Source organism: Bidens hawaiensis, unplaced genomic scaffold, assembly GCF_021521415.1.
Source record: "Bidens hawaiensis isolate Kalapana, Puna unplaced genomic scaffold, B.hawaiensis_p1.1 tig00004242_1, whole genome shotgun sequence".
NCBI classification, from domain to species: domain Eukaryota; kingdom Viridiplantae; phylum Streptophyta; class Magnoliopsida; order Asterales; family Asteraceae; genus Bidens; species Bidens hawaiensis.
In genome coordinates this window covers 1,887,617-2,031,795 of record NW_027491253.1, presented here as the reverse complement: position 1 = coordinate 2,031,795, position 144,179 = coordinate 1,887,617, and the positions used below count along the sequence as shown (strand labels likewise).

The window sequence follows — 144,179 nt, the reverse complement described above, 5'->3', positions numbered from 1 at the left end:
TCAAAATGAAAAAAAGAAAAAAAACTTTGAATAACTATTAATCAGTGATCTATCTATTTTGAATCTAGCCAAGCTTATATCCGAGCCAGCTTAAAGAAAAAGCACAAGTTTGAGTCCAGGCTTAATGAGCCTATTATATCTAAAATATAAGCATAATTATTTTTATATAAATATCTAAAAAATAATAAAAAAATAACGCATGTTAATATAAAATTATAATTACAAAAAGATCTATATAAATAAGGGTCTTCATCAACTCGAATTTTTTAGGTTAATTAAATCGGGTAATTCAAATTTGAAATTTTTTAAAGTGAATTCAATTTCAAATATAAACCGCAAAAACAAATTTGAATAAACTAAACTGTAGAAAAAACAAAAATAACAAAACTCAAAACTTATGAAGGAAAAACATCTCATAAAAATACTAGGCTTCTAAGCCTATTTTTTATATAAATATAGCAATTTGTATAATAAAATAACACATTATAAATATAAAATTATTACACAAAAAACGTTAAAATATAAATAAAATAAAAGTTATTTATATGTATATATATAAATATATTCAAATAAGAAGTTTGATTTTCCTAAGAAGGCTAAGAAGGAGGGTATTTTAGTTTAACACTTTAATATCAAAACCCACCTACTTTAATCTCAAAACCACCACCACTCCACCGCCACCACAACCGTCACTCACCGCCACCACCTCGCCGGAAAAGTCCAAAAAAACACAATGGAAAAAAACACTGAAAAAAAAAACACAATTGTATGACACAATGTAAAAAAAACAATGAAAAAAACACAATGAAAAGAAAACACAATGAAAAATACTATTGTATAACACAATTTTGTAAAACACAATTTGGTAAAACACAATTTATAAAAAACCCACTAATTTTTTTTTAATTTTTATATTACAATATGGTACTCATATAAAAGATAAAAAGACACTCGTTATTATGGTGAATTTGTTTTTCAATAAAAACGTCGTAAAAAAGTTATGGACGTTTTAAAATGATGGGGTAATTGGCATGTGGAGAGAGAGTCAACAAATATGTTATTCCTTTTATGCCCTTTACCTTGTGTTCACACTTGATTTCCTCATAAACTAATCTCAACCTTCCATGTTAAAAATCAATGGACAAGATTATTTCCCATTCTTCCTACAAAAACTATACTTCCTATTATAACCTAACCCTATATGTATATATATAAATATATTGAAAATTTAAACAACTAATGTCTAATATGTAGTCAAATTAGAGTTCGACCAAGCTTCAAAGAAAGAGTTTAAGACAAGACAAGACAAGCCGAGCTAAGCTTAGGAAACCTAAAGCTCGGCTCATTCACACACACTTACTTCTGAGTAAATAAAGTAAAACCGTTACTTCTAAAAAATAGTGTAGTTTCTAGATGTTTTAAAACATTTTATAAATAAAACTGAAAATAATATAAACCTGATCTTCTTCAATCTCTCGAGATCGTCCCTGAGCTTCATGTCAAGAGCGTTGGATGTGACTTGAGAGTACTTGCCATCCTTGTAATCCTTCTTTCTGTTAAGAAACCAGTCTGGGATTTTAAACTGCCTGGGATTTGCAACAATTGTCATGAGGTTATCAATCTCAGCACTTGAAAGTTCTCCTGCCCTGTAAATTCAAGTTTATATACGAAACATTAAGCAAAGAGTAAACATTTAGTTCTAACAATAACAAATAGAGCTATTAAACTGTTAAAGAAAAACTTATAGGAACACAAAAATTCATTGTATCTAGTTCCGTGACAAATAGTTTATATATTCGTCTAGCTACTGCCGAGCTGACATTAAACTGAGTACATTTCTAATGTGCGTGCTTAACATATTAACTAAAAGTTGTATGACAAAGAGTGAAGCTTTGAACAAAAAAGTTATTAACATAAAACTTTTGAAATCATAAAATGTGTTTTTAGATAATTTTCTAAACTTAACCTTGATTCATTTCATACAACAATCAAAAAAACAAAGAGCAAATATTTAGTTCTAACAATAACATAGATGGCTTTCAAACAATTGCACAAAACTTATGTTAACACAAAAATTCATATATAAACTTCTAATATAATGTCTTAACATATAACAAACAAAAATTGAAATGTTTTCTAGTTCCTTGACAAGTTGTTCATATTCATCAAGATTCTTCTGCTAGCCCAATGACATTATTATTTAGATTAAATTTCTAACATAATTGCTTAATATTTAACCTAAAAGTTGTATAACAGTTGAATCATATGGCATGTATTATCGGTGAAAAAAGTAGTACCTCTTGTTCATATCAACATCGGCTTTTTTGCAGGCGAAACGACGACCTATACCTTTGATGGAGGTCATAGCGAACATGATCTTCTGCTTTCCATCAACATTCGTGTTCTGGACACGAAGAATATGCTGAAAATCTTCATTTGCTACCAAACTCTACAAAACACAACATCTTCGGATTATAACTTAAATGGTCAAAATCGGAAGGATTAGAGATAGATTTACCATGGCTGCTGCTGTGATTTGAGTTTGTTGTTCAGGCGGCTGCTGCAAAATGCCCAAAATATATCACAGCTCCGTGAAACCTTAGCTGAAGCAGGATAATTGTTGGTTATCTTTATTCATAGATGGGCTGGTCCAGTTTTTAGGCCCGGAAAACTATTGGGGGCCTGCCTGCATTTTCTATGAGAGTATCAATATTATTAAATTTAAAATATTCAATTGCATAAATAAAAATGCAATATTTTATAAGGACGACACATCTTTATTAGGATTCTTAAATGGCAGCCGATGGTATGGTTTTTCAAGGGAACGTTCAAATCAAACTTTGAAACTATCGTATACCCGGTTAAGACAGCATAGTCTGGCAGAGTGAGGCAACGAGGCTGTCCAAAATGAAAATGCGATGGCATAAAAATTGATGTTCTAAAAAAAATACTAGTATTCTCATTGATATTTTTAATGAATTGAAATTCTATGTTTTATCTTGGATTAATTCCTTATATATCCCTACGAAATTCAAATATCATATATATCCCTTTGTTATAAACTTTCGACAAGGACAATATTACTCTAAAAAAGTAAGAAATTAATAAAAATAATTTTAAGAGGGTTGGTTGGTTGGTTGGGGGGGGGGGGGGGGGGGGGTTATGGTTTAGTTTATGGTGTAGGGTTTTTTTTTTTTTTTTGGGAGGGGGGGGGGGGGGGAGTAGGTTTTTTTTAGCGTTTGGTGTGGTGAGATAGGCTTTTGGGGTTTTTTGATTTGGGGGTAATACTAGAGGTGTACAAAAAAAAACCGGTTTCACCCATACCAGTTCCCAAACCAACACAAACCACCAGTTTTAGGTAGGGATGAGCTCGTTACCATACGGTACCGAAAATCGTATAATTTTGGTGCATGTACCGGTACCGAAATATTTGGTTTGGTTCGGTTCAGTACCGATACAGGTACCGGGACAGTACTGGTATTTAAGGTAAATTTCGGGTAACACCAGTATCGTACCTTACCGGTCCCGAAAACTCAAAACTTTGGTATCGATTCGGTACCGATAATACCAAATCGATACCGATTTTGCTCATCGTTAGTTTCGATACCGGTTCCCCTTAAGATCTACCCAACCAGTTTGAGGAAAACTGGTTTATAAACCGGACCGAATCGATGTGACCATGCCGGCCTATCTTGCCTCTAAACCACTTTATAAATCGAACCTATTTGAGTTAAACGGTTTTAACCAGCTGTTGACCAACCCGGTTCGATTTATAAACTGGTTTGGTTTGGGTTTAAAACTGGTTTTATACACCTCAAGCTAAAACTGTCATATTATAAATTGTTTTTAATGAGATATATATTCACTACGGATGTATATGATATTTTAATTATTATAATAAAAGGATAAATTTGATATTTCAATTTTCAAAGAAGAATATATAGGGTATGTTTGGCAAAACTAGCTGGTAGCTGGTGGCTGGTGGCTAGAAGCTGGAAGCTGGTAGTCGGTAGCTGTTAGCTGTAGCTTTTTAGATATATTTAGGTGTTTGGCAGAGTAGCTGGAGCTTTTTAGATATATTTAGGTATTTTGCAGAGTAGCTGGAGCTTTTAATAAACTAATTGGGTGCCAGCGCGGCGCGGCGGAGTGCGCGCGCAACCTGAGACCAACCACATAATCAGTGTCGGTACGTGATTCACTTGATATTAGTGCACGCATAACCCGAATGCAGACGTGTACTTCGTGCAAAGGCAGCAAGCGTGTAATCGTGGCGAAAATCAAGAAACAAAACTAAAATATACAGTGATTTCAAATAAATAGTTTCTTAAACCAACCTTTTTTGATTTGAAACTCTTTCCGACCCGACACCGTTTTAATCTGAAACATGTTCTGACCTGGCCCCTTTCGACCCAAAACCGTACCGACACGAACCGAACTAAATTAACCCTTTTTTATTGACTCGTTCCAACCCTAATTTGGTCTTACACATGACTTGAGTTCATCCGACTCGACTTGTTGCCAATCATAACCGGTAAAGAAGTATATCAATATCATACTCAAATTAAAGAGAATAAAATGCTCTTTTTTATGATGTAATGTGTTTAAAAAAATATTAACGTGTGAAAAAATTATGGACTTTTAAAGAGTCATGGGGTAGTTGAACCAAACAAGACTTTTTGTTAGGTAGAAGCTTTTTCTTAAAAGCTTGAAGCCCCTAAAAGTTTATTGCCAAACATACCCATAACATTTTAAAGTTTACACTGATATTTCTTAATTTTGCATGAATACTTATGAAATTGCCCCTTTTCTCTCTTATCAAATTTCCTCTGTATTATACGCCCATCGGATGTTACTAATGTTCAAAAGAAATATTTCCGATTATTATAAAATAAAATTAAGCATTGCAATATATTTTCATTGCATTACATGCAATTGCAAACGTCTCCATAACCGTCACGTTTCCGACAAAAAAGAAAAGTAGATAACCGACCACAGGACGTTCATTCACCGGCGGTTATTCTCCGTCAACGTCGCCACCGGTACGATATATGTTCTTTTTGATTGCCGATTCTACATTTCACAATTAAAATCCCATGTATCATTTGTGTGTTTATGATGCTCGTACATTGACGTCAGGATTTAGATCTTCGTCTACCTCATTATTCTTATTCTTATTATTATCTTCACGGCTTTCATATAAACGCTACGATTTTGCAATGTTGTGTTCATTTAATTTCGATTAGGAAAATTTATATATTGATTGACTGTCTGGCCTTGTAATCATCTTCGTTGGTTTGAAATTGATTGAAGTTAACAGTTTTCTGCAAGAGCTAAACAATTTTAATGAATATTTGTGCGTAGGCCAACTTTCAAGTGAACCGTTCGATAGGAAGTTCGTTTATATAAACATATGTGGCATGTCTTGTTCATTTAATTATTTGTTTGGTTAAAACTAAACGAACATGAATATGCTCCCCTCGGTTCATTTGAAAGTCTAGATGTGCATGAGTCGGTTTTGGACTCAAATTCAACCAAAAACCAAATATTTGGAATTTAGCTTTATTGAAAACCGTTCTCTTTTCATTTGTCACAATGTGTTCACTTCAATTTTTTTTCTGGTTTTGTATTTTTTTTTACGGTTTATTGATGATTAACTAATTACTACACATTTGGACCTAAAAAAATTTTAACTGCATCGTTATTAATCTCTTATAGCATTCAAAAATAAATTTTTTATTCACAAACTCAATAACAAAAATAGGATTTTTGGGTTTATGCGTTTTCGGTGTGATTATAAAAGTCGTTTCGCTTTTGTAGGTTCAATTCACTTTTTCAGTGTTTGGTATGTGCAAAACCAAAATGAACAGAATTTTCGATTTTGAAAAAACGTAAACCCAAGCTATCAGTTTTGTGTTGGGTTGGGTTCAGTTTTTTCGATTTACACGTGTTCGGTTCGTTATAATAGTCAATTCAATTTTTACGCGTTCGGTTAGTTTTTTCAGTTTTTGGTACATACAAAACCAAACCGAACCGAATATTCAGTGTTTAAAAAAACATTAAACCAAACCCTCAGTTTTAGGATCAGTTACTTAAGTTATTTGAGCTACGATTAAGTTATTGACTTATTTTGGTTTCACGCACACCCTATCAGCTCAAGTGATGCTTAAAACTTAAACTCACCACTAAAACATGATCTTTCAATACCTGTATTTGCAGGATTGGTTAATACAGACATGAATTCGGTTAAGCTCTGGCCCCCAGGCCACAGCACGAGGCAAATACTCGTGGACCGTATTATAAGAAACCTCACAACACCATCCATATTAACAAGAAAATACGGGCTTTTAAGCAAAGAAGAAGCCGAAGATGATGCTAAACAAATCGAATCAGCCGCATTTGCAGCCGCAACCCAACAATTTGAAAAAGACACTGATACCGATGGTGGATCTGCAATACAAGTCTATGCTAAAGAATCCAGCAAACTCATGGTCGAATTCATCAAAGCTGGGCCCAAACAAAAAGAAGACCGAGACACAATAGCAGAGTTGACCACATTTGACAACGAACACGTGTTCGACATCTCTAGAGGCCGTCGGGCCTTCATAGATGCCGAAGAAGCTAAAGAGTTACTAAAACCATTAAAAGAGCCCGGGAACAAATTTACTAAAATCCGTTTTAGTAATAGAAGTTTCGGGCTCCCTGCAGCCCATGTGGCTGCATCAGTTTTGTCAATGGTCAAAGACCAGTTGACCGAGGTTGACTTGTCAGATATTTTGTCGAGGCGGCCCGAGCCAGAGGCGGTTCAGGTTATGAAGATGTTTTCAACAGCACTTGAGGGTAGTAATTTGAGTTATTTGAATTTGTCTAATAATGCTTTGGGTGAAAAGGGGGTTAGGGCTTTAGGAGGGCTTTTGAAGTCTCAAGGGAATCTTGTTGAGTTGTATTTTATGAATGCTGGGATATCGCAAGAAGCTGCGAAGGCGGTATGCGAGTTGATTCCTTCGACTAGTAAACTTAAGATTCTTCATTTTCATCATAACATGACGGGAGATGAGGGTGCGGTTGCTATTGCTCAACTCGTTAAAGGGTCTCCTAATCTAGAGGATTTCAGGTAAAATTTTCATTTTCTTTAAGACGATATACGAATTATTTTTAAAATCTTTAAGGCGATATAGGAATTCATTTTAAAAATCCTAATCTAAAGGGTTTCGGGTAAAACTTTAGTTTATTTAGAATTCATAACGTGATATCCAAATGATCTTTAAACAAAGGAGTTAATCTAATAAAAAAAACCAACATACTTTCTTAAAAACATGAAAAAGTGCCTCACCTATGCACCCTTAAAAAAGGACTTTGTCGTGGTTTTAATTTGCGTGTTTAGCGAATTTAATATATGAAAACTGGGTTAGGAGACTTTTTCACTGAAATTGTAAAATTCAAATCATGATTCTCATTCAAATTGTAAATGTGATTACAAACTAGTATTTATAGACAAACTCTAACTAATTAATTCTAACTAATTGATAACAAACTTCAACTAACTAATATGAACTAATGAAAACTAATAAACTCCAACAGAAATAAGAAAGAACATTGTTTTTTTAATGATATTAACCCTTTAAAAAGTTCTAAACATAAAACAAATTTTATATTTTAATTTCAGGTGTTCCTCCTCAAGGATTGGATCAGTAGGGGGGGTTGCACTAGCTGAAGCACTTACCGCATGCACCCTTTTGAAAAAACTCGACATACGTGACAACATGTTCGGGCCAAAGCTAGGGGTCTCATTAAGTCAGGCCCATCACACAAACCTAACCGAAATCTACCTTAGTTACTTAAATTTAGAAAATGAAGGAACCATAGCCCTTGCAAACGCCTTAATGCAGCCCGATTTGGAACTAGAAATAATAGAAATGGCAGGAAACAACATCACTTCAGAAGCCGCAGCAAAAGCTTTAGCTGATTGTTTAATCTCAAACAAACATTCCTTAACCCGAATAAACTTATCTGAAAATGAATTAAAAGACTCAGGAGCGGTGATGATTGCTAATGCCCTTGGAGACGGGTTTGGGCAGTTGTGTGTAGTTGATTTGAGCACCAATGGGGTTGAGACAGGTGGCGCCGTGGCATTGGCTAAAGCAGTTGTGGGGAAACCGGGGTTTAGATTGTTAAATGTTAATGGTAACTTTTTGTCTTATGATGGTGTTGAGGTTGTTAAAGGGATCTTTAAGGATTTTCCTCGTATGCTTGGACCACTTGATCAGAACGATCCTCGTGGTCATGAGCTTGATGAGCTTGAGTCGAAGCTTAAGGATCTTCAAATGAAGCGAAAGGATTAAGGTTTGTGTTGTCAAATGAATTTTAAGGAGGTTCGAAATGAGTCGGGTTGAGTCGGGTAAGTATAGTTGACTCATAAATAATTCGTAAATAACCAATATGCATAATAAGACTATGAAAATATTGTTTAAATAAGGATTTATAAGTGAAACACTTGGAGTGGTAAATGCTTAAGTAGTTTATGTAAGGGTTACGATAAAGTATTTGTTTGTTTGTATTTTCATTTCTTTATTGTTCTACTTTCTTAATTGTTTTAGAAATAGCAAGATTATGTTGTTTATATAATTGTTCTTAAGCCTAGTTTATCGTTTTCATCATAGGTTCTCTAGTGTTTAATAATAATTCCTAAATAGTTTCAAAATGAACCTATATTTTCAAGAAAAAAATATTATTTCACTATTTAAATATTATATTAGTTTGATCATAAACCGAACGATAAGTGATCAACATGGTCTGGTGCAATTGGAGTCTGGTGCGGTTGGATTTATCGGTTTCAACAATTTGGACCGTGACCTTCAAATAAATAGTTTAGAACTGAATTTTGATAGCCAAATTTTGATACACCTTAGTGTAAAACTCCCATCTAGTTTGGAAGGGCTACAGTTTTTATATTACTATACTAACATAATATACTTTTTTTTAATTAGTTGTTTTAATAGTAAAACTTTAGTAGATGTATTTTATGAAGGATAAAAACATATTTCAAATAATGAACTTCAAATCAGTTTTAAAAATATAAAAATAAACAAATTAACAAATATTACAAAAATAAATATAAAGATCATTAATCTACCTACTACTTGGACCTTCCATTCGAATTCCTGAACCCAATTGCAACCTACGGACATGACTAAAAAGGGGTTTTAAAAATATATATAAAAAAAGATGGGAGTTTTACACCTTAGTGTAAAACTCCCATATTTAAAAATATTTGTTTTTGTTACTGCATACATAAATTATAAATTGTAACTATAAATCCAGTTCATGAGGATTATAAATGCATATTATTTCTTATAAAATCGATAAAAATAAGTAGGATGAACATGTTACTTTCCAACGTTGTTTCTTCCGATATTATTAACACAAAGTCAAATGAAAATGACAAAACAATCAAGTGTGGATCGACATGGATCCACTAGTCCACCAGGTGCCTTTAGAGTTGAATGGATTTAAAACCATCAAAGAATAATGATCGATGTACGATGAGATTGTGAATCGCACGTGGGATGAAATCAAGCCAACAAAAAGTAAAGCTAAAATATAAAACCAAACGACATAACAAATAACTTAACCAATATACAAAAGCAATAACGAAAGATCATATAATAAAGTGTTACGCGTAAACTTAACTGTGTAGAAAACAGTGGCCAATCAATTTAAAAGAATTTTTGTATATATATGACTTTGTGCAATGCTAATTAATGTACTTGTTTAACATTATAGTCATGTGTAGTGAAGGTAGAAGGGGCCATCCACTTACATGGCACCCTTTAACGTCCGCAACACTGCTAATGTGCTTTTTAAGTTAAAACCACCACAATAGTCTATTATAAGTCTTAACCTCAAATTGAGAATGAATCTTAAGAGAATCCCGTGATGGAACAAAGTATTATTGTACAAGCTTGTTGCACTCATACTTTCAAATTTAGATGAGGTATTAAACAATAACTTTTGAATCTAATGATTTGTAAACTTTTTCAAAACTTCTGACAAGGGATGAGCTCGGTAGTGTAATAAGAAGTTCTCGAATAATTTGAGTCATATCGTCGTTGATTGAAGACTCGATCACATTGGAACTTTGCACACCTTATTTTGCAAGTGAGTTTCAAAAGAAAATTCAATCAAGACAAAGAATAAATATGTCTCAATAAAAGATAATATACATTATACAATGTAAAGAACGACACGTAAATTTCTATATATTCTTCTACATGTCAATCTCCTATCATTATTGGTTATTTTATTTTTCAATATTAACAATTGTATGATTGTTAGATAAAGTAGGTTTGGCTTAAATTATTGAGAAAACATACTTGACCTGAATAATCTTTCATCACTTTTGTTTAAGTTCAGTGTTCAATTTTTAAAGCATGAACATTTATAAAAGCAAATTTGATGGGTGGTGAGGGGCATATTCTTGTCTTTATAGATGATTCATGTAGCAAAAGGCTAGGATTATATTTTTATATATAATTTCTTATTTAACTACTTTTGTTCTATACCTTGCTATTTGTCCATTTTTATTCTCTAATCTATATAAACAAATGTCGTGTCCAAATTCATGCATAAGTAACATATACATACTGTAATCATCCAACTTTACACGAGCTCCTAGATGTCCGTTAGTGACTTCATTAAAAGGCATCGTTTGCTTAGCAGTCGTAGTTGTAGACTCGTAAATAGATTATGATGTTTGATGCATGCTTTGAAACCAAACTTTAAATAAGTCTTGTAAATCTCATGCCCGACAAACAAATTTTGGTTAATAGGTTCTGTAAACAACTTAAACATACAAAAGGAAAAAAAAGAAAACTGTCACCCCTCACATTGTTTCGTTTATAAAAACAAACACTCTTGATTGATCTATAACAAGGTTCCAGATATTGCCTCCCAATTTTCATACATTTAGATGGTTAGGGTGCGAAAAAACTACGAAAACTGCATGATGCATTTTTAGATATTGCTTGGTAAATATAACCGAGTTTAGATGATTATCTCATTTATCATGTTAAAAACAAAATATATAGGCAGCGTTTAATATGCAGAAATAATAGGAGCAATAGAATAGGTCATTGTGAGTAAATCAACAATTATACATCATCCCGTCAAAACCATTCATTCTCACACTTTCTTGTTTTGTTTTGTTTTTGTTTTTATTTTTCCTCATTTCATTCCTCTTTCACCTCACTCTCTCGACAACACCACTTAACAACCACCACCGCCACCTTACCACCACCACCGCCATCACTTGACCACCACCATCGCAGCCGCCAGTATCTGACTGTCACCACCATTGCCGCCACCCGCCACCATTCTTTCTTCCATTTCATTCCCCCCTTTATTACATTACCTACAATCAAACAGCCCCTACAAAAATTATATGATTATTGTAGTTGTTTACATAAAAATATTTTTTTATAAACACCCTTTTAGATTATATACTCCTAACATATAGGAGTAAAACAATCACAGGAACATATACTTGTATTTATATTTTATAAATAGATATTAATATTAAGAGTTAATGGTCATTTTCGGTTTGCTACTTTTGCCACTTCATTCATAAGTTTGAAATTTTGTTAATTTAGTCTTTATAGTTTTAAACATTTATAGTATCAAACCATAGGGACGAAAATTACCATTAATTCAAAATAAAAAGGAGAAATATAAAAATACCCTTAAACTAACGGCATAGTTGGATATCGTTAGACGAGGGGTGTAATTGGCTAATGTTTAAAACTATAAGAACTAAATTGACAAAATTTCAAAATTTGAACTAAGTGGCAAAAGTAGCAAATCACAAGAAAAAGAAATAGCCATTAACTTTAATATTAATTATATGCTAGTTTTGACTTTGTTGGTATAAAAATATTGAACACTTCGTAGTGGGTTCCATCGCTAAAAAAGAACTAAATGTCGGCTCCTTTTGCTAATTTAGTAGTAGAACCAATTCTTAAGGTTCTTTAAAAATGTTTTAAAACACTAAATTATTCTTTATCTCAAAAGAATTTTATTTTTACTTTTAAAGAATAAAAACTGATGATTATTTCTTTAAGCATCTAAGAATCCAAATAATCACAACCCTGAAGTCATCTAGGTTCTTTTATGTATATTTTTTTTATTTACATAAAAGTAACCAACTATTAAGTATAAGAATAAACTTAAGCGTGTGTATCCATTGGCGCATGGGTTGGACTTGAATGATGTTTTGGGCCCATTTAGCTTCTAAACCCAATTTTAAAGGAATCCCTAAAAGGGGATGACGAAACTCTTTATCCTCTCACATTTGCTTGATGTTTTTTTATTTTTGGGTGTTGCATGGTAATATTTTTGCAATAAAATTTTTCAGTAGTTTAAAACAAATTAAAAATAAAAAAGATAAGCTTACTAGCTTGGCGATACAAACTTGTTGAGGTTATGTCAAGGTCAAGGTGGTAAAACAAAGTCGTTAATATGGTTAAAGTCAGGTTATAAGTTGAAGGGGTATAACTGTCATTAGTGATGGTTATTTAAAGGTAAGTTTAATTAAACCAAACTATATAATTTGGTAACTGAATGTCACGTGCCAATCTATCTAATTTAAGTCCTTCGTTAACCTTGATCTACGACCCAAAATCCATTTTACATTTTTTAGGTATAATCTTATTCTACTTTCAAATATTAAATATTAAATGTCCTTTTAGGCACGTAATCATGTTTCAAGTTGCAATCTCTACTTGTTTACACCAAGTTTCCTTTCCAATACGAAATCGGAATATAACTCTTATTCTACTCGTTTTCTGTTATCAAACCTGGATTTATGCGGTGGGCCCAGTAAAATGTAACTTTTATAATTTATTGCTATTCAAAGTAGATAAGTTTACTACAAACATATTTAGCTCCAAATTAAATGTTAATAACAATGAAACTCACGGGAAAATGTAATAACGATCATAAACGTATGTTCACGAACGAGACACTTGTAACGTGTGTTTAGTCGTTTGATTAAATAAACAAACTCGTAGCCAAACGATTTAGTGGACCTTAGGTTAATTTATGAGTCTAATTATTCGTACGAGTAAAAGCATTCATTGATGCACTCTCTAATGAAATGACATGGTAGCAAGTAATGACATTCGTTGATGCACTATCTTTTATGAAATGACATAATGGCCCTTTAAAGTATGAAAACAAATGTTTACCAAATTCATTGTCACTAGACAGCGGTATGCATTTCTATATCACAACTAACTTGACTTTTTAAACGATGTAAATCTAATCATCAAACAAAAGCCATTTAACAATAAAGTTCCATTGTATTAATTTTTAATAAGTATAGCATAATTGTAGTTAGAAATTAGGCTAGTAAACTAATAAAATGTTCGTTGAACTGTTTGATAGGAAGTGACTTCTAATAAATGAACATACGCGAATAAAAAAAAATTAATGTAATTAAATAAATGAACATGAACAATGTCACATTTGTTCATATATGTCGCTGAACTTCGTTTATGCTCTTTCTTTACGTCAGTGTACGTTCGTTTATGAGTGTTCTTTAAGTTCCCAAATGTTCGTTTATCTTCGTTCTTTATGTTCGCTTGTTTATGTTTGTTCACGTACGCTTGTTCATGTATTTATGTTTGTCCATTTAGGTTCCTTTGTTTATTTTCTGATTTCGTATTTGTTTAAATATTTTTAATTTTATTTGTTAGTTGTTGCTATTGCCACTTGGCTAATCATCAATCCAATCAATTTCTAGAACCGAACCTTAGGTAATATGCTAACGAACAAGAACTTAATCATTTTTTTTTGCTTTCATGTCTGCCCTTAATGTTTGTTTGGAATATTAACATCTATAAAAGAGTGGAGGTTATGGTTTAGTTTTAACTTGGACGGAATGATGTATTAAGTGTTTTGGTTTAGTTTTTTGTTCACTTTGTACTTTTTCCTCAGCTTCTTGCTGAGTTCCTACTGCCATGTACTCTCTTTTTGGTTAATATAAGCCTTGCTGTTTAAAAAAAAAAACAAAAAAAAAACAGATGAACACAAACCCATATACATTCTTAATGAACAAAGATGAAAGAAAAACATATGTTTGTTTGTGTTCTTGTTTGCTTAATTAAAGTTAAGTGAACATGAACGAGCGTATTGGATAGCCACATATAAAGGTGGCATTTGTTATACCGACCACAACAAAGTGACAAACAGCATTGTTTAGGTGCGTTCCTTGTTCCCTTGGGCATGATTGGACTACCCACTTCTAATGTGCCTCATTCAAACATATATACTTATAAATGTATTTATATGATGTTATTTTATTTTGTAATTAATAAATTCTATTAAATTTAACAAAATTTATGAATTATATATAAATTCTAGAAGAAAAATTGTTATATCAATCAATCAATCAATCATGCCCAGTAAAATCCCACCGACAGCAAAGCTATAAGTAGGGTCTGGGGAGGGTGGGATGTAGGCACACCGTACCTCTATCCAAAGAAATAAAGAGGTGGCTTCCAGAGAGACCCTCGGCTCTAAGTACATGTGTATGAAGCAAAATAAAGGAAATCAAAGTTTAACAGTTATATAAAAACTACTACTAATTATAAAAATATTAATAATAAGATCACAGTTTAACAGCTATATAAAAGCTAATAATAATTATAATAATAATAATAATAATATATGTAAGGGAAATACCATTATGGTATGTGACCTAAATAAGTTAAGTCTAAGCCCTAAGGTATTGAATTCTCTCTAAAAATCCTTAACTTTAATTCCACTTCTCCACGAATTCCTGTCCTCAACCATGTCCTCGGAGAGGTTTAGGTCTATCAAATCATGCCTAATCCTCTCATCCCAAGTCAATTTCGGTCGTCCTCTACCCCTCCTCCCCTCTATAGTAATGTTTTCTGCGGATCTAACAGGATTCGACGTCTGTCTTCTCTTTACATGTCCAAACCATCTCAATCTCCCCTCTCTTATCTTGTCTGCTATGTTCGCCACCCCTAATCTCTCGCGAAACACAACGTTTCTTATTCGGTCTAGCCTTGTGTGCCCACACATCCAACGTAGCATTCTCATTTCTTCTACCTCCATCTTCCGCACTTGTGCCTTCTTGATGGCCCAACAATCTGTTCCATATAGCATTGCAGGTCTAACTGCCACCCTATAGAATTTTCCCTTTAGTTTAGTCGGGAAACTCTTGTCGCACAATATACCTGTGGCTGCTTTCCAACTACACCATCCTACCTGAACTCGGTGGGTCACATCACTGTCTAATTCCCCATCGCTCTGTACAAATGATCCTAAATACTTGAACTTCGTTACCTGCGGGACCACCTGCCCTTCAATTGTGATCTGTGCGTCTTCATTGTCGTTTATCCCACCAAAATCACAGTGTAGGTACTCCGTCTTAGATCGGCTAATATTCAATCCTTTTGTCTCTAAGGTTGTTCGCCACTCCTCAAGCCTCATGTTTAGATCTTGTTTTTTCTCAGCAAGTAACATAATATCGTCTGCGAACATCATGCACCACGGGAGAGTCCCCTGAATCGACTTTGACAACTCATCCAAGACTACTGCAAAAAGAAACGGGCTCAACGCTGACCCCTGGTGAAGACCTACCTCTACAGGAAAGAAATCAGTATCCCCCACTGGCGCACGGACACTTGTTTCACTCCTGGTATACATATCCATAATTATCTCTATGTATTTCCTGGGCACTCTTCTACCCTCCAAGCACTCCCAGAGCACCTGTAGTGGCACACTGTCGTAGGCATTTTCTAGGTCAATAAACACCATATGTAGATCACGCTTCTTCTCCCTATACTTTTCCATTAATCTTCTTATAAGGTGTATTGCCTCTGTGGTGGAACGCCCCGGCATGAAGCCAAATTGGTTGACCGTAACCTGAGTTTCTCGTCTAAGTCTAACCTCAATCACTCTTTCCCATAGCTTCATAGTATGACTTAGTAGTTTGATTACTCGGTAGTTACCACAACATTGGGCGTCTCCTTTGTTCTTATAGATAGGAACTACAACGCTGCTCCTCCACTGGTCTGGCATCTTACCTGATTTGAGAATACTATTGAACAGAGTAGTTAACCACATGACTCCTTCCTCCCCCAGACACTTCCACACCTCGATGGGTATGTTGTCTGGGCCAACCGCCTTAGACCTTCCCATCCTCCTAAGTGCATCCTTCACCTCTTCTCGTGTGATCCGTCGGCAGTAGCAGTTATTCGATTGTTGTCGTTGAAAGTTTGTGTTGTCATGTTCTTCTTGGTAAGCTCTCCCATTGTTAAAAAGATTGTGGAAGTAGGTTTGCCATCTTAGCTTGATGTCCTGCTCCTTGACCAGTACATGCCCATCTGTATCCTTTATGAACTTCACCGGTCCTAGATCTTGCCTTCTACGCTCCATGGCTTTGGCAATCTTAAACATAGCATGTTCCCCCTTTTTTGTTTCTAGATTTTCATACATCCGTTTAAAGGCCGCCTTCTTTGCTTCCGCCACCGCCTTCTTCGCCTCTATCTTGGCCGTTTTGTAGTTGTCCCTCAATTCCACTCACTCCTCCTCATTCGTGCACCTCATTAGCTCCCTAAAACATCCTTGTTTGTCCCTTATCTTGTCTTGCACTGCGTCATTCCACCACCAAGACTCCTTATGCCCACTTGTCTTTCCTGTTGTGACCCCGAGAGTCTCCTTTGCTACTTGGATGATCTTTGTCTCCATAGTTTCCCATATATGAGTTGAGTCCCCATTTAGTCGAGCCCGCGTATGCAGTATGAGTTTATCCTTAAACAGTAGGAGATTTTCGTCCTTCAAATTTCCCCATCGAATTCTCGGTGTACCTTTCTTCTCTCGAACAGTCAGCTTATTTCTGAAGGCTATATCTGTCACTAGTAGTCGATGTTGAGTCACAACTGCCTCCCCAGGTATGACTTTGCAGTCCTTCCACCAACGTCGGTCTCCTTGCCTCATCAAAAGGTAGTCAATTTGCGTGTCGCGTCCGCCACTGCTAAAAGTGATTAAATGAGAATCTTTTTTCCTAAAATAAGAATTTATAATACCTAGGTCATGTGCCACCGCAAACTCTAGAAGATCTGTTCCGGTGTCATTCCTATCACCAAAACCGAAACCCCCATGTACGGCTTGAAAACCATCGTTAGCCTTACCAATGTGTCCATTAAAATCACCTCCTATGCAAATCCTCTCCCCCTAGGTATGCCCCCTACCACTGCGTCTAGGCAATCCCAAAATTCTCTCTTTTCCAGATCCCCTAGGCCTACATGAGGCGCGTAGGCGGAGACTACTGCCACAACTTCCTCTCCTAGTACTAATTTCAACACCATAATCCTGTCATTATGTCATATCACCTCCACCACACTAGTGTGTATTTCCTTAGCCACTAGAAACCCCACTCCATTCCTAGCTCCATCAGACCCCGAGTACCACAACTTATACCCATTACACTCAGCCCCTCTATGTCCTTTCCACTTAGTCTCCTGGAGGCATGCTATCTGAACCCTACGTCTTTTAAGCACATCTACCAATTCTAGCAACTTACCATTTAATGTTCCTACATTCCAAGAAGCCAAACGCAATATACGCTCCCTATCTTTACTCTTTCCTACACCCCTCGTTTCAGGACATGGTCTCAAGTAATAGTCACGGTTCCTACGCTCTATGGTTGCAACTAATCACACAAACACAAGCAATAGAACATCAAATCAATAATAATAATAATAATAGTAACAAAAACTAATAATAATAATATTTGTTTAAATTTAAACAAATATGTATCATAAAAGCAGCCCCTTCACGATACAAGTTTTTTTTTTTTTTAAATATGATTTAGTTTAAGCTATAATTATGATAAAATAATAAAATATTTAATAGTTTTCAACCAAGTAGATAGATATGCACAACCTGATTTTTTTTTTTTACCCGAGCATGTGATATAGTCCAGAAAAGGTTTCCCGGATCCTTGGTCTCGTCGCTGTCGTCGTTATTTTGTTCAACCGGAAGGAATTCAGCCCACTGTTAATACCTGTAAGTAGTATTGTTGGGTAAGAAGGAACACTGTCGGAGGTACTCGTTTTGTTTTTCTCGACGCAAGTGATATACTCCGTAGGTAGTGTGCGAGTAGATGTAGGACGAACTCCCCTGTAGGTCTTTGTTTCGAAATCGGTGACGTGGTGGCGATTTGAGAGGCACCTGTGATGAGGAAAAGGGAGGAGTAGAGAAGAGGAGAGACTTACCTGATGCTTTTACATTATAATACAACTTAAATCAAGTTTCAGACTTTTTTGCATCTCAAATTGTGGATTGTATTACAGAAAAAATGGTTGAACATCTTTGGTTCCCAATAGTTCATGTGACCGACTCTACTATACTTTTTTCCATAAAAATGTTTTACAATTTAAATTATAAAAGTTAAGCATTTGGTCTCTATAGCTAACTGGTCTCCGTGTTGGTTCCTCGCCCGCTAGACGCAAGTTTGAATCATGTCCCCCCATTTTGTACTCTGTCACGAGTAACACGTTGTGACGCGTGGGTTTACCCCTATTATAGTTTTAATTATATTTGAAATTTTCTCACTATATATTTTATTGTAATATGTTATATTGATATTGATGTAAAAGTTATATTCTAGCTAAAAATTCACATAACAGTTGTATATTTGTTTACGGTATAATAAAACTAAACAGTTACGCTGTCCAAAAAAAATACAGATGATTGTTTGGATAAATGTATTGCAGTGATTTGTTTTCAAATTAATAATTTATAAAATGACATTATAGCACGAACTTCTTTTTACCCAAAACAATTTCTTTATTGGTCCTTTTTTGTGTGTGTAAGTGTGTTGGTTGGTGAAACTATACTCTAAACCAACATTCCAACATAGGTTTTGACCTTAGTGGAATGAGGCAAACATGAAAACAAATATGAAAAAGTTGCAAATCAAAGTAATGACCAAGCAAATCACCAACGGGATCTTGTCCCACTTTTGATCATAAGAAAAAAGTTGTATCAATCATATTGCTTTTGCATCACAAACTTTTAATGACCAATTGTTTTCTAAGAAAGAATATATTATATAATTTTTAATACTTATAAGTATGCAATACAAATACAAATTTATTTTGGCATTATTAACCAGCACAATGATGCAATGTTTTCTAATAAAGTTAAATAGTTTTGGGTACTTGTCATCTTTTAGTTAATTCCCATAATTCTTTTCCCTTCAAAACTAAGATCTTAATTAACCCTAATATATTTAATAGATTAATAATTATTCACTTTTCTTGTATACTCTATTTATATTATATCTATACATTTTTATAAAAATAAATATTAACCTATAATTTTACTATATATTCCAAAATACTTTATGAAATCCAAAAATCAATAACAACCCATGTTTGTCAATGGTTGAAAAACATATAATTGTAATGTTATCATTAACATATTGCAATATGTATATATTGTAGAAGATTGTACATAAAAACAAAACTCGAATATGTTTTCATTTTACAAAGTAATTTTTTTAATAATTAAATTATAAATATATGCTTACAAGTCAATCCATTTTTTAAAATCAATCAGTTTATCTATTATTATTTATTATTATTATTGTAAATTATCATATAAATTTATAAATTATAAATCTATGCTTTAAATCTATCCATTTATTTTTTGGTTAATTTAGTAACTATATACATGTTAAAAATTAAGGATAGTATATATCAATCACTTTAAGACATAACAAAGTTTATCATATTTAATTTCTTAGTTTTTTTTATCAAGGGTTGTTTAGTTTTTTTTTTTTTTTTTTTGAACTTAAATTTGATTTTTATGAGTTAAAAGTTCATAAATAGATTGTTTGGCACAGGTAACTAACTTACTACATTTAGATCAAAATTTGTTACGGGTCAAAAATGGGAAACATGAGTATTTTGAAAAGTTTTAGGATCCAAATAGATTTATCATTAAATTTTTTACGGGATCAAAGTGTTGACTTGAAAATGTCAAACGGATAAAGGTTAAAATTTTAAACATGATTCGGGTTTCAAAATTATTTTCAAGGATATTTACAGAAATAATCAAAAGGTTCGGGATTTGGCCAGTTGACTAATTTTCCCTCAACTATTAAAATATAAGAAAAGATTGCAAACACTTTTGACATGCCACTCCCAAACCTATCAATTCTTCTAACTTTATCAAATTTGAAATATCTGTGTAAGTATTAACTTTTCCTTCAATGACGGCCAGAACGTTGTATGGGAAGCATCTCATGCAAAACTATGCTCAAATGAAGCAGAATATTCACAAAAATGAGTTAACATGTTACTTTTATGTTGTCATTATGACAAAGTCGAGAAGCTCCCTAAAACTTATCAAAATCTTTTCATGGTGTAGCTCAGTAAAACATAGTTGTTGAAGAACATTTGTCGTTACAATTTAATGTTCTATTTTCCTTTGATGGGTGGTAAATTAATAAATATATCAATAAAGGTAACACTTATTCTGTATTTAGGCTGAGTGGTTAGAACTACTATTGTATGAGAAGTCTTATTCCCAAAATTGGGTACTTATCAAAATTCTTTCAATTATACATATATGACACTAAGAATGAATTTTTCAATACAAAGAGCGTTATCGGGTACGTTTCTGCACGTTCATTTTTTTTATTAAGTTCATTTAAAAAAAGTATTTTGTGATATAAATAAAATTATTTTATGTACACATAGGATGGATACAAGCATAGATGTAATACATTTTTTTATATGTTATGCAATTATTTGCTTTACTTGTAATTTATAATTTGGATCATCCCGTGTGTAACACGGGCTCTAAAGTTAGTATCAAAATATACGACATTGAACAGTGTTAAAAAATATTAGCAAATTGGAAATAAATAATCTCTTCTTTTGTATGTTGGCCGACAATAATCTCACCTTTAAAAATCACTACCAATTGTCCAACCTTTTAACTATTTTTCTATCACTGGACATCCGTTAAAAAACACTTAACGTCGTTAAGTTTTTTTTCCAAGTTTTAAACTAATGCTTTAAGGCTTTTGGTCTGAAGAATAATACGAGTCGACTAATGTAAAACTTATCTCAAAACGGTGATCCAAACAGCGAAATAGTGCTTCAGTTTGGGTGTTTGAATTTACAATTAACAAAAATCAAGTCATCTGAATCATCATTTCAATATGAGTTTTACATCAGTTGACTCGTACACTTCTTCCTATCGAAAGCCCTAAAGTATCGGTTTAAAACTCGAAAAAAAAACTTAATGACGTTAACCTTTTTTTAACGGGGTCGATTAAGACAAAAATAGTTGAAAGGTTGGGCCGTTAGGAGTAATTTTTAAATGTGAGATTATTTTCGACCAATACACAAAAGATAAGATTATTTATTTCTAATTTGCCAATAATATTTTACCACCCGCTTCCAATTAAAATGCTCAAACGTTGGATTTTATTTCCAAATAAATTAATTCAAAATGGATAAAAATAAACTAATTACCACAATACATTTACAAGCACTAGCCATTATATACGAAAAGTTATTACAAGCAAAACAAAAACAAAATAAAATGATATATGTTATATGTAAAATGAATAAATATAAAAACTAAAAATAACAAATAAGAGAGGGTGTGTTTGTACGATTGTCAAACTCTATATTATATTCTTCTTGCTATTAAAAGGTAATACCACTTCACCGACACATATGCAGTGAAACATGATATAATCAACCCAAAAGTAAGTGTTATGAAGGAATCATAGTTAATCAAAATAGTAAAACGATATAACCATCCTTTTTTGATCAATAAAATTTTTGAAACGTACTTTATATATTAAATAAAAAAATGGTTTGCATGTGATAATTACCTCTTCACTCGATCATGTGATAGTTAAAACAATAAAATTTTGAAAACGTACTTTATGTAAATTATACAAGCACTATTGCATATTAAAAGTTAAGATAAATTAAATATACAACAAAAAAAAATATTATATAAAAAAAAGGGTCAAATCAAGTTGTTGCAAATAGCGTGAAAATAGAATTACCGTTTCGCAAAATACCAATCAAATTTCTTATGGCTTCACATTTATAGCCCTCAACTAATTTTCCCCTTTCCAAAGTGCCTCACAATTTCCAAGTTCTCAGTTTTTAATCTTTTTTTGATGGATATTGTGACAAATTTTTTTTTATTTTTGTAATAGCAAGCAAAATATAGGTTGAAACACAGTGTGGACTTAGGGCCGAGCACGGTTCGGTTTGGTTCGGTTATTAGGTGAAACCCAAACTGAAACTGAAGTAATCGATTATTTGAATATGTGAACCATTTGGTTTTCTGTTTTTCGGTTAATTTCGATTTCTGTTCGGTTATTTTCGGTTTTTTCAATTATATGTTGACATTGTAAAAAAAAATAATAAAAATGCATATTTTAAGCTTGTATGAGAACGTGTTAGAGCACCACAATCTATATATATATTGAATTCAAAAAACAAAAATAGGCACATGTTACGTAGAACTATATGAATGCAAAGTTGCTCGATAGAGTTTAAAAATTAAAAAGCATTAAAAGTTTAGCCCCGATCTTCATTCATTGTTTTATTTATTTATCTTAAAAGTTTAGTTAATTCCTAACCATCTTGATAATCTTTATCATCATCAATCGGTTTTTTCGGTTTTTTAAAAATGGATAACCGAATCGAAACTGAAATTTCAGTTTAAAAAAAACAAAAAATTAACCGATGGTTAACGCTTCGATTCGGTCTTTTTGGTTAATTCGGTTTCAATTAGGTTAATTCGGTTTTCTACTCACCCCTAGTAGTCAATCATTTTTTCCCTTTTTTTCTTTTTGTTTTTTTTTCTCATTCACATAAATTGTAAGGGGGTCAAGTTATAAAATAGGAGGTCATGATTACAAGTCCTATATGGTATAAATATTTAGTCGTTAAAAAAAAAAGAAAAAGCAATTATTTTTTAAAAATTTTTAACACAATGTAATATATCCATTATTATCAAGTGAAACAAAAATAAAAAAAAAGTCTATTTACCTTCGACTTTACTATGTGTAACAAAACGATGTTTTATAATTAAGCAGCTTATTTGTAGAATTCTTTAATTAATTAATTAAACAACTTATTTGTTTGATAAATATATATTTTACACTTTTTATAATTTATTTATTTTTGTTTGTTTGATTAAAGAACCGTTACCGCATAAGCGGCCTCATGTGAGCAACCTCTAACTTGAAAATAAGTTAACAATATTTTAAAAGCATTAACGGAGAAAAAAAGATATCAGAATATCAAAGAGACATGGCAAAGAATGTGATGTGTAGCGTGTTAGCAGGGGTGGCTCGTGGGACAGCGAAAACAAGTTAGGGTTTTAGGCCCACATTTAATTAAGGCCCCAAGTCCATAAAAAAACAGTATATATAGAGATATTAATAGAGTATAGGTTATGAGTTCAAAACTTGTAATAAGCAAAAAAAAAAAAAATTATTAACAATTTTCATGAAAATGCCACAAAATATTGTTTTGATTTAGCCCTCTGCATTCGTTAAACCAGCACTCCGTTTAGAACATTTGTTACTTGGACTCCATAAGGCATCTGCTTACATTTGAGTTTTCCCGCTCAAAATGGCCTGGTCATGTGGTTCATGCCCAAGCTGGCCATTTATTCATTTGATGTTCACGTATTTTATTATAAATAACAATAAACTTATTATTTTTGACATATATATAATTTTTTAAAAATTAATTTTTTTAGAACTACCATATCTAAATACTCTCCAAGCAGGCTGAATACCCGTCGACCTATTTTGGGTTCTCTCATTTATTTGCTAAACTCAATATTATAGTAAAAAAAAAGAATAAAAAAATATTCAATCTTTTGCTACTCAAATGGAAGAATGGGTATTCCACTTGAAGATGTGGACAAGTAAAAAAGTGGAATAAAACCATTAAATAATTAAATTCCAGTTGCATTAAAAAGCTGTCTCTCTCTTTTCACACCTATAAATATACCCTTCATCCACTCACCTCTCTTTCATGCCATAACAACATTACCCACAATATCTTCTTATCTAATTTCCACCCTTTAATCCTATATATTGAAAAAACATTTTTTTAATAAAAAAATTCTTAAATTTCCCGCCTTTTCAACTCTTTATTTAATGGCGTTGAGTTTTCTCAAAGCTCTTGATAACCCTTCACCGGATATCAAGAATCTTGATCAAAATGACGGCGTTTACGTTCATCCGATGGTCAAACGCTCTGCATCGGCATTGAGTACCAAGAGCTTAGAAATGTGTACGGAGAGTTTAGGGAGTGAGACCGGGAGTGAAGTTAGTGAAAGTGGTGATGAGTTTTGTGCAATTTCAGTATTGGAAAGAGAGAGATTGAGAGGAAGTCAACGGTCAACGTGCCGGAATTTTGACGGGAAAATTCGCCGGACTGACTTTCCGCCGCCGTTGACCTCCATCAGCGACTCCGATGGGGCGGTGAAGGTGAGGCACCACCGCGAGGGTGGGCGGTTGGTTATAAAGGCTGAGAGTGTTTTAAATTGCGGTACAAATTTTAAAGCGGAGCGTACAAATGGGCGGCTTAAGCTTTCTTTGTTGAGGGAGTGTTGTGCAAGTTATGAAAGTGGAGGGGGTGAAGTGGGAGATTATGAAAGTGAAGGGGGTGAAGTGGAAGTTTATGAAAGTGAAGGTGATGATGTGGAATCTAAGGAGGAGGTGGAGGTGGAGGAGGAGGAAAGCGGTGGTTGGCCGCGGGACATGGACGGAAACCGGTGGATGATGGCCAGAGAAGGGAGTTTGAGTAGACTAACAAGGTGCCATGAGGGTGGAAATGGCAACAAAGTGTTTGCAAATTGGGGTTCTTCTTGGGTGGCAATTTCTTGAAAATAAAATAATATAAGTCAACTTAATGATTGGAATTTAGATAATTATTTATATTCTCAATGATTGTTATATTATAAGTGTGATTTTTGTGGGTTTTCTAATTATTTTTGATATCCTATTTATAGGATATTTCATTATTTCTAATAGAATTGGTCTTATTATCATAAGTGTTTATATTGTTTATATTTCGTTACCGAGACTCGTTCGAAAAAGCCTGTTTAATATCTTGAGAAAAATGTAGTTTAATCAGCTTGATATCGGTTTATGAAAAGCCCTACAACCAATTGCGATTAACATTCAAAAATGAAAATCTTGTCATTGAAGAAGGTGTTATAAGGGAACTTTGTATATTAGGAGGGTTGAAATGTTAAAAAAAAAGTGCAAAATGTTATAAATCTCAAGTGTTATGAAGTTATCAAAGAGAAGTGAAACGTGATTAGCATGCAAACAATGAAATTGGGCAAACATAAGTTCAAATAATGTGTGGCCTTTGGATCACAAAAAACATGTACAACAAATCATATGTTCTCAAATAAATAAATAAATAAATAAATAGACTACTCTTTAAACATGTTCCATTCGATGATACCCACAATAGACGGTACCACTTGCATGTGAAGCTCCAATGAAGTTTCCAAGATTTTTAGTCGCTATCTTGAAATTTATCCGTACATTTTCATTTACGAATTTATTGCTTTATTATTATACTAGATTTTATCCCCCGTATTATGGGGGTTGTTTTACATTATTCGTTTATTTTTTAAATTTTAATTTTCTTTATTGTAAGAAAGTTAATAATATAATTAGGGTTTGATGATGAAAGGGTTTTATAAATAAATGATATGTTATAACCCGTTTAAAAGCTAATGGGATTTGGTGACCCATGACCCGCTTAATTTTTTTACTGTAAAATTGTTTATTAATTATAAATAATATCTTTTTTCTTTTCAAATTGGATATTAAATTTTAGTAGATCCCTATTTTATAGGATTTTCTATCAAATAATTGGTAAGATTAATTTTTAATTTAATGAGATGTTATAACTCGTTTAACAGCTATCTGGTTTTGGTAAGACCCATATCCATGAATTTGGGTTAAATCAATGAGAGACCTCCATTTAAAAATCAAGCAATCTTATGGCTTCCATAAAAGAGGGGAGCGACCATATCGCGACACGTAGGATTTTAAGGTTTTCGTTTATATATATTATAGATTATATATAAAGATAAAGATAAAATAAAGATATACATACCAAATTTATTCTTATGTAAATAACTACAAAAATAAATACAAACATATGTAATTTATTGTTTACTGTGATAACTAAGGAGTATAACCGTATACCTGTCTGTGTCGCTACAACTGATTAGCACAACGTACGCTGTTATGTCCCTACCCTGTATTTGCATGGAAGATATATTAAGGGTGTAAATGGGATAAGTCCTTAGTAATCAACATGTTTAGTCAAGTAAAAACTTGAGGCACGTCGAGCCTCACATCTAACCCTTATAATCAAACAAGCTGAACTTTGATGCACTGTGAGCATAGAGTCGGAACTGATACATGTCATAATCCAAACTTGAGTTAAAATTATAAGGCTTGAAATCAGCCAAACTCAAAATTTATCAATTTAAAAAAAGCCAAACTTGTGTTTTATCAGGCTTGACTAGGCTCGTTGTTACCCTAGCAAAGAGCTATATATAAATATGTGTAAAAAATAACTAAGTTGGAAATTTTAGGAGTATAGTATGTTAGAAGTAGAGTCGCAAATGAGTCAAACAACTTCTAAGCTACTCGTGATTAGTTCTTTAAAATCTCGAATCAAGCTAAACTTAAATGAGCTTCTACTGCCTACTGGAGCTCATTTAATAAAAGAGTTCAAGGCCAAACCGAAGCTTTTGTTATTGAGCTCCACAAGGCTCGCGAGTCTAAACGACTCTACTATTTTTATAACTTTTATTTAATGTATTGAATCATAGCCGGTCCAACGTCTTTGGAGGGCCTGAGCGAACTAAAAAGTTGTGGGCCCTTTAAAAACTTTATGTTATAAACCTTTCTACTTTGCCCGAGTTTGGGATCGACAACAATAACAAGAATTAGCAATGACAAATTATTTTAATTCAAAAGCTTGATAATAAACGTAATGCATTATGTATTATCATTATCATTCAAGTGAATAACAAACATAATAAGTAAATTACCTAATTTGTATTGTGTGATACTTAAAGGAAATGATAAATGGAAACTGAAATTAGCTAAATACCTAATGTCCTAACAATGATAAATAGCAATTTAGCAATGTATGATTTCTTGTCTGAAGTCGTGGACGTTATTTTATCGATTCAGATTCATTTGTTTTTACACATTTAAAATGAGGATTATTTTTTTTCGATTCAAATCCGATACACATATATAACTTTTGTTTAAAAATCAGGGGGGGGGGGGAGGGCTATTCCTCTGGTTGCCCTCAGCCTTGCCTAACCTAACCGAGTTTGGGCCGGACTTGTTTACATCATGTTAAAGACTTAAAAGAAAACGTAGAAGATGATGTGGGGTATGGATGAGATTTTTTTCCCTAATACCCGTACCCGTACGTGTCTATTGGGTACGGGTATGGGTACCCAAGTTTACTGATTTTAGGTACGAGTACTTTCGGGTACACAAGAAAAAGTATGGGTATTACGGGTGCTGGTACCCGTTAAGAATATGTAAGGGTTTTTATTATGCTTCCAACACTCATGACTTAATTTTTAAGCGTGATTTCAAAACCTAATATATCAGTTGAATTAGTCCTTCTTGATCTATATGCGTATATTTATATACTGTGTATTCATATATTTTTATTTCATGCGTGTGTAATTGTGTATATCATTAAATAACATGTATTTACTTTTTCTCTTGTTATCTTTAGAAATCGAGAAAGCAATAAACAAAGAAAAGGGAAAGGGAAAATGGAAAGATGCATAGCGAAAATTAAATGAATGTTAACTTTTTTTTTGCATAAGTTAATTTTGATGAAAAATTTTTGGAAGACTTCATATGTTTTGGAATTCATTACTTGATTATGAATAGATTTTATGTTCTGGTTTATTTCATTTTTAGTTTTAGTATTATGTTTTGGTTGTGTTATTACGGTTTTGGTTGTGGTATTATAGATAATTGTTTGTTGGTACTGTATAGTGCTGATACCAAGTTTAGTAAATATTTAAAAAAAAAACAAAGTGCAACCAAAGCCGTACTCGAAAGTGCCTATACCCGTACCGATACCCGAACCATAAAATTGGGTACATGTAGGGGACCTAGGTTTACTAATTTCAGGTAAGGGTACCTTTGGGTACAGGTACAGATATGTTAGTTGGGCGTACAAGTCGAGCACATAAACGTGGGAAGTGGCAGGGGGATAGGGCCCATGATTGGAGCATGCACCGGTATCATAGCCGATGAATAATCATCCATCTGCATGTGATTTTGCCTACCACACATTCCTTTTTAAGATTCTAACTATGCCATCATCAACTACAAGTACATGGTACGATTTTTATAAACCCCTTACATATAATTACCTAAAAAATATATTTTAAAATTTGCTGATTACTTTCTTACACATTTGTTGGTATTATAACTATAATCTTTAATTAATCAAAGTATAAAACTTAACTATGGATTGATACAAAACGTGTGAAGTTAATATATACTTAATATTACATAGGTAAAGTTTAAAGTTGGGTCACTTAATATATCATAAGACATGTTTCACGAGTTGTTTATATTAATTGAAAGGTAATAATTTAAAAACTCCAAGGTGTGCGTATGTGTAATAGTTAAAAAAATGGAAAGTTGAATATCTTTAAAAACAAGTTAAATACTTGAATCCATTTTCATACCATGTCCGACAATTTATAGACGTTATAGCTACTATAATCATCCTAAAACATCCAATATGAAAAATCAAAATATGGATATGAATATGGACTACACACTTAAATGGTACAAGGGCTTAAAAAATATTGAGCCACATTTATGGTTGACTGGTTGTATGTTTAAGACCATTTAGAGGTTCGTTGCTTTAGATGTTTTATTATGGCCCTTAACTTTTGGTTTTATGATGTGTATGTTGGGTTGTTTGAACTTTTTGATGTAGTGCGGAACCCAAACAATTGTCCAAATCCTGAACACAAACATAAAAAAAATTGTTGTTTTGGATGAATTCGGTTAATACGGTTTGAATCAATTTGTTCGTTTGTAACCGAAACCAAGCCAAATTAAATTCAGATCGATTACTGTTCGATTATCCCCATTCCAAATTCGATTAGGTTCGATTTTTGATTAGGGGTTAAAAATCTCAAAACCGAACAAATCGAATAAATCAATAACCGAACCGATAAAACACCCCTAGTTATAAGAGGTGGATATCTTTACTTTTAACGTTTGTTTATAATTATGTATAGTTATTTCATATAAACTAAGTAAATCGGGCACTTTAATATAAAATATATGCAACGTAATTAAAAATGAACGAAACACATGTTGGCATGCATAAGTATTGGGTTTCAATCGATGTCATGAACAATTTTGACCGGTAGCTTGTCTAGAGTATGTACCATACACAATTTTTATGATTAGAAAGATACTTAACTTTACCTAAAATTTGACAAAGACAAGATCATATTTGTAGGGCATGATTTGTTGGGGACCTTCAAGGAAGGTAGGGCTACATTAATCCTTATAAGAGAAGGTTATGTTTTAGATTGGAATTTAGTCTTCTATGCATTCATTAATCATGTTAATTAATCACAAGTGTTGAATAATCTAATGAATATTTCTCTTACATGCATGCATGTTGTCTATTACATGAATAAACCATATATATGGCATATATAAAATGTTATATTAGTGACTAAGATTTTATATATTTTCATCTTATTTTGTATGGTGGCCAGAGTCGAATATTTCTATCTAAGAAAAAATAGTTGTAAAGCACATGAATCAGTTGCTGTACCATAACGCACGCATGTGAGCCATAAAAAAATTGGAGTTATATGATGCATATAACTTTTTATTTATTTGTTTGCAATAAAATATTTAGCGTTATCGTTCCTAAGGGGAGAGAATAATCGCGTTTTATGATGTTTAACAAGTTAGAGATGGCGTGATCAAGACAAGTATAAAACATGAAAACGACTCATTTAACACTTGGTTTTGGTGGTTTGAGAACGTGACAGCTATATGTTTTATATATCAAGAATGAGAAACGATGAACCATATATAGTGTCATAGTTTTAATTACATAAAAAAATAAAAGAAAATTAGTGTATTTTTTATTTCTAAACTGGTCTTATTTTGTCTAAACATGTCAAACTAAAATTGAAATTAATTCAATTGATTGATTATCATATCATACAATGATAAACTCACTAAAACATATGAACTTGAACTTCAAGGGATCAACCAAGTTCAGAAATTACAAAACAAATTCAGCCGCCCATGGCTAGATCACGCATACAAGTCGTTAACCCTTGATTACATTTGTGTCTAAAAGTTCAACATATAGTATGCGTTTAATAAAGAGACACCAGACACGACAACTTCTCAGTACTCAGAAAATTTTCTCAAAATGGTCATAAATACTCCTAGTTGACTATCGCTACATACTTATATGGATTTATGGATTTTACACTATAACAATGCTAAATTTTTTTTCTTTTCACAGTCTGCCCTTGATAAAGAGTGGTGTTATATCATAATTTGTTTGCACGAGTTATCAATAAAAAAAAAGTAAAAAACCCCTGTACTAGTAGTTTTAGTTCGGTATCGATAATATTAGAAAATACTGAAACTGAAAACATGAAAAACGAATATTGATTCCAATACCAATTATATTTGATTGGTATTAGTTCGGTTCGGTAACGATACCGTACTGGTATTCGGTAAGATTGCTCATCCAAATTTCATAGTTTGATGAGAAGTAAACCTTGAATCATTTTAAAATAACTTTTCGTCCTTGTTGAAAAGAATGCAAAATTCCACTAGCTATTTTGAATGGTAAAAATAGCTAGGTGAGAATATCAAAGATTGGATCTTCATGTCTGCGAGTACAACTCCATTCGTTTCCTTTGATAGAATTACTTGGTTCCCTTTTCAAGGACAGAATGGACTACTTCACTTGCCACGCGTCTCACGACAGTGTATCAAACTCCTCACACATATATGTTTATAAACTTGAAGTTTGTTTCGTCTTGAAAACCAAATCTCTCTTAGGGGGCTGGGGGTGATCACTTGCTCCCACCAATACAAGTGTGTTATCTTACCTTACCATTTTTCATCACTAGTAATGAAATTTTGGTGGGGGTGGTGGTATGGTGTGATGGAATTTTTTTTTTGATATTTTTTTACAACTTAAAAATTAAAAACAATAGTAAATTAAAAAAAATAAAAGTTACATTAAACAATCTACTCCTCGTCCAAATTCGGAAATTCCAAACCTAAAGAACCTACAAGTTCAATTAGATCATATCTCAACCGATGGTGATTATCTTTGTTCCGCAACTCTAATTGCACGTTCTCAGGAACGGGAACTTGAGTAGGAGGATCCGGCACCCAATCTGGAGAAATTGCACGTCCATCTTCTTTTATTAGCATATTGTGCAATATGATGCATGCATATAATATGCTAGAGATCATGGGTTTTTTCATTGCACGAACCGGTCGACTAAGTATGCACCATCTACCCTTTAAGACACCGAAAGCTCTCTCGACATCTTTTCTTGCCAATTCTTGCAACTTCTTGAACGCCTTTTCCTTGAACTCGACAGGAAACGAAAAGGCTTTCACAAAAACAGACCATGCCAGGTAGATATCATCGACAAGAAAGTAGCCACGTCTGTAATATCTCCCGTTGACAAAATACGGACAGAAGGGTGCGGTACCATCTGTCACACCCCGACCAATGAAGGAGGAAACGTCGAGGCGCGACATGATTGCTCATTGCACAATGACACTATAAAGTTAGAATATTTAAACAACTCATTTAAATCCATATCATCATAAATAACACAACAATTGTTCATACAAAATGCCAAATAGATAGATAAACAAATAACTTGTTCTTTTATTTTCTAATATCCTAAAGCCAAGATAATAAGTTTCTTCAAGTAATCCAATCAAGCTAACATCAAACCTGTAACATTGCATAAAATAGAGTTTGTCAACACGAAGGTTGGTGAGCAATTTTCATAGTTTTGGACAATAAGTATATAGTATGAAATCCACAACTAGTATATGAAAACAATAAATAATAGCAACAATTTAGATAAATGAAACCGTCAATAAGAATACATTGACGACAATAATGAAATCGTCAATAAGAATACATTGACGACACCTTTCTATATGGGGACACCATATATACTCGGAATTAACGTATGATCATACTTTGATGAGGCTACCCGCCTTAGCATTCAAGAGGCTACCCGCCTTAGCATTCAAGAATTTGCACATAATCATGTAAAGCATATAACACCAAATCGAGCATTTATTTAAGTAAACATATACAATACGTGTTGTGGTTTAAGACTCAAGTATAAATCATTTGAATTTGAATAAGTATGAAATGCCACTCTTAAAACGAAAGATGGAAAATGGGGATGAAAAAGTACTCACATTAACAAGTAACTTGAAAGATAGTGTCGTGAATAATCGGAGAGATCGGTTTAACGAGCAAGACCTATATTAAACGGGTCTTGTGTTAGTAGGTAGTCTTGGAAGGGTTTAAAATAAAAAACATGACAAATAAAGTAAATAAATAAAGTTTAGGATTTAAAATGTAAATATTTGAGAAATTAAAGAAACGAGTTTTGTAAAATAAGTTTACTCGAAACCGGGTCTCGGTATTCTATTCATTAGTTTTTTTCTTTTTTTACTCAACGTATGTTAAGTAATAATGTGGGTTAAAATGCGATATTGCAAAACCTTTGGTTATAAGAATACCAAAACGAGGTTTAAACGAGTGTTCGGGTTTGTCGGTTCGAGACTTGATAATTGACCAAGCTCACAGTTAACTTCCCAAAATAATAAATGTTATGAGATAACTCAATAAAATCAAAATAGACTTAACCAAGTATGTAGTTCTATTGTGAAGAACCTTAACGTTCGTTAAGCGAGTATACAACCTTATCGGTTCGAACTTGTTATAAGATCAAGTTGGTTACCGACATGCCAAGTATGTTTAGAAATTAACTAAAATTGATTTAAAATATAATCTTGAAGAAAAATATGAGTTTTGGTGGCTAAAAACACACTTGTGTGTCTTAAGCGAGTGAACTTGGTTTAGTTCGATTTTTGGTTCGGTCATTGACTTGGAATAAGACCGAGGATGGTTATCACATACCCAATTACCATGGAACTTGTAAAATAACTTATAAATAATAATACTCAAGTTTTACATTCAAAAAGTTAACAATAAAGCATTTAAACAAAAGTTCGGTTTTTGGTTCGGTCATTGACTCGGAATAAGACCGAGGATGGTTACCACATACCCAATTACCATGGAACTTGTAAAATAACTTATAAATAATAATACTCAAGTTTTATATTCAAAAAGTTAACAATAATGCTTTTAAACAAAAGTTCGGTTTTTGGTTCGGTTTTCAACTCGGGATGAAACCGAGGCTAGGCACCACATACCCAATACCATGGAACTTGACAAATATGAACAATAAACTAAAATATGTAGAAGTTAAGCAAGTATAACAAGTTATATGGTTAGATTTGTTAAATATATAAACAAGGACTACAAAGTCCTCCATGTAACCTTGCCTTACTAGCCCGACATTTCAACCGGCCGAGACCGGAAAAATGAAAGACCGAAGGTAAACAAGGAGTGTATATTATATATATGTTGTAACATCAAGCTTTAAGTATTGAGAAGTTAGTTAAAATGAAAGATTAGCTTATGAAGAACAACCTTAGAATTCAAGAATTTGAGAGAGAAATGAAGAAATGAGCAAGCACAAATAAAGAAGATGGGTGTGTATATATAGGGTAAGTTGAATGGGTTTTTCATAAAGGGTGTTTCATGAAAATGGGTTGGTTATAGACCCAAGAAAGCACAAACTACAAATGGGTCATTCAAGTCTCCATTTTGGTAGTTTTAGTCCCTAGAGTTCGTTTTGAGCGTCTTCGGGGAATTTTAAGAACCGAAAAGGATGTTTTTTTTATTTAACAACTATAAAACAAATATTTAACATACAATTCATTATTTTGATAATATCTAAAGGTTCGGGATACAAAACGGGTCGGGCTTACATTAAGAATACAAGTATAAAATAACCCGAAATTGACAAATGTCACACCATCTGTCACGCTTTGAAACAACGGTGATGTGTATAGAACACTGATGTCGTTGTTTGAGCCAGGAACACCAAAATAAGAATGCCAAATCCATAAATCATTTGACGCAACCGCTTCAAGTACGATAGTCGGTCGTTTGATATCACCCCTAACATACACCCCTCGAAACTCTCGTGGACAATTCCTCCATTCGATATGTGTACGGTCGATGCGAACTGTCTAACGGTCGCCAAAAAGCTCGATGCAAGCACTGTTTGAAGTTCTATGCCAAAGATGCAAACTCCACTTTAAAAACGCATATACAACAGCGCTTTTGCAAGGCCTTGAAGGACGAAGCGGGAAGTAGTTCGCAGCCGGAGATGACGAATCAAGGAGGGGTGTTTACGTACGACGTTGAAGCGGTACGTCAACAGTTTTCAAACTTTGTGATTCAACAAACACTTCCTTTCAACCACTTCGACAACCCTCAATTCACGGAGATGATGCAAAACTATGTTCAACCACGCTACCAACACGTAAGTCGTTCGACCCTTAGAAGAGATTGTCTTAAAGCATGGAAAAACGCTAAATCCGAACTAATTTCATACTTTTCAAACTTACAAACTGGTGTAAACTTAACAACGGATGTTTGGTCGGTACCTCATGGTTCGCCCGACTCATACATTTGTGTGACGGCTCATTGGGTTGACCCCGAGTCGTGGCAAATGATGAAACGAACCGTTGCGTTTCAATTGTTTGATTACCCGCACACGGGTAGAAATATTTTTCAAATCTTGGATAAAGTCATTCGACAATACAAAATTGAAGAAAAAATCTTTTCAATTTCGTTTGATAACGCGTCCAACAATACGGCCGCGGTTGGCCATTTAAAATTAAAGTATAAACCTATTTGTGATGGAGCGTTTTTTCATAGCCGATGCATTGCACATATTATCAACTTGGCCGTGTAAGATGGGTTAAACGTGATCGAAACGCAAAGAAACAGTTTTAAAAGAATGCTACGAGATGTTTTTAGCAACAATAAAACATTTTCAAGATACAAAAAATTTTGTGTAGAAGCTAATTGTCAATGGTTGGGGCCAAATTGGGATTGTCCAACAAGATGGAACTCGACTTGTAATATGTTTGAGAAAGCCATCCAACAAAAAGAATCATTAATTGCGTTTCATCAAATTTTGTCAAGTAGGGGTAAATGTGCACCATATGATCCTAGAAACTGGTTATTGATTGAGATCGTTACGGAGGTCCTTCAAATTTTTAAATCTTGCACAACTAGTTTATCCGGGGTTTACTATCCAACAAGCCCCATTGCTTTACCAAAAATTGCTGTCATGTGCACAAAGTTGAGTGAACTTGATTGTAGGGGTGCACCTTATTTTGATATGGGTGTAAAAATGAAAGAAAAATTTAGAAAATATTTTCAACAACTACCCGCTGTTTTGACATGTGCTGCTGCGTTAAACCCTTGCATCAATGTTGGTGGTGTTGAAGCTTTAATAGAAAAAATTTGTGATGAGCTTGGGTTAAACGACGATCAAAACCCCTATTATAGCCAAACTTTAAAGAATGCTTTCAACACCACCTTGTCAAACATGTATGATGTCTACCTTACAAATACGGGTCGTCTTCCCAAATTCATGACTCGTTAAGAGCTGTTGCCCAATCCCAATCCCAAACCGACCTTGAAATGGGGATGTACTACATGATTTGGGAAGACGCCGGTAAACGTCAATGGGTAAACACCCCAAGCAGTGAACTTGGAAGGTATGGTGGTACCAACTTTGTGAAACACATGACTCCGGATGAATTTAGAAGTCTTGATTTGCTGGCTTGGTGGGGAGGTAAGGAGGATGAGTTTCCGATCCTCGCCGCCATGGCCAAAGATTTACTAACGGTCCAAGCTTCCACGGTAGCTTCGGAGTCTGCTTTTTCTGTTTCTGGCAGGGTTATATCGATTAGGAGGACTCGACTCACTGCACCAGCTATAGAGATGTCGATTTGCTACAAGGATTACTTGGACTCTTTAGATAGGGCACAACATCAACGCTCACTCGAGGGGGAAATGGAGTATGAAGCGGGCTTGTATGAAGACGAGGTCAATGAAGGACACACTCAACCAATGACCGATGAAGAAGCCGCGTACGACGATTACTAAGAAATAGCTCGGGATCGGGTAGCGAAGAAAATTAGTTAAAGAAACAGCAAACATGGAGGCAAATCATGAGTAAGAAACAGCAAGTTGTTCATGTAATCGTGTCTAAGCATTCTTTTTCCTAATATGTGCTCTTATTTACTTGTCGATTTGGATTTTTCTAATTTAGTTAAAGAAACAGCAAACATGGAGGCAAATCATGAACAAACTGCGATTGGGAACAACAGGAGCATCTGCTAGTTCACGATTTAATGTTTGTATTTTTGAGTTAAATCATGAACAACAGTTCTTGGCAGAGATTTCTTCAGTGTTAATGATTTAATGTTTGTATTTTTGAGTTACGAATATGCGATAACGATTTAATGTTTGTATTTTTAATGTAAAAACTATAAATGAAAGTTATGTGTTTTTAATCTTTGGTTTGTTGAAAACACATTCACCAACACACACTTATACTCATCTTCCAAGCAAAGAACCCTAACAACGAAAGCAAAGAATGGCTTCGGTTAGTCCGTTTTGCCTTGTAGTTACCGGTTTGCCTTGTAGTTACCGGTTTTTTTATACTGTGAAAAAATAATGGTCTTCATTAAGTACAAAATATAAAAAACAAATATTCGTATTTGAAACCGCGAAATTAAAAAAAAAAAAAACCGGTTAATAAAAAAAACCGGTTAATAAAAAAACCGGTTTATTAACCGGTTCTAACCGGTTTCTAAACCGGTCCTAACCGGTTAGACCGGTTAGGGTTTTGACAGAAAAAAACCGGTTATTAACCGGTCCGGTTATTAACCGAACCGGTTTTTTTCCGGGCCAAAAAAAACCGGTCCGGTTAATAACCGAACCGGTTTTTTTAAAAAAACCGGTTTGTGCACCTCTACTTGGAAGTGAATAAAGTAATTATATTCCAAGACTAGTACACTATACTATACAAGGGAGACAAAATAATACTTCAACAAATAGAAGGAAAAGAAGCATATAAAAGATGGTCCTACTCGTCACATCGTATGGAATAGTTTCTTATACAAATCACTGTCGCATCTGTAATTGATTTGACCAATCTTGCTAAGAAGAATTTACACATCAAGAATATTGAAACGGTGAAGCCTATGATAGCTGTTCTCATTCTGCATCGATGTAAACACTATTTTTCAATGAAATAAAAAAAATTCAAAGTTAAATTTATAAGTTTAGTCTGAACTTTTCAATTGGTTCATAAAATGTTTCTTTTTTTTATACATATATATGCTTCAACTAAACTACTAGGACAATAGAGGCTCAATTCTTTTTAAAGAATATATAAAAAGTTCCTGTCATATGATCAACAAATCCTTGAATTTAATTGGTTCCGCCCACGTGGTTGACTGATGATCTTATTGTGATTTATGGTCTTTATCAACATTTTGATAAATGATAATACTCTTAAAATGATTAAATCTATAACAATCACATATAGTTGTTCAAAGTCGAATAAGTTTGACATATTCTTAGTCATATTAGACAAATGCGTCTACATGGACCAATTTCGGCCACTTTCCGTTAAAGGTTGTTATGCAATTCCGCGAGTAGTGAACCTATATGGTCCCCTGTTACATACCCATTAATGTTTTGAATGGCTTTTTACGTTAAACAAAAAAGAATAATGCTTATTTAATTTGACTATATTGAATCTTCAACAAAACAAAGCAGCCGTGTGCATAGATAAGAAGTAAACCTAAGCCAAGTATTTTACACACCATATGTGTCCCTACTTGCTAGACAATATGGATTCGTGTTATATGATGTGTGCATTCAAAACACAACATATACATACAAAATATATGTTTCTTTCTAATACTTTTCTACGGTCTTCTTAAATATATTCTTAAGATAGATATTATTAGGTATGCGTAAAGCCGTAAAGAGTGTTTTTCACACATGTATATGTGACATGTTCAATCTTAAAAACTTGTATTCAATTTTCTAGTATTTAAACGTTAATCATTATAGAAAAATGTTAGCAAACAATTTAATTTTATTGTAAAGGAATCCTAGTTGTCATGTCATAATCGTTTATATATTTTGATGTGTAAGTGAGACAAAATATTATGAAATGGATAAGAATGATTGTTGATCAGTTAGGGTGAGGGAATAGATGCAAATTAAATGCCAAAGTTTTTATGTGTTCCTCATGTTTTTTCTTTCTTTTTGCAATATATTCTTCATTGGATCCCATTATTCGGAATTATGGTTCAAGATGTTGGTTTTGGTATTTGTGGTTTAAGTTATTTTATATCGGTTTCAAACATACGAATACACACACACACAATATACACAACTATAACATAATGGTTTATTGCTATAGTGTTCATCCTTTTAAATTAAATAGAGTTGGTGGGTTAAAATCTTTGTAAATGCAAGGTTAAGGTGATTTTACGTGGAGATAAATTTGTCGTTCCCAAAAAAAAAAAAAAAGAATAATCTGTGTTATGCATTCACATATGTATGAATTCATATATAAAAGCAAGTACAATAATTGTAAACGTTTCTTTTCAAAACTCGTACTAGCTAGGGAATTAAAATTTTAGCTGGAAGGTCTTGGCAATTTAGCAATCTATCTATAATTGAGCTTCTATATTTCATTGTCCACCTATTTTGTACGATTATCTTAAACATGCTTTTAAAAGAATATATAAGCAATACAGTTGGCTAGAAACCAATAATTGACCATTTCATAGAACATTTCCATTTTAATGCTTGAAACAAATCTTAGCTATAATGTTGACTTGTAACTTGTTTACTGTTCTAGTAAGCTTATTAGCACAAGAGTACAATTACGATAGACAATCACGTCTCCCAGCTAACTCATTAATGTGTGCCTACAACTGGGTCTATTACAGGCTTGTTACAATGGTTCATCTGTAAGATGGTATATAGGAAGTCTATTTGTACTTTGTACACGCGCATATGGTATGAATAATATCACGTTAAACATATGTTATGCACCAAGTGTTTAGTTAGGAAAACATTTAAAAGACTTATGCTTTGAAAGACTAAAGCGCATTCACCTGATAATCTTTCTATTAATAGCTTTCGTCTTTATAAATCTTGACCTATAGCTAAACCATAAGTTTGCATTAATCATCTAGACCTCATGGGATCTAGTCTAACACACACACACACGCCTAACATGTTATAGGGTCTAGCTAGTTTTATACGTTTGAACCTTGCTTAAAACGTTGAGTTCGTTTACGGGAATCATTTAATGAAAAAGTAAATCTATTTTGATATTTAGATGGACCTTATTATAATTCTTATTTGCATCAGACGGTTCATCTAATGTTTACATGTTATATCTAACTTTTCATAACAATAAATATGCATGTTTTTCTCTTGAAGATAACATATTTGTTTTTGGCTTTCACAATGTTCAAATTTGGGCACGAAAATTGACCGGATGTTACAACTATGTGTTCTCATTTAATAGCTGAACTATGTCTTTACTAAAATACTACAAAACTAGGATATAGCCCGTTAATACACGGGTGGTTAAAAAAATGCATCAAAAATATTAAATTTAATAATATAATAGCATACCTTATGGATTCATAAAATATATATAATGATAAATAAAATTTTATAATTCATAAATATATAAAACCTCATTTAATACAACCTTTAAAGTTAAATTTGTAACTTTGTTAGTAATTATATAAATGGTAATAGTTTTAAAATTAAATAGCTTATTATGTGTAAATTATAATTTTGAAATTGTTAAGGTAGAATCCTACGTGGATAGCTTAGTTCAATGACATATGAAAACTAGGTATTGCTTTAATATAATAGTTTGATTTTATTGAACAAAACACATAATTATTTGATGAAAATTTACTTAGTTATCTCTGACTTCGTATAATAACTATTTTACTCAAGAAGACAAAATATTTGTTTTTCGCTTGCACAAATGATAATGCTTCCAAGAAGATCACCAATCTTGGAACCCCCCACATGATCTTAATGTGGAGTTATATTATTATCAACATTTAAGGCGTCCAATACACATTGTTGGTACTTGAGGTCAAACATTCCTTATGAGCATATCTTTCATACCCACAATCAATGTGAGAGTCACAATGGTATTACAAAGCACATTCTAATAGACTTGTCGTTCTTGATGACGTTTTCACCAACCATCCCGAATGACTTAGAGACATGACCAGGGGGGTTGCTGTTGCAGTGGCTGACATTGATCGATCAATTGTTGCTATGGTTGTTGGTGGGCAGAAACATTTTGAATGGCAAATATCAATCACGATGTTGGGCACCACGATAATTGCATTGCATAAGTAATAAACATTTTTATAATTTCAATAATAATATTTATTTATACTATTGGGCTTCTTTAAACATCAAACTTATAATGAAAATTAAACTTTTAAAAACCAATGATTGCGTAGTTGAATCTTTAAAGTTTAAACAGTTTAAATACCATTGATAAGATCATTACATGCATGCATACAACGAATCTTATATGGAGCCCGGGTCCAACAACCCCCCCCCCCCCTTCACGTTTTTTTCACTGAAAATTTGACAACCCCCTGTCCCTCTGTGGCAACCGTTTGTGAAAATTTTTATACGTATCAAGTCCAGCCCTCCTTTTTTCCGTTCAAGTTTCGCCATCGCATTCGTATGTATGTATGTATGTATACACACACACACACACATATATATATATATTAGAACATATCTAATGCTAAATATGTAAATAATTAAAATTTCAAAATGCATTCAACATTTATGGTCAGCTTAGGTTTCAATCGTGAAACCAAACCAGTTAAAGGTCTCATATTTTCAAACGGAACAATGAAAACCCATAAATTTGTTACGTGATTACTAAATCACGTGATTCCCAACGTATGTTGCACGCGCCTAGTATCATTATATGTATGTGTGTGTAGAGATGCATGGAGGGAGCAATGGACAAGAACTTTTAGGAAAAGATTTTCCATAAAAAGGGGAGGATCTGATACAATTGTGTCCCCACCAAACAATATCAAAATGGGCCATTCATTTACTCTGCTTTTGGATTTTGCAAATCCAACCCCTCTGGCTTCTTCTCGTTATTTCTTTCTCCATCAAACTCCACCCATCATTACATACAACCCAAGGCCCGTAATATACACACAAAGATCATTTTCAGATTTTATAATTTTACTTAGAATAACAATATAGCCCGAGCTTTATCTATTTTTATAAAAAAGTTTTATTTTTCTTTTGATAAGGAAAATTCATGACTAATTTGACAGAAATTATGGTATGATATCAACAACTAAGTACAAAAACCATTATCAATAAACAAAAATATAAACTATAACATCAAACAACTGAAAAACATATTCCTATTTTTATAATTGTTGTAAATAAAGTAACTTTAAATTTTAAACTCAAAGATTGTGTATGATTTCAAAATAAACTTTAAACTTCAAGGAACTATCTAATATATAAAAAACTAGCTTTTATATCTCTTATTACGGGTTTGTTTTACATTTTTCTTTTTTAATATTTTATATTTTTTTTTTGGATTTTAATTTTATTTTTTGTAAAGAAGTTAATAATATACTTAGGATTAGATGATGAAAGTATTTAACAAATAAATGAAATTTATAATCCGATTTAAAGCTATTTGGGTTTGGTAAGACCGTGGCACGCTTATTATTTTTACTATAAAATTGTTTCTTAATTATAAATAATATTTTTTGTATATAAAAGTAGGATATTAATTTTTATAGTTTTATTTATTGTAAAGAAATTAACAATATACTTAGGATTTTATGATGAAAAGGTTTCACAAATAAATGAGATGTTATAACACGGTTTAAAAGTTGTTTGGGTTTGATGAAACCATGGCCCGCTTATTTTTTTTTCATATAAAATTGTTTTTTAATTATAAATAATATTAAAAAAAAGATATTAATTTTTAGTATATCCCTATTTTATAGGATTTTCATATCAAATATTTGGTGAGATTGATTATTAGTTTAATTAGATGTTATAACCCGTTTAAAGGCTATCTGGGTTTGGTAAAACCCATACCCGAGAATTCGGGTTAATTGCATGAGAAGCCTCCGTTTACAAATAAAACAATTTGGTGGCTTGAGAGATTGTAGGAAGCAACCACAAAGATTTAAAAGGTTTCATTTATATATATTCAAGATAGTATTAAAGGCTAATGATAACGGTAATTAAAGGCTAATGATAACGGTAAATAGTTTAATCAAATAAACAAAAATAAAATAAGTGCATTATAAGAAAATGTAAAAAATATGTTTAATTAAACAAACAAGTCGTTCAAAAAAAAAGAGTAATAATTTTTTTAAAAAATATATCAACTTAAAGTGAGAAAAATACATAACTTATTCAAACGAACAAAAATCAATAAATTAGATAAAAAGAAAAGGTATATTCCTTTATAAAATAAATAAGTTGGTTAATTTGTTAAAATAATTTAGCAAATATATAAAGTAAAAGTGATAAAAAAAAATCTAAAAGAAATTAAAGTAAAAATCGAGTAAAATGTTATCTTCGTCCCTAAGTTTGATCACCTACGTGAGTTTCATCCGAAATGCCCCAAACTTAACGCTAAAAAATATGATGAAACTGGCAAGAATCGTGAAATCTCAAGATTCCGGTTGAAAAAAAGAGGGATGAAACTCGCACAAGTAACCAATCCTCAGGGACAAAAATCATACTTTACTCAAAAAAATATATAGATAAAAGAATTTACAATTTATAGCTTAATAGGCCAAAACTACTAACAAAAATTAACGCTGGTGGTTAATTCATCCAAAAATTTTGTTTTGGACTGAGTAAGTTATAGAAATTAAACCCCATGAGTCAAAATAGTAATTTTCTTATGATATATGGTCATCTTTTATAAATTTGGGGGAGGGGGCGAGTCAGTTTCATTTTATTAAAGAATTTTTATATGTTCTAACTGTAGTATATTTTATAAAAATATTATAACAAATAATCCAGAGTGGAAATCAAAGAAAGGAGTTGTCGAATAATGAGAGCCTGCACTAGAAGCCCCCCCCCCCCCCCCCCCTTCTCCTAGCGTGGCCTGTTTTAAAAACGCACACAAAATGCCAATAATAATAATACACCTTTGCAAGTCTTTTTCACCTTATTGATTTTTCAAACCATTTGCTTGCTCACATTCATTTTCTTAATGCTAATTTCTCTAAAGTTAGTTGTTAATTGATGTTTGTTCGAATTTGTGGAAGCTTTGGGTCGGTTTTGGGTTTGGGCTCAAATTGGTGACAAGGAAAACACAGACTCGGGCTCACATTGGTTTCTTGTTCATTAAGTATATACTAATACCAATATACGATGTTATGTAATTGTAGTCTTTGGTGTGCTAATAACAAAAACTCTAGTAGCGGCCCGGATGTAGGTCTCACACTAGAACCAAACCAAACCAAACCACAACATACGAATTTTGTTGTTTATATTTTCAGTTGCTGCTGCTTGTTTAGTCATTTATGTTCGTGTTGCCTCTTCCGCATTGTTGCCTAACAGTGTTGCAAGCCAAAATTTCTTCTAAACTAAATAGTGATTAAAACATAAGTGTTAGAAATTTTCACCGTTAATTCCTTGTGTTAAAGAAACTAGTTACTTGCCAATACACCATATTACTATAAGTTAGGTCATACTTGATTTGGTTCATTATGTCTTTTAGAGTTTTCGTAGGATTGATAACGCGTTGTTATAGAAACATCAACCCGGTTTGCTAATTTAAAAACTCAATGCAAATTTAGTGAAGTAGAATCATGTTTAATTATCGGTGTTTTAAATCATCTTTCTAAAGTTGCAGTTATTTTTTTCCCTTTATTTTTAAGCTAGCAGCCTAGCATTATTGAAAGACTCCTTTGACATGCAAATATATAAACAATATAAAATTTTAAGATGAGATGAAGTTGCTATTACGAGTAACATTCAACAGTTATTACGTTTTCTTTTTTCATTTGTTTAATACCTTAACCAATTAACAACGTTTACCTTCTATAACTGTGAAAGCAGGCCCCTAGCAATTCTTACATGATGGTCCTAAAATGGGAAAAGTTGCCTTGAAATTAAAGGTGCTAGAAACAGGACCAAAAATCAACCCACGAGTTGTCGAATAATAAGAGCTTGCACTAACAGGCCCCCGTTCAACCTCTTGCTAACATTGCTACATAAAAACTAACAATAAAATAATAATTAAATAATAATACAAAGATAATAGAACATAATCAACACTTAAATAATAATTTAGAGCCTCCTTCCGTACTTTTTACTTTCTTTTAGGCTTATTGTGTCATCACACACGAATATCACACACAAAAATCGTTTACCCCGGTACTCTTAACCTAAGAGGATGTTAGAATGAGCTTTTCAAATTTGCTTATCAATTTATTTGATTTTTGAAAAACAAAAAGTGTTTGACAAAGGTCCTTTAAAAGCTTCAAAATAAAGCTTCTCAAAAATCAAATAAACAAATAAGCAAAATTAAAAAACTCACCAAAACACCTGAATCCACACCAACAGATGAATTTCGTTTGATCGTCCATCCAAACCGAATCCAATCACACTGCAAACTTACCCCCCCCCCCCCCCCTCCCTCATTAAATTCTGAAACAAAATAATTGAGAAATATGAAATCTTTTTGGGGTCAACAAACATCTAATGGACCAATCAGAGATTGATACATATACCACCATCACCTCCACCACTATATTGATTTCTTTCTTATCAAAATCTGGACAACAATATCTTCACCTTTTACCCTTTTTTATTAATCTCCAATTGGTGCAAACATACAAACCTTAGGATGTCATTTTCACTATGCACGCCAACAATTTCGCCTCAGTTATTGGACCTTTTTTTTCAAGATCAATAGGAAATTGAGATACTAGCAAAAACCGAGTTTCAATAGACAGAAAAAATTGCAAACATAAATAAACAACCAACCGACCATAGCTAAGAACTAGGACCTAGGAGAGTTGAAACTATTCTTTGTACAAATGCAGTTTAAAACGGACGGAAAAATGTTAAGCAATCGACCAACCGCTTATTTCTGGATCCTATAATACAGGAGCTGATACTTTGATACTTTAATGTTTAATCTAACTAGCGGAGTGACTCTTCCTTGAAGCATATGTTCGGTATGCTGCCAATGCAATTACAGCTGCAGCCGCACCAACTGCAAATTTGTAGCTAAAGTTATATAAACAGCAGTGTAATATAAGGTAAAAAGAAATAACAGGTTGCAGTTTCTGATATTATGCTACTACCTCAACGCCACGTCACCACCCTCATCATTCATTCACTCATTCAACCAATGTCACACCCCTCATTCATCATTTACTCTTATTTAAATTTTAAAAACAATTAACTTCACCATATTAAAACTACTTACTAAACAGAAACAAAATATAAATATAAGATTGATGTTAAATATTTTTTCCTAAAACATATAATAAAAAAATGCATCAATTCAAATTGGAAATATATAAACGTAAAATACAAAAAAGAAAAAATAAGGAAAGTAAATACATAAATAAAACTATGTACTAGAATGTTGAAAGAAAAAAAATCAAACAAAGCCAAAGCTGCTTAATAGACCCAAAAATATTTTATTTTGAATACGAAATTATTATAATAACTAAACGTTTGCATCCTTCCCGAGAGTCAGGTAAGCGTAGTGCATAGGGAAATCTCATGGGGCCCACCAATACCATGATAACCAGAGGTAGGGGTGTTCAAAAACCGAAAAAAGCAACCCGTAGCCAAACAAAGCGAAATAACCAAACCAAACAAAAACAGACGGCTTGGTTTTACTTTTTCATAAAAAACGCACTTTCGGTTGGGTTATGGTTCTGCATGTAACTAAAACCAAAGAAACCGAACCAAACTAATCGATTTTCTTTTTTAATAAATATGTACCCTAAATATTTTAGACCAAATGTATAATCACTGTATAATCAATTAATCATTAACTAGCAAAAAGATTTACACCCAGATTTTCTTATTTGGGCCAAAAAGTTTTTCCGGCCCAGAAAATTCATGCCTAATTGGTAAAACTGAACCTAAACCGAAACCAAACGGTTTTCAAAAATTCAAAAACCAAATTTTCGGTTTTTGATTTGGTTCGAACCATGTGACCTTCAAGGGGTTAAGTTACTAGTATGTTAAGTTAAAATGATTTTGAAGTTTTACCCGAAGCAAGCACGAGAGAGCGATTAACAATACGACGATACTGCTTCATGTTTCTTCCATACTCGGTTTCTGGGATACTCAAATGACAACGTTCAGCTGCATTTACAATCCTCCAAAAGATATTATTCATCTCCCGTTTCTTTATGCTGATACGAATGGGTGCATCTATTTTCAATTCTCGACAAATCTAGAGCAAACTGAAGTGAGTGTAACGTCCATTCATGGTAAGAAATTTTTTAAAGATAAGTTAATTACCGCTTCTGAATCCCGGGTTGCCATTGGGTAAGAATCCACGTCATCCTTAGCAGCAACAAAAAGACATGGCACACCGTAACCGGTGTCTTCACCTCGCCTAGCCACATCCATAAGAAATTCTGATGCTCTTTTTAAGGAATATTCATCCGAACTGTAACAACCAATTAGATATTATATGAATATTACTATGTTACCCAAAAGGCCAAGACTAGAAGTAGTAATTTTGAAACCGTTAATTTGGTAGTATATCATTCATGTTCGTTCATTAAGACAACAGACGAACGGTTCACTAAGTAAGCAAACGGACACAAGTGACCATATACGAGCTTAACACATATAAACATAACTGAGCAAAACCCAAAAACCAATTAAAAATAAATGTAAACATCAATCTGTTGAGCCTAAAAAATTAATAAAAGTAGACCAAATTGTAATAAGTAATATATGATATTAAAATTTCATAAACTAGACAATTGTAATGAACCTAAAGAATCAAAATTAACATATAAACGAACAAACAAAACAAATTTAAATGGAACGAATGTAAACGAACCTTAACGGACATAAAAGAACGAGCAATGCATGTATTTATGTTCATTCGGTTAACCAAATGAACAAACAAAATTCTACGTGTCCTTCGTTTATTAAAAAACATAGATAAACGAACTTGTAGAACGATGTAGGAAAAGTTCATTGAACGTTTGGTTCGTTTCCATGCCTAGGTGGCACTGTCAACCAAATTACATGGAAATGGGTCAATTCGGTAGCATTTAATCAATAACAAGTCAAAACAGGTAAGATACTAGAAGTTAGCAAGATATGAAACCAACCAATTCAGTGTGTGTTTCAATAATATAGTTTCAAAACAGGTAAATTAGCAGTCACTTTGTTTAAGAATGTTTAAGAAGATAATATCATTTTTTTAATAGCATAGATTTTGGTCAAAAAAGGCACTGTTGATGGGTCAGCAATCCAACGTGGTGTTTCAAAACAGGTAATTAGAAGTCATTTTGCCTAAAAAAGATTATATCATTTTTTACTAATATACCTTTTGTTGTAAAAATGTTAGTAAGTCGGGAGAAAGATGTTGACGGGTGGGTCAGGAATCCAATCTGTCATGTATCCCTGTTTTGAGTCTTTTGACTTTCACATAAAAGTTGCCTGTATTAAACTGAACCCATTTTGACCTGATACCCAATCTGCCTGTTTATTACTGGTCTGTACTTGTAGCAAGGATTTTTATAGTTTCAATTCACAATATAGTTTTAAAACCGTATACTTGCAGGTTTTTTACAAAGAGATATCATTGTAAGTTCTTCAATCCACAAGATTGAACTGACATAAGGTCATTTGTTATGTAAATATAACAATTTCAACATTATAAGGCTTATGAACATGTTTTCTGTTTTATTCCTATGTAGACTTTTCCAACATATGTATGAGCACTTCAACAGTCACCATGTTTTTTTAACGTATAGCATGAAGCTGACCTGTCATAAACGAAAACTGCTACATCGCAGGCAGCCAAGGAGTCCTTACTAGATAGAAACTGTTTGACATCATCTTCTAGAATCTCACGCAATACAAGAGTCTTCTTAGTTCCCTGTATAGAAAAGTTGGAGAGAACGGGTGGATTTGGTCAAATGGGTCAAAAATCTCCTAAAGCACTTTACGTAATTATAAAAAGTCAACCCCTTTAATCTATTACTCAATAATTATAGATTTAGTCAAAAAAGTGTTAAGAGTTCCTGACCCAACTCGTTAAATTTTGACTCAGATAAAAAGTCAACCCCTTTAACCTATTACTCAACTACGCCTGCCAGCCTATTTTCCATCTCTAAAAAATAATCAAATCAGAAGATAACTTTTTAATACACTGGTATCAAGCACACTTCTAAATCACTTTTTCAGTTTTTCAAGAATGAAATCTTACCCGAAGCTGGTCAACAGCATTAACTGTATAAGATTGATAGCTATTTGAGCCATGCGAGTTTTGAAAAGGCCTGAAAGTAAACAACCTTCATAAGATATAACAGACGAAACAAACTTATGAACTTTAGAACATTTAGCAAACTTTCGAAATAGAAAAAGCTTTAGAGAATTACCTTCCAACAAAGGAATTTAGCAGGGAAGACTTGCCAGCATGTTTGGGTCCAAACACATAGCACTGAAAAACATGTCTCTCTGATTGTTGTTTTTTAACATCTAAGGTTCTTTTCCTAGTAAGACAGAGTGCTGTTGCGGGGTCATTAGTATATCCTAGGTATATCAGATAGGCCAAACTTTTTGCTGGATCGAGTAACGTCATCAAGGCCCACTGAAATCATGAATGCAATGTCAGTATACGCGTAGCTATATAGACAATTTAAACAATACAACACCTAAAAGCCAATATAATTGCCATTAAGCTTTTCAACCAAAATATTTGAAAAATTGTCTGTCAAATATGATTACAAAGATTATATTATTTCCGTAATATTGAATAGAATGATCTGGAAGGTTACTGGCTGTTTCATTCTATACTTCTTATTTTACCCATTTGACCCGTTAAAGTTATAGCTTGAATAGACTTGCATTATTGATCCTATACTGATCCAAGTTTCTTTTCTGTATATCTTACTTATATATGTGGCTTTATATAGCATATGTTTTACTGATAACAGCAAGATGATTATATAGCATATGTTTTACCGATAACAGCAGGATGAAAAATAAAGGATCCACATCTACAACAAATGAGAAAGAGTCCATTTTAGATCCATTAATTTGCTACAGTATAGAAATAGATCTTCTTATACAGTAGGCTAAACATGGAAAATATGAAATTACTCTTTCAACAAAGTTGTATTCAAATGCATGTATAGAAAGTGATCTAAACTTACAAATGTTAGATACGGTCAAAACTTCAAAAACATAAAGTCAAGATGATGAGAAATTATATTAATAGCTAGTAATAAGCCATTTATGTATATTCAAGTATTACATCCCCCATGTAATATGACACGCACCTGAGAGAGAAACGCAGAAAGTCGTATATCCCCGAATTCAGTTCTCTCCATGCTATTCTTGTATGGAGCTTCATCCCAAGGACTGAAAAGAGAAAATAGATTAGAATAAATGATCATTGAGCTTATAACTAGTCAATGGAGTGAGTCACAACAAATGTTTTTTACTTAAATCAAAAACTGTAATAGGTAGCGTTTGTGCTGAAAGTTATATAATTCATCTGGCTTTTTGTAGATTCTACATATGGCATAGATGACTTTATGCCATAACTTCCAAAAAAGGAATAAGGACAGAAGATGGACACATTATGCTTCACTTGCTAGTGTTCTTCTACGTGTTTGTTCATGTGTTCGGTTAAAGTTAGAAGAACAAACACGCATAAGCTCCCTTCGTGTTTGTTCGGTTCGTTTACATGCCTATTTATATGTGTGCATTAGAAGAGAAACTTCATCAATCATGCTTTACACGAATCTATAACTCAGTATGAATGAAACATATGCAATTAAAGAAAAAACAAGGTCAAACGGAAGGAAAAAAATACCAAATGCAATGGCCTAACCGACACCATGAAGGATCAAATGAACGCAAACATAAAATTGAAAACCAACCAACCTTTCGGGTGCAGTTGAAAACAGCTCATCAAGCTCAGAATCTTGTAGAGCTCCATCCTAGAAGGTGAAAACAGTTATATATGAGACATATGCATTTATATCAGCTAGAAGCTTCAGTATGTAACCTTCAGTTCAAAGAATAATAATAACATAAACAAATAACTTCAAAAGCTATAAAACAGGGAGTTCACTACAAAGGCATGGGTCATAGTAAATGAAGAGAATGAGTATATCACTGTTTTTAAGCTATTTAACATACAGAAATAAAAACACTGAATATTAACTAAGCAGTCATTCAGTAAAGATCTAAAATGTAGTTAATAATGATGAAAAAGAACTAAGAATACGACGTGAGAGAAATGCGTACATTGTTAGAATCGAACAAACTAAAAATCCCCATAAGGAAGTCTAGAGCTTCATTAGTCAACTCAACACTCTACATGGACACAAAACCAATAAAAGATTATTGCCAATTTAGATATTATATGTGTATTAGAATATCAGCAAAACTGATCATGTATACATTTTACTTGAGTTTTTAAGAGCATAACCTGGTCAGGAGCCTTTTTAGATGGAACTGGAAGATTCTCCTTACGAAGTTCAATATCATCATTGTACCCAAATTTACGCAAGACGGTCCACGTTGTCTCAAGGCGACCTTTCTCGATAAATAGTGCATGGAGAAAAAGAAACCCTGTTAGGGTAAGCCCAAAGTCATTGACCCCTTCCGGGACCTTCTCTTGAACAACTCTCTTAACACCCACTACTTCAGCAGGTTGTAGAGGTGCATTGAAACACTTAACCTGCCATGAAAACAGAAAAGAAGATATATAACTCATCATAAGACAAAAGTATGAAACTTTCTTATCATGCAATATAGCAGATGAAAATTACCTGAAACTCATTCAACTCGCTATCATTTAGGGAACCGTCCATATCACAATCACAAAGAATAAATATCCTTTTTAGTGCTCTTATACATCTGGGTCTCAGAGTTTGAGATTCTTGATCAAACAATGGGGCAGTTGGATGAAGCACTGATTTTTGTGCATAGTAAAAGACCTCTGGTACCTACAAAACAAGATATATAAGGTTGCATATCTACTCCTGAGAGAAAGTAAGACTAAAGATGCAGCAAACAAAACTCATACATTCTAATTTCTCCAGATGCATGCAGGAACAGTATAAGATAAAAATATCACAAAATGACCTAACTTTACCAATACAACAAGCTCAATCTGGTGGAACTGTCTTTATGATCTAGATGCATTCACAAGAAAATCCACTGAAAGGAACACAAATTCCCAGTGCGACTATAGGTTTATCGCTAAATCATAAAGCATCAAAACACATTGCATAGGTTTGCTTCGAACTTTATTAATTGAACTTAAACCAAATTTCATACCTGCACAAGGTTAGCTGCAGAGCACTCTATACAAGTTTCGATCTCCCTAAACTGTTGCATTATCGGAGCCATCACCTGCTCTAGACTCACTGGATAATGCTCATCACGCAAATCTAGCTTGCAACCAACCACAATCACCGGCACCTTCACCTGTACACACATACACAAAACACTAATCAAATCTCGCATTCCCCTTCCAATATTCAAACAACTAAATACATACATCATTAAATAAATAAATACAAATTAATACAAAACCTTCAGTCGACGAACTTCCGGAATCCAGAACGTCTGAAGCCGAGTAAGCGTTTCCGGTTTATCACAAGCATAAGTTACCACCACAGCATCCGCTCGCTTCAACTCTTCCTCTAACTTAGCCTTACCTTCCAAACTACATTAACAAATCCACACACAAACCTAACAATAAACAACCGCATAATTCAACTAATCAAACAACTCAATAACAAAAAATACACAAATTAAACCTAGACGCCGTGTCAATTATCGTGACAGGAACAGCATCCGGATAATAATCGGCCGGAAGACGAGTAGGAGGAAGCACAGGTGACACAGTCTCCGGAAAACTCTCCGATGCAGCTGCCGCAATTAGGCTTGACTTGCCGGTGCCGCGATCGCCGACGACTACCACGCGGACGGTAGTCCGGCGAGTTGGAATCGGTGAGCCGCCGGACATTTAACAGCTACAGAGGCGAGAAATGACGTATAAGACACTATAAGTTGAAAATTGAGCAAGTGAATAGTTAGTTAGGTGAGATCTATAGAACTGGTGATATACCTGTAGTGAAAACACGGATGATTTGATGAATTTGGAGGATTAGTGTGGTTGTTGATTGCCGGTGAGCTAGGGTTTGACGGGGTAATGAATGATTTATAATGTGTGTTGATGGAGACGCCTTTTGAGTTGAATGTGGAAATGGTGACAAGTCAAGTCTCGTCTCATGAAAAGGGTGAAGAAGATGTTTTGACTTTTGAGACTTGTGGTTAAATGTTGCGTTCTCGTTCTTCTTTTATGTTTTGTTTCATTCTTCTTTGTTGCATCGTTAAATCGAAACGGTCATGTCAAGCGTTGTGTGCTCCCTCTCTTGTATCTCTTGTCGCATCATCTCCGATTCTCCACCTTAGCCCAAACCACATGTAATGCCTTCCGTATGATTTTTTCTAAACCCATTTCGTCCTGCATTACGTGTGACGTGTGTTTATTATTATTGTTTGTTGTTTGCTTTTTGTAGATTTAAGTAAATATCTTTTTTGTTAAATTAGTTTTGGAAAAATAAGCTGGATAATTTTGAATTTTCTATATTCAACTGCATTTTTAGTATGTTATAATATATAAGGTTAACCGATAAATAAAGTTAATAAATAAAAACAGTTGATTTATAGTAAACCTTGCAAGAAAAGTATTTATAGATTAAAGTTATAAATAGGAGCTCATATTATGTATTAAATGATTAGATTTTGTGGAATAGTTCAAATTAGGTACTAACGAATTCTAATAGCTCAAATTGGCTATAATGGTGTATGCTTGTCTAAACGGGACATGTTGAGTCTTAATTTATAGCTCTTTGTACGTAATCATAGATTTAATATAACGTATAGTTTACTATAAATGACTCATATTAGGTGGTGATCATGAGTTTATATGGCGCACATGGTCTTAATACACCATGTTAGGTCTTAACGCTTGATAAACATGATACGTCTTAACGTGGGTATGATATACCTTAATAAGTTGCAATAGCATATACGTATCTTAATGGGTCATATTAGGCCTTAGGAGATATAGCCATTGATGAAGTATCATATGGCTTAACTAGGTGCTAGTCTTAATATGTTAGATTGTGTTATGTATATTCGTATTAGGTTGCAATGAATTAGCAGCATGTCATAATGGGAACATATTTGGTCTTAAAAGACCATATAGCTCCTAATGAAGCATCATGGGGTTTAAGATGTCGTACTGGGTTGTAGATTATGTCATAATAAATAATATATGATCCTAGTGAAACGTATTTGTTTATAATGTCTTAATAGGTCATATTTAGTCACAAGAGTTATGACTCCTTTAAATGGAGTATCGAAGGTCTTAATAGTGGGTATTACTCTTAATGAAGCATAGTGTATCTTTCATTTTACTTAAATGTAACAAGATGAAGATGTTGCCAAATCGAAGCTTCACCCGGTGATTGATATAACCAAAATAGAGGTATATGTATTACCGAGGTTTGGCAAGGCAAATAGGTGATTTTAGGACTAGCACAAGGATGTGAATATTACTATTTGTGTGTTCTATAAATCTATTTCTTGTGGTATTTTTCGTTACACAAAAAACATTTATCATTTAACTAGACATTCAAATCACCCTTAATTTTCGAAATGTAAGCTGATGTCACACCTGCATGTCACATGTGCATTCTTGTAGAGAGAACATCTTCCAACCATGCACATGGATTGTCTTGTTATGGATCGCGGTGATGGCTCACAATTCCTAAGACTCTTAGATCAATCTTTACAGTTTTAAACTATGATGATATCAAACTTTAGTCAAATTTCATTGCGATCTATCCTTACGAAGATTAAACCAAATGATACAAACTTCCTTGATTGCTATTGCAATTTAAGAAATGTTCTTAAACGCGAGAGGAAATTAATTGTACCCTCTTGATGGTTCATATCATATATTTGGCTATGATTATGTAAAAGTTGAAGTGATACTTAATGATTTATTAAAGAACAAAAGAACAAATTAAAGTAGATCTGTTTTATTTTTATTAGTGAATAATTGGGTTAATTCTTAGGCATCTATCTTTTTACGGGCCAATAAATAGTGTGACATCACATGTGTAACATTCTAGGTGCAAATTAATTAACTCATAAGTTAATGCAACACCAACCGGTTATTGCTAAAATAAGAAATACATTGAAAAGTCCCATTGAGTAAGGTCTCGTTTTACACATATTGACATATGCATCAATGGTGCATTAAAGGTACGTTTTCAGTTTGTAATGGATGAGATCATTTCTCTCCTCTACCAAAAAAACATCATGAACAAGCAAAACATGCATGTGTAAGTAATAAAAGAGGATCGAAAAAGTAGATATTCATTAACGACGACATTAAAAGCAAGTACACGATAACAAAGGACTACATAAGAAAAACACATACTAGAAATATATCATTAACCCGAGAGTACACCATTGACCATTACTAACTAGCAGGAGAGATCGACACGACTACTGAATATGACGGAGAGGGCAAGTGGACGTAACCACACCATACAGGCCAGCCACCTTGGTGAAGCATTCAAAATTCACTGAGCGCATCGCGAAGGCTCCCATTCAGCACAAAACCAAGATGCCAAGTGGTTTGGGCAAATATGACGGCACAACAGATCCAGACGATTTCTTACAAGGTTTTTATAACACTGGAAACCTAGAAAGCTGGACGATGCCAACATGGTGTCACATGTTTGCTCGCTGCCTTACGGGCGCGGCGCGTGTCTGGTTCGAAAGCTTGCCGACTGGACAAATCGATGGGTTCGAAGAGCTGTTGGAAAAGTTCCAAGCTCACTTCGTACAGCAGCGCAGACACACGCGCGACCCTGATGACATCATGCACTGCGTGCGCAGGAATGATGAAACGATTGAAGACTACATAACTCGTTTCAATCAGGAATCTCTTGCCATTGGAGGTATCACTGAGCAACTCTTGCGCGTGGCCTTTATACAAGGTGCGCGCAGTGATCAACTCCGCAGAGCTCTCGTGAGCAGAGATGGCATGCCAACCACTTGGGTTAAGCTTATGGAAGCATCGCGAGTCTTCGCGCGAAATGAAAAACAAATTGCCCAAGATAGAGCAAGAGAAAGAGAGCATCAAGCAGAGGCACCGCGCAACAACGAAAGAAGGGGCAAACAAAACTCTGTATGGTCCAGGTTGCAACAAACCAATTTTTCTCCCGCAGAAAAGCAGGCGCAACCAAGCTCACCCCAGCCCCAAAAAGACATTCGTAATCGCGGAGAGGGTGACAAGAGGGAAGGTGGCAGAGATCCTAACAGACCTATACCAAGAATATGGACCCCCTCACTAAAACGCCTTCACAAGTGTTAAGCACTGAGAATGTCCAGTTCAAAAGCCCCAAGCCACTACACTATAAGGGACCATCAAACAGTGGCAAGTATTGTGAGTTTCACAAGTCCACAGGGCACAACACCGATGCATGCCACCATTTGAAGGATGCAATTGAAAAAGATGTGAAATCAGGCAAGTTGGCTCACCTGGTGGAAAACCCAAGACCAGAAAATGAACAACCAGAAGGAGCCCCAGCCAACAAAAAGTTCAAAAGAATCTGTGTAGCCGAGGGAGGAAGGCAAGGGCAACGATCGAGAAAGAGAAGCGCGCAAGTCCAAGGAGATTGGCGCGAGCAACAAGTAATCTTCCCAAGAATCAGGAGAGGCCCTTCTATCAGCAGTCCTCTAGTCATCACTACACACATTGCTCATTATGAAGTGTCAAAAGTCCTGGTGGACACTGGCAGTGAATCAGACATCATGTATGAGCAATGTTTCAGGAAGTTGGATCCAGCAGACCAAGCAAGGCTCGAAATTGTGAATGCACCAATCTCTGGTGTTTCAAACGAAATCATTCATCCCCTAGGTCAAATACAATTTGAACTAATTATGGGGGATGAGAAACACAAGCGAGCCGAAATTGTCAACTTCTTGGTCTTGCCCACCACTTCATGCCACAATATGATCTTGGGTAGAGGAACGATTGCCCAATTCAACGCCATACCGTCGCCAGCGCACGGCGCGTTGGGGTTCCCAACACCAACAGGTGTAACGTTCGTATACCGAGATCATTTGTGCGCAGTGACAAGTACACCGCGGGAAGGGAGAATGAAACTTCTAATGGCAGACAACGCACCAGAGGAATGGATTCTCAACCCAAAATTCCCAGAGCAAACAATCACAATTGGAGCTACGATATCAGACGACACGAGGTTGAGAATGAAAAGATTGCTCACAACATATATGTCGGTCTTCGCGTGGCAACACTCTGATATGACTGGAGTTCCGCGAGACCTAGCGCAACATTCTCTCAACACGTTCAAGTCTGTAGAGCCAATTGCTCAAAAGAAGAGAGTCATGGGGGATGAGAAGGCGAAGGCCATGAATGAGCAAGTTGAGGATCTACTGCGCGCAAACATCATCCGCCCGATACGATACCAGACATGGGTAGCCAATCCTGTGATGGTAAAGAAGAGCAACGGGTCATGGAGGATGTGCATTGACTTCAAGGACCTCAACAAAGCATGTCCAAAAGATTGTTACCCCCTCCCAAACATCGACGCAAAGGTGGACTCGGTGGCGCCATTCAAGTTCAAATGTTTCCTGGATGCCTACAAGGGCTATCACCAAATTCAAATGGCACCACAAGATGAGGACAAGACTGCCTTCAGAACCGACAAGGGTGTTTTTTGTTACACAAAAATGCCCTTTGGTTTGAAGAATGCAGGAGCCACCTACCAAAGACTTATGGATGTTGTTTTCAACGAGCAAATTGGAAGAAACCTAGAAGTCTACGTGGATGATTTGGTGATTAAAAGCAGGGAGGAAAAACAAATGCTCAAAGACATCGAAGAAACCCTTTCGCGCCTAAAGGAAGTAAACATGAAGCTCAACCCGAGCAAATGCACTTTCGGCGTACAAGAGGGGAAATTTCTAGGTGTAATGGTCACCAAGGATGGGTTCAAGGTGAACCCAGAGAAGGTGGAGGCCATCCTTGACATGCCCTCGCCATCCACCATGAAAGAAGTTCAAAAGTTGAATGGTAGATTGGTATCAATCAACAGGTTCCTAGCGAACCATGCAAGCAAATCTACCCCATTCGTTAACACATTGAGAAATTGCCTAAAGAAAAGCCAATTCAAGTGGACGCCTGAGGCTGAGCAAGCTTTCAATGAGATAAAAGAATGTCTGATAAATCTGCCCGCGCTCACAGCTCCACTTCCTGGCGAAACTCTAACATTGTACCTGTCAGCAGGAGAACGCGCCATCGGCGCAGTGTTGTTGGTGGATCGCAAGGGAATCCAAACACCGATATATTATGTGAGTCGGGTGCTGACAGATCCTGAGACGCGCTACTCCATCATGGAAAAGTTAGTTTTGTCACTAACACACGCGTCGCGCAAGCTTCATAGATATTTCAATGGTCATCCTATTGAAGTTCTGACTGGTTACAACATCCAGCAAGTCTTGCGGCGTCCCGCGCTCTCAGGAAGGCTGACAAAATGGGCGCTGGAATTAGGAGAGCACACGATCGCCTATAAGCCCCGTCCAGCAATAAAGGGACAAGTCTTAGCTGATTTCATCGTAGAAATCCCTGAAGGAAAAATTGAAGAGGCTCAGCGCGAGGTAGATCCTTCGCGAGCCAATGATGAAGAGAATGTTTGGAGATTATTCACTGATGGAGCTTCAAACAACGAAGGGTCCGGCGCAGGCCTCAAACTGGTGGATCCAGAAAATCATGAGTATACTTATGCAATCAGGTTGGATTTCAAGAGCACCAACAATGAAGCTGAGTATGAAGCCCTGCTGGCTGGCCTGCGAATCGCGCACAAATTCGGAGTTAAAAAGCTAGAGGCCCATGTTGATTCATACTTGGTAGCAGCACAGGTCAATGGCCTTTATGATGCCAAGGAGAACACCATGCCTCTGTATCTAGAGCAGGCGAAAAAGCTCATCGAGCAATTTGACTGCTTCAGAATCATACATATTCCGCGCAGTGAAAACAAATCTGCCGACGCGCTGAGCAAGATGGCATCAACCAGCTTTGATCACTTTGGCAAAGATGTCAGGGTAGAAGTAATGAGCAACCCGTCGGTGGGAGCGAAGTCTGTCCTTGTAATTCATACAACCCCTTCATCATGGATAACTCCAATAATGGAATTCTTGAAGGAGGGAAAGGTACCGGACGATCGCGCACAGGCGAGGAAGATAAGACACAAGTCGCAGAACTATGAACTGCTTGATAGTACATTATATCGACGCTCTTATCTTGGACCGCTCATGAAATGCCTAGATGCTGAAGAAGCAAACTATATGATCAGAGAGATACACGAAGGAATCTGTGGAATACATGCTGGCCCGCGCATGGTGGTTGCCAAGGCAATGAGCGCAGGTTACTATTGGCCAGGCATGTACTTGGACGCGTTAAAAGAGATCCAAAAATGCAAAGCGTGTCAGAGCTATGCGCCAAACACCATGCGGCCAAAGAACAACTTGATTCCGGTGACCTCCGCATGGCCTTTCCACAAATGGGCAATCGATATTGTGGGTCCCCTACCGCAAGCGCAAGGGCGAGTAAAATTTTTGGTAGTGGCAGTAGACTATTTCACAAAATGGGTTGAAGGCAAGCCACTAGCAAAAATCACAGCCGAGGCGATGAAGCAATTTATCTGGGGCCACATCATATGCCGTTTTGGCCTGCCCATGGAAATTGTGAGCGACAATGGCAAACAATTCACTGACAGGAAGATATCCAGCTGGCTCAAGGAATTGCGCATCAACCAAATCTTCACTTCAGTATACCACCCTCAGGGGAATGGCCAAGTGGAGCGCGCGAACCAAAGCTTGCTAAATGGGCTGAAGAAAAGGTTGGAGGGAGAATCCCATTCATGGGTCGAGGAGCTACCTAATGTCCTGTGGGCGCACAGGACATTAAGCAAAACCAGCAATGGCGAATCCCCGTTCAGCCTAACCTATGGAACGGAGGCTATGATTCCAGCAGAAATTGGATGCCCATCCCATAGAGTGCTCATGATGAGTAAGATTGATAACGAGCGCGAAAGAAGGTTGGATCTCAACTTGCTTGAAGGGCGCAGAGAGGCGGCTATCATCAGTGAAGCCAAATACAAGAAAAAACTAGAAAAGTATTACAATCAACGCGTGAAAGAATGCCACTTCAAGAAGAACGATTTTGTCCTTCGAAACAATGAAGCTAGCCGCGCGATACCCCCGGGAAAGATGTCCCCCAATTGGGAGGGACCTTATCAAGTCTCGGAAGAATTGGGAAAAGGCGCATACGCTTTAAAAGATTTGAATGGAAAGAAGATCCCGCGCGCATGGAACGCAGCACAGCTTAGAAAATGTTTCATGTAAAAATTGTCAAGTTTGTAATCAAGGCTTTTTAAGCCATTATGAATAATGATACGCGCTATCTTCTCTTAATGTGTGTTCTATTACTTTTTGCATACATGTTTCACACTTCCCTTTATTAATTTTGAGCAATATGACAACATTGTATTGACATCAAAACAAAAATAAAACGAAGTAAAACATACATGCGCGAGCTTCAAGCTCAAACGCGTTAACGAGTTTTAACTCTTAAACGTCAGGGCCTTAGCCCAATAATATGAGCCTTAGCTCAGGGCCTTAGCCCAATAATACGAGCCTTAGCTCAAATCACTCACAAGATCCATCCTACATGCTGCGCAGTTAGACCATAAAAATACCTAAGCACAACTAAGGCAAAGCACATGCCAAAACATAGTTGTTAAGGTCTCAGGTCGAGGTCGCGCATGGAATTGTAATGGATATCAGAGTAACACATACTGACACGTAAAGGCTAAAACACTCATAATTCCCTATAATAAATGCGCGATAACGTCGCGCAAAAGAGGAATTAATGAAACGCCAAGGCACGTGTCAACATAGTCAGGATATTGCAAAAATCACTTAAAATATGACAAGGATTAAGTAAATTAATTTCTTTACAACCTTGTTCTTATTTCAACGTGCAAGCATATCTTATATTCAACAAGCAAACATGCAATATAAAGAGATGAATGGAGAATGCGCAAGATGCGAATAAGGGAAAAACAAAATTTCATTCCAAAACATAGAAGGTTACAAATTTACAAAATGATGAGATACAAACTGCAAATAAAAAAAAAAAAAAAAACATGAAGGGCTTCTCAAGTCTCTATGTCGACGTCAGCCTCTTCATCGCCCTCATCATTACCACCCTCAGCATCTGGCGCAGCCCGCTCCTCATCTCTAAACTTGCCATAGTCAAGCTGTTCGTCTTGAATGGAGTCGTCTTCTATCACAATAGTGTCAGGAGCGGGTCCTTTGGCCACGCCAGAGCCGCTAGCAGAGGCAGCATTGCCCGCGCCATCATCGCCGCCACCAGCCCCTTCACACTCGTCAAGTAATTTCTTTAGAGCGCCGAGATCGGGCTGATCAGCAAGCAAGGCTATCTGCAAAGCATAAGGAAAAGTGTGAGTACAAAAAGACTAAGAAAATAAGTCAAGGTAAACTCATTAAGGTTAAAATACCTGCTCAAGGATGGGAATGGGAGTATTCAAATACTTCTCTCCCATCTCGGCCATGTCCGCGCAGACAACGTCGAGCTGATAAGGGTAGTCGGATGGATTCTTCTTCAGCATGCTATATTCACAGCCATCCTTAAACCCTTCAGCTCGACCCACCAATCGCGAGGCATAAGCGCATAAGCGCAACGAGTCATACCCTGTGAGATTAGCCATTGGCGATCCTGCGCGAGGGAAGAAACAGACGTCTCAAGAGCAGGAATCTGAGAGTTTAACAACTCAACAGTTTCCTTGGTCTGTTTCAGCTCCTCTCTGTCGGACGCTGCTGCCGCCAAGGCCTCTTCCCTTTCCGCTCGCGCAGCATCGAGCGCTTCTTAGCTAGACGCTGCCGTCGCCAGGGCTTCATCCTTCTCTGCCCGCGCGGCCTCTAGCTCCTTCTTCAGGCGCGCAACCTCACTCTCTAATGAAGATTTATCAGTGATAGACTGCACAAGAGCTTGGTCACGCGCCTCTGCGTCCAGCTCCAAGTCGCGCACTCGCCGCGCGTACTTGGCCGCGTCCGCCTCGGCCGCCTGCAGCTTCTCCCGCGCAGCCTGTAGCTCATGCCCGCGCTTCACGAAGGCAGCGTTGGCACTTGCTCGGTTCTCGCTGAGCTCTGCTTGGAGTTTCTCAGCTCTGTCTCGAGCGTCAGAAAGATTCCAAGCAGATACTTTAGCCTCTTGCTTGGCTTCCGCAAGAGCATCACGTACCTTTACGTAATCATAGCGAAGCTCTTGGGAGGCAGCAAAGAAAGCCGACCCAGCGAAAAGATGGTCATTGAGCAAGTCCACGCGAGCGCGGTCCTCCTGAAACCTCCTTTCAGCTGGAGGCACAGAATGAGCCCAGAAGTCTTCACACACACCCATGGACTGAAATGAGCTATCCTCAGTAATATTCCATCTCGGGCGATAAATGTGATCGGCTTCCTACAAACACAAAGTAATGTTCTAAGTCATCTAAACACTAATATGGAAGTCCGCGCAGCGGAGCAAAACGAACTTATACCTGCGGGGAGCAAGCAGAAAAGTCAGCGCCAGCCCCACGAGAAGACTGCGCCGCGAAATCTCGTGGCGATACAGGGCTTGCGCGGCCGCCGTCGGTGTCTTCAAGTTGAACCTCCTCATCTTCCTCTGAAACAGGCCTTTTCTCCTGCGACCTGGAAGAATCAAAACCAGTCTCGCGAGGAGGGCTGCGCGCAGGAGGAGGTGAGGGAGGTCTCGACGCCGCCAGATCAGCGCGTAAAACGGCCTCCTGCTCCTTAGTAATCCCTATGAGGGGAGATTCAGTGCTTGCAGGAGCAGGAGCAGAACCAACGGCGCTGGCGCCGGCGCCAGCAGTGCCGCCAGCAGCTTGTACGCCAGCTATGACTCCTATGAAAAAATCAACAAAGAGAAACGATTCAAGATGTGATCTAAAAGAAAAAAGTCAGAAAATAAAAGCGCAATACATACCTTGGCGCACCGCCGTTCTCGAGTTAAACATCGCCATGAAGTCCATTCTCCCCTTTTTTGAGGGTAAAACGGGGGACTTCGAAGCAACCTCCGGCGCAGCCTCGGTACCTGGTTGTGCCTGAGGTTGATCCACCAAGGTCGCCGGCTCTACAAACATTTGAGTGAGCAAAGATTCATTAATAATTCTATCCGAATCGCGCTCATAAAACCATAAAATATAAGCAAAGTATACATGTTGAAGAGGAAACAGCAGGCGCAGCGCCACTTCCCTTTTTCGCAGCGCGAAGGGAGGAGGTGGCGGCACCATACCTTGTGTGGACAGGAGGTCTGCCCACATTTTGAGGCAAAGAAGACAAGGAAAACTTGGAGGTAAACTCCTGGGTTTTCTCAAGTCCTTTCGCTTGAGTAGGAGGATCCTGAGCAACAAGGGCATCATTTTTCTTCTGTTTTTTACCGGCCCCTGCGCCAGTTTTCCCTTTAGCTTTACGTTTGAGTTGGGGCACCTCAGCTTCCTCCTCCACCTCCTCTTCCGCGAGCTCCAGCTCGTAGTTCTCGAGCGCATCTACAATACGTGCAACAGAAATGTTAACCAAATTTGGTATTCTAAAGGCATAAGCATAAGTACAAGGGCTTACCAGGCGCGTCGCTGTCAAAGCAAAATCCCAGATCAACAGGGATGAACATGTCATCGAAGCGATCGGGGAAGCCAACTTCCCCAGCGCCTAGCGCGACAGAGCCAACCTCCATATGCTCATCATAGGCGGCGTGGACATACTCCTTACTTACTGCACAAAACAAGACAAATGATATCAGCAAAACGAATTATATTCGCGCAGAAGTAATGCAATGAGTTAATAACTTACACAAGCCGTCAACTTGGATAACAGGCTCAGTCGCGCTGTCGGCCCACCTCCTGCTCATGCCAACCCCCACCAGCGCCTCCTCGCAAATATTCTTGGCGGGGGATGGTTCAGCAATCAACTTATTAACCCATGCGCCAGTTGGGTTCTTAAAAACATTCACATCCGCGGGCACAGAAGTGATCGCGCGCAGGGTCATGCGGATGGGAATCACACCAGCCTTAATATAAAAAAATTTCTCAGACCAGTCATGAAGGCTCTTGAAAGAAACAATGCAGCACTTGACCTTCTGACTGCGAGGAATGAATGAGAACCAAGAATCTTGGATTTTTGGTTTATAAAAATATTGAAAGCGCCGAGGGGTGGGCTCCTCGCGCTGAGATTTGCACATGAACTCAAAATGAGTCATGCGCACAAGTCCAAACGGATGGACTTGGGATATGTGAATCCCATAAAATCGAAGCAGCGCACCCACAAACCTTGTCATCGGGAGACGAAGGTTGCAGTGGGTGAAAAAGTGGCAGTACAGGGAGATGTAGCCGGTGGGCGGATCCGCCGCCGTTTGCCCGGCCGCCGGGAGCATGCAGCCATACTCAGGGAGAAAACCCTGAGAGGCGATGAGACTGTCAAAATCGGACTGCCTCAATTTGCAGGGGATCTCATCCCACCTCTTCACTGCCTTGACCTTCCCCACCTCCTCCGATGAGGCCTCGGCAGCCCGTTTCCCCTTGCCGGTCTTCTTCAAAGTAGACATCACCAATGACTTTACACGGCGTTTGCTGGGGGAGATTGTGGTGTCTGGGCTATCAGACATACAACTGAGAATCAGACAGAGGTGTTGGTGCATAGATGTCAGTAGTTCATATGTCTAAAGTCTGTAATCGAGTCTGTAATATTGTTTATGTATTTGTTTGTTTAGAAGCGAAGTTGTTGACAAGTTCGCTTAGGCGAACTTGTTAACCAAGCGAAGTTGTTGACAAGTTCGCCTAGGCGAACTTGTTGAACGAGCGAAGTTAAGGACAACTTCGCCTGAGGCGAAGTTGTCGTGTATTTATATTGTTTACTGTTTACAGTTTACGGGTTGGTTGTTTGAGAGATTAGTGATCGAGTTGGTTATTTACGTGTAATTCAGTAAGTCTATTGACGTGTGATCGAGAGTCTGTAAGTAACACGGTTTGAGTTATCAATATAACGTGTGTTTGGTTCATATCGTGTTCGTGTGTTCGTAAGCTTATATTCTACGTCCGTAACGATCTACACAGGGATTCCGCACCTGTGTATATCGGGATATCTCGTGTGATCCGTCCAGGGAACCTACAAGAGGTTACTTCAACAATGGAAATCTGGAAGCAGAAGACAGGCCCTAATCGGAATAAAAATGGAAGGAAAGGAAAGCTCTGAAATAACAAGGAAGATGAAGAATAATAACTCAAAGGGCTTGCTTTTATAGGCCCAGGAGAGAGAGAAACAGGTACTGATCAGAGTCCACGCGCCCCCACTCGCAGGTGTAGACCAACGCGAGCGCGACACGTGTCCCTGACACTGTGTGAGGGGACATGAAAGGGAACGAAACAGGCACTGATCAGAGTTCACGCGCCCCCACTCGCAGGTGCAGGCCAACACGAGCGCGACACGTGTTCCTGACACTGTGTGAGGGGACATGAAAGGCAACTGTAGCACCTCGAGCACACGAAAAGTCTGACACATGCCTTCATCTCTGACGCATGTCAGCACCAACCAACCACATACATGGACGATTCGTTTCAACCAAAAGGATAGAATTTCGCGCAACGATGATAAATAAAAAGAAAAGACAAACCCTATTAAAAGAGCAAACTATTAAGTCTAATATCTATCTTACCTCGCTCGCGCGAGACAATACACACATTAGACTGGGGGGGCTTGAAGAGGTATGTACCCGCCTCAACATCGAGCGAGGCGGGTCAACCCACAAGATATAGACAAGAGGCTTGAAATCAAGATATTATGAAGGCACAAAGCCAAAACCTATGCGCATGGCGCATATCACATATGCTCATGCATCACATATGCTCACGCGTATCACATGCTCGCGCACCATATATGCTCACGCATATCACATCTGCGCGTGGCGCATATCGCATGCTCACGCATATCACATCTGCGCGTGGCGCATATTACATATGCTTGCGCATATCACATCTGCGCATGAAACATGTAACACCCCGACCAAAGGCGGATTATACATCGGGGCGCCACATATTGTTTCATTACTCGTGACACTATTGAGTGTCAATATTTAATAAATATATTCATTCGCGCACGCGCAACGTAAACACAAGATAACATAAATCAACATAAATCAATATATTATAAGACAAAATATTCGAACAATAATAACTTGTCTTGTTACATTTTAATCTAGGTCCAAAAGTAAAAACGTCCTACGTGTCCACAAGCTCCAAATGTAGCTACAGCAAACCTGAACATGTGTTAAAATAAAACGTCAAACACTTGCGTGTTGGTGAGGCATCAAGTTTAATACAATACATAGATAACAATAAATCTGCGCGCAACACGTGTATGTCTGGTGTTTAACAAGGGTGTAATCAGATTGTGATCAAGCCTAAATAGATCATAGTTCATAGTTCAATTCGTGCTCCCAAATGAGCACAAAAACAAGAAAACATCTGTGCAAGTGTAAACAAAGAAAACCGTAAACGATAGGTCTCCCGTGTTCATCTAATGGATCCATGAAAACTTCGGAATAGGCCGAACAAAGCGGTTAATGATACACATACAAATAAACAGCCAAGTAAACGTCCTCAACACATGGAATACTGCGCGACTAAAGTTCATAAATAAGTTTAAGACTCTAAGTTTGTATGAACACATGAACATCCCAAAACATTAAAAATAAAAAGGGATTAGGTACGAGATTACTCACTTGATAAACGATGCGGTGTAAGATAAAGCAAGAACCAACTTTAAACAAGCACAAGTTAACCTATAATTAAAGATTATTGTTTTAATGATTGGTTTTAAGTCTTGATTATAAGTTAGCATAATTAATAAGTAAATTATTATATATAATATATATTACCGGAAAAGCAAGGCAGAACAGGAAGGAGGACGAAGGCAGAGAGAGGAGACAGCAGAGGAACAATCGGCAGAGGGCAAGGAGAAAAGAGCAGGAGAGATTAAGTGTTTTGTGTGTGTAGTGATAAACTATTAAGAAAACAATACTATTTATAGGGAAACCCTAGAAAACATAATCCCATAAAAAGGGGAAAAGATCTCCTAAAAAGCAAAAGATTCCAAAAGCAAAAGATATCAAAAGATATGGCAGCTGCAGGGGGCAAAGGAAAAGCTGACAGGGAACAGTAAACAGGCATGGGAGGGTCAGATAAAGGTACTGGTCAAGCATGGAAAAGCATATCTCAAAAGATAATGTCAGTCACTTTTTCTGTCAACCAATGGGGTTGGTGCGCATGCTGCGCCGAAAGTAACTTTTCAGACATAAGATAGGTCAGGTCAACAGCACAGAAGATAAGACAACACAAAAGCAAACGGCTAGATTAAACAGAAGAAAAGACTCAAAACATAGCGCGAGAAAGCATCGAGCGCACGCGCGAGGGCGAAGGCAGACAGAGAACAGTCCACAGCGCGCCGCGGGAAGAACTAGAATCCTTAGCGCGTCGCGGGAAGAACCACCATTCTTAGCGCGCTGCGAGAAGAACTACAATTCTTAGCGCGTCGCGGGAAGAACTTCCGTTCTTAGCGCGCTGCGAGAAGAACTACAATTCTTAGCGCGTCGCGAGAAGAACTACAATTCTTAGCGCGTCGCGGGAAGAACTACCGTTCTTAGCGCGCTGCGAGAAGAACTACAATTCTTAGCGCGCTGCGAGAACAGTTCGCCTCGCGTATCGCAGGAACAACTGGTCTTCGCGCAGGCTTCCTTGTAAGGGGTCTGGCGCGTGGAGCTGCGCAGACAACCTTAGGCGGGAAGAATCAAAGGACAAGCAAAGAGTTAAGAGAAATGGGGGGTTTAAGGCGAAAGGGCGGAACGACGACAAGAGAGAGAAAGAGGCGGGACGGCAACAAGAGGGAAAAGAAGAGGGAGAGAAGAAGAGGGACGGGACGGCGGAAAGAAAGAGAGAGAGAGAGAGGCGGGAAGGAAAATATTATTATTATTAAAAATAAAGTATAAGTATAAATAAATATTAAATCATAAAAGAAAGAGATCGGATCGGAGAAACAGGTACCTGGGTCGGGTCGGATCGGGTCAGATGTCACAAAACATCTGCGCGTGAGAATAAAGAGAAGACTTCGCGCATCCTCAGGATAGGCGCATATCACACGTGCACATAATCAACCTCGTCCTTATCCAAATCAGGATAAGGACAACCTTGATTGTGCTCGTCAGCAAACCTTCCAGAAGGTATCCTTTAAGGAATAAGAATATTCTGATGTTGACAGCTACCAATGAAAGGTGGACAACTCAGCAAAACCCATGTGCTACCACGTGATTGCACATGGGTCAGGTGAAATACCTGGGTCAGAGAATAATCAATGAAAAAGCACCAGGTGTCCTAAGGACACGTGGCGCAAAGCAACAGGAGGAGGCCAAAAAGGCCCTAATGGGATCTGAGCCAATCATTGGAAACCCTAGCACTATAAATACCACACCACCTCCACAAGGAGAGAAAAAACAGTAAGCAAGAAAATACATTCCAATTCCCTACTCACTCTCAGATTGTTTATTATCTTCTCCTACAATCTCTTATTCTCACACCGGAGGGTTACCCCAAAGAGGACCCCTCTGTCCCTTTCTGAGGGGTAAGTTTACGGTGCTGTTCATTTTGTAGGTGGAAGAATTCATACTCCGGAGAACCATCAGTGAAATAGCATAATCATACCCGAGGAAAGTTGATCGTCTACCAGTGAGCCGATCCACGTTTCTTCAACGATAAATCGCCATATTTATTATTATTATTATTATTATTATTATTATTATGATATACTACTGCTTCTACATCCTGCCTTAGTCATGTCCACGTTCGTATCCTCATTAATGCACCCTGTAACATGTTTTAAATCAATAGTATTGTTCATAAGTCAGATCAGCAAGTAAAAGGATAAAAAAATAGATGTAATGCCATACATAATAAGTTTTATAGATTATATGAAATATTAATATATTCTTTCTTGTTCTTCCTATAGTTTGAAAACTTTTACTAAAATAGCATCATCATCATCATCATCATCATCGTACTCAGTATATCCCACCAATAGCAAAGCTATGGTAGGGTCTGAGGAGTGTAAGATGTAGACAGCCTTACCTCTACCCTATAAGGATAGAGAGGCTATTTTACTAAAATAGCACGTAGCAAAAACAGCCTCTTGATATTTTTTTTTGTAAGAATTTTTTTTCTTTTGACACACAATTATGTATATATACGATTTCTAAAAGACACACGCATATGTCAGAGTTATGTGAATATTTAGTACTTGGAGCAGTCGGTGGTAGGGCTGATCTTGTAAGGGATGTTGACACCACATTTCCCAGGGAGGCTACTGGCGGCGTCAAGGCTGATTCCGGGAACCATTCCGGCAGCTTGTTCCATGCACTTGCAAGCGGTCTGACGGTCGGTGGCGGTTGATGCAGCCTTGTAGAGTGAGTTTATCCCACTGCAGCATGCCGGTGGCACTGGACCGCCTCTAGTGAGGTAGGTGGCACACGGTGTTAGGCTAGTCACAACCGTCTGGCATGTCACCGCTCCGTCCACCGTGTATGGTGCAGTTGCCACCATGAAGCACATGACAACCGCCAAGGAGATCTTCACAAATGCCATTGTTACTAGTATGCGTGTGTGTTGTTTTAGAATGTGTTAGTGAGGTGTGGGTTGTGGGGTGTAGGGTTGGGGTGTTTATATAGACTTTTGAAAGGTGATTAAAGGCAATTACAAATTTAGCTTTTCTTTTTATTGTATAAGAAATATATATAAACAGTATGAATAATATAAAGTATTTGATAGGCGCAACAATACATGACACGATCATAAATATTGTGGATGATTATCGGGCTAATACTAGAACTATAAAAGAGCAAATATGAAAACCGAGAGGCAGATATGATAAACTGTAAAAGCGGGTTGAGTTTGGTAAGTTTGGACTTGATTTGCGATTGTGATTTGTTCTCTAATGCCACTGACGACCAAGTAAAAAAGGACCGGAAGATTTAATAGTTTTGGACTGGGCTGACCCGGTAACGAATAATCTAGTTTATTAGTATCGAGAACTGGACTAGATAAACTGTATATATTCGGGTTCAGAGGGGTCAGTTTAACGATTTTGAACAGTATAATACTCACCCTTAATATATACTACACGAATATAAAATGCAAATAATCAAATTCTGGTTGAACAAGATAACTCATTTATTTAATAGATCAATTCGAATACAAACCAGTATACAAACGAGATTACATGAAAAGAGTTCGTTTACTAAATGTGTTTAAAACACATTTAAATTTAAGGATATTTTAGAGAATTTTTTTTATATAATTTAAAGGTAATTATTTAACGCACTCTTGGCCAATGAGCTGGTGATGGAGTCGTAAGAAGGAGACTTGGTGTTTCACGTGACTCATGTTCGGTATATTCATGTCGCCATCATTAATTTAGTTTCGGTTGCACCAGGTAATGATGAGAAACTATGCAAGTGGGTGTCGTTCACTAGTTGGATCCTTAAACCGAACGAGTTTTACCTCACCGTACTGTTATGCCTTCGGACAGTGTTTATATGCGTTGGCCTTAGGTGATGGTTTTACTCAAATTAGAAGGTGAGAATATCCTGATGTTGTGAATTTAGCCAATAGCTTGTTTGAAGGATTCGCTAACATTTAAAAAAAACAATAACAAAGGATATTTTATTGTGGGTTAATTCATAGTACCAACCAAACGATTTACAATGAAGTGGCAGGTAAGCGAGCAACAAACTGCGCCGTAACCCCTTTTTGGATAGCAAACCCAATCCTACTAAAAACAAAGTTTTTGTTTCTTAATAAATAAAAAAAAAAGTTAGTATTATTAGACAACTCCTAGCGAGTCTTATTAAGGATGCTCATGGAGGTAGATCGAACACTTTAATGCAAAATTTTCTTTAAATAATATAATATTTATTTTAAACTATTTTTTAGCGGCCTTTTCAAACTATCGACAAAATTCAAAAGTGCAACTTTTAATATTAGCCTCCTAAAACAGAAATAACTATAATCAACAATTCTTTGTAAATTAAATTGTTAGAGCATTCTCAGCCCGTTCCTTACCCCTATATTCATATATATCATATAACTAGTTTTTGAACCTGTGTATTGCACGGGTTTTGTCAAATAATAAAGATAAATAAGATCCGTTATTTCAGTTGTTGATTTACAAGTACTTATGAATAATTTAATACAGACTTAATGGAAAAAACAAACGGGGTTAACGAAAGTACTAAAATAACATGTTTTTGGAAACGCTAGGTGTTGATTTGCAACAAATTTAAAAAATGTACTAAAGTTGTGTAGTTGGTCAAACCTCAAGGATGAAAATGACACTTAATTCAATTATGAATAAAATCCACACTATGTTATAACCTATTTGACAAAATGGTTTTGACCCATGACTCATGAATAGCTAGAATGAATGAGAAGAGGGATTAGGAATTAGGATAAATGTGGGCTTCACACCTAAGCTTTAACATTTTCTTTTATTAAAGTGGTAAGATTACACTAAAAAACATTGTATTTTCTCTCTCCTGTTTAATTAAATAATAATTTTTATACCTTTATCATCATATTTTCTCTCCTTTTCACTCACAACTACTTATAAAAATATTAAAAAATTATACAGTATGTACAGTGAAACCCTAAATTTAACTTTCTCATATAAATTTTCTCTCTCCTCTACTCACAACCACTCATAACCATACTATATAATTTACAAATCCCCTCACATAATTTTAGGGAACGAATTGAAAATGCTCTTACAATTTTAAGGGAAACTTACATTCAAAAGAGTTACTTAAACATGTGTTAAAAGAGTTGCTTATAAAAACTTAATAAAGCCACACGTAATGGTTAATGTTTCGTAAGAAACATTTTCCTTCACATCATCACTCTTTATATCCAAAAATATGTGCGATGGTTAATGCCCTATTATAGTATTATGCCCCTTTCAGTCATTACCAACGTAAGACACATAGGACTTTATTGTAGAAACGCACATGCCTCTTATAAGCGCCTCATAAAACTTTAGGATGGTGTAGATGTTTTCTCCACCATTACAATGTTCATATCTATACTATATATAATAATGAGACAATGGTAAATTAAAACACTTAAGAGTTTTACAAATTCTAATGCATAAAGTACATGTGTTAATAGGGGTAAATTTCTCTTTTAAACATAACCATAATTTATCTAGCTTACAAGTTTACCCCTCATATTTAACCATATTATGTTTTTAATTTCAAGTTTAAACTAACTTCTCACCCATGATTTCTAAACGACATTAACTTTTTCATACGTTAATATTTTTGTAGAAAAATTATACCATAAAAACGAACATTTTATTATCATTAATTTGAATATGAAATTGTTATAATTTTTAAAATTTAAACAAATTAATTTGTTACATAGGGGCATTCAATGCCGATTCTGATGGTTTTAAATCAAACTTGTGAGCCTAACGTTAGTATCGTTTTTTGTCGTCCTAAACCAAAACTCAACCATTGAAAACTGAAACCAAATTGTTACTTACGGTATGGTTCCGGTTTGGTTTCACAATTTAAGCTATGATAAATAATGTTTAAAATAATTATTAATTTAACTGTACCATCAATCTTAAATAAGCATCAACAATTATATGATACCTTAGAGGACCATAAGATGAAAAATGATAACTTTAGCCACTTAATTGGAAGACCTAAGACACAAAATAATAACAAGAACCAAGACTACCACAAATCATACTGGAATTAGATTAATATAAAGTTGTTATATCCAAGTTTACTTGTATTTAAAAAAACTTTGTTCAATTGTATTTTTAACGATATCTAATATATATATAACAAAACATATCTAATACTAAATAATAAAAGAAATTAAAATGCATTTAACATTTACAGTCTGGTCTGGTTTTATATGGCCGGTTTTCGATATAAACCGCGAACCAAACCATTGACTACGGTTTGAAAATTTTGAAACTGACCAAAAGTAAAAATATTAACTGTAAAACCACACCGATATTCGGTTTAAAATGTTTCACAGTTTTAAACCAAACCATAACCCTAAACACTCATAAGTGTTACGTGATTAACAGGGTATGCGTTCAAACACCAGCCACATCGCACGGGCACCCGCCTAGTAATGCATTATGGATGATCTAAATAGGTGTAATTTTCTAACCGTCTAAATAGGTATAAGTACAGTTAGTTAATTATAAGTAAAAAATAATATTTTTTTTTACTTTTTATTCAATTAAATAAAACAAAAACGCCTAATCGATGATATCTATCAGATTTTATAATCTTAGTATTTTTTTTTTTTTTTTGTTAACACGTAGACCGAGACTATATATATCATCACCAAGGCTTGTCTTCTATCTTTCAATATGATTTTTCGAATTCGACTAAAGTGCTTGAATCTTTGTAGCAATCAACACTGAAGTTTAGAGCCGACTTTCATGGTTAGTGTATACGCTCACACAAACAAACAAAAGTTTCATCTCACTAACATGTAGGATGTCAATGAGAATTGTGAAATACACTTAGACAAACTTCATTGAGCTTTACATATAAGACTAATGTAACACACGCCACATTACTTGACACTAACTGAGAGTGCTATAAGACGTAACTTGTTGATAATTACTTCAAAGGACTGATGTTACAAAACTATAATAAGCAACTTCCTAGCTACCAAAGTGTATTGGTATAATGGTATTAATGGAGCATGCTACCGATTGGATATTTCTATCGACATAGTTGTCGGGTACAAATCTCTTACGCCTTGTTTTTGAGTTTTTTAACCAAGGAAAGAAAAGGGAAGGAGATGGAAGGATAAGAAAGGGAAGGGAAGGGAAGTAAATTTTTTTTAAGTATGTGTGTTCTTGAGTTGGAAGGAAATTAGAGGAAAGAAAAGGATAACTATGTTCTTAAGTTGGATGGAAAGAAAAGGAAAATAACACTTTTACAATTTTACGCCTCATCCATAATGGATTAAAAAAAAACAAACACACACTTTTAATAAGCATAACGTCTCCAAAAAATAACCAATTAGTTTTAACAAGAAATGCAACGTTTCAAAAAAGTTCAATTCGGTTTCCAAAAAAAAACATGTTTAATCAAAAGTTTCAAAACAAGTTTCAAATCTCATTCTCATGCTCCCATCATTCTACGTAACATATTCACCCGCTTGTTAAGAGGACAACCAAAAAGAGCCCGTGCTTTTTCCGGGCGCTCAACCAAAAAAAGATACGTATCGAAGATTTCCTCCTCTGACACTATGCCCATAATCTCCAACTCTTTGTAGATTTCCTCCTCTGAGTAAACACGTGCACGAGAACCTTCCATTACCTTGCATAAATCCTAAAATAGTAACAAACAACATGTATTAAGCAGCGAAATCATGTGAAGATAAATATATAAATTTTAGGAAAAAAAAAGTAATATTAAAATGTGATTGAATACCTTTGTGCTTTTACCAATAGCATCAGCAACATTGTTAATTGAACTCATAAGTGTTGTTGTAAATTCATCATCCTTCTCAAGCTTTCTTTTCTTACTCTTCGAAAAACTTGGATACTTGGCTTGCGAATCGGGTGTCTCTGATACAACATGAATATCGTCTGCACTAGTGATATTCTCCAAGGTAATATCGTTGGTTTCCATCATTTGATCAATCTCATCAATTGTTTCCGGTGTATGATCATTTTCTTTCAGTCTCTTGTTTCTCTCTTTTGCAGTTTCTGCTCTAGCACCTGTAGCTCTATCTTTGGCAAACAACTCTAGCATCTCGTGGTAATGAAGAATTGGTTTATCCCTCCATTTTGCAGCTCCAGGAATCTCCTGTTTACAAAATCATAAAAATTACAGATAAAGGATAATTAAAAAAAAATTTAATGTCCAACTATATGCAAGGTCTACCTTGATCAATTTTTCCCAGACTTCTTCCTCTGCATCAAGTAATTTGGTGCTCAGATCCCATGAAAAACCGCTCATTGAATTCCCTTTAAAAACATCATAGAACTTAGAAAAATGATCTTTGAGTGTTTTTAGTCTATTCTTTAGATGGTCTTTTGTGAGGTCCATTCCAAAAGCTTTGCTTAGTTCCTCCACCATGTTGGTGTAAGCTTGGGGAGTAAACGTGCCATCAATTCTATTACCGTTGTCTTTCTCCGTAATCATTGCCGGCAAAAATGTGATGCCCATTGGAGCGGTCCAATGAAATTTGGTGGACGTTCCATCTTTTTTGCTCATGGCTAATTTCTGCATAAACATATGAGAGTTTTATTCACAAATATGTATTATTAGTAAAATGTCTAACATAAACACTCATTATAAGAAACAAATATATGCTAAAGTATACAACTAGCAAATCCATATGCTAATAATACCCATTACCATTTATGTCATTAGTGTAATCCCTGCAACAATTTTGTTCTATACTAATAATAGCCAAATATAAAAATCTCATAAAGAAACTGAATTATCACTAACATTTTCATAAAGAAACTGAATACAGTGAGTTTCTAAAGGCCCAACAATATCTATGATTAACAAATTTCAAGTTCCAAAAACTCCAAAATAGCTTATAATTAATTAGACATGTTAATTTCATTGTTTGGATGCGACAAATATTGACTCCACATTTCATTTGCTATAGACTCTCTTATTTGTTCCCCTCTATCATCCATGGCGTTTGGAGCATGATCCTCTACATCTTGTGTGGCATTTAACAGCTCTTGTGCAACTTCATCTTCAAGTTCTCGATCACGATCAACTTCAAGTAGATAATTGTGAAGAATGCAACAAGCCAAAAATATTTGTGATTGTGTTTCACATGAGTAGAACGGCTCGGTTGTACTTCTAATTATTGGAAATCTTCTCTTTAAAACGCCAAACGCCCTTTCAATAGAGTTTCTTAGTGATGCATGTTGAAGGTTAAACAATTCTCTTGGATTCTGAGGTGCACGTTTTGAGTATTCCTTCAAATGATACCTAACACCTCTATAAGGTGCTATGAGTGTACTTTTGAGTGGTAGACCGCCATCCACTAAATAAAATTTACCATCTGGAGTATTTAATTTATCTTCCCTAGTAAGTGCATCTTTTAAGACTCTTGAATTAGACGTTGTGCCTTCCCAGCCACTTAAAACATATGTGAAGTTCAAATCGAATGTGCAAGCAGCTAATACATTGATAGTTGGATATCCTTTCCGACCTTGATATCTCGGAGCATCTTTACTAGGTACTTTCACACGAATATGTGTTCCATCAATTGCTCCTATACAATCCTTAAAAAATGGATAAAATCTTCTTTTCTCTTGAATTTGTTTTTGCACAGTATCACTGGTAGGTTGAATAAGATACTGGTCTTCTAATGATATAATTGCATTTAAGACTCTATGAAAATGCACGCTTGTTGCTGACCAGATCGATAATAAAACCAAGAGACGAAACGATTTCTAAAATCATTTCCAATTATATGCAAAAATCTTGCAACTTGTTCTTCAATAGTCATACGTTGAGTTGATCGGAGACCACCATCACTTTCTAACTTTTGACATAATATCATAAATGCATTCTCACTCATACGAATTATTTGTCGGCATTTTCCACTTGTTGCAAGTTCATACAACATCTCTTCACGTACTCGTCGTCGATGTAACATCTCTTCTCCCCTAACACGATTTCCACTCGATGTGTACGATGTGCTATAAGAGCTACCACTAGACAAACCAAATGAACGACAGCTAAATGGTGTCGTCTCACCGCAAGAGATAGGTTATCGTCCATTATAAAAACAAGATCAAAACCTGTTTCAGTATAGCATATTTCTATGTAAACCATTATAATACAAGTACATAAAAAAACCATTATTAACTACATATAATACTTATAACAAGCTTAACCCATCACATACAAAATGATAGCATGTATCTCTGTTTGGTTTGTTTGTGATAATGTGTTGAAAAGTCAAAGACTATTTGAGATGCAATCACATGTTTCGATGTACACACACCTCTATTTGGTTTATCTTTATAACATATAAAAATAACCTAATGATGCTATTCAACTAAAGGATCATAGAAAGTCAAAGGAGATATATATTTACAACCTCTGATGCAGTTCACTTATTGAATATCGAAGTCCGAATGTTGCAAAGGGTCAAACATATGAAATTCTTTGTTTACGATAGAAATATAGCAATAATGAAGAATAAGATGAATACAAACCTGGAGCCTTTGATTTTGATAGCAGCGATTTTGATAGAATCAAAGGTGTTAGAGAAAGAAGCAGAAAATGGGTTGAAGTAATGAAGAAGATGAAAAGATTAGTTGGTAATATTGTAATTTGGTTTTTTATCCTTAGTTATCCGCCCATTTGTGAGAGGATAAGTTATTGGGAAAAAACATCAATTTAATCCCTCCTAACTCCTCCTACTCCTTTCCTTTCCATCCTAAAAAAAACTCAAGAACACCCATTTTTTAACTATCCTTAGTTTTCCTTTCCTTTCCCTCCTTTAAAAAAACTCAAGAACAGGGCCTTAGTATGTGCTTAGTTGCTATTAGGATTTGGAATTTCGATGCGTCATGGATTGGTCTTTTGTTGAGTTTCTGGTTCGTCTACTATACCGACTGAGATGATTAAGTGGAGGGAATTGTTGAAAGTTCAATAACTTACAAAAAATAACACCATGTTGGTTATTATGTTATTTGGTGATGGAGATCTAGAAATTATTTGGTGTTTGAGAAGAATGTCCCAACAAACAAACACTACTTAGAGAATATTTTGCATTTTTATTTTTGTTGGTATAGTAGTAGGAATAAGCAATGCAATATATCTATGGCCAAATGGATTAAAAATCCTTTACTGTATATGTAATATTGTTTTTTAAAGTCCTAGCAAGTCCTAGCATCTTGCTAGGACGATTCTTTATACAATGTTGCCTTTAAAAGTAAAATAAAAATCCACGAGCGAATTTTTTAAGCTCTCAAGCCTTATAGGGGTGGTCATGTTTCTTTTGGTGACAATGCTAAAGGAGGTTATGCCGTTGGCATAAAAACAATATCCAATGATATATCTTCTTAAGCAACTGAAATGCAAAATTTTAGACAATCAAGGACTTTAATGTTCACTTCACTAAAGGAGATTGCAAAATTTTATCAACAAATAGGACCTTGGCCACAGCTAAGATATAAGAGAATGTTTCGGACAAGTAGAAAGTTAATTCCGTTACCCCACTCAAGCAATTGAAATTTAATTCGTACAAAAGATTTTATTTTAAGTTTTCATATGAAACCTTCAACCTAACACTGCTATTGTTAGCATGTCCGTGTGAAGACATCTTGTGTGGACCAATGGACCATTAAGGGTTCGATAACTCGGTTGCATACATTTTGTGCTAACCATTTTGTGGTGTTGGTGCAACAGATGTGTGAGGTAGCAGCTAGTGTTGAACGATGCAAGTGGACTCAAATCGAGAAGACATCATGGGAAGTTGATAGAAATAATAATACATGTATATATTTCCTGTTATATGGTCATGTTATTCTACAATAAGTGATAAAAATGAGAAGAACGGGGACTTTTAGCAAAAAGAAAAAAAAACCCACTCAAAAAAATAATAAAAACACATAACTCAAAATTTAATAAAAACAGAAAATTTAAAAACACAAAAATGTTTATACCGTCTTCCTCGCTAATAAAAAAAATGAAAAAAACACAATGTTAAGGAAAAAAGATCATTGTGTCTTTTTATTTATTATTGTGTTTTTTTATTTTTGTCATTGATTGTGTCTTTTTTTCTTGACATTATGTCGTATTGTGTTATATTTTGTGACATATTGTGTCTTTTTTATTTATAATTGTGTTGTTTGTTCATTTTCGGCACCACGTCTTTTTTTCTTAGCATTGTGTCTTTTCGTCGTTTTTTTTTTGGAACAGGAATGACGGGGGAAACATTTTGGTTTACTAAATTTTTTTGTTTTTTATTTATATTTTGAGTTATGATTATTTTTATTTTTTTAAGAGATTTTTTCGTATGGCCTTAAATCTTTCTCACACTTCTCATTTTTGTCTTACTTTGTATTTTAACTTTTCCCATATATATGAAAATAGATTATAAAAATTATTTATGTGCCTCCCACTTATTTCTCTATGTGGATTGGTCCTGGTCCAACTACACACGTCTCCGACATCATAAACCCATACATTGATATTGTTTACATTATAATTCCATGATTTTAATAGAACATGAAATAGTGCATTTTCATCAAGATTTTACTTCCATGTAAATAAAATTAGTTGGTAGCTGAGTTTCACATTAATACCAAAATGGTACATTGAATGTGCTGTTTTTTTTTAGTTTATGAATGTAGCAAAATATTACTAGAATCGGATAAGCCGGAAGGCAACCCAGCTTTACTTAAATCAAATTGAGCCATTTCAATAGAAACATATGAGGTTTAATTAAAGGATTAGTAGTGTTGTTTAATTAGGTTGTGTATCAAATAAATAGAAATTGATTAAATATATAGATTGAAAAAGTGAATTTTTTCGTTAATTAATGCATAACGGTCAAATGACTGCTACCAACGTTCAAATTTCATCGCTTGGACCCGAGTTTCACAACCTGCAAGCCCAGCTCGCATTCACTACTCGCTTTAGGCAGGCCAGTGTGTTAGGATACTTGATGAACTTGTGTGGGGGCGAGTAGAACACCTCACCACCCTTATTTTAAACAGTAAACTTGCACGTACACCCCTACCTTGTTTGTAAGGGTTATGTTAAATATACCAAAAAATATACCAAAGTCAAAGACCAAAAGTTGTCAGCATTAAACCAAAAGTTGTCAGCATTTATTATAGGTCTTTACATAACCCAAAATATAGAGAGCATTTATTATAGATGCCATGCAGGTGACTAATATCTAATTCTTAAACAAATTAATATTAATATTATTATATGATTGATATCAAATAATAATATTATAGATGCCATGCAGGTGACTTAACCTAGAAAACAATGAAAATTTAAATCTTTACATAACCCAAAATACAGTTGAAAATTTATACCATTACAAAACAAAAAATACAGTTGAAAATTTATGAACAGATTCAATATTATTTAACAATAACAATAACAAAATTCTTAGGATTAAACTAAACTAATATTCCGATTTCTTACCATGGCAGATAACGAATTTATCATGACTACACCACAATTTTTCACTCATCAGGTATAATCAGTGTTGGGTTAGGTTTTCTTTCAAAATCGTGGTGGTAGACTGTGGTTAGGGTTTCGATATCGCCGGCGGTTGTAGCGAAGAACGGAGACGGTGGCGACGGAGATGGTGGCGATGGTGGAGACGGCGATGGTGGAGACGGCGACGGTGGAGACGGCGGCAAAGGGGTTAGGCGGAGATGGTGGCGACGGTGGAGACGGCGGCAAAGGGGTTAGGCGACGGTGGAGACGGCGAGTATCCTGCGGTGCGGAGATGGTGGCCGTAGGTTAGGCGATGGTGGCCGGAGATGGTGGCCGTAGGTTAGGCGATGGTGGCCGGAGATGGTGGCCGTAGGTTAGGCGACGGCGGGTGAGTTTTGAGAGAAATTAGTTTTAGGTTTTTTTCAGTGGAGATGGTGGCCGTAGGTTTGTTAGAAGTTTATAACCCTATTTACCATTATAACCCTTTGACTATTTCTAGTTTAACAAATTAGGTTTTTAATATTAATATTTACCATTATAACCCTTTGACTATTTCTAGTTTAACAAATTAGGTTTTTAATATATATACATGTTTTTAATGATACACATTTATTATTAGGTGTATCATTTATTCTTTTTTATTAACTTATATATACACATTTTTTATTAACTTTTTATTATTAAGTGTATTATCTATTCTTTTTATTAACTTTTTATTAATTTTTAGGTGTTCGGGTCCCATGAAGAATTGATGAATTGGGTACAAAACTTGGCACGCTCTCTTGGTGTTGTCGTCGTCACTAAAAGATCGAACAAATATCCTAATGGGTTCGTGTATAAAGTTGTAATCATGTGTGATCGTGGCGGAAAATATAAAGTTAATGATTCAAGTAAAGTTTCTGGCACAAAAAAAACTGACTGCCCATTCGAATTAGAAGGGAAATATTCAATAGAATATAATTCCTGGACGTTAACGATGATATGTGATGAACATAACCATCCGCCTGTACAGCATATGGAAGGCACGTTAGTGAATGCATGCAAAGAAGTTTTCCCGAATGCTACTCAATTACTTTGTAGATGGCACATTAGTCGCAACATATTCAAGAACTGTAGGCAATCTATCAGGTCAGCACGTGATTGGGACAACTTTCTAAAATATTTATAAAGATATGTTTGTCAGGGATGTAAATTCATTGTATCATGACTTGTGTTTTTTTGGGTCACCTTGTCCAGAAGAACACTGGATGAAAATGCCTGAGGCAGGTGTTCTGATTGCCAATAGATTTGGTGTTATCATCCATTCTTTAAGCATGTCAGGCAGTACCACTATTTTCCCATTTTGGAGTGGTCCAGAAGAAAGTCAACATCACAGAGCTCTTACAATTGCTTTAGTATTTGGTAAGACCCATTATGTCATGGTAGAGTTACAAGGAGAATCCCCAATGCCTGTTATCACGCCTTATTGGAATCTTAACAATATTAGCCGGTCTGCAGTTAGGTGGGAAACAATGTATAAGTCGCGTCTAGAACTGTACAGCCAACTTTATCGTCCTGAAAGTGGGTTTGTGGATTTAAGTGATTAATTATTTTAGTGTTTTTACATTCATAATGAACTTGTATTTTCGTATTTATATATTTGAGTACTTTTTAGAAGACTAGTAATATTCATAATTGTATAATAAAATATTTAATATACTATTATTCATACTAGTATTGCAAAAAACTAATTACAATAGCCTTTAAAAAAACCTAATTAAAAAATAGATATTAGTAGTTTAAATAATTATTATGTAATGATTAGTAGTTATATTTAAATAAAATAGAATAAAAATGATGATTGATATGATTAGTAGTTGATTGAATGATTAGTAGTAGATTAATAGGGTTGACTTGGTATACCAAATAAAAACTTTTGGTATATTTAAAGCCCCCCGTTTGTAAAAGGCAGGAGCAAATTGTTTGTAGTAACATGTATATAAGTGCCGGATACAGTTATACGAAACTTACACAATTAATGCTTTTATTGTGAGTCAGCAATTGGTAGGTGTGTGATTTAAAACGAAGACACCAATCGTAGTGCAACCAAGGACGGAAATATTGAATGTACTTTCTTTTTATTTATGGAATGTAATCTTAAATTCACCTCTTAACACCTTAAATATTAAACATACCTCTAAACCCTATCAAACTAAATCAAATTTGTTTTTATTATGGCCTTTTTCTTTCTCTTTCAAAACATTAACCTATTGCAAAAACAAAAATATGTTCATATTCAATTTTTAGCATTTTATATTCAAATGTGTGTTATGTACATAAAAAAAACCCCACAAAACTAATGTTTTCTTGTGTTTTTATAACTTTTTAATTTTTTACCTACACATGTATAGGTAATATAATATATGCATGACTTACACATCTGTAGTTTCTATATAGTTACTACAACAAATAACGGGACAAGGAAGATACCGATATCTACAAGAGTAAAGAGTTATGCAAAACAAACACACAACCGTTAGCTCACCGCATGAGGGACCCTTCTGCGATCCATCTCCGACGTGAGAATAAGTTAGTTGTTCTGATGTGTGAAGGTAATGAGATAAGAGAGGATGAGTATTGATGAGCATGGAAGACGATGATGACACCTGATGTGCTTTAGGCACCTTTTTATATTGCGAGAGATGCTTGACTTGGACAGCTCGCCAAGTGCAAAAAAGGCTTGAAGCAACAATGCGCCTTTCTTCTTTTTGGGACGCAGGTCACACATGAAGACCTTACCCTTTTGGGGAAGCGAGGGGCTTTATCCGATGAACAATAGACCATCCTCTTTTCCATCACGTGCTACAATAACGCCTTGATTTATGAGTTCGGCACACTCTTTTCATGGCGCACTGTAGCAGTCAAATCTAGGAGATGCTGTTTGACTTTCTGAAGCATTCAAGCCTCGAAGACATCCACGCATCGTGTTTGTTAGGGTTCGAAGCTTTGGCTTTTTTTTTTTTTTGGTTACCCAACTACATCATCATATGCGTAAAGAAATTTGTTCATATATATTCTTTTAATTTCTAGATAGTTTAATAAACATTACATTTCAATCACTTTATATATCTTAAAATTATTTTAAGCCTAAATTTAAAGTTTCTGTTGTTTAGCGTGCTCTTACTATACATAGTTTTCTACTTTACTGTGTAGATCACTTATATATATTTCTAGTGTTTTCCACTTTATATAGGACTCTGTAAATTGTAAAGTATGCATATTTTCTTATATTTTTAAATTTTATTGTTTTCTAGAAAAAAGATATATTTTTATTTTCACACAGCCCACACCGCAACTAAGATGTATATTTTTCAAGTGTTTTCCACTTTATATAGGAGATGTATAGAACTTATATTTTTCTAGTGTCTTTATAGACTTTATGCAAAGCGTGTATATTTTTTACATTTTAAAATTTTATTGTTTTCTAGAGAAAGAAATATATATATTTATATTATTTCCACCACAACCCACACCTCATTTTAATAATGATCGTATAATAATAATGACAAAGGAAACATGTTCACTAATTAAGATTTTATTTGATAGAACAAGTTTTCAGTTAATTCTTAACTAAGATATATTCAAGAATAGGCCCATCTCGGTTAACAAATAGGTGGATGATATTAAAACTACTTCGTATCTTTGGGTCAAGAATCAGAGACGAAGATCAAATATCGATTGGAGGGATTAATGCAAGTTTAATTTTGTTCATTTCTCATTGTAATCACTTTGGTTGCTTTGCTTTGTTTTGTTTCCTTTTCATTGTAATCTTTGGGCTTTCGCGGCTTGCGTTTGGTCCCGGTTTTCTTTTATACAATTGGCTTTCAAGGAGGAGGAGCCGTTTTATACTTTTTAAGTTTTTTCTTTTAATTTTTTATCTATAAGAAAAAAAAATGTTAAGCATTACAATTGCTCAAAACATTTATACAAAAAGTAATAATCATTTATAAAAATAAAAAGTTACGTGATAGCAATTATTTTAATATGGAGTGGCACATCATCATACATGAAACAGTTACACTCTGGTGTAATAGTAGGCATTGGGTATCCTACGTACTGATAATGTTGCTTCCACACAATGGTTATTATTTACGAATCTGATTACAATAACATGTTGATAACATGGTAGCGATTTCGTTCTAAGCGGAAGTCATGATCCTATATGTTGCACTATGTTTGTCCGAAAGAATTTAGCGAGTTGTAAATCTTATCAAAGTGTTCACTTCCAGAAACTATTTGACATTCTTCCCCAGATGCTCATAACTCTTCTACTAGATTCCTCTGAGCATGCCATTCATTTTCACCATAGGTTAACATCTTGTACATGCATAATGTACTAACTACTAACACAAAACCTGATATTGCATTCTCGATACACATATTAGCGAGATACAACTCAAAACCAACACGTAGACACCATAATGGAATAAAATACATTTTCTGGTATATTTGCATGACACGAGGTCTTTTCGACCACAAAAATGAGACGTCCAACTCATTAGAAGCATGATATCAAACAGGCTACGTCTTCACACACGGGGCCATAATTAACGATTTCTTGGAAGTCTACAAAGCAAACCCCTAACAGCAGCATCACTAAATTAAGTTGAACTTGTAGCGTTATACGACGTCCGGCCAGAGTGTGCGTGGTTGAGGTCAATGATAAATCGCATACAATAAGTATTGATTTAACAAAGATCAAGAAGAGTCTGACAACTATATATGAAGACAGTGTGGCTTTCATAGCTCAGATCTGCATCAAAGATGACTAAACAAGCACATCTAGTTAAAAACCATATTTAAAAAAGATATATATATAATGACCCCAAGTTAAAAAGATATCGAGAATCTATTCCAAAAATTTGCTTCCCTTTGCTTGAACTTACAATGCTTGATTCCACAAGTACAAACATGCGTTTCAAATTTTCAATAGCCTAATGATACAAATGATCTCTAATTTTGAGTGTTCTTCCAAGTGATACCTATACAAACTATAATCATACAAACGAACATATAAATAATAATACAACGCTTTTGTTAGATTATTTTCTTTACGGTCAAAAAGAAAATACTTACCGAAACTTTGGACTCATTCAACTTTTGCAACGTTCCCGGGCAAGCTACTTCGGCTACTGTCTCTCTAACAAACCTAGAATCAAATTAATTAAACATTTAAGTTTTCTTTTTTAAAACAATAAAGATTTTTAAAATGTTATTCAATACATTATACATATCCTATTAATGAAAAGCCAAAGTAATAGTAAAGTTATTTAACTTTAAAATTTTGGCACAAAGGTGTCAACATTTGCAACAGAACCCCATAAGCTTTTTCTTATTATTTCTTTTTTAGTAACTTTTTTTTTGTATTTTATTCTTTATTTGTTTAATAACTCACATATTTAAGTAACCAGTTAATCGAAACATTATATTTTGAGGCTATATTTTTTGTTTGGTACCCATCGCAGCATGCGGGTTTAGTAGGCGAGTTTGGATATTAATGATAAAAAACAACGAAGCGAACACGTTTCGATCCCTTTGTTAAATTATGATTGTATTATTTAATTTTCTCTTTCATTTACTACAGTGAGTGCATATTAAATATTAATACCTTTAAAATTCTAAATTAACATATTTATACTTATATTTATATTTTTGAAGCAATTAAGTTGAATGCCATTTATTTTTAAACTTTTATCTGGTTGCATAAAAAAGCCTAAATAGTTTAGGTTATTACATAAACACAATTTAAAATAAATAAACGAGATAAACAGATAAACCACGCGGGTTGACACAAACATGACCCGTTTAGCTAAACGTGTTCGTGAATTTGACCCAAAACTAACCTGTACCCGTTTAGACTAAACCCAAACCTACAAACTTCATGCTAGGTTCGTGTTGTGTATGAAATTCACACCCTTAAATGTAAATGAAATATAATGCAAAGATGAAGAAAATGAGAAAGTCTTACCTTTCTATCTTATCGCGAGATGATTGCAGAACGTATATAGAAAGAACAAATGGCATAAGTAGCCCTGTTCATGAGCAAGATGACTAAGATAAACTAATGATATTCCTAAAATTTAAAATTTAAAATAAAGCCAAAATTTCAAGCCATCATGTAGTTATTTTTTTATATTCTTATATGTGATCTGAAATTACATTTACCTGATCCAAGTAGAGTATAGAAGCCAGAAGCTACATCTATTTCAGATTGTTCCTCCCTAAAAACACGCATACATTAGGCTGAGGGGTGTGGGGGGCGCGAGAGGGGGCGCGAGTGGGGGCGCCAGCCAATAATATTGTGACGTGTGGCAGAGAGAGAAACTTGATAAGATGGGTGTTGGAGCCCCCGCTCGCGCCCCTGGCCCTGGTGTGGAGGGGCGCGAGAGGGGGCGCGAGCGGTTTTTTTTTTATTTTTTTATAAATGTATTAAAAAAACGTATTATTAAAAAATCTGATCGGAGTTATTTTTTGTTTTAGTTCCGCTACCTTAACGAATATGACTAAAACTCACTGAATTTGCGTAGACTCGACGCGTTTTGTTTTAATTCCGGTACTATAACGAACATAACAAAAACGATCATACCAATTTTTTTTCGTTCTTTGTTTTTGTTCCGTTACAAGCCATACAACACTCAACAGAACTATTCACCTTAAAAACAACCCCCCATTTCACAGCAGGACCCCATAACTCAAACCCATCAATTCCTCTACAACACCCACCATCAACACCTTCTTCCACAGGCTCCAGTTCAACCCCTTCATTGGGTCTAATAATCACGTACACAAACATGAACGCAAACGAGCAAGAAAACAGAGCAATGAAGAGAACGAGCCAACGCGTGGGTTGTGGGTCAATCTGCCTTCGACCCATTAGAGTTTGGTGGGTCGTGAACAAAACCCAGAAAGGAATTGGATTCTTTAAATAGAGCAAAGTTTTCTTTATAGATTATTATTAATTCCTAATAATTTTTTTTTTTAATAAACATAAAGAGCCCAACGGCTCTATTCACGCATTCCCAGGCTCCCTCACGCTCTTCCCAGCCGCTAGCCCATCCGCGCCTGCCTCTTTTTCCGCGCTCGCGCCCCTCTCACGCCTCGGTGGTGTGGTGCTCGCGCCCCGGGGCGCGAGCGGATGGGCTTTCGCGCCCCTTCTCGCGCTCCGCACCCCTCAGCCTTAGTATAAAAGAAAATATAAAACGGGTCAAGTAGGGGTTCGCATTGGTCAGTTTTGGGCTCAAACCAAACTGAAAACCGAAATTTTGGTATTTGGAAACGTTTGACTTGGGTTTTTTTCAGTTTTTGTTTTCGGCTTTGAAATTTTTGGGCCAGAAGAAAAATTGGCCCAAAATAATGAATCCAGACCTAAATGTTTTTGTTGATTAATAAGTTAAATGATTATTACACATTTGAACTAAAATACTTGGGTTACACTGTTTATTAAATTCTTCGAAAATACTTAAAATTCAAAACAAAAACATGAAAACTCATAAGTTCGGTTCGGGTAGGTTTTTCAGTTTTTATTACACGCCAAACAGAAACCGAACCGAAAGTTCGGTTTTGTGAAAATGCAAAACCAAACCGTCGGTTTTTGTTTGGGTTCAGTTTTTTTTCAGTTTCTGTCGGGGTAGACCCCCAAACAACTTTTTTGTCTACTTCATAAATTTTCTTAAAACAATATTATTACAATAATAGTATCTTTTGAGTTTTGAGTGATATTAACTTAATAGGGATTCTATGCATTTTCCAACCGTTTGACCCATTCCCCTTCTGGCTAAATTTAAAGAGTTGACCCGTTTGGATATATAACCACACCGTTAAAAGTAAACGGGTAGAAATTGCACTACTAATTTGGCATAACAAATGCTAGTTCTTCAACTTCAATGGACAGAAACTGAAGCAGTACATGGGAACAATTAAATGAAAAAAAATGACTAACCATGTGTATCTAACAAGCACATGTTTTGGCCATATTTTTGCATCCCAAAATTGCTTGCCAATATCAGGATGAACCTCCAGATCTGCTCAGTAAATCAATGTAATTTTGTCCACTCAACCCAGTGAAAATTAAAAAGTGAACACAAACTAAAAATTTAGCACAAACAGATGTATAAGTGTTAAAATTATACATGTCATTTTCAATTCCTTTTTTTTATTATTATTATTGTTATTATTATTAATATTAATAATATTATTATTTGTTTTGTATGAGGTAATTCTTCAAATAAAGAAGGTTGAATTATTATTGCCTTTACATGGAAACTTTGACTGCATATGGAATCTTTTGGGCCGTTGCATTTTCCTTGGGAATTAGGATGCTAAACATGAGCTGGACAATATTCCCTTAACTTTAATATATTTCACCCCTTGAAGGAGAGGCAGTCAACAACAACACTATTTTCTTCAGTTTTCAATTCAATTGAGACTTTGTTTCCAGAATCACTTTTGTGTTACTCTTCCTTTTTTTCAATCTGTGATAACTAGATTCATTGTACTCTATTTTGTTTTTTGATTGATTCAGTACTGTAACCCTCGATTCTGACTATTAAAGCATTTGAGTTGTTCATTTGATTATTCAATCAACAATTTTTACAATAAGTTTATGATAAGATGCTCAATATTTCAATGTCAAGATACAATTAGGGTGACTCCATCAATCAAAACAACTTTTTTGTACAGATCTTTTTCTTTATTAGAAATTGGTGTGCGAAAAACAATTACAATAATTATATTATGGCAATCATAATCTAACATTTAGGAAATCAAATTAGTAGGTTGTATGCAGTAGATCTTCTATTTTCTTTATTTCTTCAATTTTAATTAGTAGTTTATTTCTAGACAAAAAGGTAGAATATACTGTTCAGTCAGACAAGTGCATCACAATGCAACTTACTAGTAAGCTTAAGCTTTAAAATTCCATGTTTTCAAACTTATTTGTAGGTCTGTAAACGAACCAAACGTTTAATGAACAATTCATCAACCATTTGCTAGAAAGTTCAATTATTTAATAAACGAACAAACATGAATACATGCCTCGTGCATTACTTCATTATGTTCGTTTGTTTACGTGCGTATATACTCATTTAAATGTATTGGCTCACTACAAATTAGTCTAGTTAGTTTTAATAACTTTTGTAGGCCCAACACATTTGTCTTCATATTACTTTTAACGGTTTTAGCTCAAATGCTCAATTATGTTTGTTCATCTACGCTCAGGTTTCTTTGTTCTTTTACGTTTTTGAAATGTACGTTTATGCTGTTAAACAATGAACATGAACATGTTCATTTTCTTAACTAATAAACATGAACAAAAAAAACCGTTGTCCGATCATTTGTTCGGTTAAAGTCAAACGAACATACTGTGTTCAGGTTCGTTTAGTTTGTTGACAAGCCTACAATGATTTCATCCACAAGTTTAGACTGGATAGAATCTTTTTCAGAAACTGAATGCTACAATGCTTGAATTACTCAACCAAAATGAAGATAAAGTGATTAATCGTAATTGATATGTTAAACTATAAGAATCCTTTTCAGACCTATATTATAAGTTTATAACAAGTAAGTTTATGTTATTTACAGTGCATTCCAAGTCTTGCTAACAATTGGATGTCAGTTTTACTAGTGCATCTAAATTCTAACAATAATCTAATTGTAGTTTTAATTAATAAATTTGAACAATTGAGAGAAAGAGTCTCACATTTTGTAAGGATCAGCACCAGTGAGCATACCGAGTAATAATGGTAGCAGTATGCTAACAGTGGTGATTCTCATCATTTTGGAACAAAAATCTCCTTGATGTTAATCGAAGCATGTGATATACCATTGAAGAATATGTGTTATTAATCACGTATGGGAAATGGTATTAACAAATGTGTTTGTAGTTTGGTGGTAAGAATTCCACGTTGTGGCCATGGAGACTTAGGCTCGAATCCCAGCAGCCACATTTGTTTTTTGTATAAAAGATTGTGTGAAGATTTACTTTTCCATTGTTCTTGCCCGGGAACAAATATAAAAGGAAGTTTAACTACAAGGTGGTAGAGATGCCATCTACTTTACAGATCACCAAAATCGTCTCGTTAGTGACGGTCTTAATAGTTAATACAATAACAAAGGTTTTTAGTGCTAATGTGTATGATGTTTCTTACTGGCTCGTGAACCCGCCAGTGTAGTGAATTATAGAAACCAGTTTGCTAAAAGCTTAAAATGAGTCAAACGCGAGCCCAAATTTAAGCATGTTTAATAAATGAGCTCAAGCTAGAGGAAGGAACTAACTAGCCAAGTCTCTGTAAAACTCTCTGAGTCAGTTAATCGATTCGTTACAACACGTCTTTTGTATTCCTCAAGCTTGAATAAACTGGGACAAATATGTTTTTAAAAAATCCTTCAGTCCAATTGCTGCACTAATATAAGGTGGATTCGCCACCGGAAATCGAGGATTTGAACATGCTTTCAACTTCTCAAGATCTATATCGAATGGTTTATGATCTTCCACCCATTTAATGATGTCTTTCCATGTACCCGAGATGGATGCTTGAAGAAATTAAGGCGCTCTCTTATCTTTGAATAAAAAGCAAGACGAAGTTTGGGTACTTAGACTGCCGTACGTTTAATGTGTGTTTCTAATTTCTTCCTGCACGTTCTAGATCTTTGCTAGTCTATAATAATAAAAGTCTTGCCATTAAAAAAACATTTATGATCATATCATGTAAGTCTTCCCAAACTTTGTCTTGCATTACAGTTTAAGTGTTACCTCTTATTCTTCATTGTTATTTTTTATATTCAATTTCTGTAATCATTTTCCAGTTTCCCGATGGAGGCACTTATGCCTTTTTAAAAAAAATATATATATAATTATGCTCTTGCCGTTAAAAAAAAATGTAATTCTTCCCAGGTAAGTCTTACCTTCAAAACAATATTGACTTTCGATAAGCAATCATTTACCTTTCGATCGAATATTTCAACTTTTTCAGGAGCTTGCATTGATGGCGGAATTGAACCAACCATTAACTTGATTCCATGTTGCTCCTCTGTGGGCACTTACTACACATGCTAGTATACCGAAGCACAATGTCTCTTGTTAACGACACTTGAGCCATTCGCCGAACGAGGCTCATTTCTCTTCTTGGATGAAGAATATCGGGAGTTGGAGTATGATAACCAGTCAAGCCGAGAAAGATTACAAGGATGATGAGAACCACAATACGGGCTTGTAGTGCTGGAAAAAATTCTGCTTTGTTCATATTGAAGTAATGGTAAGAGAAAGGACTAGAAGAAACTTTCCCGACGAGTTAGTTACAAAAAGTCTCTGAAATAAGAAGCAAAAATTGTTGAATAAGCCCATTCAAATGATGACACATCAACAACCAAACAGCTAAATATAATTCTCCAACTTAGTTGGATGCAATGACCTTCCCTCCTAAAATTTGACCAGATACACATGGTAAACTGTGACAATCTAAATACTACTACCCTGACACTCTTTACAACAACGTAGTATACATAAAGGGAAGATAAAAAAATAAAACCATGCGACTCAGATACACAAATAATGAAAACGCGTAAAAGACCGAATAACAGTAGAAAGATAGTAACCTTCCCTTATCCAACCTCCATTGATGACGCTTTGTGTGTATAAAAAACACACACAAACAGTTTTATTCCGTAATCTCAACTTGATGACGAATTTGATGGCGTTCAAGGGGTCGTCACTCTCATCCCCGCAAACACTTCAGTTTCATTTTCGTCAAAGAAATTCTTTCTTCCGGTGAAGTTTAATCAACGGCGGTCTACATTTCCAAGTAAATTAGGGGGTTTTTTTTATAAAATGCAATTGCACAAATGTTAATTATGTTTATAATTGGAAATATGATAAAGGGTAATTTTGGAAATTGCAGGGATTTATGCATTTTCTAGCATTGATATTAAAGTGGGTTCCAACGTTGAGGTAGATGGTGCTCCATGGAAAGTTATAGGTAATAATCCCAATTCATGTTTTTAACTTTATTGATGTTTTATACTTGTAATGTGGATAAATTGATATATTTTTATTTGTTTACATTTTGAAGTTTTGAACATGTATGTTGTGTTGTAGCCTAGGCTTCATGTAGTTCTGGGCCAAAATTAGGGTTTGTAATAGGTTTATGTGTAAAACTAAACTAAGCTTTATTAGTCTAGTAGTTACTTATTAATTTTATACTAGACGGGTGCCCGTGCGATGCAGTAGGAAATACAGACCTTGTTAATCACGTAATAGATTTACGGGTGTTTATTGTTTTATTTGAAACCGTGAAACCATTTGTTAGTATATTTAGATTAATCATTCTTACTTTAAACTCAATTTATTATCAAAGTACAAATCGTTGGTAATGATTCGGTTTGGTTGGTTTCAATTTTCAACAGTCCGGTGTCAGTTTTCGACGACAAAATACCATTACTAATGATTTGGCTCACGGTTTAAGTCAAAACCATCAAAACTAGACACCAAACAACTATAAATGTTATTTTTATAACTTAAACTAACTATGCCAATACCATACTCAAATTAAAGAGAATAAAACATTTGTTTTTATGATGCAATTATTTAAAAAAAATATTAAAGTACGAAAAAATTATGACCGTTTAAAAATCGTGGGAGAAGTTGGGTTAAAAGTAAAATTAAAAATAGTAAATAGGCAAAAGATAGAGGTTAAATTTGTAACTGTTTTCTAAATTTACCAAAACTTGATTAAAGTAGAGTAAATTAGAGGGACTAAGATTGTAACTATCATGGAGAAATATGCAAGACATTTGATATTTAAGTGTTGAATGACCACTTTGTCCCTCTTTAGAGTTGCACCATGTGCTTAAACAATTGTAAAACCCTTAAAATTCACCGTTTGAATTTGCCTATGACCTTTGTATTATATATAAGTATAGATATGAATATAGATATTTATTCATATATCTTTTTTTTCCAGAGTTTATTCTCGTGAAGCCAGGTAAAGGGGCGGCTTATGTAAGGACCACGCTACGGAATCACATCACGGGAAACTCGGTTGAGAAAACTTTCAGAGCAGGAAGCAAAGTATACACAATAGTTTGACTTTTTGAAGTCAAAGTGCTACATTTTTAATTCAAGTGTTGATGTCGATATCGTTACGAACACGATAAGCAACAAAATTCCTATACGTAACATTTATCGTGGGGTTGATTCTACTTGAGAAAATTTTACCAACCTTAACGGAATCTATAATTTTTAGGTCATCGAATTGGTTTGTTTGACCTAAAAAGTCAAAATGCACATTCTCACCTTAGTTTGTTGTTAATGATCTTGCTAGATTGAACCAGCTGAAGTCAATAAGGAGACCAAACAATTCACGTACAAGGACGGTTCACAATACTTTTTCATGGATTTGGTATATGAATATTTTTTCGTGGGAAAATTGATTGTTATTATTGGTGTATGATATTGTAGACTACATACGAGGAAGTTCGTCTTAACGAGTCGGATATGGGGGATAAGACAAAATGGTTAAAAGAAGGCATGGATTGTATCTTGTTGTTTTGGAAGGATAAGGTTATTGATTTCGAGCTCCCAATTCAGGTTAAGGTGAAAGTGGTTGAGGTTGATCCCGGTTTGAAAGGCGACAAGGCTCAAGGTAAGACAATATGTTAATGTTATTGCGCCGTTAACTTATTGGTTAAATGTCTAATATATCGTAGGGGCGTGCATGAAACCGAAATAACCTAACCCAGTAAAAAACTGTTGGTTTTGGTTTACGTTTTCTGAAAAAACCGATTTTTTGGTTTTGATTTGCTATCAGCCAAAAATGAATCGACCCAGTTGGAACAGACTGATACCGAAGAAAAAAAAAAGACGATTTTTAAGTAATTTGTAAGAAATTAATAAATGGTTTAGTCGAAAAAATTTAGGTACAATTGTGTACTTACTAGTTAATTATTAATAAACAAAAACATTTAGACCGAAAGTTTCAGGGCCAAATTCATTATTTTTGGCCCAAATATTTCTAAGATAAACCGAAACATAATCGAGCGCTTGTAAAAATCGAAACCAAACATTTTCCAAAACCCAATAACTGTTCGGTTTGAGCCTAAAACCAACTCATGCTCACCTAAACGACTGGTTCTGTAACTTCTGTTTACATAGCCTGCTCCAACGTTCAAACTTTCTGATCGCCGAATCGTGAACAGAACCGTATAAATCTCAAACCGACTGGCTTGCTTTGGCTTGGGTGATTCAGTTGGTTTCAGTGGTTTATGCACACCCTTAGATTGAAACAGTTGCAACGTGCAAAATTATGACATTTGGTAACCTGAAACCAATGGTTATTCTGAGCAGGAGGATCAAAACCCGCCACTGTGGAAACAGGTGCTGTTGTGAGTGTCCCATTATTTGTAGACAGAGGTCAAGAAATTATTGTGGATATCAGGACCGGGCAGTACGTGAGTCGCGTGTGAGTTGTAGGAGCGTGTTCCTTAACATGCTTTTTTTGTTCCAGAAGTATATGATCAATCATGTGTGTGCACGTTTATGTTGCAGTTTTAGATTCTAGAAGGGCGTAGCGTATAGTTATTCTGTTTTAAAGTTTTTTCGCGATGCTTATTATATGAACCGTGAACATACTGTTTAAAGTACCCAGAAGCAACTTTATATCATGAGAAACTTCATAGCATATTATCGGTCACACCTTCGTTGTTTGAATTACTATGTTTTGAAACTGATTACTGGTATGATAGGAATTCATATGAATTATGTCACCAGATGATTTTGTACATGACAATGCAATCCAGAAAGACCACCGTATAGCAACTTGTAACTTTGATTACTGCGGATGATTGGCACGTCGACAGTAACTATTGATGACCAAGCTGTTGTTGATCACCAGTTGCTACTAATCTCATTTGCCACTAATAGACCAAGTTGATTTCGATCTAAGTTACCGCTGATAAGTAATAACAACTTACTAATGATAGTAGTCTATTGCTAATTGACTATTGGCAATTCCATCTGATCAGTGCAGCCCCAACGTGACCTTTGACCCTTGGACCCAAAGTAAATACAAGTTCAGGCTGGTCAACAAAAGGTCAAAACTGGGTTGGGTACAAACTGGTTCGGTTTGAAACGGGGTCTCTTGACACGTTCTAGACCGACTGTTTTGGCATGCTTTTGACCAATTCAATCAGCTTAACAGGTTTGCAACCGGTTTTAATTTTGAGATTGGTTCCAAACCTGTTTCAAAGAGTGACCGAAACGTCTCGACGAGCTGTATCATACATCGCCTGAAGTCTTAGTTGTCGGGCCCCAATTCTGTCAATTAAGACTCCGATTTCATGACTAAAGCATTTACCTAAATTTTAGTCATTTTCAGTTATGTTCCTTTTGGTCTAAAATCTCTTATTGCCATGAATTATAGTTACCTTCAATTATGTAATGTCTTCATGATTCAGTATTCAATCAGTTTTCTTTGATAAATTATCTCTATTTGTTTTATGCTATGCTTCCACTCTACATTTATCAATGTTTATACATAAAAGTTGAAACTAATAAGATGACATTTTACCATGTTAGTAACAACAAAATAGGCCTACAAAGCTAGCTAGATTCCAACAACTCAGTATTTGAGATTGAGAATTAAGTGAACAAAGCAATATATTGGCATGTATGTACCATCAACCATGAATCATAAGTCATTTATAAGCATACATTACTCAAATAACAAACAAAATAGATTATAAAATCTTGTATTCCATTGACCAGATTATGGTTACTTTTGATCACCTGGGACTTGTGAATTGACTATGGCGGTTATCTTTTCCTGCAGTTCGGGCTTGTTGGCGCCCACAACTTTATCGATTTGTTGCCCATCTCTAAGGAAGAAGAATGTTGGAGTTGCTTTTACATCCCATTGTGTGCTTAACTCCTGCATCAAAGCTTACATCTAACTTCAGCTACAACTATTGTTTTGTTACATAAATGTAATATAAATGGTGTACCGTTAATTCATCAACGTCTAAGGTCAAAAACATAAGAGAAGGATGCTTCTCAGAAAGCTCAATGTATAATGGTGAAATTGATTTACAGGGACCACACCAAGATGCACTAAAGTTAGCAATCACCTGGTAATTGTACAAAATAAAATAAATAATATATTAAAACTTAGAATGCTATGATATATATGTGATAGATCCTACATATAGTAGCATGTGTAGGCAATGTAAACAGCACAAATTAAAAAATATATGAACAAATAGTCTGATGGTTTTATTATGCGCATAACCTACGCAAGAAGTACAAATTTAACAAAATTAGAATCATTGTTTAAAGGCTAAATCGTTTAAACTTGTTATGCGTGTTCTCACAAAAATTTCGTGTTCTGAAAAGATCTTCCACTAACCACAAAAACACTTCTACATGTTAGATTAACTATGATACATGAGACAGCTATGTAACTGCATAACTGCCATACTTTATTTGACAAGCACAATGTGTAAGTTCTTATGTGGTTCTCACAATTCTCAGCTTAAAACTATGTTCTTATAAGGCTTGATCATTGATGACTTACTATTTTGCCTTGAGTCTTTGCTTCTAAGAGCTTTTGGTTCCAAGCAGCCTTGGTAGTAATGAAGGTGACCTTACCTCCCGAAAACTGAGGATGATTCGCAGGTTCTTCATCAGCCGTAGTCTACAACCATCAAATCCAACAGTCAATCCAAAATTAAGGTTATACTTGTTTATACCATTCCTGCATTATTCGTTATATGGACCCACGCCTTCGTTTTCATAAAAGGCTGTAAATTGAAGTGTAATTCCATCCTCTAATATTCAGGATAATCAGAACTACCCTCTACAAATAATTCTGTTTTGTACTATGAAGTTCTTCACAAGCTGTTTTACCAGCGAAGCTATAATTTAGGCATAAGTTGCACTCGCAGAAACATGCTTTTTCTGTATTTCTACCATTATGTGACTTGAAATGAAAATATTAACATATTACATTAAGATATTAGCATGAGAAAACAGCACGCGTCTAATCTGTTTCAGCAGCATGTCATGGTTGAAAGGTAACAAACAAGCATATAAAATTTTAACTTGGACCATTGGAAATGGAAAGGATTTGCAAACAGTTTGTCAATTTTGGTCAGGCTTTGACTCAAACAAGCCAAGTTGGGTTAGGTTTTGACTGAACACGGGTCGATGAATTGTCAGCTACAAAGAAAATACTCAGGGTTCAAACTGATAGATGATCACCCATTTGTAACCTCTAACATGGACAGTTAAGACTCTGCTCAAACTTAAAGCAATCGAGAATCATGGGAAAAACATAAATTATACACATCACATTTGATTTTCTGCAATAGAATTTGATCTTAAAACGCATGCATCATCTCATCAAATCATCAATAACTAACCTCATATATAGGTGCATAACAGCATATGTCAAATTGCTGGTTACAAGGAAGATAAACTCACCGAAGAGAAGCAAAGTCCCATTTAGATGCGTCAAAAAGTAACTGCAGTGGGTTTACCCTGAAAACCGAAACAAAACTATTACTGTTTTTAACATAACAGCCTTAATAATAGCACATATTCAGCAGTCTAAAACAGAAGCTGATATTTTCAATTGTGTAAAACCATAATCCTCTAGCTCAGGATCCCAATTCAATGCAAATGTAGCAATCAAGGTTAGATTACTGCTAGCATATTTCGTTTAGGGTAACAAAATATCTAAATTCTAAACCCTAAATTGGAAATTGTAGTAAAAGAAAAAAAGCATCATTATTATAAAACAATAAACAAAGAAACACTTTAAACTAGATGATAATCTGAACATACAGGAATTTAGGGTTTTAGAGTAACCAAATGAAATACAGAAGACACATTAAGCAACCAATTAACTTGAGAATGAGCTCAAATGATTCCGTTTAAATGGCATTGAGAAAGAAGATTAAATTAACCTAACAAATATATAGCGTGGGAATTAGGAGCAATATGCATGCATGATTGGATTAATATACAGGATACCTATTTCAGGCAACGATTGAAATGTGTTGCTCCTGCAAAATCACAAATCGTAACCTAATTAGGGTATATCGTGCACAACTTATTTTCATTGGATTTTTCTATCCCTTTTACGTACCAATATTCATACCAATTATTGACTTCTTTTTAAAGCATGCCACGTGGATATTGTAACAAACATGCATCAACTGACTTGGGACAAATTAATAGATAAACTTTAAATATTTGTGATTTCATTTCACAATTAAATAACGAAAACGATCATTAACCCGTAGCCTCGATAATATATTTTCAAAAAACAAACCTAAAATATTTATTTTTTTAATATAATGTGCATAGAATAAGTAATAAATTATATAAACCACTTCATAAGCTATGGTAATTTCTTATTAATTATTTGATTGGTCATCGTCATCCTCGTCCAATGATAGATACTACACAAAGAAACAGGCACATGCACATGCACATGCATCCTATTAACAAACATTAACTATCACCACCACCATCCATTAAATTCCCCTTCACCATAACTAAACACCAAATGACAATTCTAATATCTTGCTTTCTTCTTTACCATCATCAATCATTACACCAACATTCGTTGTTGCCACCATCGACAACATTAAATCCGAACAAATAGTCATAAACCACCCAAGCAAACAACCCACTAAAAGAAAAATGGGGTATCACCGACAGCATATATTCATCGGAAATATATGTCAGTGATGGATCATCCCCTCAAAGCCTCTTTAATTAAAATACCTTTTAAAATTTAATGGGTGGTCAGAAAAGCTATCACAATTTCAATGTTTGCCATTGTTAGTAGACAAATAACTTTCACCGTTGTGATTATCTTGTATTGGGCTGCTGCCAATGTAATAACTAATAAGTATTGTTTGGATAATATTCTCAATTGGGCTGATAATAAGCCCAATGGAAGATTTAGAGTTGTGTCTTAAGATTTGAGAATAGATGCGCGGGTACGTGTACGACACTCATTTCATTTTGTTAGCTGTGAACTTGTGATCAAGAGTGATCCTATTCTCAGGGACATGTCCCAAGATGGCTTAAACTAACTTCTCTTTTCTTATTTTATAGAAGTTTAACAGGTCTGTCCCCTTCAAACATTATAACTAATTGACTTTAATTGTTTAAGAAACATGGGTAATAACAAAATCTAACAGCGACGCATAAGTTACCATTTTCCTTGAATCACTAATTTCTGAGGCTTGGCTCAAGCTCGTTTATGGAACGAGTTTCAGTTTAGGTTTGAGCCTACTCAGGCCCACACTCTTTACTGTAAACGAGCTTATATATAGACTCTACTCTATTTAGTAGCTCAAAAACGGATAATTTACACCCTCTATAACTTCATCACCATTATAACTAATTGAATTAAATTGTTTAAAACATATCAAATCCAACTTATTTACACCCTTTGATAACAACTATCAAACTAATGCATGACTTGGGCACCACTTCCCTTGAACTCTTCAATTTATAAAACCTGTGCCCAAGTTCGTTTATTAAACAAGTCTCAGTTTATGTTTGAGCTCAGCTCGAGCTCGCCCAAACTTGGCTCGAATGACTCACTTGGAAGGAACTTCGTTATCAATTAACTTCTTCTCCTCGTCTAAAACCTCTTTATCGGCAGCCTTTGGTTCACCACTAGCGGTACTTTGTGATCCCGTCACCCTCGCCAACATCACAAAAGTCATCCCACCAACAACGTTATTCGCCAACCTCAACCCAAACACCGATCCCTTAAACAATAAGGGCGGCAACCCTTTCGCCAACAGAAACTCAATCCCATTCAAACTTTGGTACCTCAAATTAGCACTTAACCCCATATGAATCGCCCAAGTAACAGCATTCAAAACCGTGGGCGGAGGCTTGTTCGGCGACTCAAACCCCGGGTCCATCTTCTTCCTAATCTTGATCAACCCATTCGACACCGCAGTCCCAACTAACCCAGCCGCAAACCCCACGGCTGTGAACACAACCCCTTTGTACACGAACGTCCCTAGTCGGTTCACCAGGGTGTACGCACCGGGCTCGAACATGTGGCCCGGTGGCGAGTTTGTAAATATGAAAGGAAGAGTTGTTGATGTTGATGTCATGGTGGGTGCTAATAGATACATGAGAGTAAAATTCAATATTGATCCTACAACTAACGTGGAGAAGACGAAATCGAGTTCGTTTAAACCGAAATTAGGACGAGAAGCCATGTCACCAAAAACGGTTGCACTCACACCAACAACTTCTTCCATTAATACTTTGAACGGAAATTGGGGATCTGCAGAAACCCTAGATCTCCAACCGTTAATAAAAGCACTAAATACGCCAAAACTGTCTCCGTTTCCATTGCTATTGCTGTTGCTATTGTTGTCACTATCGCCGCCGTTACCGCCACCGCCTCCGCCTCCGCCGCCGCTGCCATGGCCGGAGCCGGCGATGCCGCCGCCGCCGGCGACGGCGGCACAGGATGGTGAATAACGGTTTATTGGCTTTGATCAGAGGGGTAAAACGGTAAAACTGGCAGGTTCTAGGGTTTGTGATCGGAGAATAGGAATACGAGTGGCGAGATTTGGATGACGGTTGTTTCCGGCGAGTGGAGAGTGATGAAGCTGAGCTGAAGTCATGGTTTGTTACGAACAGAGTGTGATGGCTTGTTGTCCACGCGAACCTGAAAAAATTGGATTAATGACAAAACAGAAACTAAAATGCAGACGCAGAAGCAGATCATCAGACAGATGCTCTGAATCTGAATAAAACAATTTCTGATTGAGCATACGAAAATTAATTAGAAATAAATATTCAGGAGAAAATAATAATAATAATAATACAACAGATACACTAGATTATTAATTTGATTAATCGAATAACAAAAACTGTGATCATTTCTGGTATGTGTGATGAGCTACACAATATATTTGTGGTATCGCACAGATATACGAACATATTCATATGATCGTTAGAAAAAAAAAGATGAGGAATAAAGCTGAAAACCTTTAAGAAGTTGAATGACTGGTGTTGATCGGAGAAGAAACGATGATTGGTAGCCGGCCGGTGGCTTATAAAGAGTTAGAAATAAGTGCAGTGATTAGAATAGAAATAAAGAAAGAATAAACCGGCAACGAGACGGGTGTTTGGTGAGAAAGATGGTCCCATCAGGAGCAAATTAATTATGTATATCTGGTAGTCACGCACCCACTTTTTTTTTTTTTTTTCAAAATTTTTTTATTAGAACATTCAGAAGGCTTAACCACACTTTTATGAAGGGCGATTTAAAACAAACACGATTGGGTCCGCCCTTGAGCACACAGAATTAGTAATTTAGCATGCTCATTTATGTTAGTGGTTTAATTTCAAAGTAGATTAAAAAGCCCACACATAAACCTCATTGACCAAAGTGTCTGAAATCTATCAGTGTTAAATTGTAAAAAAAATGTTATCATTCTAAATTGGTCTTAAGTTTCTAGTATATATACATTTAAGAGAAGTTTTAAAGAGTGAATGAGTTAGTAATCATTCTAAAAATCTACCCATACTAATAAACAAAAAATAATGATTATGATGTGTCATAACCATATTCAATCTTAACTTTAATTTTCCTTTTATTTTCTAATCTCCACTCTCCTTAATCCAATGTTTTGAAACCCGGACGTTCGACCGGTCTGGACCGGCCGGGACCCGGAAGGCATGCCAGTCCGGTTCACATATATAATCCGTTTTCTAATAACACATATATAATCCGTTTTCTAATAACCCGGCCGTGTTTGATGGTTGGCGGTCCGACCGGAACCGGTGAACGCCGGTTAAACCGGTAAAACCTTGTTTTTATTAATTAAAAAGATTTTGGTCCTAATGGGAATCGAACCCTTGTGCCTTCCGAGGTGCAAAGCTTAACAAGCACCAACCAACAAACTAGCCAACATTAACTTTTGCTTCTTATCTTGAATTAGAAATCCTATAGGGGAAAATAAGCATTATAAATGCACATAAAAGTTCTTTAATATTACTTTTTCAATATATAAAAATTATGTATGTATATATAAATAGGGTGTATATATTTAAATTATTTATGACATCATCCGGGTCAAATACCGATCCGTCCTTCCGGGTCGGTCCGACCTTTGACCCGGTAAGGCGTCCGGGTCGACGTCCGGGCCGGGTCTGAAAACATTGCCTTGTTTCAATCTATCCATGGGTCATGGGTTTAATAATTGGCATGTCCTATTAGTTGTAACCCATGTGAAAAAAAAGCATTTAATATAATTTAAATAACAATAACTTTTACTAACCCATTGCATCTAACTTTACTATTAGATATATAAAATTTGACCATAATTTCTTAAAAAACATATAAACCATTTAATATCTATAATAAGTTTAAAATCAAACAGTTAATTATTAAATTAGTTAAATAATGATCAACGAACCATTATCGTATAATAATTAGTGACCTATCTACCTTTACCTATACTAATAAACAAAAATAATGATAATGATGTGTCATAACCAGTAACCATATTCAATCTTAACTTTAATTTGCCTCTTATCTTCTAATCTCTACTCTCCTTAATCCATGTTATCCATAGATCATGGATTTAATTGGTATGACCAATTAGTTGTAACTCATGTGAAAAAAAAGTATTTAATGTAATTTAAATAACAATAACTTTTACTAACCCATTGCATCTAATTTTACTATTAGATATAGAAAATTTGACCATAATTTCTAAAACAAAACATATAAACCATTTAATATTTATAATAAGTTTAATAATCAAATAGTCAACTATGAAATTAGTTAAATAATGATATACGAACCATTATCGTATAATAATTAGTTACCTATTATAATAGATATTTAGTTATGCGTGTAATTCAAATTTCGTTAAATAAATACAGTATTTATAATCTTACAATTTGTAAAACACTATTTAACTTACATTCATATTAATCATATAAAACAACTTTAATATGTTTATGTACAATGTCATCTTAAAACATTATTTCAATATTAAGAAACCGTAAAATTTAAATGCGTAACATTTGAAGTGTGTGTGATTATATTAAAATTAATCTATAAATTCAAAAGAAAATCCTTAATTGCGTATAATTAAATAACTTAATTTCGGTCATTTGACAAATCCCGTGTAACATACGGGTTCAAAAGCTAGTAAAATAATAAAATAAACCTTTGTTAGTCTGTGACCATGTTCATCGCTGATACACTTAAATTTTGTGTACACGTATAGTATGTGTTGCCACAATGAAACTGGATTAGTTGTCATGTCAAACTGTATCTAGCATTCACGAGTCTAGACCTAAGATACAATATCATATTGGAGGGATTTGCTGTGCAAAGCAAGCAATGGGGGAGAGATTTGTTATGCAAAGCAATGGATTTGTTATGCAAAGAAAGCGAGAACTATATCTCCTTATCAAATAGCTCATTCTTTTAAAAATGAGTTGTGGTTCAGATTATGTCTACGGGTGTAAACAAGTCAAGCCGAGCCCAAGCTCATCTAGGCTCGACTAGTTTTTCATTTATCAATTATTCTACTTGTATTTATTCTTAGATGATAATCGAAATCTCAAACATGAGGGCTGATTGTAATTCATAATGATAGTTTTACTTTTATTAATTACCTTTTTTACAATATTAGTTTAATATTTATTATTGAATAAAAATAAATTATGATAATCCAAACTACAAACTATTGGTTGATAATTATTCATTCTACCAATTTAACCGTGGCACTGTTAAATCTTATGTTGGTCGTCTGAGGCAATCTCATTTGATAATCATCACATATTACATTTGATTTCCACTCGATTTAGTTCGCAATGAATTTACTTTTCCTTATTTCACTTGCAATCATTCATGTGAGTATAATCAAGCAAAGTATGTGCGTTGATCATTCTTGACAATGAAAGTGAAAGCTATAAATGTTAATTTTCACACCATTAGCATGAATTCTTATCTTAACTAAAGTTTGATTATTAGAGGAATATTCCTGGTTGGTCAAGATCTGACTTTATATATGCTGAATACTTTTTTCAGTGTGGCCGGCTTTGTCTTGTTTTTTGGATTCTGTTCTGTTTATATGGAACCAAGCTTTCATGCGATCATTGCCGTCGTATTGTTTTCCATACAAATTACACTTATTAAATATTTCTTAGTACATATATAGTTCAAATAAAAAAAGGACCGTTGACACATTTTGGACAAAAGTTATAAAAACTGCACATTTGTCTTTCACATTAATCCGTCCACTCCCTAACATGTAACCTTTTGAGACGGAGGACTTAATAACAACAACAAAAAAAAAGTCCAAACAGCATTTACTGCAAAAAAATCAAGATCAAACTCCAATCACATAATAGAACTAGTTACCTTTTTTTTATGTTAATGAAGTTGATGCGAATTGCAATTTACAATACAAGTTCCTACTGATTGAATGATAATATGGGTTGATACGGATAGATTACTTGATGATGAGTAATTTACTATGGGTTGGTTGTTACCAAGTGTTTTGGTACTTAAGTTAAAGATGATAAGTGTTTTATGCTGATAGAAAATAACATTATACTGATACAAATGCGTAATATAAAGGTAATAACTATTGTTGCGGGTAGGGATGGCAATAAAACCCAAAACATTTCTATATTTGATTGTCAATTTGAAAATTATATTTACCACGCAAACCTCTATAATTCTATATGGTGTTATGTTTAGACCAAATTGGTCATGTTATTGTCTATTTTTCTATGTTGTGGATTTTATTTTCTTAATGCTTTAAATATGTCTATCTTCTGTATTTTAATACTTATCTTTTGCATTTTTATTAGAAAAACTCAATAAGCTTCAAACCGTGAAACCAAATTGTTCAACAGGTTCATTTTGATTCACATACGCAACAATTTGATTTAGGTATATAGTTTAAAAACCGCTACCAACGGTTTGACTTGTAAACCCGAATATATATAAACACCCGTGTTATTATATTTGGTCATTACAAAATTAGTTCATGTTAACGTTACAACAACCAAAGTAAGTTGTATAAATGGAATCTCGCATCAGCTTTGCACCTGAAAGGGTGATGAATTTGCCAATTAACAACCTTTCACAATGGTGTTTTGGTGTGCTAAATGTGGTCTCTTATAGTTGTAAAAGTGACCAAGTTTCACCGAAGATGAAACAGGACAACGCAAAAAGAAACCATGGAGATACTTTATGCTATTCCTCTTCTTCTTCAACAAGAAACCTATATGCAAATCAAAAATTTACTTATTAAAAAATCAATAGCATAACAAGAGAATTACGGGTTTAGGCTTAATCTAAATAGGTTTGAGTCAGTTTTGAGTCAGGAACATTTAGCTAAACAGGTCATGCTTGGGTATATCTAAAACTGACTGTGTATATTATAACTAAAATAGAAAATGTGTTTTATGTAATACCTAAAACTAATATGGTATACTGACCTGCTTGCACCAGAGGATGAGGCCTCCACCATATGATGGTAGGCTTCTGGTGTTTCGGGTAGTGTGACCTCTATAACGCCCTCATCATAATATATCAAATCTTGCATTGTTAGTTGGTGGAAATCAACTATTTCCCTCAAGTGCCTGTTCTCACGTGCGTGCACTGAATTATCGTGTGCCAAGCGTCCCTTTTCCGCCAATAGCGTCTCTAGCTGAACCCGTATCTGATCATAATTTACCCAAAATGGGTTAAAGCTTAGATAAGCCACTTTTTAAAGCTTAGATAAACCACTTTTAGTGCATTTAGAACTGAAAATGAAATAACCGACCTGTAACCGACATAACCAAACCGAAATAACCATACCCAACCCAAAACTGATGGTTTGGTTTTAAGTTTTTTTTTTCTTAATAGTTCGGGTTCGGTTTTGCATTTACTGAAAACCATAAAAACCAAGTTGAACCTCGAAAACGGACCAAATGGATAAAACCAACCTTTTTATTGAATTCATAGATTATATGTATATATATTTTTTTAATGTTAAGTAATTTATTAAAAACTAATAATAAATGGTGTAGCCCAAAAATTTTAGACCTAAATGAATAATCAATTAATTATTAATCACCAAATATGTTTAGGCTTGACTTCATTATTTTGGACCATTTTTTTTTTGTACAAAAATTTCAAGCCCAAGTGGCGAAATAGGAAAACCGAAACCAAACCAGTTGTGAAAACCAAAAAAATTGAAAACAACTGGTTTTAAAAAAGTGAACTTACGATTTTTGTTCGGTTTGAGCTCAAAACCAACCAGACAAAGGGGTGCATACCCCTAACTGGTAAAAACAAACGACACCTTATTCTTACAATAATAATAATAATAATAATAATAATAATAATAATCAAAATGTAAAATAAACATTTTAGATGGCTGTATGCATTTAATATAAGCTTTTAGTGATTTGAACCAATTTGACAAATTCCAGGTTGGCAGTTTAATCCATATTTATCCACCTGGCTCATTTAAGATAACACACACAACCTAAATCATGCATTCATAATATTGCAGTAAAAAACTAATGATAGCAACTAATGATGCATATGTTGGGCATGAGATGAACAGCAAAAGTTTAAAATATTTGCTAAGAATTAAAGATAGCATAATAATACCATGTCATCATCTGCAGGGTGCTCTCCCTTTTCATGAGAACCTAAAAGCAGCTTATTTTCTTCTTCTAGCTGACAACATCTTTCTTTTGCAAATGCTAATTCTGCCTTCACAGTTTTCAGCTCCCGCATAAGTTGTTTCACCTTAGCAGCTGTTGCAATTGCCACCTGTGAACCAAAACCGAATCAGTAAACATGATTGCAACTGTTATGCAAAAGACCAAACATCATTATGAGATGAGTACAAACATATTATATAGACTTTGTTCTTGTTTAATTAAAGGCGTTAATTATGAAGATGGTTCCGGATCAACCACAAATAAACAGTTACACATTTGCCACCTTACGTCGCGTGAAGTCTGTAGAAGAGTTTCTGGATACTTCTGTGGTTGAGCAAGTTGTATTTTAGGATGCTGATTCTTTTCTTCGTTCTTTATTACTCTTCTAGGATCCTGGTTCTTTTCTCCATTCATTATTACTACTCTGTTCTGCAGTTAATAAATGTAAGAAAAAATCAGTAATGTTCCCTAAATGCAGATATGCATGATTTGCAAAAGAACATATGCATCTTCATCAGTTTTCCTTGAAAATTTCCAAGTCAAAGCTGTAGCTTTAACTATTCATGTATGTTCTTGTAACATCCAGCTCCTCATATAAAAAAAAATCAAATGTACCCTATAAAATCTCACTAATAGCAAAAGCTACTGGTAAAGTCAGAGGAGTGGTAGATTCAGAGGAGGGTGAGACGAGGGCAAACTTTACCTCTATCACAATTCACAAGTGATAGAGAAGTTGTTCCAACTAAGACCCCGACTCTAAAACAAGCAATTTTTAACAAGTAAAGTGTAGTAAATGCGAGTAACGTAAGAGTGGATAAGGGAATCTAAAAGCCAACAACAAGATAAGGCAAACGCAAATAATAATAGTGATACATTGCCTAAAGCCCTAAACATTCATCTTCTCATACCAACCTACCACATATAGAGCTTGTGGCTTTGTTTTTGGTTATTTGAGTGGAGACCCCCCAGCAGGTCAGTCAAGTGGGAATTATTCACACAAGCATGGTTAACTGTGTTCTCCTATCATCCACTAACAATGCCCACAAAATTGCGGTCGTACTTGAGGTGGCACATTAATTCCTTGTGACTTAATATCTCTATTGTGGGTGGAACGGCCGTGGGATTTGCCTAACGTGTCAAAGTTCTGATGCTTAACAATAGTTTTCTTATGTTATTGGATCTTACATTATTAGAAATTAACACTAAACCAAGCTTGAAGGATTATTACACCCTAAATTTTGTATCCCCTAACAAAGCTCATAAGGATCATTTTTCATGCATAATGTTTTTATCTAGCATTGATAACTTATGGGGGCTTTAGTTGTATGTGGGACTAATTAACTAACCAAAACTTCAACTGTTGTAATACGTAAAAGGTTGAGGAGATGCAATAATGAAAACCCCATAAGATATTTTATATTATTGGTCAAACTATTTATAGAAAAAAGTAATTACAGTATAAAGGAAATTCTAATTATGATAATGATATAAGAATAAGCCCTTAGTTACTCTAATGTTAAGGTGTAAAAGAGTACAATAACTTATAATCTGAGATTATTTGTTACAAAAACACAAACCATTAACATCAATAGTCAACAATATTTACCTCCAAAGAATTGCCAATGCTCACACGAATTTGATTAAGCGAAGGTGTGAGCCTGTCCATTCCGATTCTTAATGCGGGACTCTCCATCTTCTTCAAATCCCCAAGGGATTCATTTTGATTCTGAATCTGAATGCCAGTCCGCTTCTATGGAAATTCAAAACACTTATAAGTAATTACTGTATATATCATAAGTAAAATGTATAATTTGTAAACTGGTATCAGTTAAATACATATAACACTGCAGAAAGTGTTCAACTCTCATATTTGTATTTCAAACTATGATTAATTTGAATGCTAAAATCTACAGTCACCTGGCTGCTTGTTGAGAAACCAATTGGCTTTACACTGCTTTGAGCATTTGATTGTTGAGGAATATCATCTTCTAGTATAGCTTTAGCTTTCCTTGCCAAAACGCCCCAAAATCCCCCTCGTTCACTCGAACTCCTCACGGAAGCATAATCAAAGCTACCAGAACCCTGTTTTCTAGATACTATACCTAATTAGCGTTAACAAACTTGCTTCTACCTTATCACATCATAACATTCAAAGTAGCACTAACAATCAACACCTAATTTCAAGTACTAATTTCTAAATTGTCATTACATATTTTCATAATTAGCACATTAACCGCTTGGTTCGATAATATCATCTAATTAAGCTAGGTAGTTCATACATACTAAACATGCCTAACCTCTATACGAATAATCGAAAGCTAAAATTGAGCATAAAAAACAAAGGAGGTCGTAGTACAGCTTGTTGGCTGCTTACCTACCATGTAATGCAAACAGTTGTGCTCTATTTGAAAAAAAATATATACAGTATATAAGCGTATAATTTCAAACAAAGTAAAATCAATGTCAAACCTTCGATCGGTTTTTAAACGACGAGTGAAAGGCGCGAGAGCGAAAGGAGTCGAGACGAGAATCGGAAGACGTGTGCGGGATAGCTGCGGAGGACGTGGTGGCGTCATCATTGTCGGACGGATAGCGAACGCCTTCCTTGAAGGTCGATGACCTAGAAAGCCCCTGCCGTCTGCAATACGCCATAATTATTATTGTTATTGCTTAATTATATGAATATTGAATATGCACACACAGGAAGCAAAGAGATAATTGAAGAAAGCAAAACGACGTCGTCGTAGGCCACCGGAACGGAGATTGAGAGGGTTTGATTTCAGATCGTGAAGAAGTTCGTGTAACCAACTCTCTCCAAATTTGGCATTACCAATGTAAGCGGTTGCATGGTTCTTTCATGACGAACAATAATATTCAAATATTACCCTCTACTAATTACATTTTGCACTTTTGGTCTAAAACTAACAAATAACAGTTAATGCGACGGGAGAAAGGGTAGTTGGATTCACTCACTGGGTCCTCATAATGGAAAGAGAAATCATTTTACATGAGGACCAAAAGTTGAGCAGCTGCATGATGATGTTGTGACATGACACGACTTGACAGAAGTAGTAGACGAAATTTGGACGAAAATGTAGATGGGCTGGACGAAAATACGTATAAAATTTTCCATAAACGGAGGGACATGTTTTAGCCGTCAAAACTAAATACTTTTACCTACCCAACTAAATACAATTAAAAGTATTTAGTTTTGGGTAGGTATATTTAGTTTTGGGTAGGTAAAAGTATTTAGTTTTGACGGCTAAAGCATGTCGGCTAAAAGAAAAAAAAATAGAAGTCGGCTAAATATTTAATTGAGTAGGTAAAAGTATTCAATTTTGGGGACTAAATTTACACCGGCTAAAAAAACGGGTAAGAGATAAAAAGATAGAAGGCGACTAAGTATTTAACTGGATAAGTGAAGTTTGTAAACTATTTAATCTTAGCGGCTAAATTTACCCGGCTAAAAAAAAGAAAAGAAAAGAAAACAACTAAGAGAAGTTTTAGCCTGCAAGCAGAGTTGGAGTCGGTTAAAAGGGAAATCAAAGAGCCGACTAAACATATATCCCAAAGCCGGCTAAAAGTCATGGATGCCAAATAAAAAGGGAAGAGTTGTAGGCTAGGTTTAGCCATGTGTGACACGTGTAGAATTTTAATTGGTTGAAAGTGAGTCCAATCAACTTTTTATTAATTTCGGTGCGCGTAAAGTGTTGGCCAAGGCTTAGCTGACTTAGCTTGATTCGATGACGTGTTACTTGTTTATTAGACAAAAACTCAATGAGACATATTTTGTTTGAAAATTATCGGTTAAACAATGTTTATTTTGAAAATTTACCCAAAAAAAGTTTAGTTGAAGTTCGAAAATTATTGGTCAAACTATTTAAACGAAATTCACAAAAATAATCAAACATAAAGAATGATTTAACAATTTACTCAAGAAGAAAATATAAAATAAAAAATGCATCTCATATGGCATATACCCTGAAAAGTCAAAACAGCGAACGACGTGCCTCTATTTCTCTATTTATGCTTTCCTACCTACAACTAACTCTACAAGCAAAGCAACATTCGTTGACCAATCCCTTTGTTGACCAATCTTGAGTTCACCACGTCTTGCTATCGGGACCACCTTTGTTGACCGGCCTTATGCATTGGTTGACCAAAGTTTTTTGTATACCAAGTTTTCTAAAAATAACAAATTCACAAAGTTACTTAAGTAGCCATTGTACATTTGTACCCAAGTTGCCAATGCTAAAACTACGACACAGGTACTGCAGGAGTATGCAACTTGGAACCGATCGAATGGGACGGAGAGTAACAACAAACAACATGTGGCAGCATTAAGGACAAGTAATTAGTGTATTTAAACACATTTGAAAAATATTTATCCACACTCAACTCATTTTCTAGTATGCGTGTCACGTTTTATTAAATAATTATTTGCAAAGGTGATAACTAATTTGCATAATTTTCTTCGTAGCATGTTAGACTGAGTGTTATCGGCGTTAAAACCCACTCCACATTAGCCATAAGAGCATCTCGAATGGGAGATTTCAAAGCATATCATGTCCTATTTGAAGGAGAGATGTGCCAAGTGGATAAGAGATTGAAGGAAGTATGAGATGCCCTAAGGGTGCCCTATATACACCATTATGCCAAGGAGGGAGAGAACGCCAAAGGAGAAGAAGGTGCCAAAGCATTTGTGGGCGCCAGCCAATCACATGCGTCTATCTATTTTTTATATTAAAAAAACATTATATTATAACCCTTACATGATAGTTGTTGAATGGCTTTCATGTCTATGCGACGATCAGAGCATTCTCATCCGGTTTCCTAAATGTTTGTGAGGGGAGTTTGTAAATTATAGGATGATGTTTTGAGTGGTTGTGAATGTAAATTATAAGGTGGAGAGAGAGAACAGGTAGTGATTTTTATAAATTTGAGGAAATGGTAGTGATTTTTGGTAAATTATAGGGTGGAGAGGGAAAACTGTAATGATTAAAGTATGAAAAAAATATTATTTAATTAAAGAGAAGAGAAAAATATAGTGTTTTTTAGTGTAATTATAGATATGGGGATAAGAAAACCGGATGAGAATACCCTTAGTAAATGTGTTTCATAACATTCCACCTTATGGTTTCTCCCCAACGTTATCATTAGGAGTTTTTTTTCATATGATATATAATAAATTTAATGTGTTTTGAATAACAAATTTAATCTTTAATGTAACATATACACATTGCTTCATGTATGAGAACAATAAAAAAAGGTTTCGTGCGTGTGGAAGGATATTCTTCAAGCACTTTCATGTGGCCCTAATCCTATTACATCATCTAGTCAAAAAAGATTCTGAACTTTTAAACATATAAAACAGTCCTGTATTAAAAATATAGTAGTTTCATTAAAATAAATAACTAAATTATAAAATACTAATTATGAAATATGAGTCCCAATCAAAATTTTTAAAAAACATAATGATAAGTTGATAACTAAAAAATAAATTTATTTCTTAATTTTTTTAACATGACGTGCCAGTTCTAATCTAAAAACTGTAATCTTATCATGGCAATTGATTTCCATTGTGGAATAAAATTATAAAAGGTATCAAAAATGGAAAATAAATAAAGAATTTTATACATTTAGAAGGATAAATTATTAATTTAATGCCTTTTAAGGGTATCTTAATGGGAAAATCTTGAAAGATTCAAGCCGGTGAGAAAGACAATAAAACACGAGTAAACTCCCCAGATTCGTCAGCTGCTGGTCAAAGCACTTAAAACACACGGCCAGACGATTTGTACCTTCTTAGCCACCGGCATCGGTCCATCAGGTATCCTTATCTCACACACAATGTGTATATATCGATGATATTCGAGAATGGAGATATTATGCTTCTAGATCTTCATTTTATTGTTTTTTTCTGCTCGCTTTTTGCTTGTTTGCCTTTTTGACGGATCGATTTCGCTCTTGCGATTCCGATTCTTTGTTAATCGACTTTTTTTCTTCGTGCGGACAGCTTTTCTTTCTTATAAAGTTGATTTTTATCGCTTGTAAACTCCAATTTGATTCATTTTTATTGTCGATTCGTGTTGTTAATGTGGAAGAAGGGTTTGTAAGCCCTAATTTGATTCGGTAAATGCGATTTGGTTAAATTAGGGTTTATTGTTAGGGTTCATTTTGACGCATTTAGGGATAAGCTATACATTTGGTGGATTTGATTGCTTAGATTTGAAATTAGGGTTTGCTGTTGATTAATTTTGACAATTTTGTAAAAATATTTGCAGGAGTGAGTTTTTGAATTGTGTGATTTGAAAGCAATGGATAATAAGAAGGTTGGTCTGGATCAATTGGGGGTTATTGGAAATGGTGCTTGCAAGATTGTTAAGAAGCTGGATATGGATGCTGCTGACATGGAAACTGATGACAATCTTCGGTTGTCATCTTCGCCATCAATGGTTGATAACGTTGGATTTGGTTTGAGTCCCATAACTCCGGAATCCAATAAAGAAAGTTCTGAATTGATGTCTTGTTTTGTATCCCTGCTGACAATGGTATCTTCAGATACGAGTGAAAATGATGGTGAGGTTGATGGTGGCAGCCCGAGTACACCAAAAGATGGTGTGTTTGACCCTTTTGCTCCCGGTCCCGACAGCTTGATGCTAGCTCCTCGGACCGTGAAGTACCTTCTGGACTCAAGGAGTTTTGTTGAAAGGAAGCTTGATTTCAACTCGGTGATGACCAAAAACAACTCTAAACATGTTTCCGAAAATGCCCTTGAAGATGATGATGATGTGTTGTTATTGGAGGCTGTTTATAACTCACTTTTGGAATGCATTATATCCAAACATGCAGAGGATGTTCTTGGTGAGATCTCAGCCATTGATTCTTCTAGTCTTGATGTACTCGTGACCCCTTCTTTTGCTCCTCGTCTCACTGGTATTGCAGACACTTGCCCCGATGCGCCTTTGAAACGTGCTATGAAGAAATCAAGGTGCATTGATGTCGGTTTGTGCAGAAAGCTTGAACTTGAGTTTTGAAGTATGAATAAATATAATATTATGTGAATCTCCTGTTAAGGATGGATAGTTTGTAGTGATATTGAAAGGCTAACCTTATTTTGCTTCTAGAATCTGTAGTTGTTTAGAAACAACTGATTATCATGATTGTTTGTACTCTTTGGTTAAGTTTAGAATATTGTTTGTATGAATGTGGTGTTGTACTGCTGATCTTTTGCTTATATTGATTGCAGAAAATTGTTTTATATGTTTTTGTCAGTTTGTTTTGTTATATTGTGTTTATTGGTTTGGTGTCATGTTGAAGGGATTGTGTTTACTAGTTTGGTGTCATATTGGAGTGAGACTGTTTACCTTCTGATGGTCGAATTTTGTGTTTGTATGGGTATGCAGCAGTGTCATATTTTGTTGTTCAACTCTTTAAAGCTATCACAATTGAAAGTTATGATGTAGTATTTTATCAGTAGAGTTGTTAGAATTTGAAAATTTAGAGCTTTGATGTGTTTCATCAAGTGAAGCAATTCATATAAAGCATTCTCTATAATTAACATAACTAGACACTTGCAATACATGAGAGGCTGTAGGCTAAGTATATAATCCATATGGTCAAGGAATATGCGTGAGGGCCGAGGAGAGGAGCGTATCCATGACCTGACATGCAAGTACAACATCTTCGCACTAAACGTTTAAAGTGATATAAAGTTTGGACAAGAGATGATCAAACGGATAAAAAACGCTCTCTTATCAAGAGATAGGTAAGTTGATCAAGCGTAGAATAATGACGAACAAATAAATATTTATCAGATTGACATCAACACATGCAACTTTGGTATTGTCACAAAACAACGATGTTATAAGAAAGAGATAACTTATAATCAAAAAACATAATCCATTGCAAATGTAATTAACACTTAGCCACAATTCTAGGTATAGTAATACTATGATGCTTCTTAGGCTTTCCGGCATGGGACTCACGCCATAAGGCATGGCAACAGGCGGCAACTTGACGAGGTTCCTCCATAAATGGGTCCCAAGACAAGAAGAAGAGCAGGCCCACTAAGAAGAGCCCAAAAAGAAAAGGTTAGCAAGGAACTAAACACATCTGGTTTTAATTACTTGAAGAAAAGAAAATATGATATTTAGCCCATATCTGATGGAAGGTCAAGTCAAAGACAGGCATGTGCCCAAGTCCAGTCCATGCTTTGACTGTGACATGACTAATGAGATGGAACGACTGGGTAAAGACCAAGAGATAAAAGACCTTTAGATCTTGTTATATCTGTTGTACTTCTCCTCGCCTATATAAGGGGAGAAGATTGATTATATGCAGCCATGTACACAAACTCAACACTTGTATCTGTAATTGTTCTTTGAATCAGCTAATAATAGAGCATTATTTGAACTCTTTGTCAACTATATTATCGGTTCAACTAGGGTTCTAACACAACTCATTCACGTGTGATACCCCACGCCTGGTTGCCTGCACCCATTAGTCGTAGGTGACGCGAATGTGACAATTGTGGGCTTCAGCACACTTACGGATGAAAACCACATTTGTTTCTTTATATTTTTTGATGAAATTTTTTTGTGATTTAATTTGCTTTTTTTTTTCTAATAACTTTTGTTTGTCTACATAAATATATATTTTTTATAAGTATTCTGATATAAACTTATTAAAAATCGAGTTCATTCAAAAAATAAAGTGTTTTTTGGTTTCTTAGGATGGTTCGACATGTGTTTGGACGAGTTACTTGGCTGGAACATATTTACGCACTTCAACTACCCGACAATGACAAGAAGTAGAAATTTATTTATTTATTTTATTGTTTGTATTTTACATTTATGGCTTTCAATTCTGAAGTGGTGCGTTCTCTTTTGATTTTTATTAATATCAATCTTTTCTTTTTATTAATATTGTTTTTTACCATTATAATATAGTTTTAAATCATAATAATGTTATTTGTATTTGAAAAATAAAAAATAGCGAAGAGTGATGACCCTTTCCTTGGGGGAGTGATGGGAGCGAAAGCTGATATGGGCTATGTGGCAGTGAGTTTGGTGTAAGAAGTGAAACCCATGCTTGATAGTCTTAAGCTATACCAACGCGTCTTTCAGTCTTTGACGTGGCTACACCAATAAGTTGGATAAAGCTTTATTTTTCAAGAGATGAATGTTCAAATATTGTTTTGTCAGAAAAAATGTTTAATTTAAGAATATAATAGATTTCATGAGTCGCCGTTCAAATAAAAGAAACAGTCTTAAGGTGGGGGATTTATCACATCCATTCTGTAATCTTTCTCAATCACGTAGTGTCATATCTATTTTTTCCACCCCTCAAATCACAAACCCGTAAAGTTTTACATCTCACCTACCCCTGAACAAATTTTTTAATTATTTAACTTACATAATTTTAAATAAATAAAAATTAAAAAATATAGAAAGAATATTAAAATAAATAATATAATAACAACAAATAATAATAGTATAATAATAGCCACTAAGAGCATTCTCATCTAACCTCTTATTTTGTATGAGTGGTGTTTTTATAATTTAGAGGGTGATTCAGGGTGTTGTGAGTGAAGAGTTTTTATATTTTACAAAAATTAGTGATTTTCTGTATATTTGAAAAGTTACTGTTCATCTTATATAATTTTTTAATATATTTTGAGAGTGATTGTGAGTGAAGAAAAGAGAAAATGTAATGATAAAATATATAAAAAGTATTATTCAATTGAAATGGATAAAGAAAATGTAGTGAGTTTTAGTGTAAATTTTTATTTAAAGATAGCAAGTAGGATGAGAATGCTCTAATAACTCAGGATCATATGCAACCAAGTCTTGATTTGGATGTTAAACTTGATACCAACAGGGTCAGATGGTGTCTTCGTCAATACCAAACGTCACTTGCTTGTCATTATTCTATCCTGTATGTGGTTCGTCCATCCTTAAGACCTTCAACTAAGACTGCACAAAAATATATGATACCGGTAATTGACCAATATCATGAGGATATCCTATCCAATCAACATCTACATAAGCATCTAACACTACGAATTATGAATGTGGTGTAATACAAACATACCATAAAAACCGATTAACTGGTTTAATTGATTATAATTGCCATAAAACAAAAAAGAGGGAAAAAAGTTATATAATTACTAAAACATGTCACAAGTTAGATTTATTCTTACATAAAAATCATAAAGCCATAAAGACAATTCTTTTGCTTTTTCTTTTTTAAAGAAAAAGGCAAAGGGTTTTTTTAGATAACATAATTCTCACACTACAAAAATTTATCAATACAATATAATTATATAATATATAAATTATATAGTATAAAGTATAAACTCCTAATTTTTTTAATCAGTCTCACAAAAAGCAATATTGTTACAATTCCAAAATAGATGGTCTTTTCAATTAAAATAAATACACGTGTATAAGACTTTTTATTGAATGCTTTGCTTTACATCAACCATTGTCTGCTTTTATTTTACGATACCTTCCAACCTTGTTTTCATAATCAATTTCTTTTTTACCAATTTACACAATTTTCATCACCAAATTCTAGTTTTCCATATCAATATGTAGTTCAAAATCAAAAGATATCTTGGTTTTTAATGGTCCTAATTATTTTTTTTTGATCACGCATGTCCCAACTAATGAATTAACTACTAATGGTCCCAACTTTAAAGTATTTGTTCCTAATGGTCTGCGACTAACAGAATCCTAACGTCGTTAGTTTCAGGTCGCTGGGAAAACGTTTTTGGCCGGAAAATTCAAATTTGTTGCCGGAAAACACCACCTGAACACCGCAACCACCGCCAATTGGCTCACCGCTAACCAACCACCACCACTTGAGCACCATCAACCGATTCCGACGATGGTTCTAAGGTTTCCGGCGACCTCAATAATTGGGGCTTTTACTAGAAAAAGGTTCCTAAAGGTCTGATACGAAGTTTACCAAGATGTTTGGGACGAAAATGTTGAGTTTCCAGGAAAAAAATTGAGTTTTCCGGCCAAAACCGTTTTTCCGGCGATCTGAAACTAACGACGTTAGGATTCTGTTAGTCACATACCGTTAGAAAACAAACACTTTAAAAGTTGGGACCATTAGTAGCCAATCCATTAGTTGGGACCAGCAGTGACCAAAGGACAATAGTTGGGACCATTAAAAACCAATATAACAAATCAAAATTATATTCTTTAGAAAATAAAGCTCTTGAAAGCACATAGCAAAAGTACGAGATTTAGACTCGTTTACTTGTAAAACAAATAATATTAACCTTCATAAACTGGTTTTCCTTTAAACAATTGACGACAACACAATAACTTTAAGATGGTCTTCACTCTTTGGTACGAGATAGAACAAACAAAATCATGACAAGCTATACAATAAGTTTTTGTATGTAACTATTACCAATCGAAACAAAAAATAACAGACTATGTTTATTTTTAAACATTTTATATCGTATATAATGAAACTTAAAACTTATTATTGTAAAATATATTTAAAGAAAATATCCACGGAGCATACTATTTTCACACGAGTCCAAATCAAATTCTCGAAAATGATTCTGTACACTTCTTCAACACGTTTGGAATATATACACACCTAGGAAGGCAATGAGCTCCATGTTCACAGCATACATATATATTATTATATTATTAAACTTAGCCATCCCATTTTGACAACGTACAAAACAAAATACTTATTTTATTTATTTATTTATTTATTCATGCATTCATTTATTTATACATTTATTTATTGAATCTACGAAGAAGACTCAAGTCTGCCAACGGTAAACCTATTCCGCGTTGTCATTTAATACTCCCAACCCAATTTACTCGGCAACATATTATATTATAAGTGAAAGTTGCAACTATTTTACAAGTTTGGTCTCAAATTTCTAAAAATTGCAAACTTAGTTTAAACATTTACGAGAGGGTTACATGTTTAGTTCATACAAGTAATTCAAGTTAGTTTTAACGAAAAGTGACGTCATTAACACTCATGTAAGGGTAATTGTGTTTTTTCAAATTTAAAATCATAATAAAATTTGTTTTCCAAATCCATAACTCCTATCATGACTTCATCACCTTCAACTTTTAAAGCGAACCTTCAACTTTATTAGGGGTTCAAATAAAATTAGACTAACATCGCAAGAAAGACTCTTCGGGTGCACAAACTCATGGTTTTTGAATGCAATCTAGTGGTAGATGGTAAAAGAATATGGACCATATGGTTATGTCGTTGTAACTTTGTTCTATGGCTAGTCTCGCTTCATTATAATAAAGATTCATTTGGCCATTAGAAAAAACGAAAGACTATATTACAAAAGTTTTTCAAACTTGAACTCACAATTACCTTCACATTAATGACACGTTACGTCACCTTTTTATTTTAAATTAACTCAAACTAACAACAGCGTACTAAACGCGTAACCATCTCTTAGATGCTTAAACTAAGAGCACTCTCAGTAGCTCCTCAATCTCAATCTCAATCTTTATAATTACACTAAAAAACATTATATTTTCTCTCTCATTTTCAACTAAATAATACATTTTTATACTTTTACCATCACATTTTCTTTCTTCAACTGTCATAACCATTTTTATAAAACATTAAAAAATTATATAGTGTGAATAATGTTTTCTTCAAATTTACTGATAAACAATCTTCTTCTTTACTTTTACAACTGCTCCATACAATACAAAGAGTCTACTCACATAAATATAAATATGAATATCTTTTGTGAATGCTTCAAGTTTGCAAATTTTAAAATCCGAGTACCAAACTTTGAAATTTGGTCAAACCATAGGACCTACTTATGCAGTTTTCTCCATTATTAATTTATATTTATCATATAAATAATATTCGCAATATTCTTCAAACTCAACTTCCCATGGATATCGAGAAGCGAGAAGAACAACCACTCCGATCAACTCCCACCGCCGCCACCGTCACCAAACCCAAACGCCGCCGCTGCATAATAATCTGCTCATCAATACTCGCAGTCCTCCTCACCATTATTATAATCACAATAATACTAGCCTTCACCGTCTTCAAAGCCAAAAAGCCAGTAATCGGCGTCACCTCCGTCGCGTTACAGAACTTCGACGTCTCCGTCGTGCCACTTCCACCCAGCGTTACATTAAACGTCTCACTCGCACTCGGCATCTCAATCAAAAACCCTAACAAAGTCAGTATCAAGTACCGCAACAGCTCCGCCACGCTCCGGTACAGAGGCCGTGACATCGGTGACGTTCCGATACCTGCCGGAAAACTTGGATCCGATGATACGGAGCAGTTGAATCTTACGGTTACTATATTTGCGGATCGGGTAGTGATGGATCCGCAGATCTATTCGGATATTATTGGAGGCAGTTTGCCGATTTCGACTTATACGAAAATTAAAGCGAAGGTTCGTGTGGTGGTGTTTAATATTCACGTGACATCTACGTCGAGTTGTGATATTAATATTGATGTGAGGAATAGAACCATTTCGGATCAAACTTGTCACTACAAGAACAAATTAAATTAAAGTGAAGGAGGATTATGAGTATGATTTTTTGATTTCACACGGATACTTGATTATTGCAGGGACTTTTTTATTGATTAGCTGTTGTGTTTACATTATCTGACTATTGAAATAAAACACTTTGTATTGATTAATTTTGAGTTTGTATTATTTTAGTTTTGAGCTCAAACGTTGCAGTCTGTGGACTACATCTGCAACCATTTGTAGCAGAAGTGGTGGACTAAACATTTGTAGTCTGCAAGAAGAAGGCTGTTTGTTTTTTAACGTCTGCAGACTGATAAAATAAAACAGAAATTTTTAATGAAAATTAAAACATCCCAAATTAAATAACCATTTTTATTATTTATTCGGTGCGGAAAATGCGGTCCCAAAAATTTCTTTACTTTCCAATAGCATAAAACTAAATTCTATTAACCGAACATAACGTTTAATTTTTACAACAACTTGTCTTTTAATTAAAGACAATACGTACTCATAACTTATTATTAAAATAAATTATCAAAAATAGACTGTTAACTTCAGATGTGTATCTATAGCCAAGTTCGAGCACTTGATCTTCCACTTTTAATCCAACCCCGAGCCAAAGCGTAAACCTTTTCTAAGTCAAAATAATACTAGGTTTTTACTATAAATCATATGCTTTTACAATGGAATAAATTTTGTTCAGATTAAGATCTATAAATTTCATCAAAATATACATAACCTTTCACTTAGGCATTTTAGCAAACACCTGGTGTGCCATAGAATCCAACCAATTTGATATTGGTTATTCTTTGACCAAATTCACCTTTAAGAACATTATTTAACACCAGGGCTATAAATGAACTGAACGAACACGAACAAGGCCTTGTTCATGTTCGTTCGTTAAGAAATAATGTGTTTACGAACGGTTCACGAACACTTACCGAACGAGATTTTATGTTCGTGTTCATTCATTAATGAAATTAATGTGTTCACGAACACAAACAAAATAAGCAGAGCCTATAGATTGAAACCAATGTATTCATAAATGTGAATAATAAAAGCTTGTAAACGAATCGAATGAACACGAACAAAGGTATGCTCGTGTTCGTTCATATAACTTTAAAAGAACACGGACACTTAATCGAACAAATATTTATGCTCGTGTTCGTTATTTGAAAAGGGACATTTGTGTTCGTTTGTTTAAAATCTAAACGAACATAACTGAACAAAGATAAACGAACATAAATGAACTTAAATGTAAACACTTAAATGAATACAAATTAACAAATATAAAAACCTTTAATCAGATTACCTATCTATATAATATTTAATTATGTTCTATTAATACATAAATAAACAAACATAAACGAACATAAACGAACGTTCGTGAACATAAATGAACGAACAGAACATGTGTTCATGTTCGTTCGTTTAATTATACGAACACAACTTTTTTGTTCATATTCGTTCGTTTATTAAATAAACGAACTTCCCGCCGAACGGTTCACGAATAGTTCCCGAACGTTCGGTTCGTTTACAGGCCAATTTAACACCTCTTCATTACAATTGAAGTTATCTAACACCCATCCATTGGTCTTACCATAAAATCAGTTTATAAATATGAAAACTATATAGTGCTTACAAGTTACAACTAGTTTACTCTAAAATATAGTTTACTCTCAAAGAATGACAAATTGACTTCTAGGGAAGGGGCAGCGTGGGAGGTGGACGAGTAGCGGTGGCCGAAGGTGGAGGACAACGGCGGCGGCGTGGAGCTTTGTGGTGGTGGTGGAATCGGAGGTGGAGGGGGGGTGACGGGAGTTGAGAGTTGAAGAAGGGGTTGTCTAGGGTTTGAGAGAGCTGATAAATGAAAAGGACGGAATAGGTTAGAATATGTGAGAAGAGGAAGGTCGTCTTCTAATATAAGAGGGCATGAAGACGTTTTTTAATGAAATGTCTTTAGAAAAACAAACAGTCTGCAAGTCTAAAGGTCTGCGCGGCGTAGATATAAGAGGCCAGGAAGATGTTCAGACAAAAAACAAACACCACCTATGACCATTTGGGTTTTGGTTTTCGGTTTTATGTGAGTTTGATTCAGTTATTGGGGCAATTTTTTTATTGTTAGATTTGGATTTGAAATATTTGGCTTGAAAAAGTAGGCTAAAACTCACTATTTTTTTTTAAACTTTTGACTTTGAACTATTAATAGGGTATTAAAGTGTAAATAGTTTGACTATCAGTCCCAAATTAATAAGTTTGGGATTTGGGTTATGAATTCAACAATAAATATTCAACCAAATTCAATGCAGATCGGTTTTAAAGTTTGGTACGGTTGAGAAGTTTTGGTCAGATTTTGTAACAAGGTATAACCAAAATAAAAGTGTAAACTTTTATTAAATCAATTATTTCTTTGGTTCGGTTATTTCAGTTATTTGTTAATATGGGATGAGCGCCAAAGTGAATTTATTGATATAGTCATCATTTGTGTTTTACTTTCATTTTACATCAAGTTGTATAGTTATACAAATATATACGGATTGGGACTTGTTTGATAAATTTAAAAGGTTTTTGTTAATGCTATTACTTCGTGTGGGGCTAATAGTTTTCATTTACCATCTCATGGAAAACCCTTTTCGCTCCGCTTGGCCTTATCTCTCTCTAGGGGTATTTTAGTGATAGGTTCTATAGGAACTGGACGATCTTATTTGGTCAAATACCTAGCGAAAAACTCCTATCTTCCTTTCATTACGGTATTTCTGAACAAGTTCCTGGATAAAAAGTTTCAAGGTTTTGACGATATTGATGCTAGTGACGATATTGATGCTAGTGACGATATCCTTGATATAGAGACGGAACTGCTAACTAGCATGAATGCGCTAACTATGAATATGATGCCTGAAGATGAAGACCTACTTTATAATCAATCCTTCTAGTCGTATGGATGATCTCTTTTTCATATGTGGGCTGTCTTACAGGTGCCGTAACAAGAAATGTTTTTTCGAATGAGTGGGGTTCTTGATATAAAAAGATTTCGTCTATTTCATCTTGCTAGTCATGCTAAAACATATTAAAGACATTTCACACTTTGACTTATATGTATGCCATAAAATGTATAATACATATATAGACTAAGTCAAGTAGTCAACAAATGGTTGGGCGGATAAAGAGTCACAAGAAGTTCAAGTACAAACCGGCCGAATAAGAAAAATACAATTCGGTTTGGCAGAAATAGATAGGTTATGAATATTTTGTTCTAGAAAAAGGTATTAAATGATTGCAATTAAAAATAAAAAAAGAAAACAAATATTTAATATCTGATTCTTATGTACAAACGGATCAAAACAACTCCTCACAGTCTGTTATTCCCCAAACTTGTTCAATAAAAAAGTGATTCGCACAAACAGAAAAAGAATAAAAATAACACTAAAAAATGTAAGAAATAACCAAAAAATATGAATAAAAGTAACAATGTGTTTTCAACAACCAGCGTTGGAAATGATTTTATTCAAATATTTAGAATATTGCCGGAATATTTTAATGTAAGCATGTTTAATATCTTAATAATTCTTTAGAATATTAAAATAAAAGCTTTGGATGAGGCCAACCAGTCCTATATGTAATAGAAAATGAATCGTCTTGCAATATTTCATATGTTCATTCTGCCCCATAAACAGGTAACAGGTTTGGCTTTTTATAGTGTCTCAACCAACAACTATTTTCCTAAATCACAAACCCAAAAGCTTAAATTGCAAATCCATTTTTGGTGAATGGCATACACAGTAAAATCACCAAGATGATGATGATGAAATCTTTGAATCAAATATGCGATTAGAATTGTGATTTGTCAAGGCTATCAAAATAAGGATGATTCATGGCTGCTTTGGCTGAGATCCTTTCGGCCGGGTTATATTTCTGAATTTTCTGAATGAAACATGTAATTGACCCAATATCAGTATTTTATAGAATCCAATCTTATAAAAATAAAATAAAATATGTTTATAAATTCTGATAGTAGATCAACTCCATCAGGTCCCAGTGTTGGAACTGCTTGCGCCAAATTCTTCGGTTCCCACTTTGGATACACATGCCAGTCCTTTAGAGATGCAACCCCGGCCACTGTTCTTCTGTTGGTGTCCCAAGTAACCTGCAAGTTTAATTATCATGTCAACATTGCAAAATAATCATCAATTGGCCAAGTTTAGGTGCAAAAACATAACATGAAAACAGGTCATGTTAGGAACTAGTTCGATGAAACAGGTCGACCAACAAACCTGTTTACCCATTTATTTCAACATGTTATATGCTTGCAACTGATTAAAATCCGTTAACTTGTTTAACTCGTTTAGAGTAATAGATTAACGGGCAAGCTACAGTTTTGTCATTTATGTTTAGGGTTATTTGCATATCGTGCCATTTAACTGCAATCAGTATAAAAACGTCCATGTAGTTCGTTGTCACATTTTTCATCATTTTCGCTAACTGACACTAACCGTCTTTGTTAAGATTTTTAAAAATGACCATCTTATCCTTGCATATAATCAACATGATCAACATGATCAAACTGACCAAAATTCGGTTAAAATAATCAAATCGTAACCAATATAATCAACATGATCAAACTGAAACAACGGAACCCCATATAAAACTGACGATTTGATTTCACTTTTTTTAAACCAATTTCGTGGTTCGGTATCTACTACGGTTATACTATTTTCCAAACAGTGGATAATGCAAAACTGAAATGACTATAACAGAAAAAAACAAAAAATACCGACTTTAAGTAATTTATAAGAAGATAATATATCACATAACCAAATAATTTTACGTTTAGAACGTGTAATAATCAACTAATCATTAGCAAACAAAAAAATTTAGATCCTACTCTCATTATTTCAACCCATTTTTCTTTGGCTCAAAATTTTCAATCCCAACTGACAAAACAAACCAATAGAAACCGAACCCATTATAAAAACCGATAACCATAATTCGGTCTGATCCCAAAACCGACCCGAACACACCCACTTTAAATAAATGTCAATAACAAGAAAGAAGAGTATCAGTATAACTTTTCATAGGAACAGTAAAACTTGTTCCAAGCCCCAACTCCGCAATCTTAAAAACCCCCTTTTCCTCATCAACAAGCAAATGCTGCGGCTTGAGGTCCCGGTGAAGCACACCGTGGCAATGGCAGTGAGCAACACCTTTACACAGCTGAAACATGAACCTCCTAATCTGAGAGTCAGGAATCGGTGACTCGAAGACGAGATACAGCATGGGTTTGTTGCTGCTGTGGCGGGTGACTTGATTAAGCGGATAATGTAGAGTGAAGTGGAGAGGAGTTTGGAGTTTGAATTCTTTTGACTTTGGGGGTTTGTAAATGTTAGAGCATTCTCATCCTATTCTCTATATATATGCGAGGGAAGTTTGTAAATTATAGGGTGGGGAGTGTAAATTATAGGGTGAAGAGAGAAATGTAGTGATTTTTTGTAAATTTGGGAAAACATTGTTTTCCTTATTTATTTTTTAATATTTGTTGGATTGGTTGTGAGTAGAGGAGAGAGAAAACTGTAATGATAAATGTATAAAAAATACTATTTAATTAAGCATGAGAGAGAAATGTAGTGTTTTTTAGTGTAATTATAGGGATATAGATGGGGAACGGATTGAGAATGCTCTTAGCTGTCAAATTATTTCGTACGTATGTTTACTTGAGGCGCATGGCATCACTAATTTTTGTTAAAGAATAGTTCTCGTGTAACTAGTAGTTAAATATAGTGGAGGGAACGAGACGCGTATATTATTACTATTACACCGTGCGTTGTGGGATGGCATTCCATACCATCTTATCAAAAAACTTTTTAATAGGCGTCGAACTCTCAATGTGGGTAAACACAAAAAAGTGGTGGGGGTCCACCATCATCCACCTATCACATACAAACATTTATTAATTTTTTGGTTAAAGCACAATATGCTTGTTAGACAGTGAATTAGTTGAAATGCAGGGCGTTATGCAGTTTTTAACTAAAACTATAACCATAGCTTTACAACAATAGATACAACTGTTATGTTTTTTTCATAATAATCTACTTAAAATTGGTTATGTGTTGAACGGCTGTTAATTACTTAATTTTATATACATATATTAAATAATGATCCGTGATTTGTCACTTTATACTTTAAACTTACGTATCACCACTTTCTTAGTTAAAAATCATGCTAATGACTTACCATTTGTATGCCTACAAGTGAACAACCCGAGTCTCACCATTCACATAATTTAGCTTGTTGATAGTTAACACCTAGCATTAGGGAAGCAGGGCCAGGTGACCCCATAGTTTTTACTTTTATCTGTAATATATGTTTGGGAACATAGCTCAGGTTTTCGAAAGATGATCACACTAAAATAACTCATGTTCAATAAAATCAAAGTTGATACATACTGAACTAGTTAATCTTGAATACCCATGTCTAGTTGACAGTCATGATTCCTGAATCATATTAGGATACTAAAGTAATTAGCATGGCTGAAACATTCAAAGAGTTTATTACGTTTTTAACCTGACCAAAAAACTCTGTAAGTCAAGTTGTATTATTTCCTCAGTACAAATTATTTAAATTCCCAAAATACGTCCTTATCTTTTTCAAATTGAAGTCAAACTCGTCAATGAGAAGAAATCACATGATAACAAAACCCCTTCATGGATCTTCAACTTAATCAACAACTTCAATAAGCGTCGTCTCATAGTCATCGGGAGCCACAAACCCGTGCATATTCATCACGGTCGCAGCCACATTTGCTAGTCCACCATCCGGTACATCCTTCCTATACTTCACACCTTTTGCTAATCCCGGGCCTCCAATTGCAACCGGCACCTAATTCAACATCACTCCATTATTATTATTATTATTATTATTATTATTATTATCTCAAAGTCAAACAGATCAAATAAGTCAAAGCCAAAGCATTGCGGGTCAAACATTACCGGTTGAAGAGTGTGAGAGGTTTGGATTTGAACTTTGCCATCCTTGCCAACAATAGGCTCTCCCCTTCTTGTCTCTTTTCACCATGTCTTCTGCATTACCATGATCTGCAGTCACCAAATATATTCCACCAACTTGTTCTACTGCATCAAGAGTCATCTGTGTAACCACAAAGACATTGTAATTTAAGGTAAGTACATAGAATAACCAGTTTTCAGGACAAAAGTCAACATGGTCAAATTACCTTAACCGCGTCATCAGCAGCCTTGCAGGCCACAACTGTAGCCTCAATGTCACCAGTATGCCCAACCATGTCACCATTTGGTATATTCACTCTTATCTACCAACATATGAAAATACAATACTACAAATTATAAATCAAAATTTCAACCAATTAGTTATGCATAAGTTAATTCAGTGTATGGGTCAAAATTTCATTTAGGCTCGAGCTCGGCTCGTTTCACTACAAGAGCTCAAGCTTTGCTCGTTTTGAGCTATATATCTAAAGCTCGAGAGTACTTTTTCAAGCTCGAGTCGTCTCGCTTCTTCTTTTCTTAATTAAAATATGTGCATTTGTAATTGCAAATATTTATTTTAATAGGTAATTTAAGCTCTGCTGAATTCGAGCTTTTAGCAAGTCAATTTCGAGTAGCTCATGAACAGCTTACACCCGTAGTACTTGCAACGAATAAAATGTTCTATTAGTGCTTCAAACAACAAAATTTGAGTTGAAACACTAACTATTTAATAAAAATTGAGTTGACCTGGTCAAATTTGCGACTGAGAATGGCTTCTTTGGCCTTCTCACCAATCTCCAAAGCCTTCATTTTTGGTTGAACATTGAATGTAATTCCACTATCGCTTGGAATTTCCACATATTTCTCTAACTCTGCATTAAAATACCCAGAGCGATTCCCGTTCCAGAAAAATGTAACATGACCGAATTTGACTGTTAAACAAGAAGATGAAACCGGTCGTAAAATTCCTATAATCAATTGGGAATAACAAGAAGCTTTTTAAATGATAGATTTTGTTCACCACACTAAATTACTTGATTTCCATAATTTTTTATTGTTACTAGCTTCAACACACTTGTAACTAATAGACAAGTGTGAATTTCTTTGTGTTTGCTGATTTACAAGTGTTGATAAGATCAGTACTTTAACACACTAATAAAAGTATATTTTTATACCATTACAAGTGTGCCAAACATTATTTTCTTAATTAATTAGATGGATGGCCCCTGTGGTTTGGTAATACTGCAACTTTAGTCCGCAAGTTTCAAAACTACCAACTATAGACCAACTGTTTGCAAGAACGTAAGGCATTGGTCCCTAAAGTGGATAAAGGTTAACGTTTTTTAAGTAAATGCTTAATTTCAGAAACTCTAGTCCTGCGCTTTGGTCATAGTGCAACTTTATTTATCAAGTTGCAAATGTTACAAATTTGAAACAACTGTAAGCACAAACCTAACACCATTAGTTAGGGGTGAAAATGAGTCGAGCTTTATCGAGCCTAAGCTGAGCCTAAGTCTCACATAAAGTTTGTTTATTTATCATGCCCGAGCTCGAGCCTTGTATGGGAAGAATGTTTAGGCTCGTCGAGCCTTAAAAAGCCTTGTGCAGTTTTGAGTTTTAACTATGTTGGACTTCCATGTGTTAGCTTCACACGACGTAGCCGAGCTCGAGCCGAGCTTTGGCTCGTTTAAGATACTGCACACGGGCTTGAGCCTTGAGCCGCGAGCTTAGGCTCGTTTAAGATTTTTCTCAAAATATATAAAAAATAACTAAAATGTATATAAATTAGTGAATAAATAACAAATGAGTCGATCCGAAGCCAAGCTTGAGCTTTAGAAAAGATCTCAAAACGAGTCGAGCTCTCGCTCTCGTAATCAAAGCGAGCCGAGCTTGTGTACAACTGTGCCATTGGTCCCTAAATTGGATGGAGGCTAACTTTTTCTGTAAGTGAATGTGTGTGTTTTGAAACTCGGGGACCAAATTTGGTCTAAAGTTGTAATTTTTAAAACTTGGATAGTTGCAATATGATCAAACCACAGAGACTATCCGTGTAATTAATGATTCCAAAGCTAACCTGCAAGCATAGGTGCGAATCCCATTATAAACCAAATATTCACCCGAAGTCCTCTCGATCAATGGAGGTGAAACAAGATAATGCTTCGGAAGCTTCAACTCGCCATCATATTGAAGCATTCCCGCATAGCGGATTTTCGGGAACCTAACTCGGTCAAACTTATCAAAATTTTCATACTCCAGAGCTTGTGCAAGCATTGTCTTACGATCGGCCCGGAAGTTAAACGTGACAACCGCATCGCCATCGTTTATGGGGCCAATGGGCTTCCCGCTATCATCAACAATCACAAATGGTGGTAAGTATTGGTCATTTGCATTGGGAGCTTCTCTTAGCTTCTTTATACCCTCAACGACATTTTTAAATTTGTGCGGGGCTTCACCAAGAACCTGAGCGTCCCAACCGCGTTTCACAACCTCCCAGTCATTCTGCAAATGTAAAAGTTATATATTACTATGTCGGGCTGGCAATTTATGACATGGCATGTTAACATGACATGACTCGACAATTGACACGAAGTTAAACGAGTTAGTGTTTTGGCAAATGGGTTCATTTACTTAAATATTAAGTGCTTTTAGTTAACATTCATTATAAATTTGGTAACTTTATTATGTTGTGTTGATTGTGGCTTATTATTTTTAATCATGCTAAACGGGTTGACCCGTTGTTTAACTTATCGTGTTAAGTAGATTAATAGGTCGACATGATAAGTCTATTGCCTGTTTTGTCTTCTTATTTTTAATCATGTTAAACCTGATGTGTCGTATCATTAGTCTTTTAAATCGGTTACCCATAATCATGTTAAACGTGTTGCGTTGTATAACCCGCTTATTAATCATGTCCATGTTAGGGTTTAAGAAAATGACACGTTTAGTTAAATGTGTCTTTGTCTGTCAGTTTAACTGAACACGACCCCTTTTACCAGCTCTGCAGTACACGTAAGTAGCCATATCAGATTGTTCAAGGTATGAATAAAAGCCTATAAGCAATTGTGCACAAACATTTTTCCACAAGACTTATGAATATGTGTATAACAATATCAAGCGGTTCAAACATATAAAACATGAAAAAGTTACCTCATAACGGTCTAGGGTGACATACATGCAGCCCCCACCAGAAGCAATTTGTGCATCAACGCCTTTACTACGAAGCTCTGCAAGATCCTTTTCAAGTGTTTCTGCAAAATCAACACTTGACCCATCCACCACATCGCGCCCATCAGTAAGTACATGAACGCGTATCCTCTTGGCACCGTGTTCACTAGCACCTTTGAGCAATAACTGCAAAACAATAAGATGCATATCTGACCATTTGGCCCTTATTTTTCTTAGACTTATTTTCAAATTTACCCACTTTAATCTTAAAAAATTAATATTCACCCATTAATGATGTTTTTTTCTCAAAATGTGAGATTTATACATTTTGTGAAAACAAGACTTAAAAGTTAGTTAAATATCAAATTTACTCATTTCATTAAAACAATTCAAGACCAATTTACCCAGTTTACTTTAAAAGCTTTATATTTACCCTTTTCTTATAAAATTGTTGATAGGTGAATATTAAATTTTAAGGCCTGAAAGGGTAAATATGAAATTTTAATGTTTTAGATAACTAAGGGTAAATGGTCATTTCTTTATTTGTTTTAATGAAGTGTGTAAATTTGATATTTTTACTAGTTTTTAAGGGCATATATATGATGTATTCACAAGTTTGTAGCCTGTAGGGGTAATATGAGAATTGATATTTAACGATCTAGTTTTAACATTGTAACCTACTTACCTGTAGCTGATCAAGGCGCGAGTGCACGCCCCCATCACTCATCAATCCAATAAGGTGCAAAGTGTTATTTGCAAAAGATTCCTTGATGTATTTAAAACCTTCATCTTCATAAATTTTTCCAGATGCAAGAGCATTATCAACAAGTTTTGCACTGGTTGAAAAAATATAATCTTGTTAGTATAAAACAATGGCAATTAGATGATAGACAAGTTACAGATTTGACCATGCATATGATTAGCACAATTGAGTGCCAAGCTTAAATTCTTATTATACTCTTTTATAACAGATGCAATATTTCATTATTCAGCAAGATTTAGTCTGAAATTAACTACCAGTAACATAAAGAGAAAACATCAAATTATCAGAAAATCAATGACGAAAGGGAGTTAATAAAATCACCCTTGAGCAAAAATTCGTCCGGCACCAAGAGCATTATGCCCGACTTCACTGTTCCCCATGTCATCATCTGTGGAAAGCCCCACGGCCTTACCATGCGCCTTCACCAATCTCCACCGATCAGGGGCACTCTGTTGACAGCATATACCAAATCATTTTCTAGTGAAAAATTGAATTTTAATAATCTAAACTACAGACACGCACACAAATAGTGTATAATACCGACAATTAACCAGTGACACTCCTAACTTTCATTTTCGTTAATAAAATTAATCCCATTCGCATAATTATCAAGCTTTACATTCTATTTTCACTCGGTTTTGCTCATAATCATGACTTTGAGAGAAACCGAGTGGAATTTTAATGTAAATCTTTGATGATCAGACGAGAGTGATTATCCTTGCTAGCGAAATTGGAAGTTATGAAATTATTATAAGTGTAATCTCACTTGCATAATCATCATAGATTTACATTTTATTTTCACTAGATTTTGCTCATAATCATGGCATTGAGCGAAGAAACCGAGTGGAATTTAAATGTAAATCTGTGATCATAAGCCAACAATTCATATTTTGTTTTCTTAAAATCCAATTTTCCTTTTCTATTCTAACACATCAAATTATTATTTTAAACAATCGTTTAGTCTACGATCGACACAAAAAAAAATAATAAAAATCAACGGTTCCTATATTCAGATGCGATCATTATGAAACAATAATAACAAATCTAAAACACAATATGCTATACGTTAATAAATCGATTGATGAAATAATATTAGATACAGATCAGATGATACATTTTTGAGAGCATCCATGGTAGGAGTCTCGGCGACATGGATGCAGTTGTATTGGTTGGGTGAGGCTTCACCCCAACCGTCCAACACCACGACGGCGATGGTCTTTCCTTTCGGTAGTTTCGGGTGATCGCCCAGTTTCCAATTCGTTCCGGAGGATGCCGTGATTGGTTTTGGTGTGTGTTTCCGAATTACAAGAGCATGGAAGAAATGTCTAGTGATCACGTCAACTTTATAGTGGTTACAAAGTCCCTAAACTATGATGTCTTGTTTAATACTGGTCCTTGCTTCTCTTTCTTTTGCCTGTAAAATAGCTTTATAACACATTAACACGAATAAATATTTTAACAAAATTTACTTAGTGAACATCACATACTCAGATAAGAAAACATAACACCATGAACTTTAGATCTCCATCATAACTGTTCCTTAAAAATCTTCTGTATCACCCTTGTACTTTCGTATTAGTCATTCTCGCAAGGAGCAATTTGTTCTAGTTGAGCTAGGAGGTTTTCCCGTTCACCTCGTCCAAAGCCCACTGCCACTTGTCTTGGGAATTCAAAATTGCAAAATTGTTCAATAGGAGCAAACCAGCCTGCAGCCCATTCACTTCAAACTGGGCTGAGGGAAGGCATGCCCACTCCAACTTCCGAAGCCCAAACCTTGGCCTCCTGGCCCTCCTCCCTAAACTTGTAATAATTACTGATATGCTATTGAGATTTGAGAGTGGCAATTTTCTTTTTCGTGTAACGCTTTAAACTTGTATATTCGGAAATTTTTTTTGAAATGGTGTGTATTAGAAAAAAATTAGGTTAACGAGAAAGTCAAAAAAAAAAAAAAAGGATTTTGGTGTATCCGCTATTAAGAACAGCGGATTAGGAGCAAAAATTTGTAAGAGCCGCTACTGTCAATGACGGATTACAAAAAGATTCCGTTCACACATAATCCGCTATTGACAATAGCGGATTACGTTATACCCGTTACTAACCCAGTTAACCCAGTTAACAAACCCCACTAATCCGGATAACTAGCGGATAATATAAAAAAAATGTAAGGTGGTGGTAACGGATAACTAGTAAGTGGTTCTTGTTTATTCATAGCGAAACAAAAAAACAAAAAAAAAAATCTTTAGGTTTCTCTCACTACAACTAATGCAGCAGTGATGAGGAGCTCGAAGAATTTAATAACTTGCATTTAAGAGAGAGAAAGAGAGGAGAAGAAGAAGCTTACTATTAGAGAATTCTGGTTAGGTTAGTTTGGTTAATGGGTTTGTTAACTGGGTTAGTAACGGGTATAACGTAATCCGCTATTGTCAATAGCGGATTATGTGTGAACGGAATCTTTTTGTAATCCGTCATTGACAGTAGCGGCTCTTACAAATTTTTGCTCCTAATCCGCTATTGAGAATAGCGGATATACCAAAATCCTTTTTTATTTTTTTTTGACTTCCCCGTTAACTTAATTTTTTTTCTAATACACACCATTTCAAAAAAAAATTCTGTATATTCATGCCTATAACATATTTAATTTTTCTTTTAATCTTTTATTATAAGTTTCAAAATCGATCCATGTAAATGTCAGTGATGCTTACATTCTAGCATTCTACGTATAAGAAAAGTATAAATCACATCTATAGATTTTAAACCTTTTCTTCTTCGTATAATAAAAAAAAATAAACGCGTCTAACATATCGTTCGCTCATTTACCTTTGTTTATATTCATTTGTTTATATCTATTCACTTACGTTTCTTTGCATATTTATTCAAATTTATTTATTAATCATTACTAATACTTTGCTAAATCATCGAATGTTACCCAAACTTTAATTTTAATTATTAATATTATTGTCTATATTCAACTTGTGTTCGTTTATGTTCCTTTATGCGTTTTTGTGTATGTTGGTTTGTCTTCATTAGTGTTCACTTGTATTCCTTTATGTGTTTTTGTGTTTGTGTATGTTGGTTTGCCTTCGTTTGTCTTCGCTTATGTTCTTCTGGTATGCTTAAAATCAAACACAAATATGTTTCTTTTCCTCAAACAAACAAGAATACTTTTTCACTTACGTGTCCTTTAAAAGTAGTCTGAAAGTATCGAGTCGGTTACAAAGCCTTACAAACTCATTTGAGAGTAGGTTCGTGATAATGAATTGGTCATGCTAACAAAAGATCAATAAAAAATATCTACGAGAATCAACTATTATAGATTTATATCTCATGTAATTATCATAAAAAGAAAGTTAACGTCATTCATGTTTTGTAGAGAGATGTTGCATATAAAAACGCAACCAGCCACAACCTTTTCTTTTTTAAGCAGTATATGATGTTGAACTCTGCACGCCTGTTAGTTAAGGCATGATTTACTTGTGGAATAAAAAACAAAGGATAAAGTTAGCATATTTCAGGACAAAGGTTTAGAGTGTGGGGTTCCTTAACAACCCAAAGGGGTTTGATATTGTTGCGATAAAGTTCGGAGCTAAAAGAATTTATTTAGTTATTTATATAGATATATAAACTACTTTTTATTGGTTAAATAAATTTGGTAATTTAAAAGTTTATAAATATTTCTAGCTTTTTTAATATGAAAAGTTAAAATCAGTTGATTAGAGAAGCTAAAAAATATGTTAATCTTGCAACTTTATTCCAACATAATAGTGATTTAAATAAGTGAGACGACCTTTTGAAGTTAGCATGCGCTTATAGGGTTGCGACTTAGCCCCTTTTCCCTCATCATTGTAGATCATATCATGTTTGTCACGCAAAGTATAAGGGCCGAAAAATTTAGAATTTTTCAAGAATTTAAGTCCGTGGTCACGTATCCTATGGGCTATGCCACGTACCCGAATGGGCAATGGATCTAAATTCATTTGAAGAATTAAATTTTAAGAAACCGTGTTTAAAGGTTCACTATTTGTGATAGTTACCTTAGCAGAAATAATCTTTCTAAAACAAAAATGAATATTTGAAATGGAGGCAACAAGTCTTAGGTTCTAATTAGATCCCAACAATGTTTAATCGCAATGGGCCTTCAGGCTATTAGTCTTCCTCAAAACAAAAGTTGATGGGGTTGGTTTATCCAGCGCTATCTGCAATTGTGGACGTATGTGATCGCCTTTAAGTTTTAAGTTTAACACCGGATTACTCTGAGTAGCTGAACTTTATTCGTTAAACATTAAAAATAACAATAATAAAACTACTAGGTCAACTATTAATCATTAACCAAATAATCAGCCAAAAAAATGAGAATGAGGCGTATATAATAATATCAACAATATCAAACTTCATTTTTTATATATAAATGGTGATGGTGATGGTGATGGTGATGGTGATGGTGATGCTGATGCTGATGCTGACACAAATAAATATCATACACACACCTTCTGAGCTTGATCTTATATATAAAAACCAAAAAATCAAGCCTTCAATCGACCAGATTTCAAAAACAATGCATCAAAATTAATTGATCTGAATTATTAATATTCACATTGGCTATCGGAACATCTGATTGAGGACTATGACCAGTGCCATTGCAACCGTTGGATCAATCTCCGGCTGCACGGTCAAACGAAACACATCTCCGCCAAACCTCACACCTCCCACCGCCTCCTTCCGCTTAATTTCAGCCACGCGCCGCCGCTTATCGTCGTAAACAACGCATGATCTCTGCGTGTACGATCCTTCAATCTCGTAAATCACCTTCTTCATTTTGGATCCTGTAATGCTCACGTGAGCTAACGACTTCTTGTTGAGGAGAGCCACGTGCTTCGTCACCTCGATGATTCACCGCCGTGTCTCCGTCGTACACTAGCCAATTGTCCAATAGACTTAGCCTCTGTCATGTTATATTGTTAATCATCAAATCATGAGTAGGTGAACAGGTGACAATAGCAAAGACACTCGTGATCAAGATCCGCTCATTAAAAGCTTAAACCGAGTGAAACTTTAAATGAGCTTGAGTCTGATCAAGGGAGAAGACTCAATTCATTTAATAAACGAGTCTAGGTCCAAGCTTCATTTGCTTATACTTGTATTATGTATAAAATTATAAAAACATTATAAGCATATATTATCTTATATATAATGCTTATATTTAAAATGAACATAAAAAACAATTATACACACAAAGTAATTCGTAAATAATAAACTAGCCAATCCCTATACGAATAAAATCATACGTAATAAAAATCTAAACATGTCAATGTCAATATATAACAAAACTAAAATCAAATAAACAATACATTTTTCTTTTTGGATTAATTTTCAAATCAAAGGTAATTAAAAATCTAAGCATGCCAATATATAATGAAACTAAAATTAAATGAAGCAATACATTTTTCCTTTTGGATTTAGAAAATTAAAACACTTGAGCAAACCAAATAAAAAGTTTGATAAAATAGTAAATAGATTATTAAATATATATATAAGAAATCTAACGTACAAATTAAATTAACGTGTTAACTGTGAATCAAGTTTATATATGCAAATAGTGTAATTATGTAATATATTATGATATATAGCACTACTTCACACATTAATTTAATTTGTATATATCTGAATATTTAAAAATAATGAATTATACCTTGCGGCGGACGGTGAGAAGAGAGCGGCCGGCGGTGTCCATGAGGACGATCTCAGCCTTGGTTCCGGCGGCGTAATTATCGACTCGATAAACGAGATTGCCATTGGAATCGAAGACGGTAAAGCCATGGCAATTGAATAGCAAAGACTTCTTCCAAACTGTGAGGACGCAAGCAGCGGCTACAGTGGAGGAGAGCGGCTGGTGGATGTGTGGAACGACGGCGTTTGGGTAAACCTTTGCCATGACTCTGTTATCTTTGATGACAGAGAAAATGGTAAAGGTTTTATGGAAGGAAGTTGTAGGTGGATGGATAGAAGGTGAAGAAGGCTGGTTGGTTTTATAGTCTCACCAACACTACCTATTATTTATTATTATTTGTTACAATTATTTTTCTATTTTTTATTTTTTGGAAAAGTTTATTTTTATTTTGATTTGACTAGGACTCGGTTGATTGGTTGACCGTGTAGTCTTACGTGTTTAAAACTTTTTTTTTTGTATGTAAATGTTTTTATTATATTTTAAAAATGGAATATTAAGGGGTAGCGGCGCAGCTTGTTGCCCGCTTGTCTTCTGTTCGATGTATTCCAATAAACAATTAATATGGCAATTATGAATATTAAGTATTTTATATCAAACGTTTAAGCTATCTCACCCACATTCTTTTATTAAACTCCTTCAACCATTTTCTTTTATTAATTTGTAAACCTTAAATTATTTTAAAAAGTTTAGTTTACTTTATAAAAATGCAATGCAAGGTTCCAAAAATTTGTTGGTCCCATATATCAATGATATCAAATTATCAACGTAGTTTTAATAACACTTGGTTTACAATTCAAAAGGGGCTGTTTTTGTTGCCCATTTGATTTCAATATGCATCTATTTTTTTTTAAATAATAACAAATATAAATAAAAAATTTAGACCGACTCGTTTATAAGTTATGGATGGAAAATGATAAGGCGTAAAGGTCTAAAGAGACTTGCGAGACACTCTTGAAATTTCAGCATGCTTGAATTTTCAAGAATTTTGTTATTGAAAATTTGCAATGGCTATTTTGTCATACGCATACTCTTTTGTGAGACTCTTGAATTTTCCACACTCTTGTAAGACTCAACTTTCCTTCTTGTCAATAATTGCGTCCAAAGTCCAAACATTAAAGCAAAAATCTTTTATGGTTAATTTAAATAACTTAGTGTTATGAGGGTGAGTGAAATTTGGGGTTGGATGGCTGTTGGTAGATAAGACGACAGTCGGCAAAAATGGGGTGAGTTGACATGGCCGGTGCCGTCCTTAATTAACTCTCATTAACATACCGGAGAAAGAAGAATGTCCCATTTTTCTTTCCTAACGACCTCTACCTCCAATCAAGCTTTCTTATTTTTTGTTGACTTCGGATTTCAGGACCATACATGTATTTAACAAATCAAGGTACGTAGTTGATTAGTATGAAGTTCAAAATACTATTATAATATTTTACTTTATTTTATCTCAATTTTATTATTGGACAAATTTTTTTATCATGTTTACTTGTTAGCTATTAGTCATCGTCAAGTTAAGAATTAATCTTTGACTGGTGAATGTTGTTTGTTATTGACTTTTGTGTTTACATTTAATATCCTTACGTTATATAATTCAAATAATATAAGTAACCAGCATATGTAACCAATTTTAACTAAAAATGTTTTAAAAACCACATATTATCTTGTATGTTGAGACACATGGTAGAAGGGAGAAAGAGAGACGATGATCAGGTTGCAGGGTGTATATCTAAGACAACATATATGAAAGTTTGAAATCAAATAAAACGAATGGCAATAGTTGATAGAGATACTATTAAGGCTATCCGCTATGGTGAGGGGCATCGAAGCCCCTCCACGGTGCCACGTCAGCATCACATGGGCACCGGGGTCTTCGAAGTCCTTTTCCATAGCGTCCCGCTATGGTTTAAAGCCCCCTTGGGCGCCCCATGCCCCTCCACGGTGCCACGTCAGCATCACATGGGCACCGGGGTCTTCGAAGTCCTTTTCCATAGCGTCCCGCTATGGTTTAAAGCCCCCTTGGGCGCCCCATTATATATATAAATATATATGTATACGTGTATGTGAGAGAGAGAGAAGGCGTCGGTTATCCAGAAGCCCCCCCCCCCCCCCCCCCCCCCCGCGGTGTTCCCTCCTCCACGGCGCCCTTTTCCCCCCTCCTTCGGCGCCCACTCGATTAACCCATATGTATTTAGTTTTATTTTTTACATTATCGCTAACTTAATTTCTTTATATCGGGTTATCGCTAACACTTGGTGTTGTGTACGATCTCTTGATCCTCCCTCTGAAACACAATAGTTCCAAACTCATGGTCAAAAACCCAACATCCGTTGCTCCATAGGGTCCATGTTTTCGAAAACATAGATCCAGGCCTTAGCTATCGCTACTTCTTCTTCACAGCTCCATCTTCATGACGCAATTCATTAGGGATTTGATTGATCCATGTAAAAATTGTTTGAAATTGAAGAGAATGAAAAAATTTGTTGTAGAATATTGTGTGTAAAAATTGAAAGAGATGAAGATTTAGATATGAAAACAAATATGGGGTATTTATTTAATGAAATAAATTTAAAAAAAGAGTTGTTCAACTTAGGGCTGTCACTTTTACCCGAAACCTGACCCGGAAAAACCTGTATCCAAACCCGAACTAACCCGGCCCAAAGAACCCGAACCCGAGAAAAGACTAACCTGAATCCGAACCGAAGTAATTTGGGTTGGTTCTCGGGTTTGATTTATAAGTTTTGGGTCAACCCGAAAAACCCGAGTAAACTTCTAGTTTTAAATTAAATATGTTTTTAGGTATAATAAGCTAAGTCTTAGCCACTAAAGTGATATATTTTAAATATATTTATAATAAGCTAAGTTTTAGCTACTAAAGTGATCATACTCTAGCTCTAATTGACTGTTTTCACTAACTATTATCGATCGATTGTTTATTATTAATTTATGTTTTTCGTTTATTACTAATAGCAACCGAAATTGAACAACCAAATCACGCCTGATTGAATACGATTAAGGCGCGAGTTAGTTTTACTCCTCTTTTGAATTGTTCTATCAAGTTATGTTGGTTTGTTATTTGATTATTTGTGTTATAAGCAAAAAAGAATGCATCGTTTTAGTTTTAGTATTGTAGTTTTTAATTTTTTTTTGTTTTTGTGTTTTTTTTCTTTTGTTTGTTTGTTTTCTAGGATACTCAAAACCCGATTAACCCAACCCGAAAAAACCCAAACCCGAATTACCCGAACCCGAAAAACTCGTAAGAGATTTGGGTTCGGTTTCGGGTCAAGATTTAAAACTTTGAAACCCGAAAAACCCGAAAAACGAACCCGAAGAACACCCCTAATCAAAGTCATCACCGCAGAAAATAAGGGGTGACGGCGGTGTAGCCCTAGGGTAATACTACCCCTTGGGTGGTACCGTGAATCACTCCATCCGCCCTGTGATACTATTTAAGTTTATTATATAAATATTTTTTATATAAAGATAAAAACACACAATATGAACTAGGAAAGAGGTGGGAGTGGGGCTGCTTATCCACCCGTCCTTTCTAGACTCTAATGGCCAGTATCTACACTCTCCCATGCCCATCGTGGGCCCTTTTTATGACATACTAAGTAAATATATTTAAATGACGAATAATAGCTTAATTAAGAAACTATTAATTAAACAAGTATCATTAAGAGTTTAATGCAATGCTTTGAAAACTTGACCGGTAGTTAAGTCGACTATATTGATGGTTTGTCGAATCATCAGCTAACTACTAATTTACCGACGAATGGAGAGATATAGCATCGGTTTTCATCGATCATCGATAATTTGAATTTTTGATCGAATCACTTAAAACAGTCAATGTCTATTATTCTAATTGGTTCAAGGAGTTTTTGAAAAGTCGGCGGGTTAACCTTACAAAATATCTTTTATTTTAAATTAAAACAAATGGTCATATTTAATTAGAAGATTAAACATATCAATTGGATACGACATATAACACAAATTATTTATTAGACATACCAACCACCTAAAATCAATTTTTCAACTAAAATATGGCTGGGTCGGCATAAGTAATCCAACACTGAATGGCACGTGATGTTAGATCATGATTAGATTGCCCCTTTCTACTTCTGGAAGACCCTATGGGTTATTTTGGTCATTTAAAATTCCTTGTTCTTTAACATACAATTAATTGAATCGGAAGTTGTTTTGTTTTTTAGTATTCATAGCATCGGCATGCATCCTGATGTTGAAATTCGGAGTGAGTAAAAAACCGAATTAACCGAATCGAAATCGAATTAACCGAAAAAACCGTACCGAAAAAACCGAACCGAAGCATTAACCGACGGTTAATTTTTTGTTTTTTTGAAAAACCGAAATTTAGGTTTCAATTCGGTTATCCATTTTTAAGAAACCGAAAAAACCGAACCGATTGATGATGATAAAGATCATCAAGATGATGAAGAATGGACTAAACTCTTAAGAAAAATAAAATAGATGATGAATGAAGATCGAGACTAAACTTTTATTGCTTTTTAACTTTTAAGCTCTATTTAGCAACTTTGTATTCGTATAATTCCATGTAACACGTGCCTATTTTTGTTTTCTAAAGTCAATATATATGTGGATTGTGGTACTCTAGAACGTTCTTATACAAGCTTAAAATAAGCATTTTTATTTTTAATTTTTTTTGCAATGCCAACACATAATTGAAAAAAACACCGAAATTAACCGGAAAACCAAAAACCGAACGGTTTGCATATTCAAATAACCGATTACTTTGGTTTCGGTTTGGGTTTCGTCTAATAACCGAACCGAACCGAACCGTGCTCAGCCCTATCTGAAATCCACTATGTACAACACTATTAAAGTTATTATATATAGTAGCCTAAAAACGCACATTGTTTACCCAATCATGAAACCGTGTATAAAATAATGTTGTTTTGAATATATTACGTACTCGATAAAACTTTTTATCCTTTACGGATAAAATTTTGTTCAGTCATGTCATCAGCTTTTAAAAATACAGAAACTCATATACTGTTAATTTGTACGTTTTTAGTTGATTCTCAATTTTAACCAACTTTATCTTTGTTTTTTATTTATTGAAATGAGATATCTATTAGACGATATTATTTTAAAAAAGTATAATAATAATTGGTAATAAAAGAATACAAACTTGTGATTAAGAACTAGTTATGTGAAGGCAGGATCATAAACCATCCGCAGAGTGCTACGAGTTCCAAAGGTAAAACTTGATATGATTTAAATAAGATATTATAGCGTCACCATCTCTTGTTAATTACATCTGAAATTGTAGGGTTACAATAAGTATAATAATGTTGGATGAAAAGTTGACTTGAAGTCTATAAGCGTGCCCATGGGCCGTGGGCCAGGACCGGAGGTTCGTGCAACATCAACATGGCATGTAAACGATGCTCAAATAGTGTTGGAAGAAGATGGATACCCATGCATAGAAAGTGATCATCCAATATATGTGGTTCTTGATCTTCCTATCCATATCTGTTCACCACTTTCTATCATATGAAAGGAGATGGATTTAGTTGTAATTAAGTCAAAATTCAAGTACAGGGTTAGAAATGAAAATATGAAAAAATTGTAACTCGTCCCTGACGACAATACAAACCATGTGATTATTATGACAATTCAGACGAAAAAGACCCAAAAACTAGAATAGGCATATTTCGGGTTAGAAAATAAGTTATGAAAATCATAATGCCTCGATGAGTAGACAATGAAAAGAGTTTTAGCAGACCACTACTACAAGCTCAACGGTACGCTATGTGGCAATAAAGACCGAAACACAGATCTGACACGTGTAGCATGGCTCATCAATTGGTAGCAGACGGTTACCAATTCCTTAGTGGCCTTCTAACCCGAAAAAATACGTGTTCCATGACTAATCTCCGACGGACGGTAGTGGTTCGCTACCATATTCTTAGCTATCCATTACGAGTCCTAAAACGACCTATAAATGGTGAGTCTAAGGAGTTCATTTGATTCATTAACAATTTTGAATTCTCTCTCACTCATACTCGTATTCTCGATCCTTGCTTGAGCTTCTTCACCAACAAGAAACCCCTATCCTTGTGATAAGTAGCCGAGAGAAAAGGATGGAGGTTCTGCCCGAACACTAGAAGCCATAATCACGACTTTTAGTTGCAAGATAATATAGTTTAATTGGATTGACTTGTAGACCAATATAAAGCAATATAAATTAAACAAGTCAGGAGATGCGAGGAAGCATGCTTTTTTGAGTGTATTATGATGTTCGGGGCCAGGCCCCCTAACCAATGAGGGTTCAAAGGGTTGGCTAGGGTTAGTGGGCAACGCCCTTGGTATCAGCATCCAAGGGGTGGCAAGTGGCAACCCCTGGAATGGATTTCCGAGAAATAAAGTCTTGCAAGAAGTACAAGAAATTTTCACAAGAATTAATCTAGACCTTTTATTTATTTTTTTTAATCTTAAATGTTTAAAGGTACATGAAAAGGGTATAAACATATTTTCTCTTCAATTAACAAGAATAATTAAACCATAATATTTTTCTTTTGCAATTAACATAATTAATCAACCATGGCAATTAAAAAAGACAAAAAAAAACGTTAATTTACTTTTATAATTTCTTTCTACTCTCTTGATTTATTCATACACATATACAAAGTTTCTTTCAACTCAATTTACCTACATCTTCAATCATCGACACACAAATTTAAGTGTTGGGCTTGCAAGCGATAGGTGGTGGGCATGTGGGTTCAAAAATCAAACATGTCATTTGTTTTTTATTTTGTTATTCTAATCATCTGCAAACCATTGCTAACTGTGCTCAGCCAGAATGGCGTAGTGGGCCAAGACGGGAACCGGGCCTTAGCCACCAAGAGTGACTCCATTGTGTATTGTATATGTAAGTTTGTGTCATGTTTCTTTTTTCTAGAGCCTTGACTTGGAACAAATTTCTTTTTCTTATTTATTTATTATTATTATTATTATTTATTTTTTATTTTTTTTTTTGCAAACGCTTGACTGTTGATGGCCCTTTTCTTTCCAATGGATGCCCACGTATATGAAACCTATAACTAAAAACCTTT

At 34.9% G+C, this 144,179-nt stretch overlaps 11 protein-coding genes and 3 pseudogenes across 13 annotated transcripts in view; 6 read left to right on the top strand and 8 right to left on the bottom strand.

The window, feature by feature from the left end:
- Positions 1-2,599, bottom strand: part of LOC143625831 (small ribosomal subunit protein uS13z/uS13y/uS13x-like) — a 2,836-nt gene extending 237 nt beyond the window's left edge. The window contains exons 1-3 of the mRNA XM_077096068.1: positions 2,519-2,599; positions 2,298-2,449; positions 1,458-1,646 (exon numbers count right to left, since the gene is read on the bottom strand). Coding sequence (XP_076952183.1) covers positions 1,458-1,646; positions 2,298-2,449; positions 2,519-2,521 — 344 coding nt within the window. The 5' untranslated portion in view covers positions 2,522-2,599. The remainder of the gene's footprint in view (positions 1-1,457; positions 1,647-2,297; positions 2,450-2,518) is intronic.
- Positions 2,600-5,011: 2,412 nt separating this feature from the next.
- Positions 5,012-8,437, top strand: LOC143625830 (RAN GTPase-activating protein 2-like). The gene is made up of 3 exons (XM_077096067.1): positions 5,012-5,039; positions 6,217-7,111; positions 7,664-8,437. Exons 2-3 carry the CDS (start codon positions 6,234-6,236, stop codon positions 8,337-8,339), a joined length of 1,554 nt encoding a protein of 517 aa, XP_076952182.1. The 5' UTR covers positions 5,012-5,039; positions 6,217-6,233; the 3' UTR covers positions 8,340-8,437.
- Positions 8,438-24,244: 15,807 nt separating this feature from the next.
- On the top strand, positions 24,245-25,127 carry LOC143625829 (protein FANTASTIC FOUR 2-like; the record flags this gene model as incomplete). The annotated part of the gene is made up of 1 exon (XM_077096066.1): positions 24,245-25,127. A coding segment is annotated over one exon (735 nt), but the record flags the coding sequence as incomplete, so codon positions are not given.
- Positions 25,128-45,421: 20,294 nt separating this feature from the next.
- On the bottom strand, positions 45,422-52,690 carry LOC143625923 (mitochondrial Rho GTPase 2-like). Its single transcript, XM_077096141.1, has 14 exons — positions 52,475-52,690; positions 52,248-52,380; positions 51,990-52,139; positions 51,479-51,655; positions 51,136-51,387; positions 50,952-51,020; positions 50,586-50,641; positions 49,976-50,057; positions 49,073-49,284; positions 48,901-48,970; positions 48,458-48,570; positions 46,968-47,118; positions 46,713-46,899; positions 45,422-45,696 (listed from the first exon to the last, which is right to left on the bottom strand). The coding sequence occupies exons 1-14, from the start codon at positions 52,681-52,683 to the stop codon at positions 45,620-45,622; spliced, it is 1,938 nt and encodes a 645-aa protein (XP_076952256.1). The 5' UTR covers positions 52,684-52,690; the 3' UTR covers positions 45,422-45,619.
- A 21,879-nt stretch (positions 52,691-74,569) lies between these two features.
- LOC143625891 (uncharacterized) lies at positions 74,570-76,788 on the bottom strand. Its single transcript, XM_077096108.1, has 6 exons — positions 76,678-76,788; positions 75,581-76,403; positions 75,421-75,485; positions 74,863-75,204; positions 74,697-74,784; positions 74,570-74,580 (listed from the first exon to the last, which is right to left on the bottom strand). The coding sequence occupies exons 1-6, from the start codon at positions 76,786-76,788 to the stop codon at positions 74,570-74,572; spliced, it is 1,440 nt and encodes a 479-aa protein (XP_076952223.1).
- A 3,502-nt stretch (positions 76,789-80,290) lies between these two features.
- LOC143625890 (uncharacterized) lies at positions 80,291-81,731 on the top strand. The gene is made up of 3 exons (XM_077096107.1): positions 80,291-80,395; positions 80,873-81,273; positions 81,329-81,731. The coding sequence occupies exons 1-3, from the start codon at positions 80,291-80,293 to the stop codon at positions 81,729-81,731; spliced, it is 909 nt and encodes a 302-aa protein (XP_076952222.1).
- A 10,140-nt stretch (positions 81,732-91,871) lies between these two features.
- Positions 91,872-94,676, top strand: LOC143625889 (uncharacterized). The gene is made up of 6 exons (XM_077096106.1): positions 91,872-91,948; positions 92,059-92,156; positions 93,141-93,247; positions 93,501-93,578; positions 93,638-93,821; positions 94,523-94,676. Exons 1-6 carry the CDS (start codon positions 91,872-91,874, stop codon positions 94,639-94,641), a joined length of 663 nt encoding a protein of 220 aa, XP_076952221.1. The 3' UTR covers positions 94,642-94,676.
- Positions 94,677-95,814: 1,138 nt separating this feature from the next.
- Positions 95,815-98,319, bottom strand: LOC143625828 (thioredoxin H-type-like). The gene is made up of 5 exons (XM_077096065.1): positions 98,207-98,319; positions 97,655-97,711; positions 96,747-96,866; positions 96,178-96,300; positions 95,815-96,104 (listed from the first exon to the last, which is right to left on the bottom strand). Exons 2-5 carry the CDS (start codon positions 97,673-97,675, stop codon positions 95,949-95,951), a joined length of 420 nt encoding a protein of 139 aa, XP_076952180.1. The 5' UTR covers positions 97,676-97,711; positions 98,207-98,319; the 3' UTR covers positions 95,815-95,948.
- Positions 98,320-99,655: 1,336 nt separating this feature from the next.
- LOC143625886 (protein RETICULATA-RELATED 3, chloroplastic-like) lies at positions 99,656-105,606 on the bottom strand. The gene is made up of 4 exons (XM_077096105.1): positions 105,600-105,606; positions 105,337-105,480; positions 104,505-104,560; positions 99,656-100,710 (listed from the first exon to the last, which is right to left on the bottom strand). The coding sequence occupies exons 1-4, from the start codon at positions 105,604-105,606 to the stop codon at positions 99,793-99,795; spliced, it is 1,125 nt and encodes a 374-aa protein (XP_076952220.1). The 3' UTR covers positions 99,656-99,792.
- A 7,597-nt stretch (positions 105,607-113,203) lies between these two features.
- LOC143625827 (uncharacterized) lies at positions 113,204-114,132 on the top strand. Its single transcript, XM_077096064.1, has one exon. The coding sequence runs from the start codon at positions 113,236-113,238 to the stop codon at positions 113,953-113,955; it is 720 nt and encodes a 239-aa protein (XP_076952179.1). The 5' UTR covers positions 113,204-113,235; the 3' UTR covers positions 113,956-114,132.
- A 5,702-nt stretch (positions 114,133-119,834) lies between these two features.
- Positions 119,835-120,473, top strand: LOC143625885 (uncharacterized). The gene has a single exon (XM_077096104.1). The coding sequence runs from the start codon at positions 119,835-119,837 to the stop codon at positions 120,471-120,473; it is 639 nt and encodes a 212-aa protein (XP_076952219.1).
- Positions 120,474-124,262: 3,789 nt separating this feature from the next.
- LOC143625884 (cell division control protein 2 homolog C pseudogene) lies at positions 124,263-125,708 on the bottom strand (annotated as a pseudogene).
- A 1,390-nt stretch (positions 125,709-127,098) lies between these two features.
- Positions 127,099-132,798, bottom strand: LOC143625883 (2,3-bisphosphoglycerate-independent phosphoglycerate mutase-like; annotated as a pseudogene). The gene is made up of 11 exons (XR_013152338.1): positions 132,750-132,798; positions 132,475-132,701; positions 131,682-131,809; positions 131,283-131,433; positions 130,580-130,783; positions 129,507-129,931; positions 129,284-129,291; positions 128,180-128,364; positions 127,660-127,755; positions 127,418-127,574; positions 127,099-127,307 (listed from the first exon to the last, which is right to left on the bottom strand). The product of XR_013152338.1 is annotated as a 2,3-bisphosphoglycerate-independent phosphoglycerate mutase-like (transcript).
- Positions 132,799-135,935: 3,137 nt separating this feature from the next.
- Positions 135,936-137,332, bottom strand: LOC143625922 (protein LURP-one-related 8-like; annotated as a pseudogene). Its single transcript, XR_013152345.1, has 2 exons — positions 137,047-137,332; positions 135,936-136,299 (listed from the first exon to the last, which is right to left on the bottom strand). The product of XR_013152345.1 is annotated as a protein LURP-one-related 8-like (transcript).
- Between the last annotated feature and the right edge of the window lie 6,847 nt (positions 137,333-144,179).

Excerpts from the sequence above, each read along its gene's own strand:
- LOC143625891 (XM_077096108.1), bottom strand. The coding sequence starts at position 76,788 with ATGGTTTACATAGAAATATGCTATACTGAAACAGGTTTTGATCTTGTT. Across the intron at positions 76,404-76,677 it reads ATTTAGCTGTCGTTCATTTG|AAATCGTTTCGTCTCTTGGT; the intron begins GTTTGTCTAGTG and ends AAATGATTTTAG. Across the intron at positions 74,785-74,862 it reads TCTGGGAAAAATTGATCAAG|GAGATTCCTGGAGCTGCAAA; the intron begins GTAGACCTTGCA and ends TTTTGTAAACAG.
- LOC143625889 (XM_077096106.1), top strand. The coding sequence starts at position 91,872 with ATGGCGTTCAAGGGGTCGTCACTCTCATCCCCGCAAACACTTCAGTTT. Across the intron at positions 92,157-93,140 it reads TGCTCCATGGAAAGTTATAG|AGTTTATTCTCGTGAAGCCA; the intron begins GTAATAATCCCA and ends TTTTTTTTCCAG. Across the intron at positions 93,822-94,522 it reads GAAAGGCGACAAGGCTCAAG|GAGGATCAAAACCCGCCACT; the intron begins GTAAGACAATAT and ends TATTCTGAGCAG.
- LOC143625830 (XM_077096067.1), top strand. The coding sequence starts at position 6,234 with ATGAATTCGGTTAAGCTCTGGCCCCCAGGCCACAGCACGAGGCAAATA. Across the intron at positions 7,112-7,663 it reads CCTAATCTAGAGGATTTCAG|GTGTTCCTCCTCAAGGATTG; the intron begins GTAAAATTTTCA and ends TTTTAATTTCAG.
- LOC143625886 (XM_077096105.1), bottom strand. Across the intron at positions 104,561-105,336 it reads CCAAAACACCATTGTGAAAG|TAAATGCTGTTTGGACTTTT; the intron begins GTTGTTAATTGG and ends ATTTTTTTGCAG. Across the intron at positions 100,711-104,504 it reads TAAGTCCTCCGTCTCAAAAG|CCAATAAACCGTTATTCACC; the intron begins GTTACATGTTAG and ends CTCTGATCAAAG.
- LOC143625890 (XM_077096107.1), top strand. The coding sequence starts at position 80,291 with ATGGTGGCGATGGTGGAGACGGCGATGGTGGAGACGGCGACGGTGGAG. Across the intron at positions 80,396-80,872 it reads GTGGAGACGGCGGCAAAGGG|GTGTTCGGGTCCCATGAAGA; the intron begins GTTAGGCGACGG and ends ATTAATTTTTAG. Across the intron at positions 81,274-81,328 it reads AACTGTAGGCAATCTATCAG|GGATGTAAATTCATTGTATC; the intron begins GTCAGCACGTGA and ends TATGTTTGTCAG.
- LOC143625827 (XM_077096064.1), top strand. The coding sequence starts at position 113,236 with ATGGATAATAAGAAGGTTGGTCTGGATCAATTGGGGGTTATTGGAAAT.
- LOC143625885 (XM_077096104.1), top strand. The coding sequence starts at position 119,835 with ATGGATATCGAGAAGCGAGAAGAACAACCACTCCGATCAACTCCCACC.
- LOC143625923 (XM_077096141.1), bottom strand. The coding sequence starts at position 52,683 with ATGTCCGGCGGCTCACCGATTCCAACTCGCCGGACTACCGTCCGCGTG. Across the intron at positions 51,021-51,135 it reads CTAAAAAGGCTCCTGACCAG|AGTGTTGAGTTGACTAATGA; the intron begins GTTATGCTCTTA and ends GTGTCCATGTAG. Across the intron at positions 45,697-46,712 it reads CTCTCTCGTGCTTGCTTCGG|TTGGTGCGGCTGCAGCTGTA; the intron begins GTAAAACTTCAA and ends ACAAATTTGCAG.
- LOC143625828 (XM_077096065.1), bottom strand. The coding sequence starts at position 97,675 with ATGGGACTTTGCTTCTCTTCG. Across the intron at positions 96,867-97,654 it reads TGGGACTTTGCTTCTCTTCG|ACTACGGCTGATGAAGAACC; the intron begins GTGAGTTTATCT and ends TGATGGTTGTAG. Across the intron at positions 96,301-96,746 it reads CAAAGACTCAAGGCAAAATA|GTGATTGCTAACTTTAGTGC; the intron begins GTAAGTCATCAA and ends TACAATTACCAG.